The sequence below is a fragment of the Ambystoma mexicanum genome, chromosome 9 (genome assembly GCF_040938575.1).
Source record: "Ambystoma mexicanum isolate Mex_15411 chromosome 9, UKY_AmexF1_1, whole genome shotgun sequence".
NCBI lineage: Eukaryota > Metazoa > Chordata > Amphibia > Caudata > Ambystomatidae > Ambystoma > Ambystoma mexicanum.
In genome coordinates, this window is record NC_090931.1 from 289850299 (window position 1) to 289994477 (window position 144179).

Here is a 144179-nt window from a genome sequence, read left to right on the forward strand (position 1 = left end):
TGTTTTAAATATGTCCGAACGTTGCTAAGACCCTACTAGACATATCTGGGGGCATAACTCAAATGGAACTGTTGGCAGACACACAGGACTGTTTTCAGGATCTTGTTTGGCCTTTTGCTATTGCTGGACCCTGCAAAAGTCAACCAATTCTAGTACGGGGCAACCAAATTGACTTTTTAAATAACAGCAATCTGATTGGTTTAGGGTTTGGTAAATGTTTCCAAACACCTGCCATTATTATTCGCAGGGTTTTTTCAAGGTACTGCAGACCCTGCATTGCACAGTGATTTAAAAGGCGCATCTTGTCTTGCCCTGGGACGCCCCAATCTGTGGCAAAATCAGAGGGTCGCAGAGAGGTGCAACAAGGACCCAAAGCAGCCTCAAAAACACTTTTGTTTCACATGCCATACTGACTTTACTTGTTGGTCCACGGACAGGCCCTTCAGGTAAGTGGGTTCGCCAGGAGCTGTCTTAAGCCCGACTCAGACCCACAGAAAAGGTCTAGTGTGAGTAGTAGCCCACAGCATAGCCATAGGCCACTCCAAATGACACTGTCAACTGTGTGACTGGGTCTGCAGGATTAGTGTTTGCCCTTGGTCCCAACACGGCCTCAGAGGGCGACTAGGGCATTGCCAAATGTCCTGCAATGGACAAAGTGGCCAGGGCCCTGATACCACAGTGGTAATGCCACATACCAATTCAGTTGGGTACACAGCATGACCAATCAGGGAATGGTGCCTACTGGGCATGGCTGCAGGCCAGGCCCTGTGGCCACTTCAGGTGGCTTTGAAGGCACATGATCATGCCATTTTATTCACACTTGGGCAAAGCAGCCACTTCACTGTTGAATTGCGATTGGGGAAATAGGTGATACTGGGCCTTGCTCCAGGCCAGGTCCTGTGGCAACTTTGGATGGCTTGGTGAGTCTCGAGTGTGGCCAAAGTCATGCCCCGGCAAAAGTGGGCACTGCCCATTGCTTCCAGAGGCCCATAGAACCACTTTCCAGGAAGAGGAGCCCAGTGACTGCTTCAGATGGCTTGCCAGAGTAGGGAGCTTGGCCCAACTAGCCCATAGCTGGCCCCTGACCCCACTACTGGTGCAAGATCCTCTGGCCACTTTGTGTGGCTTCACTGAATCTAGTGGATCACCAAAAGCCCTGTCCTGGTGTAAGTGACCATTGGTCCATGGATCCGAAAACAAATAAAATCACTGCGGGGCCTAGCTGCAGATGGTTTGCGGTAGTTTGCCCGGCCACGGCACGACAGAAGACACTGCCCTGGCCAAAGTGGCCACTGCCCATGCCCAGAGGCCATTTCCAGTGGGCATATTAGGTAACACAGAGGTGCCCGGGGTATTGCCACAAACTTTAAACAATGGCTCATCGGGTGGCTTGTGGGTGCTGGCAGCAAGGCCACAGGCTCTGCTCATGGCAAAGTGGGCACAACTACTTGCTTGTGGATGTCCAACACATGACTGAAACCCATGCCGCAGACTAAGAGCCCTCTGTTATGACTGCAGGCCATGCCAATTAAATTCTGTAAGTATGATAGTGTATACCATTAAAGATAATATTGCCCTTCAGTGAAAAAGACCTTGGGTAAAGGCAGATGCGTAGACAGGCTAAGGCCTGAGTCGGCAAGGCTCACCCAAATTCTGTAAATTAACATTTGCAGATGTTAATGTCACTGCAGCGGGCCCAACTACATTAGCTTTAGGTACTGTCAGATTGGTGCTAGTTGGTCGCTCTAGCCCTGGTAGTAATTATGATTAAGTTACTCGTATAGTTTATCAACACAAAGCTTGGTTTATTGTCGTACACTTGACAAGAAGGTTCAGCAAACACATGTTTCGATACTGGGTCTTTATCAGGGCTGATAATTGCTCAATAATCAAGTACGATCAATCCGAGCAATGTATATTAACAGTAAAACTAACATGCATAGAAATTGTCAATACATACCATGGTCATGGTTGGGGAGAAGGAAGAGCAGACAGAGACACATGGAAAAACTATGGATTAAAAACTGGTGGCCAGCATGGTGATGCTGTTACATCTTCTTCAGATCTAAAATATCCGTTGGCTCCTTTTGACTGGTGCCAAAGGTGGTCATTAGCAATCACATGTTCGTGAATTGTGGATTGGCTGAATCACCCAAAATCCCTAAACGAATACATTTGTCAAATGATTTTGAGATGCTCTGGTTGGCAACGCACCCATGCGTTGTGTCAGGGGTGCCATGCTAGAGAGTGATGCTCATTAGTTTGGTAATTATGTTGCTATATCTGAGGAGACAAGGTGAACGTGTCTAGTTTGTGAGCAAGTGATTTAGAGAGTGCTCTGTGCGGGGTGTAAGGTTTGAATATCATAACTTAGACTCACCAATGGTAACGTCTTAAATTATCCAGCTAAGGAAACACAGTATCACCCCCACACTGATTAAGGCCACTTTTAATTCAATTTGAGGGCCAACATAAAATATAAAACCAACATAGTGTAAAGATTATTTTAAAGACCCGATTTTCCATGGCAAGCAATACAACTGAGACATCTTGAGCAGTGCGCGGCGGTGGCCGATTTAGGGTTCCATTAGGAGGAAGGTGGCTTAGTTAAGGTGCTTTTGGAAGTCATTTTCCAGTCGAAGCAAATCAGTCAAAGTGGTGGAAAACACTGTTTGCACCCCTTGCACTGAGCCGCCTTACGTTTGTGCATTTGTAAATCATCTTTGGGGCACAGTGCGGACAGAACGAGTCCGTCCCAATTTATAAATATAAGTGCATAGATGTCAGCATGGATTGTCACGCTGATATTTATGCAGTGGCTCTTCATGGAATCGCCTGAAATTACCACCTGGGAAAAAGCCTGTGGGTTCAATAGGAATCCAATGTAAATTCTGCTTTCAAAGTGTACTTTGCAGGCGGTATTTACGTCCTCATTACAAGTCTGACAGTATTCCATCGGGATTACAAGTGGTAGTAATTCCCCATTTCTGGAGTCCATAGGACTCGATGGGGGTTTTTGGTGGATTTACCGTCATCGGAAATGACCACGCAGTAAATATGCTGATTTTTGGAGGTAAAGTGGTGGATTTACCTCCAGCAACAAAATCCAGGTGATTCAGCCACTTTCCTCTCAAAACTGGTGTATTGACCACACAGTAGTAGATCACCGGGAAAAGTGGCAGCAACGAAATTACCACCACTTGTTTCCCTCACCACCAGACTTGTAATGCGCCTTTTACACTAAAGTGAAGAGTTAAGGCGATTTCACCTATGTTTTACTTCACACTTTTTCACCATGTAGTAGAAATGAGGAAAATTGGACGGAGGGGACCTCTTGCACAAAAGTGCACAGAGAGGTGCCCCCCGTGCAATTAATGTGGAGTTCGAACATGACCCCAAATGTTTTTATTAATGTAAATGTTACCATAACATCCCTTTGACCAAAGGTTTATGCTCCTACATTCGCCTAAAAACAACACATTTTTGTGGATCTCCTTGGCTGGCAGCAATTGCAATTTGCTAGGTCTAACATCATTACTACACAAATATAAAAAGAATACAATGTAGGCCTCATATATGGATTTTATCCCGATTGCTATTGTAATACAGCTCATACCAATGCCGGCTTAATGTCGGATAGCACTGAGCTTCTTAAATGTACCTTACACACACATATTATTATCCAATGTATTTTCATTAATTAAATATTGACTGCAGTTTTGGTATATATATATATATATATATATATATATATATATATATATATATATATATATATATATATATATATATATATATATATATTTCTATATTGATTGGACTAAATATTATAAGGCTATGAAGCAGATGCTTTAGTTTGTGCTGCTAATAAAACTAGCGTGATGCATATGCATCGATATCATACCACAATGATATGACAATGGCCTTTTAAGGTAGAATAACAAATATGCCTGCTTGCCGACGCCATTAATGTTCACTGGGGCGAGGATGGGGCGGAGGAAGGGGGGCATAACACCTGCCAATCATTTCATGCTGTATCTGTGGCAAACAGAGGCTTGGTTACTCAGTGTCCATGTACTTGCTTATTGCCATTTAATTACTTAGCGGAACTTGAAATTAGGTGCCTTTCACAAGCATTCAATGGCTGGTGGTCAAGAAGTTAGCCATTGCATACTAATTAAATATTATCATCAACCGAGAGGAGTGCCTAAAGAGCTGGTTAGGGGGTCCAATCATTCTGACTGGCCAGAATGCTGCATATTAAAATTAGGTATTACTCTTTGAAAAAGGTTGAAAGCCTTTTCACACTGTTCAGACGTTGTCACTCTGTGGCAGCTCTATCTGGAATGTCATGTTCCTTATAAACAATATTAGCACCCAGCAGGTGGCCCTGTCAATCAGATTGTTTGGAATTAACTGTCACTGACTGCTTACCTGTACCATTACATGGAAATAGAAAGGGGACTCCTTTGTTTCTATTTGTGAAGGAACACCCTTTCAGTTTCCATGCCTGCTATCTTTCTTTTTTTCTGAACGAGGAAACTTTTCGTGCTCTAAGCATATTTGGTTCGAAGCATGAGCAATGTTCTGCAGGAAAAAACACCCAGCAGCGTGGGTTTATGGACTTCAAGCTTGCTTCTTACTGGCATTTAAGATGGTCTCCAGGAATTTAACACCCGGGCTAATCCTCTATGACAGGCTTCAATACAAGATACTCTAAACACAGTAACAAGGGTATGTCCTGCGATGTTGGAATGCTCAGGCAGGTTTTGCTTCAAAGGGAGTATCTGGGGGGGTGGGGGGGGGGTGACACTCTCGCAAAGCAGGGGGCAATGGTCTATGCCCTTCCTGGGAGCCCTCGGGCTTTGAAAGAGGTTGCCATGGAAACAAGCATTGCAGAGCCATTCCTTTTGGCTATAGGCATTGTGAAGTGTAAAAGAATAGCAGTGAAGAGCAGAGCGAGACAGAGTAGTTAAGTACGCTATATTTTGGCATGTTAGGCGGCATTTGCAAAGTTCCCCATTTGCATTTCGTCTTGGCACTGCTTGCATTGAACATTGTTTTTTACTAGGTGGGATTTTATAACAACGTTTGTTTTTTCACTTTTTTTGTTTGTAAGTATTTCTTTGCTCTAATGCAAACTAAGGTGTAATACAGAACTGCTGCTCACACATCGTCACTGGTCCTCAGACTGTTATGACCATCCCTCAGAGAGACTTGAATGATAACGACCGTTTCTCAGACCACATGGACAAGCGTCTAGATCATCGGGACAGACCCTTGGGTCACTGGGGAAGTCCCTCAGACCCACACATCGGATATATATTTTTTAAACGACCATCATTTGGTCATTGTAGATTTGGTCGACTATTTTTAAATGACCATAGCCACACACACGGCCTGACTCTTGGTCCATTAGGATAGGCTCTTAGACATAATTTCTGAGTGAAGTCTAGCAACAAAGTCTTTTTTCCCCAAGTCCATGGGTCTTTACAAATTCCGGTCCTGGTCTCCTTTCATGACTCTGCGGAGACCACAACCCAGTAGTTTCTATAAGATGTCTCTTTCCTCCTGTGGCTCTTTTGACGCTGGCTCATTTTAGTCCTGTGGGCTTTATCCCTTCCCCCTTATCCTGTCCCTCATTAAAGTTCCAATTTTTAAAACACTTACTTTCCCCTGCCAAGGCAATGAGGACGATGGACAGAGGCCATGGCAACTTCCAGAGTCCGGGATGTTGGCCAAGGGACTGCAGCCAGAAAAGAGTGCGGCCCACTACATTGACTCGCTGTCCACTTGCGAGGTCCTTGCACCAAGGCCCAGCATGTTGTATTCTTTCCCCTTTCCTAGAATTGCTCCTCTTCTCATCCTTCCTCCTGTTTCCGGGTGCTTCTTTAATTTCTCTTCTCTTGATTGGATCCCAGGTCACCACTACTTTAATTTTCTTCTTAAACTCTCCACCAATATATGCTCCTGTTCTCTGTATTGTACTACAGCTTGCCACTGTTCTGCTTCTTGTATGAACACTTCTCATAGTAACTCCTGTACCATTTCCTTGTCCCTGTCCTCCAGCTCCTTCTCCTGCCACAACTCTTTCTTATCTATATTTTCTTCTTCCTACTTCTACTCCCTTTCTCACCTTCCTCAACCCTCAGTTACTGCTATCTCTCCAACCACTAGTCTTCAAATCGTCCCTACGTCTCTTAGCTCCTTTATGCCTTCGGTCATCACCTTCCTTTCAATCAATATTTTCCAAGTCCCCCCACCCCTTTCTTGAACCCTTCAGGCATCTCTCCCCCTGGTTACTTTCGCTGACAAGTTCCTCATATCTGCGGGCACCACCTTCCTCCTGGTTATCTTCTCTCACAACCTCTTCACCCTTTTGGGCCCTACCCTGCTTCCGGCTGATTTCTCTTCCAACCGCTTCAGTCATTCAGGTACTACCTACCACTCATTACAATCTCTCTACACTTCTTTAACAATTCGGTCAACACCCTCCTCCGGTTACTCTCTACTAGGTCCCAACTATTGGAATTCTGCAGAAGTTGCTGGCGCAACAGACCTCTATGAGCATTTAGAGAATAATAACGATTAACTGTTGAACTCTGAACTCACCCGGGGGGGGGGGGGCAATGAGAAATGGATAAAATAATAAACCAGACACTCTTCTCGCAAGGTTCTATACTGCCTCAGATGGAAAGCTGGCTAATCACTTGGCAGCAGGATCTTCCTCCCCATCTTGTAATGGTGATTCATAAGATGTCTGTGCCCAACCAGTTAAAGAAAAGAAATACTTTAATCCGGTTCTTAACACTACAAACAGCTCCCTCATTCTTTCCTTTACCGATTTCTCTTCCTCTTAACCTATTTCTAAAGGACACACATGCCTTCACTCTATGTCCAAACACCACCCTTCTGTCCTTAAGGCTACTGCTGCCAGGTCTTTCTGGGGAGGACCTGATACTAACTCATTGGCTACCACTCTCCCACTCCTTGCCTCCTGCTTTGTAGACTGCTCTCTCTGATTTCCTGGGTCTCCGCTTCAGTTCCCAGGCTTCAGTATTGTAAAAGCCTCCATGGCATCTCGTTCAGCCTCCTGGGTCTTGCTCCTGATCCAGCTCCTCCTAGTTTCTCCTCCAAACGTACCCAAATATTCCCTCCTTTACTAGCTCCATATTCTTATCTCCAGCTCCTACTCCAAAAACCCTGGATTTAAATAGCCCTATGATCCCTTCTCTGGGACTGGGAGCCCTTTTATGGTCTCCAGCTGTAGCTGTGCCTGAGTGAGGGGCTGTGATCGGCTGTGCATACGGAAACCCTTGCTTGAGTTTTGGTATTTTGGGGCTGAACAAATCCTTTAAAGCGATGGTCAGCCATTTTGAAACTGACTCCACCACCTATGCGTCCCCAGCTCTTCATGGTATTTTTGTAAGTTAACATGTTTGTTTGTTTGTTTGTTTGTTTATTTATATGGCGCACCAGGACCAGAAGGTATGAGGGCGCAAGCATTACAGGTATATTCTCAGTTTAGTTAGATTTCAATACAGTATTTACATAATTATATACATTACATTATTATATTTATTACATTATTATATACATTGTCATCCAAGGGCACAATAAGTGGGTGCATAGAGACAGAGTAGAATTACGACAGAGTTCCAGGTTAAGAGATTTTTGTAGTAATTACTGGGTGTCGGTTATTGGTCTTTGTACTTAAGCCATTGAATATAGTTACGCCTAAATTGGTGGTAGGTTTGTGGTGCTCTGACAGAGGGTGGTAGTGTGTTCCAGTGTTGGGCTGCTTTCACCTGGAAGCTATTGCCGCCCATTTTCGTTCGCTTGAATCTGGGAACAGCGAGCAGGTTGGCATTGCTGTTTCTAGTGTGTCTGTTGGGCGTGTATCTGATTATTCTGTCTGTTAGATAACGGGGAGCTGCGTTGTTAAGGCATTTGTGGGTAAGGGAGGCTACCTTAAGCAGGATTTTGTCCGAAGTAGTGAGCCAGTTGTGTGTTCTTCTGGTATCCGAGATGTGTTCTCTTTTAGGGAAGCTCAGCGCTGCTCTGAGGGCATTGTTCTGAAGGATCTGGATTTTATTGGTAATCTGTTTGTTAGCGCCTACATAGAGGGAGTTACAATAGTCCAGTTTTGATAGTATGAGAGCTCTGGCTAGAGTAATGCAGCTTTGGGTGGAGAGGAAGGGTTTGGCTGAGCGTATAAGCTTGCAAGTGTAGGCTGTGGTGGATGCCATGAAGCTGACCTGTTTATGGAAGGAGAGGGTGGAATCGAGGTAGATGCCAAGTGTTTTCACTTCCTTAGCTACCTTGATAGGGTTGCCGTCTATGGTGAAGCTGGAGTAGTTGATGTCCAATTTGTTTAGGTTCGAGGCTGATCCCAGGATGATGAGTTCGGTCTTGTCATCATTCAGGCATAGACTGTGGGATGCCATCCATGCCAGGATGATGAGGTACACCTTGTTCACCAAGGCCAAATCCGTGTTGTAATCTCCCGTCAACGGGATGAGGATTTGGGTATCATCAGCATAGTTAGTGTAGGTGATACCCAAACCGTTGAGATCATCAAACAGGGGCTTAGGGAACACGTTGTACAGTGTGGGGGAGACACAAGACCCCTGCGGGACCCCACATGTGATGGGACTGGGGTCAGCGAAGGCCGTGGTAGAGAAGACGCGCATGGATCTGTTGCTCAGGAATGATGTGATCTAGCTAATAGCATCTTGGGAAAAGTGGCCAGACGAGTCTAAATGGCTACGTAGGATCTTGTGGTCAACAAAGTCGAAAGCTGCCGAGAGGTCCAGGAGGAGCAGTAAGGCAGTTTTCCCATTATCTCTCAGAGTGTCAATTTGGGCCTTGAGGTCGATGAGTGCAGTTTCTGTGCCGTGTTGGGGTCTAAATTCTGATTGCCGGACTCCTAGGAGGTGGTTTTGTTCAAGGAATTTTTTAATTTGAAGGTAGGCTGTTTTGTCGAGGATTTTTAGAAGGAAGGGGACGGTGGTGATGGGCCTGTAGTTGGTGGGTACGGCTGGGTCGAGTGTGGGTTTATTTAGTAGGGGGAGGACCCAGGATTCTTTGAGGTTGTTGGGGATGGTACCTGAAGAGAAGGAGGCGTTGATTAGTTTGGTAATGAACAGGGATAGGTCTCTGGCTGCGTCTTTGATGATTTGAGGTGGGCATAGGTCGCCTTGGCAGTTAGAAGGCTTGAGGCCGAGTATGATTTTTTCCACTTCTAGCATGGAAACTTTGGAAAAGCTGAAGCGAGTGAGGGGGTTGGGGGAAGGGTGTTGAGGGATGGTGCGTGGGGGGGTGTTGATGGGTTTGGAGTTGGTTAAAGTCTCTTTCTTGTTGTTAATTTTGATTTGGAGGCCTGCAACTTTGTTGGATAGGGCATTTTGGATGCTGGTGCACCATTGTTTGTCTTTTTTGCAGGTGTCTGGGGCCGGGATGGGTGTTTCTAGCTCTTTTAATATTGTGAACAATTCTTTAGAACTGGATTTGGCATGCAGTATTCTCAGGTTGTAAGATTCTTGTTTGGCGAGGAGGATTTCTTTTTTATAGGTGGAAACTATTTTGTTGAGGATCCGCTTGTTGCTGTCTGTGGGAGCTTGTCTCCAAATTTGTTCCTTTTTGCGTTTCTCTGATCTGAGGGCTTTTAGGTGGGGCGTGAACCAGGTATTCAAGTGTTTTATCGGCTTGGGTTTTCTAAGCTTTAGTGGTGCGATGGCATCTAGGGCTAGGCGCAGGCTATTGTTGTAGCTTTCAACCAAGAGGTGGGGGTTGGAGTTAGCAGGGAGTTGGTTCAATGTGGGTAGAACGAGAGGGATGAGTTTTTCCGCAGTTATATTTTTCTTGCTTCTAGTCGGGATGGCTGTGGCTAGGGAGGTGTTAGCGATAGGGCTGGGCGCTTCAAGTGTGAAGGAGAGGAGGTGGTGGTCTGACCAAGGTTGCGGGGTGATGGCAGTGATGGAAATCGCGCAGTTGTGGTCAGCTATCCAGTCAAGAATTCTCCCTTTGTTATGAGTGGGGGTTGACACTCTTTGGGTGAAGCCTAGTTCTGACAGTGAGTTGTTGATGGTGGATGCTTGGGTGTCTTTAGAGTCATTGTAGCCAAAGTTAAAGTCTCCTATGAGGAGGCATTGGGAGGTATTCTTTCGGTTGTAGGAGAGGATGGAGTTAAGGTCTTCCTCTAAGGAGCCTAGGAGCCCCGGGGGTCTGTATAGTAGGTGGATGGTGATGGTTTGGGAGTTAGTAGTGGGGAGTTTGGCTGTGAGCAATTCACAAGATGACTAGTGATCGGTGGTGTTGGGTTTAAGGTTGAGGTGGGTTATAGCGATTATAGCCAGGCCCCCGCCTCTGGTGTCAGTTCTGTCTGCTCGGAGGATGGAGAAATTCTCAGGGATGGCTAGCGCAAGGGCTGGGCCAGCTGCTGCATGAAGCCAGGTCTCAGTGATGGCTAAGAAGTCTAGTTCTTCCGTTAGGATAAGTCTGCTATGTCTAACGAGTGGGCTACTACCGATCTCGCATTGATATAGGCCCCTCTTAAGGGTATAGTGGTAGGTTTGCTCGTAGTGGTCTTGTGATTGGTTATAGTATTGGTTTGGCTGGGCTTGGGTGGGTTTGTGCATTTGTTGGAGGGGAAAGCCGTGATGTGAGGCTGGGAACAGTTTGATAGTTTGGTAAGGGTAGTATCCCTGGCTCTAGGCTCATATATTTTGGGGAGTCTGGCGCGTAGTTTAGAATTTCTAGTGGCGAGGTTGCACGGTGTAGAGAGGTACATGGTGAGTGGAGGGGTGGTAGCCATGCTCGTCGGGCCCGGGGAGGGGCTGAGATGACTAGATGCATGCAAAAGGTGGAGGATGACTCTTATCAGTACTGAATATATACCCAGTAGGTACATTTTGGTGGGAGGAGGTGCGAGCAGTGTCAGCTGGTTCCTAGGTTGTTAGGTTCCTAGGAGCTGGGCAGTGGACTTTCAAGTCGCAAGGGTGAGATGAATCACTTTGGAGGCGGAGGTACACCTAGATTCAAAAGTCAAAATAGGAAGCTAAAACATATTAGGTTGCATTGACTAGACTTCACAACGGTCAATGAAACATGGAGGTGAGTGATAGAAAGCTGATGCTGTTTCCCTGTGTTTTCTATCTAAACTCATGCTGCTGGGAAATGTATGAGGCAACAGTTTCTGAAGTGTACTCACTGTGTGAGTGCCGCAGGAAACTTCATTGTGTCTCTGATGTCATGGCGGAGACTGCTGTACAAATTGTATGTGTAAATCCACGGTATAAACGGACTCACCATGGGTGTGCCATAAGAATGTTTTGTTTTCCTCCTCTGTCTGAACGGGCTCACAGAGCGAGCACTGTGAGAATCTATGTGTGCTTCTGATGCCTGTGCAGGTGTTCGCTACTGATGTGGACAATTTGCAGTAATTTGCCCGCGGGCAAAACGTTCTCATGAGAAAGGTGAGAACTACCAAAAGTTTGCACCTTTCTCATGCGAACAAACATACATTCTCACACCCACACACACAACAAACCCATAACACCCCCCACCGCCACCCTCAGCACACCCCCACCCACACCCCCAACATAAACAGACCCCACTTGCCTTCATCTTCACGCTGGGTCCCTGCAGCGCAATTTCCCTTTCACTTCCGTGATTGGGAACCGGTGCTGCCGGGTCCTTTTCTTTCATTTTGTTTTTAACAGAAGGTTGCGGGGCCCCCGCACTCCCCGCTCACTATACCATAAAGTATAGTGAGCGGGGCAATGCAGGGGACACCCCCGCAGCCCCCGTTTCTTTTTTTCTTTTTTTTTTAAACGGAAGGTTGCGGGGGTGTCTTCTGCAACTCCCGCTCACTATACCATAAAGTATAGTGAGCGGGGCGATGCGGGGGACACCCCCGCATCCCCCGTTTCTTTTTTTTTTTTGGAAGGCTCTGCGGTGTCCCCTGCAATCCCCGCTCCCTATACCATGAAGTGTAGTGAGCGGGGTGATGCGGAGGACACCCCCGCAGCCACCGTTTTCTTTACAATGCTACCACCAAAGGTTTGAACTTTTGGTGTGCGAACCTTTGGTGGTAGCTTTTTTAGAACAAATGGTCATTGCGACCATTTGTTTTCGGTAAAATCGGCCTATACCATGTGGACATTCAATTTTAGCAGTACATGATTCGTGTACTTGGAAGGCTCAGCGCTCCTAAAGGGACAGTGTTCAGAGCTTCAGTAATGCTTGCAGCATTGTTCTTCAGGGATGGAGAGACCCTTGAACTCTAGATTTCCTGTTGTTTCAGCCCCCTTTGTATAGGAGCTGTCGCCTTCGAGGGAATTTGTTTTGCTTAATGTGACTGTCCTCTGTTGTGCGATGGAGAATAATTGGGGTTTCATGGGGATCCTCCCCATACCACCCCAAGCCCAACATCCACTCACCTGGGGAGGTACTTGGCCCCTTTGGCCATCCCACTAGATGGCCTCAGTTCCAGACTGGGGACCATGTTGCATATCATTGTTTCTATGTACACAGTGCTCCAGGTAAGATTTGGAAGTGGGAGTATTTTACTCCCTATTTTTCAAAGTTGGGAGTACAATTATTTTTTAGGGAGTAAAAATTTAAGTCCAATTCCCAATGACAGTATTTTCTAAATGAGTAAAAATGTTTTAACTGAAAAACAGAAATGTTTTAGTAATATTTCTTTCTTTGCACTAGTTATTCATGCACATTAATAGATACATGTTTACTGTCAGTTAAAATAGTAATTTCTTCCTGTGGTACTACGTGCACTACTGGTCCAAACATATCAATGTAGCTGTGAGGGTACAAGATCCTACTTGTCTTTTTCCTATTTTTTGTAGGAAGTATTTTTACTTCCTATTTCTATTTAAATATTTTGGGAGTATTTGCCAATTTTTTGGTAGTAAAAGTGGCCGATACACCCCTTATCTGTAGGGCTGAATGTACACATGATAGATCCCCAATTTTGGTACAAATATACATTTCCATATTTCTTATACCTTTGATTCCTAAGCTTGTACAAATAGACCTTTTAAGTTTATAACAGCAAAAACTATCCTGGGCTTTTCTGGGTAATCCCCTTATAGTGCTTATGCGCAAAACGAGCTAAAACAACATGGTGCTGGTGCGTGGCCATTTTGGACATTCACTTCCATTACAGCAATGAAAGCCTACATTTTTGTGGGCTCATTAAGTAAACATGCGATTCTGCAGCAGAGGCAAAATCACATAATGATGTCAAATAAAATAACTGCAGAGAATAGTTGTTGTATTGTCCTCTGAAGAACGAGCCAGTAAGGGATTCGGAGCGCTCTGCAGGTGCAGTGATAAGGGGTACTGGGAACGAAGGCAAGGAAGGGAAGCTGGGTTTTCCATTTCTAGCTGTATTTTTCCACTCTTTGCTTCTTATGCTTGTAGTCTGCTCTTCGGCTGAGGGCAGTCATAACCAAGAGGGGCGGGGACACCCCCATAAAGAGAAGAGATATTCCTCTTGTGAAGTCAGATAGAATTTGGACCCCCGGGTGATGTAGTCTCACTGAGAGGGAGGATGCTCCGCTCCAGACCCCGTTAGCACAAGTGATCTCTCTGCCTACCTGCTCTGGGACTAAGCAGTGTTGAGTTGGCTGAGATAAAGGTGTCTTCTGCAACCATTATAATGGTGATTAATTTTCTTTATGTTTATATATATATTTGACTATATATGTTGTGTGTATGTATAATGTGTGAATAAAGGACCGATAACAAGCCATTTCCTTTCTTTATAACGATTGGTCTAAGTGTGATTTCTTGTCTATCTGAGTCCTAGGGTATATGGGGACGTACGTTTGAGGTCCCTCCAAATGGCCAAGCAAAACACCCCTTTGTAACTCCATCTCTGATTGTTAAATTGGTCAGTTTTTCCAGATAATTTTTAGCTACTTCACTAGCATTTGCCTCTTATTTGATTGTGAACTTAGATGCATTTAGTTGCTCCTTCTCTTGTTTAGGCGATTAGGGCAATACTGTTGATTGCGGTATGTAATTATGATCAATCGAAAGTTTCATTAGCAACCCTGCTTCCAATCTGAAAGATTTGTCCATTTGCTTGCATCTCAAAAATGTATTCCATGGTAAATTGTGCATTAAGGATCGAGGGTGATAAGAATCTCGCTTTGAAATGATTTTTGTCTGTTAGATTATAAAATACTTTAAATATAAATTCCTAATTCTCACCCTTTAACACAGTATCAAGATAGCTAATTTCTGTAGTTGATATTGTCACAGTATATTTAATGGTCTTGTGTGTTGCATGCATTTCTTGTAGAAATAGATTCAATGTTTACGCAGTATTGTTCCACACAATAAACATACCATTTTAAGTGTAGCCACAAGGCTCAGCTCTGGAGTGTCATAATATTTTTTTCTTCCAAGCTCTGCAGAAAGAAAATACTGACGTATCCTGGTGCAAACTGAACCCGCATGGAGGTTCCTTGAACCTGATTGTTAAGTTTTGTTTGAAAATGAAAGTGACTATGATTCCAAATGGTGCTTAACAGTAATATAGTAATTTTGTTTTATTATCATTTTTTATTGTGCATTAGCCAACGAAAAAGCTTGACTTTTTACACATTTATATATAAGAATATACTCAGTATTTCTGTCACCAAAAGAAAAGGAGTGAGAAAAAAAAAACACTAGTCATTAAAAAACAGATTTACATAATACAATCAGTAATAGAAAATTTAAAATAACTAGACCGAGCAAGAAAAAAGAGAAAGACCTAGAAAAGGATTAACCAAAGTCTTGAGCACCTTTCAGGTGACTATGAGGTCCGGGTTCTTTTTTCCTATTAAGTTAAATTCTTGAAGAACGCGTACCACTCCTATCATCAAAAAAAGTTTCATTTCCTGCGGAGAGTCTTTGCCAAACGATGAATGAGTCCAATAGTCGAGCATCATATGTGAATCTCGAGAATCTTTGGACTCTCTGATTAGGATCTCAGTACATTCAGACAGGAGATGAAAGTGTGACTGTATTTCTGATTCATCACGCCTGTCGCGTATATTCGATGGATACTTTTCTTTGTCTCAGCCATGCTGGATTTCCAAAGTAGGCATAATCATCGGAACCACCTTTCGATATAACATTTTACGACAGGGAGAATTGAAAATGTACAGCATTGAGAATGGATCTTCTTAATTTGGGAGCCCAGATTCATGATGTTAAGATCAATGGAAGCAAGTAGGAGAGCTTTAGTTGGATAAGCAGCGAGTTGGCATCCCAGATAAATTGCTTCTTTAGAGATAGAAATAGGTGAATTATCCAGTTGCCATGAAAAGGATTTTAATTTTCTGAGCAGGTGCTTAAATATAATTATTTTTGATTTGTTAGGATTGATTTACAAATCATTTATTGATTCATAGTCAGAAAGGGTGGTTAGTAGACGCTGCAATCCAACTTGTGTGTAGTCCAAGACTACAATATCATCCGTATATTCTAGCCAATTTATTTTCATGCTACCAATCTTAGGGCTAGCCATGCCGATCTCACTCAACAACTTGGATAGGTCTGATAGGTAAAGAATAAAAATAAAAGGGGCAAGCAGGCAGCCCTGCCGTACTCCTCTCTCGATAGCCACTGGCTGGGATAAGGACCCAGATCTAGATAATCTAACGCTCATTGATGACCTTAGGTGTAATTCTATTAGAATGGACAGCAGTTTGTCTGGAAGGCCCCAATCTTTCAACTTATTCCATAGCCAGTTTCTATTGATAGTTTCGAAAGCCTGGGAAAGATCGACACATGCTCCGAATAGAGGGGTCCCACCCATAACAGTAATATAATATATGATATGATATGACATTTATAACGCGCCTATACACAAGTGTTTCAAGGCGCGAAAAGGTTCAATGGTTGAACGCCTGAATGTTATGTTTCAAAAGGAATCTTCTAATTATAATCCTTCTTCATACAGACTGTTTGAGTATACATTTCACATATCCAAATGAACCAGTATTATCAAATTTGAATGAACTGAAAAATGTGTCAGATTCAAAATTGCATCCATAATATGATGTTGTCTAAAGCCAAGAATTCTCAGCAGACACTTGAATTTGACAGCCAAAGATAGGATGAGGAAGAGCTGAATGCTCCTCATGACCGAGGCTGTGGGAAGGGAGGGGGTGCCCATTAGGCGGATGGTCAGCAACAGGAACCCGTCAGCTCGCATAGAGGAGAGCTGGAAGTCTGTTGCTTTCTTCCTTGCATGTTATCAGCCATGGAAATGAATGATTGACTCTTCTAAAATCCCCACCCGTAGACCTCTTTCACATGCAGTGCTAGGGTGGAAATATGGGTGATCTCTTCTCAGGTTTCGTGTCTCAAATATGGGAATTTTAACAAAACATCCAAGTTATGGCCTCGCAGTGTTGCATAGAGGTGGAGATGGTCTGATCATTTGTCAATACATGGGGACGCATGGCCTTAATTATATAACACAAAGCATTGAAAAGTAGGTGAAGAGGCTGTACTTTGATAAGAATACCTCCTCTATGGGTCTGACACTAATTCTTTGTAGTACTTCTTCCTTGACTTTAAGTGGTAGATAGTGTTCTAGCATTGTAATTGAGTGGTTTTCTCTGTTAGTCGGTGACCACGGTTTAAAACCATCCATAGTTCAATTCACCCAACTTTCAAATTTTTTAGACTTAAGCCATGTGTACTTTCAGGCGCTATGTACCTTGGTTTGGCGTTTTGGGATCCCCAAGAAGAATAGTCTGGTGAGTAGAGTGGCAACTAAAGAAACCCACCATTCCAATGTCACTGAAAAGAAACCTATAAGAAGACTTTCGAATGTACTTTCTTTAGAAACCTTGCTAACGCATTTTGGGGAAGAGACTATTGGCCCCATTCAAGAGTGAGCAACTGTAAGGCGATAAAAATAAAATAAACACAATCTCCGTTGCTGATAAAGCTGATTGTTTATTCACAACAAAGATACTTGCTGTGGTTACATGATGGGAAAAAAGAATATGTAAAGATTAAATGTCCAGACAGGGTTAACCATTAGCTTCATTATTCTTCGGAGGAGTCGTAAACATATGTGGCACCCCTAAGCATTATACCGCAAATCATTACATTTGCCTACATCTCTTGGTAATTCTGAGGCATCATGATGTTTTAAAGGTGTTTGGGAACACCCTCCAACTTTGTTTTGTATAGGAAACCAATGCGGCTGGCTCTTGAAAGCTGTCCCTCTTTGCTCTGGTTCGTTGCAGATTTAGTCTGCCAAACTGAAGGATGCAGGACAAGAACTTTGCTCCCCAGTTCGTTTCTCAAAGTTGCTAAGGAGGCTAGATACAGCAGACACAGATCAACCATTTCAAGAACATCCTGCGGTTGACTTGTGGTGCACCTCAGAGCCTATCATTTGACAGAGGCTTGCAACAGTTTAGACAAAACACCAAACATTGGTAGCAAACTATGCAAGGTTTAAACTTTACTAAAAATAGCATGAGATAAATGCTCACTCTTCTGAATTATAGGGATCAAAAGTGTTGGGAGCTGCAAACTATTTATCTTCTACCTGTAGCCTTGAAGAGCCTGGTTAGCTGCCACCAATAGATAGCAGGAGATACCCTTTATGCCCCAGATCAGCAGATGGCATATAAACACACGTGTGACAATAACTCTGCGTGCTTGGGAATGTGTGCAAAGGTGCGTTAGGGTGCACCTAGAAGACATTTAAAGCATGATGGATCCTATATAATGGATACAAAGATATAGAGCCTCATCATGAATTTAGCAACAATTGCTGCCAAACACAATTACAGTTTCTGTCACTCGGTCCTACAGATTTACAGCAGGATTACAGGTGGTGATAAAGCAGCGTTAATCCTCATTTTTGGAGTCTATAGGACTAAGAGGGTATTTTGCCAGATTTTCTGGGAGCGGTAATTTTCATTAGGTACAACCAGGGCTCCAGATAAGGCGAGTACCTGACCTTTTTACGCATGAAAATGTTTTCAAAATATGCCAGCTTTTTTATTTTCCTGGGTTTGTTTGTTTGTTTATTGAATTTATAAGGTGCACCAGACCCGGGAGTAGCAGGGCGCAGCAAGGATATGCGAAGCTTACAACTTACATAATGTACAGACAATATGCGAATAACCACAATACACAAGAAATAATACAATATACAGTATGCCAATAAGTTTTACAGATGGCAGAGTTAATTACAGCTTGGTACAAAGATGAACATAATTTACATAATTTACAGTCTAGCAGTCAATCGTACCAGTGTACCAGAGTATCCTAGGCAGCTAGTTCTCAGTCAGATTGAGGTGGGTGATGAGATTCTTTCTGAAGAAGGAGTAGGGGAGGTCAGCTCTTAACTGATGTGGCAGGGAATTCCAAAGTTTGGCAGCCTTCACAGGGAAGCTGTTGCCGCCGATCTTTGAGGTTTTGAATCTGGGTACTACCAAGCAATTGGTATTGAAAGATCTAGACGGTCTAGTGGAAGATCTTCTAGATATTCTGTCAATTAGGTATCTCGGTGCGACATTGTGTAGAGCTTTATGTGTCAGGGAGGCGATTTTTAGCTGTATATTGTTATGGGTAGATAGCCATTTGTGATGGGGTCTGCTTTGCCAATACTTGTTTTTAAAAGCCATTTACTGCAAGGACAAAAATGTTGCTTCAAATCAAGTGGCTGAAGAGACCTTTGGGTATGCATTTGTATTGCAGCAGGAAATGGTGGAAAGCTACAATTAAGCTATTCCCTTTCCAAACACTGCTTACAAATAACATTGACATCTACCTAAAGATACAGATCGAGGTAAGGCTTGAGCCCCTCTCTTTTGCCAGTGTAATTTGCCTTTTTAATCATCTTAACATTTGTATTGCTGTTGCGGTTGTACTGGCCCTTGCCCTTTGCTTAAGCCCTTCCTGGTTCCCTCCTACCAGCCAGCCTGATCCCTGATTGGTTCATTGGGGCTCCATTGATTCCTGTGTAGCTTACCATCATTACTGAGGAGCGGTGCACATTTCCATACTGCGGCCGTCCTCCAGATAAAACCTGAGACCTTCTCCTGTGCCAATGTAATTTGCCTTTTTAATCATCACAACATTTGTACCGCTGTTGCGCTTGTCCTGGCCACTACCCTCTGCCTGAGCTCTTCCTGGTTCCCCACTCCCCTCCCACCTCACATCCTGCCCTGACCCGTGATTGGCTGAGTTGCACCTTAAAACAAGACCCTAGGGCTGCCTACTGCCCATGGCAGCCCTCTGTTTTGAGGGGCCCTGAGGCAAAGGGTAGCTCCTGCAGGAGCAGCTCCAGACTGTGTTTGCCTGTGTTCGCTGTGGTAGTATCCAGCACAGCCATCAACCAACAGTGACTGTCAAGGTAGGAAAGGTGCGGGTGGGGGGAAAACTATGACTGCTCCTTATTTCACTGACTCTCCTCTCTCTTTACTCGTATTGCTGGGTTTGCAGTCTGCTGCATGTCACAGTTATGTTTTCCGTATCTGCCATTAGGTGAATTGTTGTAGCTAGCTATTGGGGCCTGTTCCCTTCTATCCAAGAAAGTCGAATCTGAGTGTTTTTGCATTGTTTTTGTGTGTGAAAATTAGGCTTTTTCCACCATCCCGCTAGCTAGGATATTTTCCCTCTACTCAGAACACTTGCTTGTAGGTGTCTTGTTTTTTCTGTTGTTGCTGTAACCTTTGCTTTCTCTTTTCTTGGATACCTGAATCTAGATTGTTGCCCTGCGTATTTTGTAGTTTGGTCCCAGACACTGCATTACTCCCCTCTCTTCCTTGCCCCCCTCTCTCCATTCCCTCCCTCCATGGTGCTTTCAATCTGACCTATCTTCTCTGTTACTGTACCACCTATCCTATCTCTCTTTTGAAGTCTGCAAGGAAAAAGATCAAGAAGGATCTCCTGGTCTTCAATCCAGGCCTGCCCATCGCTGACACATATGTCAACGCTTCTTCCAGACAGTGGCAGACATCCACTTTGTCAATCCCCCTCCGGACCTTTGGTTTCCCCATATGGTCTCTGTGCTCTCCTCTTTCTCTTACTCTCCTATTAATGCTGACACCCATTGGGAACTACTCTTGGCATACTTCCTTTCCTCTAGAGCCATTATTAATGTCTACCTAAATGGCACTGTCATGGTTCAGGGCTCTCAGCCCAAACTCCTCCTACTTGATAGGTGTCTTCCGTCTGTCATCAACTTTCTCCCTTCTCCCGCCATGCCTCCTTCTGCCTCCCCTATGGCCTCTCTGTTAACAGCGATGGGTGCACCAGATTTCTGTACCCCACCTTGGAAGACCTTCATAAGTGGCAACCGGCCCCAACTAACTACCCTCAACTCTCGCTCTGATATCAAACACTCCTCAGACATCTGCCAGCTCCTTCAGGAAATCAACCTCGAAATCCTCGCTCTCACCGAGACATTGTTCATGGCCAGCTCTGTCACGAGTTTTGACACTCTCCTCCCTGAGGGCTACACAATCCTCTCCAAGCCCAGACCTAACTGCTCTGGGGGCGGAGTGGCCCTGATCTACCCTGAATGGGTCCCTACTACTATCATAGTTACTCATTCGGACTCCTCTTTTGAATGCCTGGTATGCAGGCTTGGTGTCTCTTCTATCCTCTCACTGACTCTTGCCACCATCTACAGGCCACTTGGCCCAGTCTCCCACTTCCTCTCAGATTGTGCCAACCTCACCTCTTCTCTCCTGGCCTCCACCTCCAAGCGTCTTCTCCTCAAGAGACTTCAATATTCACCTTGACTTACCTGATGTGGCCTCTGGACACTCCCGCAACCTCTGTGACACTCTTTCCCTCTCCATTCTTCCCTCTGATCCGACAAACTCTGATGGACACACCTTGGATGCTCTCATGTCTGCTGACATCCCCATCTCCAACCTTCTCACTACTCCTCTCTCATGGTCTGATCACACTCTCCTGTCCTCTCACCTAGACCTCCTGGGTCTCCCGGCTAAGCCCCCGCCTGCACTGTCAGACCCCTTCTCCGTCATTTGACCTCTGAAACAAGTGTCAGTTGCTGCTTCTGATTCAGCCCTTACTAACCTTCAACTCTCCATCTCCAACACTCTCGGCATCCTTGCCCTGTTCATGAGGATCCACAATGAGCCTGCCTCCAAGTGCAGCTCCTGGTATGACTCCTACCTGGCCTATCTGAGACGCAAGTGCAGAGCTGCTGAGTGGAAGTGACAGGCCTTGAGCACCTCCTCTGACAAATCGGCCTGCCTCCTGCTCCAAAGGCAATACAGACTCTTCACCTTCTCTAAGAAGAGGGCCTTTATCCAAGCCCGCATCTCTGGGGCCACTAACAACACAGCTGAACTTTTCAAAATCTGCATGGGACTCGCCAATCCTACTGCAATTTCCTTTTCTCCTCTGCCTTCCATGGCCATCTGCACTGCATTAGCCTCTCACCTCACCACTATCACTCAGGACATCCTGTTCTCACTCTCCTTTACTCTACTCCCCCTCCCTCAGACACTCTCAGGCCTCCCTTGCCCCCCTCCCCCTTCCCTCCTACTCACCTCTTTCACTTCCATTTCACTTGATGAGGTTACTAGACTAGACCGCTCTATGAAAGTCTCATCCAAACAGGTGCTCCCCTTCTCCTTTAGAACTATCAAGGACAACATTTGTCTCCCTTGCTTCAGCCGTGGCTGATTTCTGCAATAGCTCCTTTGCCACTGGATCCTCACTGCTCAAGCACTACCTTGTGCACCCTTTCCTCAAAAAGCCTTCTGCCAACCCTTCATGTTCGGCTAACTACCGCCCTATCTCCATTACCCCCTTCCTGGGCAAACTCTTGGAGGAGCTGCCAATCTCCCATTTTATCCACCACACTGAATCTGTTGCCTGTCTCCACGACCACCAGTCTGGCTTCAAGCTGCCAGAGGAATGGAAACTGCACTCCTGAACACCTGTAAAGACGTGCCTCTAATCTTGACTCCAACTCTCCTCCCGTTCTAATCCTTCTTGATGTTTTCTCTGCCTTTGGTGTAATCAATCGACTCTTATAAATCGGCTCTGTGATACCCTTGGCATCATGGACTTGGCTCTGGACTGGTTGACCTTCCTTTCTGACCGACCTTCCCAGGTTCAACTGGGCCCTTTTCTTTCCTCCATCTCTCCCTCCAACTGCGGTGTCCCTCAGGGCTCTTTCCTCTCACCTTGGCTTTTCAACATCACCTGGCCCCTGTAGCCCATCTGAACTCTACCTTCTCTCCTAACTTTCATTGTTATGCAGATGTCATGCAGCTCTCCTTCAGGCTTCCCTCCTCTGCCTCTTCCTCTCGCATTCCTGACTGCTTGTCTTCTATTCAGACATGGTGCAATGCTAACAATCTCTGCCTTAATGCCAGTAAGACAGGGAACCTTCTTATTGGGACCCCTGCTCCCTCCATCCCTCCCACTCTCTGGCCATTCAGCATGGGCCCCATCCCCTCACCCTCCTGTGAAGCAAACAACCTGGGTGTCATCTTTCACTCTTCTCTCTCCTTCTCTCCGCACATCACGGACCTTGCCACGAAGGCCCACTTTCAGCTGCACCTCCTAAGAGGCATTCTCCCTTTCCTCATCTTCCCCCAGAAGCTCAATGTCTCCAGAGCTCTGGTCCTCTCTAGGCTAGATTACTGCAACAGCCACTTCATCATTCTGCCTAACTCCTCCCTTTACCCCCTTCAACTAATCCAGAATAGAACTGTGAGACTTCGGTCTTCTAGCTACAACTCTCTGCAGATCAGACGCTTTTCCATGCAGAGAGTGGGAGTAGATCTCTCTCCTCTGCAAGTGCCACCCTTTGGAACAGCCTTCCTTTCCTTCTCAGACTTGAGTCAGATCTCCTTAAGTTCTAGAAGCTTCTCAAGACCTTCCTTTTCTCTCCCTCCTCCTCTCTCCCCTCCCCCTTGCTAATCCCCCCATCTGAATCTTGACTGGCTGCCTGGTTCCTTCATATTCATTCAGGGCACCAGGCCCTCCGCTTCCAGTCTACCCCTGCACCTGGTCTCCGCTGACCCCCTCCCCTGTCCCTCATCCTGCACTTGCCTTCTTGGCCTCCTCCTTCTGCACTAGCCTGGCTGGGCCTGCACCCTTTCAGCTTCTTACCTTGCACACCTTCCTTCCCCTGCACTCTCTGCATTCCCCTGGCTCTGTCCACCTGGCCTCCCCTGGCACTCGCTTTCTCACAGGCCCTTCCTCCTGACCGGCACCACCCACGCTCCCGCTCCCCTGGTAGAATCGTGTTTGTATTTCTCATCCCTGGGGAGGGGCAGGTAGTGAATGGGAATGGTCATAGGGATTAGCATGACTGTGGGCAGTCCATGGGTGGGTAATTACCCAAACAACACCAACAAGCTGTGTGTACCTCTCATGTCATCTCCCTACTACCTGTACTCTACTGCAATAGGTTTGGCTTGAAGGTGGCGTGTAAGCACCAACCAATAGTCTAAACTAAAAGAAAAATTAAAAAAAAACATTCCAAGTAAAGGATTGCTGTCCTCGCTCAGGTGCTTTAGTTATGCTATTAATATTTGATTATATTGTCTTTGCTGAGGCAGCGCAACGATTGACGAGGAAGGAAAGAAAGTCGTTTCTCCCATGCAGTGTGCTACTCCTGAACCAGAAGAATACCAGCCCTGGAGGCTTTGATGCTGCAGTATGCACTCACTTTAATAGCCAATCCGCTCGAGAGCTCAGCATGCCCCAGACCATCCAATGAGGAGGCCCGAGAGCAAGCCTCGTCACCACGGGCCTTAACAGGCACACGAGTGCCACTATGGCAGACATATATTTCTCCCCCTAACAAATGAGCATACATTTTATTGCGACAGTCACAAGCTACGGCAATACAAAGAAGGGTCGAAAATGACCCTTTTATGCTCTGCGCTCTCAGCGCAATGGAAACCCCAACCATGTGCTCACATTTGTGAATACAAAAACGAGGATATGCCCCCCTCAGGGCAGACCCAGCCTTATGCAGCACTGGGCAAGAGGGGTGCTCGTGCAGGTACCTTGCACTCCCGCATCACACCCCACCCCCAAGGCCGGGGTATCCTGCGCCACATATCCATGTCCCCTTCCCTCAAATGTTACCCCGAATGCCATGTGCAGTACTAGGCTTGCGCTGGAGAATTTTAAATTGAGCATTTTGTCATCTGCACGCAAAGTTGGAAAAATTGCTTTTTGAAATCGGGGTCGTGTACACAAATTTGCACACCTCTGCCAATATTGGGTTCTTTCCAATTATTACGAAACCAGGGTGTATTTACCTGGGCTGGCTGTCCCCGGAGAACAGTTTCTTTCCATTGATCGGCGAGATAGGACAGCGTGGTTTCTAGCTGAAAGTACTCTAGCTGGAAAGGAACACCAGTCTTGGACACCTTTGCCCCCACTCTACCCCCTCCCTCGTGTACATGTGGGAGGGGGAGGCTCCTTCCAGCATGATACCAATTTGCCTTTAACGACAGCAACCAGTGAGTGTATCTTGCATTAGGTGGCAATAATGATGGCTGCCTTTAAACACAGACAAGATCCCCTGCCTTGCGTGCTTCTAGCCACTTCCTGTCATTCTAATGACAGAGGTGCATTTTATGTGTGCTTACCTTAAAGCAGCAGCCAGCACCAGAAGGTGATATCACACAGAAACCATCCTGATCAGTCCATTAATCCAGGTTAATCATCTCTTGTGACACTTAACCCCCCCTTGCAAGATGAATAGCTCCTTTCATGGGCCACATTCTATGTTCTGTGTTTGCTCCAAGGTTGTCGTGTCGAGGGAGGGGGGTGAGGGGGAGGGCACCGCCGAGATCCTGGTGTGTCACCGTCTCCGACTACTGGTCCCTCAGCTGCCTGAAGGACAAGAGCTGCAGTGCCATGGCTTGCTCTCGCACCAGATAGACTTTACCAAGGACAATAGTTTTGGCTTCATTGATTAGAAACATGATTTGTGAAGCGCACAACTGTAGTAATTTAGTATTGGAGATGGAAGGACATTGTACAATCCTTAATTGGGAATTTAGTGATTTTTTTTTTGTTTAGGGCAATTCAGTTTTCTGTGCTTTAACATGTTTAATTTTGTGTTGTTGTTTTGCTGTAATGTAAATTACTGGGTAAATCAGAGAACTTTATGTATATTGTACTAATTTCATTGATAATTTCTAAGGCACTTTATAGAACAGGACTGTGTTTCAAGGCGCCACAAGGCTAAATTGGAAGGGAACAGGGGAGATAATAACAGTGGAAGAAACAAAAAAACAACAGTGATATATTTACAGGCGTGGTCCGACTAGGCCTTGTGGCATACGGGCGTGCAAGCGCATTGATGAGAAGTGCAGGGGAGGGGGCTGGAGAGGGGAGCAGAGGAGTAGGCAAGTGCTGGAGGGAGGCCCAAGAGGGATGTGCTAAGGGGAGCCAGGAGGAGCACATCAGGCTAAGTGCTATTACAGGCAGCTCTTAAGGGTGATATGTGGAGCAACCAGGCTGGGGCCTGCAGGGCAACACAGCAGGGGAATGGGGGTGCTGGTAATGACAGGGAGGAAGGGCCTGAGAGCCTGTGAGGGTTTTGAGGATCAGGCCACCGGTCACAGCAGCAGTGGAGTGGTTAGCAAGGAAGGGAAAGAGGTAGAGACGAGCACAATTTTGAGCAGTTTCCTGAACTTAAGGAGGTCCAGCTCAAATCTGAGAGGGGCGGGGAGGCTGTTCCAAAGGGTAGCAGTGGGATGTGAAAGGATATAGGGGGTCATTACGGTTTTGGTTGTATTTACTGGCGGGAAGCCACCAAAATGGAATTAGCATTTCCGTCAATATTACAGGCAGCTGGAATACTGGTGGTTACCCATTCCATGGAGTCTCATAGGACTCTATGGGGGAAGTACCTGAATTACCGGAACCTCATTACAGCAGTTCTTTGCCAGTGGGGGCCTGATTTACCTCTGGCTCTTGGTTGGAGGTGAAACAGGCAACCCCCACCGGCAACCCTGTATTATGGAGGGGCAGTAAAAGTGCTGGCAATGGATTTACCAGCACTTTTACCTCTCTGCCAAACTCTAATGATCTCCTTAGACAATGGGGGAGGAAGGACCGAGGCAGTGGATGGCACGAGACAAAGGCAGTGGGGAGGGAAAGAGAGGCAGTGGGTGAAGAATTGGTGAGTGGCAGTATGGGAGGCAGAGAAAATCAGTGGGTGCTAATAGGGTAGAGTAGTCAAAAGTGGCTGGAGGGAGGTAGTGGGACGATGCAAGGAAGAGGCAGAATGGAGACCCTGGAGACTGGCAACACTCCATATCTTCCTAATATATCCTTGTAAATGTAAACCCGCCCTATCTACATGCGGCACCACACACCATCTCCTGCTGCTATGGCAGTCTTTGACCCCTTGCCTTTATAGCCCCTTCCTTCATTCGGTGATAGCTCAGGCCCTGGACCTGTGGAGTCTCTCCCTTTCCCCTGGTCCAAGTTACAGCACCATGCTGTAGTCTGGCGCCCAGGACCCTATGTTGAAGGGAGTCTCCCGCAAACATGCTCAAGGCCTGCCTCCTTGCCAGTGTGCGCCACCCGGCAGGGTCACTGCCACACTGTGCTGAGTGCCATCCTTGCTCTGCCCCATCCCGGGAGACAGCTGGCCAGAGAGAGAGAGAGTGTGTCAGGGAGATGGGATAGCCAGGGGAATGGAATAGAAATGTTTTGGGTTCATTGGTGTTGGGGTTCTCCAACCATCCATGCAGGGCTGTGGTACAGCTAAAGTTGCCCACCACGAATGTATGCATTCTGGGACATAATAACAATTACACTATACCCTTGTACCTCCACCTGTATGCATAAAGCAGAGTAAGCAGGCAGCCTTCTTAAACAAAATAAATGATGGACTTATAGAAGGGCTTAGGCAGAAGGACACCAAGAGAACAAATGGAATCAAAAAGTTCCTGCTTCCACATATCTTGGGGTGGTCGGAGTCGCCCATCTCAGGCTTCAATATTTTCATTAAAAAATGTCAGCATCTTGGCACGACCTGGAAACTAAGATGAAAAACTGTAGCAATCATGCCCCAATCAGGGGTGTACACGGGGGGTACTGGCCTACCAGCATGAGCCTAGGTAGGCTAGTGCAAAGTCCCTTTTCCATGGTGGTGGTTGCTGGCAGTAGGCGCGCCAGTATTAGAGCACAAAGCTCCGCTCCAGCAGGTAAGTGGGGAGGGGGGCGGGGAAGGGTAAGGTTTGTTTTTCGGGGTGTGGAGGGGGATGGGGACGTGGGGAGTCAACAGGGAGAGGCTCCCCGTTGCCCTTTCCACAAAGATGGCTCCACCCCGGAAAGGACCTGGGGTGGCTGGAGACTGTGTATTCTCTCCTGCTGTTCTGCCACCGATTGGCTGAGCGCCCTTCCAGGGGTGCAAATCGAACTATGCCAATGGTCTGTACACGGGCCTTCACAAGTACCAGATGGATCTCGAAGCTAATGTTTCAGAAACAGCGTTATCCATTCGCACCATCAATTTTAGTAGCTACATTTTTAAATAGTGCTTGACACTGAGTGTTGACTAAGGGTGCTGTAATTGTGGATCTGGGGTGCCCTTAAGTGTCACTGTAAGCCTGTAGCATGGTACAAAACTCGAAATTAATAAATACTAGTTTGGGGCATGACCTTCAATGCTTCAGAAAAACAGCATAGACGGGCACTCGAAATTCAAATAATTTGCAAGAGAATTAATGAAAATACACCGTCCTTTAGGGCCTCTGAGCCGGGGGCACTTCCCATTAGGACAGAGCTCGCCCACCAACCGAATTGTAAAATTAATTTCAGGCTTTCAAGATATCCACTATAAATATTCATGAGCAAACATTACATAAAGAACATTTCAGTGGACTTCATTTGCATTTATTGGTCATTCTAAAATCATGTGCATGGTGCCACACGCCATAGAGTTCCACCCAATGTCACATAACATTGCCCCAGTTTTGCCCCAGGGCTCTCTGGCTGCCTCCAGATCTGCTTTATGTCGCTCTGACTGCTTTCATTACCCTTCAGTTTTGCATGTGCCACCCAGAGTGGGACAAGTATGCCGAGACGTGGGTCCCAGTACCAAAGTGGTGAGAGTAAGTGGTGCCTATTACTCTCAGTTACTTCTTCCTTGTCTCAGTACTAGAGTGGGGAAAGTATGTAATGTTCATAACTCTATTTCTTCCTCGTCTCAGTACTGTTGGGTACCCCAAGAGTGGAATAAAGGGGGAATTGCCTTATAATGACCCATAAAGGTGCGGGGAGGGTTTGGTAAGTGGTGGGACCTGAATAAAGGGGATACTGTGTTTTGTCCCAAGGTACCTCATGCTATGCCTAAAAACCCAAGCCACACCCTAGTGATGATGCCCAATGAAGCCTAAACATGGCTGGGGTTGCTGGGGGTGTCTGCAGAATGGGTGTGAACTATCAGGCTGGACTGCATCTTCTGGGGTAGGACCAAGCCTGTTTAGGATATGGTCTTTCCCCTTCTGTAATGGCATGGCAGGGTGAAAAAAAGATGGTCGGGAGGGTTGCCCAGATAAATTGCCAGAGGTTAAGATTAATTCATAACCTTTTAGTCATCAACCTTCATTTTTGCATTTGTCACCCCAAGTGAGACAGGTATGCCCAGACGTGGGTCCTGAGCTTGTTGTACCTAGAGACCAATGTTACACCTCACTGATGATGTCCAATGAGTCCAATGAGTCCAAAACATGTCTGCCCTTTCTTGCAGTCTTGTGCAGAAGGAATGTGACCTCACAGTTCAGACTGGGTTTAGGTGGGACCAATCCCAATTTCCATGTGATCTTTGCCCTTCCATACTGGCATAGCATGCTGATAAACAATGGCCCAGAGGGTTGCCTAGAGCAATGGCCAGAGGTTCAAATGAATGCATAACCTTCTAGCCATCAACCTTGAGTTTTCAATTTCTACCCCATGCCACGCTCACTTTCTCTACTTCAGCCCCATGCCACTTTGATTAAGTTAAACCCCATGCTAATCTCACTGCTTCCAGTTCTGTTCCATGCCACTCACACTGCCTGCATCTTCTTTTCCTAAACACTACCCTTCGGCTCCCCTGGTGCTCTCCTGGTGGAAAACAAAGAGGGAGAGATGTGATTGACAAGTCTGATGAAGTTCCATGTTGAAGGCTGGGTGATGGAACTCAGATGACTCTGACAACCAGATGCAACCACCTGCCCTTTGATACAGCCCCCAAATGTGCGGCAAAACACCTCATTCCATCACTAGCCTTAGGATGAAACCAGGCACTTGAACCCCTAACGCCCCAGAGACTCACAACCTAAAAGAAACCTCAGACCTGGCAGGGCCCTTGTTCCTGAAGTTGTTACCACCACAAGGAACAGGGTAAGGGGAGGTGGAAGTCTAACCATCTGTTTAATACCTAGGCAGAGGAAAAGGAAGACTCTCAGACTGCCAGAACCCGGGGAAGATTGTGCCACTGAGTGCTCATAAATAGACCCCTAGCTATAGGGACCTACTTTGCCATTCGCATCCGGGAAAGACAGATTGACCAATCACAATCTATCTTACCCGGGCACGAATGTGCAATCACTGCCTGCGCCCGCGGCACAAAATAGAAAAGGGGCTAGATCCGTTCTCAGATGACAGAAGCCATTTTTTCCCATTTTTCATATTGCCATTTCTTTACCCTTTTTTCAATGGGAGATGGGCTTGCACACTACACGCTGAGTCCATCTCCTGACGGAGAAAAAATAAATGCAAACCATCCGCACCCCGGTAAATCCCGGGGTGCAAATGGCTTTCACCCCCTTGGCTGACAAGGCCGTAACGGCCCACGTCCGGCTGAAAGCTATTCATATAAAACCCTGTAGTACTGATAAGGAGCCCAACCTCCTCCTTCGTGGCAGATGTCACCCCTCTCTCCTTAACTTCCTCCATCCTCCTGCCACCCCCTTCTGCCAACCCCAAGGCCTCCTTGCCCCCATCGCCGGTGGTACCCTGCCCATGTACCCTGCTTCGGAAGACCTTTAAAGGTGGTAACTTCCTTCACCTTGCTACCCTCAATTCTCGCTCTGCTGTCAAACACTCATCCAACATCTGTCACCTCCTGGAAGACTTTGACTTTGACGTCCTTGCTCTCAATGAGACATGGTTTAATGCCAGCTCTGTCACTGCTTTTGCCATTCTCCTTCCTGAGGGCTACAAGATCCTCTCAAAACCCAGGCCCCATCAGACAGGAGGCATTGTGGCTCTTGTCTTCTCTGAATGGGTCCCTGGGTCTGTCATACCCACTCAATCCTACTCCTCCTTTGATTGTCTTGTCTGTAAGTTCTGCATCTCCCCTTCCTGCTCCCTCACTACTATCTACAGGACCCCCGTGTTGACCACACTCTTCCTCTCAGGGTAGGCCAACCTTGCCTCCTCTCTTTTGACCTCTACCTCTAAGCTTCTACTCCTTGGAGACTTTAATGTTCACCATGACTCTTCTGATGCAGCCACCCTACTTTTCCGCTTGCTCTGCGACTTTCCCTCACCATTCTGCCATCTAGTCCAACCAACTCTGCCGGGCACACCCTAGATGCGCTCATCACTGCTAACTCCCTCTCTAACCCTCTCACTACCTCTCTTTCCTGATCTGACCATACTCTCCTCTCCGCCCATCTTGAGCTCCCTGGCTCCCCGGCTAAGCCCCTGCCCTCACTGCCAGTCTCCTTCTCCCTCATTCTACCGATGTGTCAGTTGCTGCTTTTGCCGCCTTTTTCATTGCGCCCCCCACTCCTGCTATCGACTCCCACATCGACTCATCCCTTGCCAACCTTCACCTTTCCATCTCCAACACTATTGATATCTTTGCCCCTGTCATGAGGATACACATGAAACCCGCCTACAAGCGCAACAGCTGGTATGATTCCAACCTAGCCTCGCTTAAACGCAAGTGCAAAGTCGCTGAACTAAAATAGTTTGCTTCTAGCACATCCTCTGACATACTGGCCTATCGCCTGCTCCAAAGGCAATATAGACTCTCCATCTGCTCCAAGAAACTGGCCCACATCCAAGTTCGTATCTCCGGGGACACAAGCAACACAGCTGAACTTTTGAAAATCTGTAATGAACTTGCCAATGCTACCTCTGTCTCTACTTATCCTCTTCCCTCCCAGTCCCTCTGCACAGCCTTGGCCACTCACTTCACTATCAAAACTCAGGACATCAATTCTACCCCTCCCACTCCCTCCTGCACCAGGCCTCCCGCTGCCCCTCTCTCACCTTCCTCCTTTCTCTCCTCCTTCACACCCATAGCGCCAGATGAGGTCCCCAAGACAGTCTGCTCTATGAAAGTCCTGCTTGGCTAACTACCACCCTATTTCCACTACCCCTTTTTTGTGCAAACCCTTGGGCTGGCCATCTGCCAAATAATCCATTAAACTGAATCTGTTGGCTGACTTCATAACCACCAGTCTGGCTTTAGACCAGCCAGAGGCATCGAAACTACTATCCTGAACACCTGTGATGACCTGCTCTCAAACCTTGATTCCAACTATCCCTGTGTTGTCATCCTCCTTGATCTATCCTCCGCCTTCGAGACTGTCAATCATTCCACCCTCATAAATCAGCTTTGTGCAAACCCTAGGCATCACTGGATTAGTTGACCTCCTTCCACTTGAATAGGCCCTCTCAAGTTCAACTGGGCCCGGTCCTCTCCTGTATCTCATTCTCCACCTGTGGCGTCCCTCAGGGCTCTATCCTCTTGCTCTGGCTCTTCAATATTTACCATGCCCCACTCGCCTACCTGATCTCCACCTTCTCTCCTCATTTCCAATGCTATGCTGATGACACTCAGCTCTCCTTTAGGCTTCCCTTCTCCACCTCACCTTCCTCTCTCATTCCCGATTGTCTGACTGCTATTCAGGCATGGGGTGCCTCTAACGATCTCTGCCTTAATGCCAGTAAGACTGAAATCCTTCTCATTGGGACTCCTGCCCCCTCCTTCCCGCCTACTCACTGGCCGCCCACCTTGGTTCCCCTCCCTTCACCCTCTTGTGAGGCAAAACACATGGCCCGCTCTCTCCTTCTCCCCTCACATCGCTGACCTTGTCAAGAAATCTCACTTTCAGCTCTACCTCCTCAAAGGCATTCTCCCCTTCCTCATCTTCCCCCAGAAACTCAATTCTCCAGAGCTCTGGTTCTCTCTAGGTTGGACTACTGCAATAGCCTCTTCCTCAATCTGCTTCTTTCCTCTCTTCGCCCTCTTCAACTAATCCAGAACACGACTACAGTACATATCCTTGGCCTCAAGCCCAGGGACTGCATCTCTCCAGCCCTAAAATGTCTCCACTGGCCCCCTGCTGCTGCAAGGATATAATTCAAGACCCTCTGCATCATTCACAAGGTTTTCTGGGGTCGGGGACCACACTACTTCCAACTTTCTCTCCCTAAATACCTCCCTGCTAGAATTATTAGGTCTTCTAGCTCTAACTCTCTGTAAGCCAGACGCTACTCTAAGCAGAGAGTGGAGAGGGGGGTAGATCTCTTTCTGCAGCAGTAACCTCCCTCTGCAACAGCCTTCCTGCTCTTCTCCATCTTGAGCCGGATATCCTTAAATTCCAGAAACCTCTCAAGACCTTCCTTTTCTCCTCTTCCTTTCTCCTCCCACTCCCCTGCTAGCTCCACCTGCCTCTATGTCTGGTTGCCTGTATCCATCATGAGCCCTACTGGGGCAGGCCCTCCTTCGACCAGTCTCCCCCCTTTACCCTACCAGCACTTGCCCTTTTACCCTACCAGCACTTGCCCTCAGGCACCCTTCCCTGACCAACCTATTGAGTCTGGTTTACCTCCCCCCCCACGCTATTCACCCCTATCTCCTTGCCTGAGCACTTACCCTCCTTGCACCCCCTTCAGCACTTTCCCAGGCCCTTGGACCCCTCTCCCTGGCACTTCTCCCTCTTCCCTTCACCCTTCACATCCTGTTATTGCACTTGCATGGTCTGAATGTCACAAGGCCTAGTAGGACCGTTATTGTTTTTTTTTCACTGTACCAACCCCCATCCCCTTGTCCTGTGGCCACTGGAAACACTTTCTGATGTATAGCATACACATGATCAATAAAATAAAATAAAGTCAGTGTCATCCCTACTGAAAGTCCTACTGTTGAATGTAAGGACAGACCCCTAATAGGCCAGCTGAATTATTGCCCTAGAAAGAGTATGGCTTTGATAGGGAGGAAAGTGCTTGCGGATAAATGGAAGACTTCCTGCAACTGGCCTTTGCTCATGGGGCTGCTGCCTAAGTCGTACAGCTTAACTGGGAGTTAGTTTGAAAGGAGACAGAGTGAAGCTTGCTTCTCTGGATGACTGTCCACAAGCCTGATCTATGGAAGCTTGCGGAAGACATCCTCGAACGGGAGCTTGAACACTCACCCAGGATAGAGGAGCAACAACGAGAGCAGCAAAAGTATGGTAGGAACAGTCAAGATGAAACAAGCGAATCAAAGATATTGGCCCATGTTTTGAAACTTCAGTCTGCAGGGCCACTTCAATAGACAGATGGAATAAAGAATCAGCTGGGATTCTCGTAAATTGGTAGATAGTCAACCAATGACAAGGATCATGTGCAAAGAAAAAACTCCTGAAAGGTATGAAGCAATTGTCATGTCAATAGTCAGAGCTGCTTGATTATAAAAGGGACTTCGAGTTTTGCAAAGGTGTGGAAGTCAGCAGCACATCAATTCACCAAAATGCATGGGGTAGTGCAAATGATGTCATGTACCCGATAACATCACAGTAAATCCATCATAAGGGTCACCAGCTTGCCTCAACCTCCTAAATATTAGGACAATCAGATACCTCCTTCCTTTCAACAGCACCAAGCATCTATTAACCACTCTTGCCTTCTCTAAACTGGACTACTGTGCCATCATCCTCTTTGGTCTCGTCAACTATGCTTTCTGTCCTCTCAGCAAGATCATTAACTTTGCTACGAGGACTTTCTTTGAACTCACGCACTTAACACCTACTTCCTCATACTGTCACCAGACTGGATGGCTGACGATGCAAAACAGGGCCAGATATACATTTTTTCTCCTTGTTCACAAATCTATCCACTGTAAGGCACCACTGTATCAATCCTCCTCTGTACAACTCTACAAGCCATCTTGTAATCTCTGCTCTGCCTCCTCTACTATCCTTGTGACTACCCACCCTCACTGTGCTTCCTCTCACTTCTGCTCTTTCTCTCTTCTTGCTCCACTTGTATGGAATCCTCTTTCCCCGGACATCTGAGACACAATCCCCACAGATTTGTGTTCCAAACCAAACTAAAAGCATACCTCCTCTCCTCCGAGTTACACTCTTACCTCTCATCTGCCTGCTAGCAAACATTTTTCCCTTGCCTCTAACCTGCCTCTGTCTCTAGCACTTCACCCATCATGATCACATCCCTGAGCACAGCTGGCCGTACTGCCAACCTGCACTTAAACATTTACAATGTTTGTTGTCATTAATCTATGTATGTCCACTTATGTATTGTCCCGGTTGACTGTTCCATTTACTCCCGTCCACAGCCTGGTCAGAATGTACCTCAAATTCACCCCATTGTAAGAAGCTCACCGCTTCCCGTCAAATCTGATTTCTTATCTATTGTACCTTCTTTTGTGATCAAAAGAGCATTGGTCCTCCTGTGTGTGTGAATATATATTCAATGAAAAAACATTGTTAAAGTGACGTTATGGTTACAAGTAAAACCGAAAACCCCCAGAAATTCGCCATTTATGGTAAGCTAAGCACCCATAACCTGCGCCACCACCATGCACTGCTAAGACTAACACCCAGGACATCAAAGATGACATCACAAATGTCATTGATGACATCACTGATGACATCACATATCTGGCTCACTTATTTTGGTTCACTGAAAAATCTAGGCCAGGTGGTTTTATTCACTGACAATCAGAATATTACAATTCAAAAGGTGCTGTATATCAACACGTTTACCTTGTTGTATGTTCTTAAAGTACTTTCCTTAGGGTTTGGTCTCAGCTCATGGTGCACATGCATGGGGCAATAGCAGGCCTCAAACACACAATTAATTTGTATACAGGAAGATACACTTTAATGCTATTAACATTTTCTGATGATGCTGTTGCTTTCTTCTTTACTTTAGTTTCCCTGTATGTGCCTCTGATTTATATGCATTGTGGGTCTTCATATGTGTTGTTTGTACTAGCACAAGTGTGTAGTGAGTCTTGAATTGTTAGCTAGTTATTACATGTTTAACATTACACAATCACCCCAGACATCTTGTTACCAACATAATAAAAACAACCCCTTTTAGGTAGGGACTTTTCATCAACATTAATTTCACATGTGATGTCATCAGTGATGTCATCAATGATATTTGTGATGTCATCTTTGATGTCCTGGGTGTTAGTCTTAGCAGCGCACAGTGGTGGCGCGAGATATGATTGCTTAGCTTACCATAACTGGCGAATTTCTGATGTTTTTTCGGTTTTACCTGTAACCATAACGTCCCTGTAACAATGTTTTTCCATTGAATTTCATAGGTTTTTATTAGTGCAACTTAACCATAATGTCCCGTTAACTAAGATTTTTCATTGAATTTCATAGGTTTTTATTAGTGCAACTTAACCATAATGTCCCGTTAACTAAGATTTTTCATTGAATTTCATAGGTTTTTATTAGTGCAACTTAACCATAACATCCCTTTAACAAAGTTTTTTCAGTGAATATATATATATATATATATATATATATATATATATATATATATATATATATATATATATATATATATATATATATATATACACTTGACCCTGACCACATTATAGGAAGTCATGGCATATGACCTTTTGCCCTGGTTACATCACAGGTAGGAACATCACAAAAGTTAAGCATGACTAGAATAAGTGTATAGTTAATAAAATAAGAAATAGTACTAAAACAGGCAAAAGGCTATTTTTGTTTTCAACAATATATTAATCTCCTATGCCCTGTAGTGCGATCATCATAAGCCAGGTGAAGCCTGAAATTCTATATAAATGATTCAGCATGTTTGTTTTTTTTATAACTCAAACTTAACTGAATCACTTTTGGTGATCCCATTTTAAAGAGGTAGGGAAAACTAGTCCCATTTAGGGAAAATAAATACTCCAGGATCACGTATGTTTGTCAAGTGGAAGAATTGTGAACTGTGCTTAGTTTATCTTTCCAAATTGGATCTACGTGATTACTGCGCAGTGCGAAATACGGAATCCGAAAATGTCGAATTCGAAAACCTCGCCGTGCAGTGATCACATACATCACTTTCTCCTGCATCACCCTGCCCCTTTCCCCCTACTTACCTTTTTTGGCGGCACACTTCAGAGGTGGGTCAGAGCTGGCACCTCAGTATTCTTTCTTCTTTTATTTCTTTTACTTTATTGTCCCCTGCTTTCAATGTCATGGACCCCCCGCAGCCCCGAAGCCCGTAATGCTGAACAAAGGGTGCGGGGGACACCCCACAACCCTGGCTCCACTTGTTCAATATTATTGGCTTTGTTTTTTTCCCATGCCGAATGTGTAGTAAATGCGCATTCAGCATTTTCTTTTCGATTTCTTCACCAGAAATGTTCCAAATTTCTTTAGACCATCTCCTACCATGCCATTGTTAATTTTACACCTTCATACTAAGTGTTTTGCATTGTGTTTTTTCATGAGCAGGCAGTTTTAAGCAGGCATGTGAAGCACCAAATCACATTCTGAAGGAATCTGAAAGTACAAAATAAATCTTTATCTGTTGGGTAAAACAAGTATGATTAATGTGGTTTAATGTAGTAGGAATACAATAACTAGCAGTAATCACTAAACTCACCGAGCTATCCCAATCCCTGTCTAAACACTAAATAGAAAGCTAATGTCCTTAGTGTACTAAAGTACCTAGAAATAACTTCTTTGCACATTTTACAATGAGGGTGACACATAAGGCATAAAACATCACATGTAAGCAAACTGCAAACCAAAAGATGGCCTACACACCCAGTCACACCCACATTCACAGAAAATATATAGGGAGGAATAAAGACAGCTCCTTATCTGACAATATAATAATAGGCCAGGTGTATGTGTGTCCCTGTATGTTTGTCTGATGCAGTAGCTTTGCCTGTTGTCACTGCTAGAGGGAGCTGCTGCCTTAGGATTTACAGTTACAGTGGTCCAATGCTCATAGCTTCACCTTTGTCACCACTAGAGGGAGCTGTAGGGTTAGGATCTATAGTGGTCCTACTGTGTCAATAAAAACCTGCACTTTGGCCGTTAAGGTCACAAGTTGTCAGGTGTAACTGATCCATCCGGTGGGCTTGGTCCTCCGTGGCTCGACGTCCTGATATGGCCTGCTTATGTGGAAGCTCAGTGTCTTCTGTACTGAACCTCAAGAAAATGTATTACTGAGTTAGGATTTCTCTTGGCTGATAACAGGATGTCAGATAATGCAGTGGATCAGTTAAACCCGACAACTTGTGACCTTAACTTCAATAAAAGAAGATTGTGCTTTTATTCCTAAATCTTTGAAACTCTAGTTTTTGTGACTTCTCCTGATGAATGTCCTGTAACAAGTTAACAGGACAGAAACATGTTTAGTCTTCCCTCTAGAGATAGCTAATCTAGAAGTAGAGATCTAGGGCCTCATTACACGGTATGCAGTAACCATGGCGCTATTAGCGCCATGGTTGCCGCCGGTATTTTACTGTGTCCGCCTGGGTGGATGGCGGAATTACCGCCCTACTCCAAGGTGAGCGGGGGCGGTAATTCCCCATTTACCAAGGCACTTCCCCATTCCCATTTTTGCCCCCATAGGGCTCAATGGGAATGGGGAAGGAGCTAATTACGGTACTGCAAATTGCGGTACCGTAATTAGCACCAAGGTCCCTTTGCGAGCCCGTTCCTTAACGGCTGCTAAAACCAGCCGTTGAGGTTGGGTCCGGCAAAGGGACCTCGTAGTAGGGCGGTAAGGGTTTACCGGTACCGGTGCCCTTACCAGTACTGGTAAACCCTTACCGCGTTCCGTGTAATGAGGCCCCTAGACTTATCAAGGGTCTGTACAACAGCTAGAAGTTTAGTCTCTCGAATGTTGTTCTACAATATATCAGGTGCATTCAACACCCAGTCTTCAATGTAGAAGTATTTGTTGTCATTCTCACTAATGTGTATGTTTTAAGAGTTTTTTTAATGAATTTTTTATATTGTTATCTCATTAATGAGACTTTTTAGAAATTGTCTTAATAAACTATCGAACTAATGTGTAGTAGTTTCCTTTGGGGTCTAACTGTTGATAATTATTGTCTACCTTCAGTTTATCAAAAGTCTCTCTTTCCCATAACCATGGTAGACAATCACTGATGAGTGATTATTTGGGGTTTCCCCTTGGTATTAATGGTTCATTTAATTGTAGCAGTAAATTGCAGGGAGTGGAGCTTACATTTTCACTTCCCTGAAATAAATTGCCTCCATTCAGTTTTAACAATTTCCAAGACACAGTGGAAAACAAAGCTATACAAACAGAAAACATGGTGTTTTTAAGCAAAACGATATGAACTAGCTTGTTTTAGAAGAGATGTAGAGGGAACTAAATGTTTAATGTAATTTGGATATATTGCATTTATTTTATGTAGATGTTAAAAATGTAGTGGACGATGAAGAGATGTATGTAACAGTAATTGTGTTTATGTGTATTCTTTTGTTATTCTTTTGGAGGATTTTATTGATGACGATTTGCAATAAACAATAGATCAAATGAAAATATATTTTAAAAATAATTCCTTTGCAACTTTGTTTTCCAATACAAGTTGGAAAAAAGCTTAAATGGCTCTTGCAATAAAAGCCGAGGGAGGTATTTACAATGGATGTCTATGGAATCTTCCTGCTTCCATCACCTGTAAAAAACAGGGAGATTCCATAGCGATCACTTGGTTTAATGTCATCATGAAAATGTCATGCTGGGAATAAACCCTGTGTGTTTTGAAGTCACTGAAAGATGCATGACCATTCAGTGCAGACCACTGCCCCCCCACCCTGCTCCCCCTCAAAACAAGTAAATCGCCAGGATGGGAAAAAATGTGTTAATGTTAAGACAGGAGTAAATGTGTAACGCCTACCTTTACTACCTTGTTTTCCAATCCGAGGTACTTGGAATTGTACCCCTGCTATCTTTATTCAACATTACATGTAACAGTATTATTTTCCAATGTTTCATTTAACAATATGTCTTTACCAACTTCTCCCTTCCGAATGTCAGCATAACCAGCCTAGTACCTAGAGATGGTTTTACCCATTGCATTCCCTTTCTATTTCTTCTTTCTCAGACCTCAGTGTAAGATCTTTGGTGTTGAACAAACAGCTGTAATCCTGTCATCTAATACCTGGGGACGAATGTGGGAAATGTAGCTCACCCAGTACATACACCGGGAATAAAGGATTTCCAGCTTTTGTGCACACTCCCCAGCTCGAGCTGAGGTATTCCTACAGGCCGGTGGAAGAAAGACACAGTACTATGGCAAACCTAGAGTTGAGGAATAATGCTAACTTGACACTTGGTCAAAGATGGGCTCAGCCAAGCATGGGTACTGATTTATGAGCTAACGGAGCCCTGGATGCAAATGAGTGCACAGATCCACAATACGGGTGCAACCTTCTTTATTCACCTTTATTCACTTTCTGCCTGACTCCCGCTCTCGCTCCTCCCCTTCCGTCCTTTCTCCCCGTGTCCCTTTTGGTCCTCCCCTTTTCTTAAATGAGGTTCGCCTTAAGGTGGCACTGTTCCATGGTGGGACGCAACAGGTACCTGTTTCCAAGAATGGGCTGACTGGTCTTAAAAAGAGTTTAAGAGTTAGGTTACCCCCCGGCATGCGAACCATGACTTAAGATCTAAATGAACAGCCCCAGTTATGGAAATGTGCGATGCAGCTGACTAATTTGGCAAACAGCAGTGGACGGTTGCTGGGGAAATAAACACCTGGGAAAGTGTATACTCCTCTCTTATCTATGTAATACCTTCCATCATCTAGCACGCACTTGCGCAATCTCAATGCCACCTGGCCAAGTAGGATAATTGTCTGTCTTCCCTCTGTTACCCCTCCCTGCCTCGTCGCGCCTTGAAACACTTGTATATAGGCACATTATAAATGCCATGTCATATCATATCATATCATATCATATCATATCATGTCTACCTGTATATTCCCTTGTTTGTCCTTTCATTCTTTCCTGAACTGCGATGCTGCTGCAACTTCCACCAGAGGCCCACACGGATCTAGATTATGTCTGTCAATTTCTCTAATGATCACCAGACTTGTTCAGGTAATACTTGGATTTGTTGGACTATTCGCTGCATTAGAGAAGGGGGGCAGGTACTCCATAAGGAGGAGCCACTCTGTAAGAGGCTTCTGCCCTAGTGGCTGCTGTAGGAACTCTGTATGAAATCTTCCACTGGGAAAAAGAGGGCAAACCTTGTTTTCTATCAGATTCAATATCACTCCCAAGAACCATCCTGAGATGGGTTAAGTCACTATTTCCTGTTTCTTGAACACTGCACGCAGTGGAGTAGCTTTGCTGAAAATGTTGGGGGTGACATGACATCTGAAGAAAAGATGCCCCAGCCAAATGAATGGGGTCAAAATGGTGTGCCATGAAAGTTGCGGGGGGACAAACACCCCGTCCCCGCTAAAATTACGCCCACGACTGCACGCCTGGCACATTCCTGTCTTCACGTTACAAGGGAACATGTATCTATTTAGATCTGAAAACCAATGAGCCCGGTGGGGGACAGGAGCTCACTTAACTTGCACATTTTATACTGATCTTAATTTCTAGTCCACAACATGCAAGCGTTTTCTTTTTTTAAATATAACACGCTTAATACCGAAGTGGTTTTTAAGCGTGGACCCGGGATTCAAACCTGTGTTCCTCTACGTCTCCCTATTACGTAGTCCCTCCTCCTTTAGCATATCTCAACCAACTCCTCATCCCAACCCCTGTTACTATCCGGTATGGAAGAGGTGAAGAGGAAAGCTGGCCAACAATGTGAGATCCAGAGAGGACTCAATACAAAATTACAGTTCCAGAAATGGAGAGACAGTTTCAAGTGCTAAAGACACCGTACGTGAGGATGCCACAGAATCGAGAGGGAAGCCCTAAACATACAGCAAAGATCAAGGGAATCTGTGGGGAATGATGCACTGTATCCTGGTCGCACATGCCAAAGGGACAGGCACATAAAACCATTGGGCTAATAGCCTTTAAATGTGATGAATTTAATACTGCTCTGCATAAGTACAGGGATGAGTAGTAGCTAAGGTGCCTACTCAGACCCACACTACTACTAAACCAGCAGTGATCCCAATCACAAAAATGAAACAGGCACAGTCCGACAGGAATACCTCCTTCGCCCGTTTGGGGTAGCACAGGCTGAGGGCAGCTATTCTCTTCAGGAGGGGTGTGGGCTGGCATAGAAAAAACAACAATAATGCAGGAGTCCCAAAATAAAAGAATGTCCAACCAAGGTTCTATACAAATGCAATCTTTAATTAAACTAACAGAATGCACACAACTAATAAAAAACACGCTACTGGCCCATCCTGTTAAGGGAAACCACTGAGAAAGCAGACTTCAAATTCAAGCAGTACTCCGGGTTGGTAGATCGGGATGCTCAAGCAATGGATGCAGCAGCAAAATGTCAAAGTTAATGAATATGTTTTTCAAAAGGTAGCGAAGGGGGCTTAAAAGTCACTGGGGTCCTTTAGGCGGACTAGGACAGAGCTACTTCCAGTACCTTTAGTTCTTGTCTTTCAGGGCTCTGCAGTATCAAGCCATGCTTTCCCTGCATCAAACTGGGAGTCGAGGCGCTTCAAAGGAGCAAAAACTGGACTTCAGCAGCGAGCAGGTTTGACTGGCTCAACACGGCATCAGGGTACTTCAGCGATAACGGCTTTCAGAAACTGGTAACCAGGCTGGCAGTGTCGAGATGGGAACGCTAGAAGACTCAGTGGGAGTGAAACTCTGAGATGAAGATGGAGTCTTGTGTCGAAAGTGAAGATGAATCCCATGGGTCCCATGTAGCAGCTTGGGTCGCATAGAATGTGCCCAACCCTGGCATCGAGGCGGTTCGGAGAATGTTTCATTGGTTCTTCGGGTGATTGGGGACCCAGTCCAGGGTCTCGGGGATAAGCAGAGTCCTTTCTTCTGCCCTTCCAAACCAGGAAGGTCTATAGAGAGTGCTTGCAGGGAAGCACTCTAAGCACCAATCAAAACATTGTGTGCAGTGGCTTATAGCATAATTGCGGTATCCAGTAAATAATTCTCTACAGAAGTATGTGCATTAGGGAGTGGGCATGCCTGCAGCCCCAGAACCACAGGCCTCCTTGACCAGCCATACCTCTTCTAAAGTTCTGAGGGTTGTCTCTCTTCATATAGGAGCGGAACATTATAAGAGGAAACAAGAAGACTAGCTCTTAGACCCCAATGGAGTGACAGATGCCAAAGTCATTTTATCCTTTGATGCTAGGGCGAATGTTGTGGAAAATGAGCTCCAAGCCCGTGTCCATTATGTAATTAGTGATACAAGCATGCCTCCCTTTTATCACAGACATTTGCCAAAGTTACAAATCTGTGGTCATTCTGTGTTCCCAAAATTATATGTGATTTTATGAAAAGCAGCTGGGTGCTATTTGCTCCGTCCCCTTTCTCATAAGTGTATCTTGAAAATGTACAAAAGGAGCATACCAGAAAATAATGTATATGTTCTAGGTATCGATGATGAGTTTTGCTCAGTAGGACAAGGGTAAGATTTTAATGTGACTACAATATAAATTGGAAGGGATATCTAGAAATGAACAAAACTTTTAAAAAGAGTTTACATTGTTAGTACAATGAAATCATTTCTTTTTAAAATACCTTATTTTGCCCAGAATACACACCATTTTGTCTCGTGAAATGTCCTTGCTTCTTGGAAAGGGTCATGCTCAGATTAAAACCAATGGTTTATTCCTTTTGTGATTACCAATGCAAAGCTTAAGTTTGCATGCTGGCCTCTGTTTGGCTGGTAGTGCTACCAAACCCACACATTTGTTACACTATATACGCGAACACCATTAATAAAAAGATCTGAAAATATATTTAATTGTAGACCCTTAAGGTTTATCCTCTTGTCCCATACAAAATCTGTTAGAACTTAGTGTCCACAGCAGAGTCCATGTGTGCCCTCTCAACCTCCCATATACCCGTATAGAAAACACACCCTCAGAGTAATGGCAACATTCCTCCAGGACACATGCAATGACAATGTATGCCTACAAATGCCAGGCGGGTTCACACCTCAGTGGATACCTCTGTCACTGCTGGTCTCATTTAACTTTTAACCATAAAAGCACAGCACCCTCTTCAAGATATCTGTGCTGTCAGAACAGCTGAGGAGGCTCTAGCATATGCAGACCTGATAATGTGACTCTTAGAGAAAGAGTGACAGAGTCAAAGTGTGAGGTATTTTTATTTATTTATTTTATTTTTATATTTCAAAAGCGCGGCGCTGTTTCAAGAATGTGACTTAGTTACAGGAGGTGGGGTTGGTACATATGTCATACATTACTTACAGACAGTGTTATGTGCCTTACAGGTTGGCATGACGAGCGGTAGCACGGAGAGTGGTCCGTTCATGTAGTACAGATATTGTGGCAGATTACACGAACAGCAGGGTTTTTATTGCTTTTCTGAAGACTGTGTGGGATGAGAAAAAGACACTGCACGGGGGAGGGAGAGACAAAAAGAGCGAGACAAAGACACGAGAGAGAGTGTTAGCTCAGCAGATGATAAGCCAGGTACAGATAATATCCAACATACTTCACTGTTAACACTAGAAAGTGCTCTCCCTCTACCAGCCTACATTTTGTCCAATAAAACAGAAACGGCTGTAGATGGCTGAACGCTATGTGACATCAGAGACTGCTAAGCCAGTTTCTGGAGCCGCCACTCCAACTCTATTACAAATACTAACCAAGCACATGCACCTTCAATGCATCCTAAAGCTCACTCGGCTGCCACGTGTTTTCTTAGTGACAAGGTCAACGCCAATTGCAATTTAAATGGTAAGAACATCCATAAACCCATAAAAAGATGAATTCATTTACCATCAAACTTTCCTAAAAGGCCAAAACAAGCAATAAAACTTATCTGCAAAGATGTAATTTAGGTGAATACCTTAATAATGTAGGTACTCATCCTTCTCTAATCTCCTAGACGTATGCTGTCCATTAATGGGGAATCTAAATATGTCTCTTGCTGCTTCTAAAGTTTCATTTTGTTTTTTTTAAGTGCCCTAAGCTGTGCTTAAGAACAGAAGGGGAGGTCTTTGCTTTGAAATCCAGATCAATGTGGGATAGGTCGAATTTAATCTCTATGCTTTATGGTGCATCATTGGGGATCTAGTGAATACTCTGTAAATATTATAATATATAAATAGAACATCTGGGAATATATGTGCACCACTGGGCCAATGGCACTCTGTTATTTCTGAGAGTCATTTGCGGGATGCAGTCATTCCAGGAACGTCATTTCACCAAAATGCCAAAACGCCAGGGGTGGCAGAAGTGATATCACACGGCCCTTGACCTCCGATGACATCACATGAAGCAATATCATTTGACCCCGCACCCAAGTGACATCAAGAGAAGTGATGGCACATGACCTTCAGGTTCATGTAACAGCCGTGTTCCCAGGCACTCTCATTTTAGCCAGATATAAGAACTGAGGCACAGAGGGTGGCGAGAATTGTCCACGATCACAAATTTGGGGAATGTAATTTTCCAGATTTGACGTGGAGCCTATATGTAAAAAACACAATGCAGTACTTGTAACAGGGTAACCAATATCGCTAACGCAGGCTATAGCTAGTGCATGAGACATCTATAGATCAATGGACACTGAAGTACTCGTTATCTTCGGCTTTGATGTGTTAAACAAGCCAAAAAAGCACTTACCTGGGGAGGCGTGCTCAGTCTGTTTACTCAGGAGCAAAATGCTGCACGAGCAAGGCCTGAAAATTAAACCATTGACCAGGATTTAGTATCAACATAATTCCCTGGTTATAACTGTATCCATGAGTCATCTACCACTACAATAGAAGAAACCTATTGTGCATGTGTAAGCTGAGTCCACCTGTCTCCGTGTGCATTTATCTTTAAGTTATGTGACAAACAACCACATGTTGTCTTCCACAATCCAGAGCCGAACATAACACCTTAATGTCCTAGGCTTTGATACAATCTTTTTTTACTGAGGTGAGGTGTGGTGGGGGGTGCACTTCCCTCAAGAGTGGAGCTCAATGCATCTATGATTTTCAGAGCTCCTGTGTGCGTTATTCATAGACCCCCCAACCCCAGGACCTGTCTGTGAATGACGCTTCCACAAAGCCCTTTCCAAGAAGGAGTTTGAGTGGGGAGGGGAAGGGTGGGTCACTCCATTGCTCTCTCACTTTTGAGACTCTGGGCCTCATTACACGGAAGGCGGTGAGCCATGGCGCTATTGGCGCCATGGCTCATGCCGTTAAATACCGGCACTGCCTTGGCGGAAAGGGGATTTACCGCCCCATTCCAAGGTTGGTGGGGCGGTAAATCCCCCTTCCGCCATTGCCCTTCCCCATTCCCATTTCTGCCCCATAGGGCTCTATGGGAATGGGGAAGGCGCTAATTACGGCACCGCAATTTTGCGGTGCCGTAATTAGCTCCGAGGTCCCTTAGCGGGTTGGTTTTTAACGCCTGCAAAAAGCAAGCGTTAAAGCACCAAACCGCTAAGGGACCTCGTAGTAAGGCGGTAATGGTTAACGGTCACCGTTGCCATTAACGGTGGCCGTTAACCATTACCGCCTTCCGTGTAATGAGACCCTCTGTGTCCAACGCTTATTTTCTTAAACAGTGTTGTGCCAGAGCAGGGTCCTGGTGGAATTTGCGGCCCCTTTCAACCATTCACATCACACTTGAATGTGCTCAAGGTCAGCAGAGCCCAATCAGTGGCGTGGCACAGAATTTGGTGCCCCCCTCTGAGAGCCATGCTGAGGGCCCCCCAAAGCTACTTAACAAAGCACAGAGCACGCCAAACCCCAGGCAGCCCTGCCCACCACGTGTGCACAATGTCCATGATGATTATGTCACTGCAGGGGCATGCATTACTCCAAGTGAAAGAAGTAAATATGTTTTTTATTCAAAGCTTAAAGGTTTCACCTAGCATAGAAAGAAGGTGGTGGTGCCTGGTGCCAAAATATACCAGCCAGCCACCAGTGGTGGCTGGGGAGTTGTTTTATTGGAGGGTGTAAATATTTGCCACAAATATGCGATTGCGACTGAGCATAGTGAGTGGTTCTGAACTAACGAAAAAGGGTTTGAGGGGGATTTCGGGGGGATTCTTCTCCCTGCTATGAGAAAATGTTTTGAATAATGGGCTAAAATGGTCCCCTTTACACCGCACACGTTCTGTGAAAATGTGGGTAGAAGACCAGACAGCTTGCAATCGGTTTTGTATGGTGTAGTGTAACTCATGGAAAAAGTACAGTAGCGCATTTCCCAATCCATTGACACACAGTCCCTTCAATATATGCCAGTATAAAAAACATGTTCATGCTGGCTGTGCCCATACATTTCCATGCTGGCTCCACCAACATATGCTAGTATTCAATATACAGGCCGCTACACCAAATGTCAGTCTAGTGAGGTAATACTACTATTTTTGCTTTTTTAAAATAAAACATTTTATTAGGTTTTTAAGGGTTCATTACATAATACACGGACAAGAGTGAAACTAAAAGATACACACAAACAAACAAAATAATTCAGAACAAACACAGATCCGGCACATTCAATGAGATGAATACAGTATGTCTTGTTCCCAGTATATAGCCATCCTATAAGTGATCCTTGTACAGAGTTTGTGACAAACTGTTGTGCATCTTCCCACTTCTGCCAATTATTTTTTGCCTTTTGCCTTCCATGGGCACTTCTGACTGTATAGATACACTGTTCTAACAGTCTACAGATGTTCACATCTGCCACCCATTGTGCAAGGTGTGGGGTTACATTAGACACCCACGGTTTTGCTATATTGCATTTGATTAGTCCCGTGGTTGTAGAAAGAAATAGCTTTTCAAGCGTGTCAGCTCCTCTTCCTTGCCAATACCTAATAGCATTGATTTAGGGTTCCTATGAATGGAGCGGTCTAGGACTGCAGATAGTTTATCACAGCAGTGTTACCAGAATTCTTGGATCCGGGGGCATTCCCACAATATATGAAAGAAAGTACCCTCTTCCTGTAGACAGCGGAGGCAGTTAGGGTCAGTTGCTTGGTTCCAGCGGTGGAGGGCTACCCGCGGATAGTACACCCTATGCAACACTTTTAGTTGTATCAATCGGAGTCTGGCAGAGATTGCGGTTTCTCGTGGATACATCAATGGCGTGACATGCTTTATCAAAGATGACGAGTAATACATTTCATGCCACACTAAGCAATGGCTAAACTGGCAGTACCAGAATGCCAGTCTTTCCAGGTAATGACACAAATTAACTTGGCCAAAAATACCAGTAAAACGTGAAAAGTCAATAAAGGATGTGTCAAAAATGCTCTAGTGATCCCCAGTCTCCCAGTGCCTTACACACACACACACACACACACATCCCCTTTCACCCACCCACACATCTCTCACATTCATTCACACTGCATTAACCACACAGGCATGCACCCACCCACCTAGAACATTCACACACACAATCACATTTATACCCATACACCCACCAGTCACTCACCCATATATCCTCTCTCACATACACCTTTACACACACACACCCACTCAAATCCCTTTTCACTCTCCCACCATTCACTCACCCATAAACCTCTCAAGTCCACTTACATTCTCCACACAGGAACACACCCACCCACGCAGAACATTCAAACACACACTATCACATTCCTACTCATTCACCCACCACTCACTGACCCATACACCTTCTCTTGTGTCCACCCACACTGCATTCGCCACACAGACACGTACCCATGCAGAACATTCAAACACACTATCACGTTCATACTCATTCACCCACCAGTCACTCACTCATGCACCTTCTCTTATATCCACTCTCACTGCATTCTCTACACAGGCGCACGCCCACCCACCCAGAACATTCAAACAAACACTATCACATTTATACTCATTCACCCACCAGTCACTCACTCATACACCTTCTCTTATATCCCCTCTCACTGAATTATCTACACGGGCACACAGGCCCACACCTAGAACATTCAAGTACACACACTATCACATTTCATTTCATTCACCCACCACGCACTGACCCATAGCACATACATACATCTGACACGCACTTCACAAATGCAAAATACACTTACATTTGTTTTTAAAAACCTTCTTACCTGCTTTTCCAGCTTCGACCTGTCACTCCAGGCCACCCTCAGCTCCTACGTGCTGCTCACAAATAGGAACCAGGAAGCTGGTAGAGCGTCCTGGTTCCTGTATGTGAACTGCAAAGAAGCCGGAGGAGAAGGGGTTGGAGCTGAACGTGGCATGTGACATGTGCCACATGTCAGGGTCAGCTCCAACCTCTACTGTGCGCTTCCTTCTCACGCTGCAAGCCCTGGGGCAGCCCCAGGCCTGGTGTGGCAGGGCCCCCGCTACTCCAGGAGCTTCTGTTAAATAAAACAAAATTACAAAAGAGATATTTGGCTTTTTTTTACAAGCGAAGCAAGGGAGATTGCAGGGGTAGCAAGGGAGAACACAGGGGTCACTTCTGCGACCCAAGTTGACCCCCCAAATGACGTCCCTGAGTGATTCACTTATGGGAATCGGCCAAAAGTCAAAATGTGTTTGTTTTCCCCTTTTGTGTGAGCAGTTGGTTCACAACAGAAGGGAAAACATTTAGTGAATTGCATTGGTTACATTTTCGGCAAATCACCAACCTCATTGCCAGCTCTGAATACAATATTTCATAGTGAAGGAAAGTTTTAGGACCGTGGTTCAGGCTTTGGTTTTTGGACTCAGGAAAATGTTTGTGGCTTGCCTGTCTTTAAGACTACAGATAAGATTTTATTTTTTAAGGTGACAGCGAGATGACTTTTTTCACTCCAAATATGGGTACATTTTAGGCAGGTGAAGATATAGTTAACTCTAAATCAGAAATCCTTCAGTAATCTATACTCCATTGCACCTAGTAATTCATGCCAATGAAAAGATGCCTATTTTACATTCAAATTCCTGTACAGATTAGGCAGCAGTAAACTCCTCCCTCTGGGCCTTCTCTGCTGGTACCGCTTATCTGGACATATCCGTGGAACTGTCTAGTGTAACGGTTTATTGATAAGTCACCCTCAACACAGGGATTCCTTCCTTCCCCACTTAAAGTGTGACGCAACAAACTGTTTAACACATTCTTTTCTTTAGCCCTACTTCAGATGCATATCATGCCCCTTGGATCCCTCATTCTGAGCTAACAATGAGCCCAGAACCAGGCTGCTGTACGGGAAAAATAATGGTGTTCATTTAAATTAAATGTAGTGGAAATTAGCACAAACATGTCAAACCTCACTTTATCCGTGGCCCACCACAATCAACTTCTCTCAGCATAAGTAAATCACAAAACTGGATTGAAAAGAACGCAATCACAATTCTTCACTTGCTACAAATTTCACTTCAAGAAATAATTACACTAATCAATAACGAAAGCAATTATCATGTAGTGTTGTGCGATTTTGATTCCCCCGCAGGCTTAAAAGGCTAGCAGTCGGATTTCAAGATTGGTACAAATACATATGGCAATTATGTTTTCGCTCACACATTTGGTTTAAAATAAACACAAGGTGATTTACTGGTTTGTTTTTCAGACCTCCCTCTACTTTGGTCGGCATTGGGGAAGTTGAACAGAAAAATTGGAATGATTTGGGGATTTTTGAATTTCAGACCCTCCTCCACTGAAAGGCTTGCATTGGGGAAGCTGTACAAAAAGATTGGGCAGATTTAAGGACAAAGACACCCCTCTTCCTTAAAGAAGTTGGGGTCAACAGGACAAAAAGGATTACCCAATTAAATGATAGGCTATAGTTTTCAGCGCACACTGGGAAGTGAGCTTTGTTAATTTAGAATTTTAACAAAATTCACCCCGTAGTGTTCTGCCAAACAGGGAATTACTTAAATGTATATTTTTAGTTAAATAGGCTAAGGATCTACACAGTTTGGCTCCCAACCCCCACTATAAAGGAAAATGATTCAAGGCAAGCAGACTCCCCACCTTTTTGGTCTCCCAGGGCTCAGTACTACTTACATGGAAAGCCTCTGTTTAATGTTCAGGAAAGCCAGCTGCATCTCAGGACACTCTGGAAAGATACGTCTGGGGTCTCTTCACTCCACTCTCAAAGATGGCCTCCTGCTCTCCACCATAGGCCCCAGTCAGCTTTGAGGCCTTCCTAGAAATAGACAACTCCCCCCAGATGCACTCTCAACAATTTCCTATGGTGTTTACTTACAGCTGTCAGATGGTAAGTTTCCGCAGCCCTCTTTGTCTCTCTGTCTGTCGGTCTGTGTGTCACCTGTTCCTGTGTGCAGTCCCCCTTATATAGCAGCAATGACACCATCAATTCTACAATATTGGAATGTAAAATTCCCTGCAATAATTCCTGCAACTAGGATTGGGCAGTTACCCTTCTCTCTCCTGCCAAACCCTGTAATCTCCTGTAATCGCCATTTGTTCTCCTTTCAATTTTTTGGCAAAAACCAGTTATGTATCACAACTTCATAATTTTACTAGCAACTGCCATAATGTACATATTATCTGATTCAGCTAAACGTGGAGAATAAGATAAGCCGACCACCAGGTCCATACCATGTAGCACAGCCATGTGGCACCTTTCTGTTGTTCCGATAAAAAGCATAACGGTTTTGAATATGTGAGTTATTACTCATATGCCTAATTTTATTCTCCACTCGCTCACCAACCCTCACATTCGGAACATGTTCTGATCAGCCAGAAACACATCTTAGATAGCCATTACATTTCTATGTGTCACAGGTGGATGAATTTTATATCTCCAAAATCGCCTGGAAATGACCTAGAAAATGGCACATAGATAACATCAATTCGCCTCATTGTTGCTGAGAAAAAGGCCTAAATGATAATAGTGCTTTTAAAATAATTGTGAATCTTCTTGTGGGGCAAATAGGCCTTCTCCTGCCTTCCGGCCATTTGTTTTCACTGTGCCAGCCTGCACCCAGAGTTTCTTTTTATAAGTTTCTTTGTTTTGGAAGCCTGTTCTCTCAAGTTGTTGCCCCCATTTTCACACATATTGGTCATGCTCCAGCCAAGGGGAACTTCGCCTGCAGTAAATGCCTTTAGAGCCAGCAGATCTGGAAAACACTGAATTTCAACACCTTTAGCAGGACACTTTATTGCAGTTGGTAATTAGATGGGAGATGTAACATCCAGACTGGGAGTGGGAGATGTCCTTGTGAAGTTTTCCCACAGCCAGCAAAAGGGTTTGTCTTGGGCTTACATTTTTTCATGAAAACAAAGTGGCTTTTCAAATGTCACTGGTGTTTTGTATGTGCAACATAATATGTGAACAGATATGTGCACCCCTGCCAATATCTCAAAGAAAGATACTAAATTCAAACAATCTAGACTAGTGAAAATGTCTAATTAAAATGCTGCTTTTTCTTTGGTAATGACAAGTGGGCCCCTTTTCCACATGGTGCTTCAATTATTCTTGAAAAAGAAAGACAGAGCAAGCCGTTTTTGGTACTGTGTTTAAAATCCTGCTGTTCATGTGAAAAGGACTTCTGTTTGGGGCCTTTGAATGCACCCCAGAGTAGGTGGAAGTAGGGGACAAGCACCCATGTGTCGGTGGTCTACTATTTTTACTCGCTATTTTTTGTTGATGAGAGTTTTTGCTTGTTATTTAAGCAATAAACCCTGACGGGCGGGGGCATTACAGGGCCATGTAATGCCCCCGCCCGGAGGGAATTATTGCTATTAGTAATCCGACATGTTGTACCGGGATACTAATAGAGTTTTTTTAAAGTTAAGAAACAGCAAACACGCAGTTTCTCAACTTAAAAAAATGACAAAAAAGATGGCCATCATGGATCAGGTAGAAGGGAACTAACTACACATAGCCCTGTCTCCCTTTCAATGGCAGCCATTCCAATGTTGGGAATGCACAGGGAACACTAGTGTTCCCGGTGCCAGCAAGGGACAAGGGAGCGGCAGGTAAGTGGGGAGAGGGTCAGGGGGGGGCTAAATATGTAGAAAAGGGGAGAGGGGCGCAGGGGAGCACTTACCTTGGTCACAGCAGGGCAAGAAGGCGTGCCCCAGTTCAGAGGAGGCTCGGAGCAGGGGTTTACCATGTGGTAAAACCCCCGTTCTGGGCCTCCTGATTGTCTGGGAGGCCCCAACCACACCCCAGCTCTGTACTAATAAAGAGCAAAAGAGCCAGGTACAATGCTTATCTGTAACGCTTCTTGCATAAAGCAAATATTTGCATACTATAAAGTAGTTTTCCATACTGCAGCCATATTGGGATGTGAGAGTGCATCACTACCGTTATGAAATGACGACACTAGTGATTGATCCTGTCGGATTGGTCGTGGGACAATCCCTGACCGCATTAGCAACTGGTCGATTAGGCTCTTTCCCTGCTTTCTGATGTGGCTCCGCACACAGCAGCAGATATGTATAAGGGATCAGATGTGAAATCCCTGGAACCCAGTGATCCTTGAGGGTTTATCTGGCTCTCCATTGCATGAATCGGCTAAATCCAGGGTGATCTAGGCCATGTGCACGTAAGCATAGCAGAGACCAGCAACAGAGACCACCATTGCATTAATGCTGGTCACCATTGCAATTGACTTCCACCAACTACACCTGGCTTGTGGAGGCGCACAGGACCTCCTCTGGAATTCATTAGATTGTGTGGGAACCTGAATGCCACTGCCTTGTGACACAGAGTGTTTTCCCACTGGTGGAGTGAAGCCAACATGCAGCATCAGGTTCTTGCACCCATCCCGAACAACTCCATGCCGCACGTCACTGGAATATGCAGACTCAGGGGTTTCCTGGGCTTGTTGTCGTTTTCCCCAGAAAAAGTTGGATTGAATGGACAAACATGTTTTCTAAGTCACTAGACCACAAACACTGTGAATTATTTTTACAAGATTTTTTCAGGGGATTTGATTCTTCGATTTATTTAAACTGTTCTCTTGCTATAATCGACACTGGTTATGACCCAGCCACAGCTCTCTGCCCAGCACAAGCCAACTGTGTGCACATCCAAAAAAAGCAGAGTGCAAGATCCAGAGGGACATCCAGTTATCTGGAATCGCTCTAGTCCCCTGGAATATCCTCCCAAAAGACATAAAACTTGCCCCCAGCCTAATGTGTTTTATAGCAAAGCTCAAGACCCATCTGCTCATATCAAGAGATCCAGGGGTAGTCACGGCTGATATCTTCCAAAAGTGCCAAGAAGCAATTAAGTAATGAAGTGAGCGCTTTACAATTAAATAAAGTGTCTCCGTATCTAAATGTGGTTTCGTGTGAGCACTGTTCGATGTCTTGTTCAAAAATATTCATAAAATTCCTTCCCAGAAAATACGATCTTTTAGGTAAGTAACTGCACTTTTACATTATTTCTTACAGAATAAGTGCTGTTTTTAAACAGAATGAAATACACGGGCCCAAAATGGAGCAGTTTGCTTTTGGCACTGAAAGCCTTTGACATAACCAGTAAATTCCTATGAAAGAGATGAAAGCTGGGCACACACATGCTTAGGAAACAGGTAGAATGGCCCCATAACTGTCCTGCTGTTTGTGTAGATCACATAGAATAAAACAGAGGATCAACCTACAATTAGATTGGTTGAATCGCAAACCAATCATAAAAGATCTGACCATGTATAACATTTTAAGGAGACAGAAAATTGTGCTCCACTCTGATATTCCTAATGCCATTGGTGAAGAGTGAGGAGCTCGTCATTCCATGGATCATGGGCCCTGTCTTCTTGCGAAATCCTATGGAGAAACTCTTTGTAAATTAGGCCTAGTGTAGAGTTGAGAACAGAATGCACAGGTGTCCCACCTTCTTTGCAGTTGCCAGCCTGGGACTTCAAAAGAGGATATTCGCCATCGGACAAAGAAAGTCTTAGGCTGTTTACCTAGACCAGGAAAAGTCATATCAATCACAATGGCGCCCTTAACATCAAGTATGGCCGACCCACGCATCTGCGGGCACTCCATGACATGTTTGTCTTCATTTTCCAAGTCCCTGGGCACAAAAAGTGGTGGGTGCAAAAAGCAGTCATAGATGGGATATGCCTGCGTTTAATGCCATTTTTGACAGGGACAGACGTTTCTGTGTTTTGCTGGTACAGCTGGGACACACGATGAATACACTCTTTCCACCTTGCATTCCAGCTCTGCTTGCAAAAACCGTGTGCTTTTACGCCAGCATTACATTGTCATGGAGTAAAACCCACGGATTTCTATGGAATCAAACTCAGGTGTATCACTGGAAATGCCTCTCACAAGCTCACAGGAGGCATTTGTACTTTTTGCACAACGAAGTGCAAAAATAATTGATGACGTGCTTTTTCCGTGTTTAACATTTTTTTCTTCATAGTGCAAATGTCAAAAAGTGGCCGGACGGAACGGAAAAGTACAACCATATGCAGTGAACTCTGCACAATTTCGTGTTTTTTTTTAAATTTGGCTGATTATGTTTCGTTACGCTCGGTTTATTTTTATTTATTTATTTATAGTTGTTTTTTTTTATATTGGCTCATAATGGTTTGCCACCTAGACAACCTTTTGCCAATCTTTTGTCACACAGGCACATATAAATATAAGACATCTCAAAGAAAAACGGCGTAGATTGTACAATTGTTATAAACAAAGAAATTAAAACATTGCATGAACTTGGCACTTCTTAACTATCGATTTCCATCCGGGTTTCTGCAATGCGCTTAAGTGTCTCGCTCTGCTTTATCACTATTAACTGTCCATCGCAGTGCCTTAGGCCAATGTTCCACTTGTCGTTGTTTTATCAAGTTTAGCAAAAACTAATAACAAGAATTCTGTTAAGGCCAAGATAATATGTGCTTTCTCACCCTGAATTAGAATCGACCACCAGTCATTACTGGAATTCACTTGCCAAGTCCCTGCAGATGTGTGGGAGGCAGAACAAACGTGAGTACACATGTGCATTCATGTTTTATGCCGCAGTTACCACTGGAGGGCTTTTTCCCTTTTTTTTGCAGGTGGACGTGGGGCAGGGAATGAACATACTGTTTCTGCTGCCTCCTACTCCCTGCCTCCAAAAAGCGAATGCATTAAAACCAGCAGCATGTCGTTTTCCTGCTGGGGTAGATGCCCTGGGATCGGTGGCATGTGCCAGAGGCTTCTAGTAGCAACTACTTTGTTCTTTTGCTTTTAACAGTAGCACACTCATTGTTTTGTGACACGAAAACAAGCGCAATCCCAATCCCTGCTGTCGGCACTCCTTCCCCTTTTCCCAATATCCACCAATAATGTCTCTCTTTCCCACATAAGATCCTGTGAGTGCCCCGGCTCTTCCTCCTATAAGCCAAAACTATTGCATTGGAGTAGGGGGGCGATGGTATACGAGTAGGGACACACAGTTTGTAGGAGTTATTTGGGTATTTTCCCACCCATGAACTGCCCATAGACATGCTAATCCCTATGGCCATTCCCATCCACTGCCTCCCCCGCCCTGCCCAAAACACATCCTTCAGGGAGCCCTTTGAGCTTGCTTTCTTAAGCAATGACATCAAACATTATGCTCAGAGTGCCCGCTTGTGTTATTTCAAAGCAGTCTACTGAGAGTTCATATACCCATTTGAGCAGTAAATGCACTACTTGTGTAATAAAAATGTCTTAACCAAGTGTGCCTTCAGCCAATTCATTTATAAGCGCTATGTGTGTCCTTCACATATAGTTTTTTTGAGACATTTAGGTCATGACATTCAATAGCAAGGCTACCCAATACAATGTTCATAAAGGATAATGGAACTTCAATCAAAAATATAAGTTTAAGATATCTCCAAACCTCTTGCCAAAACGAGAAGACAAAAGGACATTTAAAAAACATATGTTCATACAAGGCTGGAGTATAACCACAGGTCCAACATTCATCACTCAGACCATTTTTAGACTTGGATAGTTTGGCGGGAATAATAAAAGCTCTATGAATGAAAAAAAATGTTGAGTGATGTTGGCTGCTATTGAAATATCTTTGACTTTGGAGACCAAGTTTGGTCATCAAGGACTACACCAAAGTCTGTTTCCCACGATGAACGGATTGGTTGAACAACTGGATTTGAGGTAAGGGCTTTATAGAATCTGGAAGCATTGATGCCAGAGGATGCAGTTAGCTGTAGTAGTCTGAGAACATCTAGCGAGAGGATGTTATTGGAATAGTGATGAAGAGCATCAACACAGGAGTTGACTCATTTGTTGTAAAAGTTAAAATCGGCGTTAGGGATATAAAATAAGTTTCAATTGCTGGAAAGGAAGAATTCTGGGGCCATTAATAATTTGTTGACTGAATCTGATGCCTTTTTTTAGCCAGGATTTCCAGTTCAAGGTTCTATTATTGATAACAATATTTTTGTTGAGCCAAAGCAGGGGGGATGCATTTCTGTTGGGGGGTTTGTTGTGTGAGAAGAGAAAGGCCTTTAAGGCAGCAACAGAGGCTTTAATAGTAACAGACAAGGCCATTGATGTGTTGTTAAATAGATAAATAAGATTAACTGGGTCATACGGCTAACCACATTTTTCTCTAACTTAAACCAGGAGGGAGTGTCTGACATGTGCACGGAGTTAAACCAACATCGGGATTGTTTTCGAAGGAAGGCCGAATGATAAAATTTAAAATACGGGAACCTAACACCGCCCACATCATATGGAGCTTTTCATTTTGCCATCGCTATTCTTTTACATTTGCCAGGGCCCCATAGGAAATCAAGTAGGATGGAGTAGATAGATTTGAAGAAAGAGAGAAGTAGAGGAACAGGAATAAGCTGTTGAATCTGATAAGTTCTAGTAAAGATTCTAACGAAAGAATATACAGGATTGGAGAAAGGGGGCAACCTTGTCACATACCTCTTTATAGAGGAAAGCATGAAGAAGACTGTCCATTGATACAGATCGAGGATTTAGGACATCAATACAGAAGTTTGACATAGGATATGAATTTTTCTCCACATTAGTGCCATTTAAGGGAATGAAACATAAAGTCCCAACTCACATGGTCGAAAGCTTTTTGTGCATCAAGAGCAATAGCCGCATAACCCTGTTTATCCTTTTTATCTTTAGAGACGATATAAAGGGCATCCAAAAATAATCTAGCATTAAAGGAGATGTTGCGACCTTTAACATATCCAACTTGATCAGATTTAATCAAGGCTGGGAGGGAAGATTCCATTTTATTAACAAGGATTTTGGCAAAGATGTTCCATTCTACGTTGATAAGGGATATAGGACGATAGTTACTAGGGCAAGTAGGGTCTTTGTCTAGTTTGGGGAATAATATAAGTAGGGGTTCAGAGAATGAACCGGAGGAGGCATTATTCGAGACAAAGTATGAGAATAGTGACTTAAGATTTGGTGCAAAAGAGTGAGCAAGAGAGTTAAAGAATTCAGCTGAGAAGCCATCCGGGCCAGGGGCTTTACTTCTACCTAAACCCTTAATAGCGAGCGTAATGTCAGAGAGAGTGATATCATGATCTAGATGAGAGAGATCTACTTGTGGATAATACAATCTATTATTTTTTTTGAGGAAAGATTATGGGTGTCAGGAGTGTATAGATGCTCATACAACTTTTTGAAACAGTTTAGGATATCCTTTGATTGATTTAATATGTTGCAAGAGGGATCTTTGATGTGAGATACAAAAAACCTTTCTTTTCTAGTCTTCAAGTATGAAGCAAGTGACTTCCCAGCCTTGTTAGATGTTTGATATATCTTGGTTTTATATTTGAGTATGGTACCGGCAGCAAGGTTGGTGAGTTCATTATTTATTTGGCAGCGTAATGACATAACCTGGTGAAGATTGGTGGTGTTGGGGTTTTGATAGTATAGTCTCTCATTAGAAGTAAGTCGTGAATATATTACTCATCAAGGTGCTTTTTACGTATTTATTTCATCCTTCCCGAGTATGCCATAATGTGACATCTGAGTGCAGCCTTAAATGCATCCCAATTATTGACCACCCAGATGTCTTCATCATGATTATTATCATAGAACTGTTGTAAGAAAGACTGGACAGATACAATGAATTGTGGATCCTGTAATAAGTAGTTATTGAATCTCCACCTTGAGGAAGGCCTACTAACATCATCAAAGATAAAGGAGGTGCAAACAGGAGCATGATCATAGAAAATAATATTGGAAATGGTAGAGTCATCAATGGTGCCAGCAAGGGTTTTAGAGGTGGAAATATAGTCTAGGCAGGATAGTGTATTGTGAGGGGGAGAATGGAATGTATAATCAAGTTGTGTGGCATGTGACAGCCTCCAGGAATCAATTAGAGCTGTTTCTGAAAGATATCGTAGAAAAGACTTATGCGATTTAGAGGATTTGAATACACAATTGGATTTCCTATCTAAAAAGGGTCAAGGAGCTGATTGACATCCCCACACATAATTAAGTTAGAGAAGTTATTATTGATAATAATTTTTTTGGCAGTTAGCCAGAACTGAGGATCAGGTTGAATGGGTGCATAAATATTTAGAATAGACATTTGTACTGAATCAATCAAGAGCTTCACCCATACCCAACGTCCCTCGGTATCCATATCTTTGTCCAGAATTTTAAAAGACAGCTTTTTGCTAAGCAATATGGCAACACCATTTTTCTTGGCAGCAGCTGGGCTTGCAACAACATCCTTAACCCACAAGGATCTAAGTTTCATAGCCTCTTCAGTGGATAAATGTGTTTCCTGTAGGCACGCCACAGAGGGTTTGAGCTTATTTAGATGAGACAGAACCTTACACCTTTTAATGGGGTTGTTACAGCCCTTAATGTTCCAAGTAAAACACTTAAAAGCCATTTATGGAAATATGAAGTGATATGACCTTATTACGAGACCATAATAAAAAATAAACATTGCTGTACCAAACGAGGAAATATTTCATGAGAGCGATTCATTTCACAAAACTTAAAATGCAATTGAATTCCCAGGAATCAGGAATAAGATACAAGAGGAAAACACATGAGGAATCAAGTAAGGGGGAAGGAGACCTGATGTGAAACATTTCATACTGAGGAGAGCAAAAACGAAAAAAACTTTTGAATCAAATGTAATAAGAGCCTCATTATATGAGAAAAAAGAAATAAAGAGAAAAAGGAATCAGGCCAGGAAGTGGACACAAAAAAGGAAGAAAAACTATTGCGGGTACCGGTGATGTCTACCATGCTGTCAAAAGGAAAGAGACAGCACATAGAGGAAGAGAGGCACCACACCAGTCGTCGGCTCACGTACATTTTAGAAAAAAGAAGATATTAACGGCATTAGAAGAGAGAACAATGTATAAGCATAATGATGGAATGAGAAGCACTAAAACTAAAGCTCATGTCCCAGTGGAGGTAGATGGATTCACCAGAGAGGATGTGTCCATACTTTCCGTTTTGATGGAACGTATGAAGGCTTTTAAGTTAGTCGGATCCATCGAACATGGCAGTATGACCATTATGTGTAACCTTGAAAGAGCATGGATGATACAAGCCATATCAAATGTTAAGCTGCTTCAGAGCTGGGCGTAAGGATAGGAATTCCTTCCTGCATAGAGCAGTACTCTTAGCTACATCCTGCATTATGTATAGTTTGCTGCCATGCCAGGCGAGAGATTTTTTCTCCTTAATTGAAGCCCTAATAAGTTGGAGCTGGGAGTATTCCAGTAGATAGAATATGAGTGTTCTTGGAGAAGAGTGAAAGGAGGTAGGAACTCCCATTTGACCAACCCAATGTGCTCTTTGTATATTTAGCTGGGTATCCAGGGGTAAGTGAAGAATATCTGGTAGAAGTTTTTGCAGGAAGGCAATTGGATCCGATCCCTCGCAACCCTCAGGTAGACCCAATACGCAAAGATTGTTGCAACTTCACCTTTTTTCTAAGTTCTCGTTGTGCTTTTGGAGGTCTTTAACAGATTTTTCTAACATCGCCCTTTTGGTGATATATCTTCCATGAGACTGACCCGTCTCTCGACTTCCTCCATTCGATCCTCAACTCCTTTCCATCTGTCATCCAGCTGCTGAAGTGTTTGGTTTGTAGTTTCAATAAAGGGTTGTAATGCCCTAATTTCGGATAAGATTGCCTCAATGGCCGGGTCAGACATGCTGAGCGGTGGTGGTAAGTTGCTTTTGGGTCTTTTTAAGGCGGTGGATGAGAGAGAGTGGAATCTTTGATTGCAGGTGCAGTTTTCTGTTTTATTTATTGGCAGCCATTGTTGCAGTTCAAATCAGGTAAGTAGATCAGTAAAGAATCAATGAAGTACAAGAATGTAGCCTGCAAGAGGTTAAAAGACAAGCGGAGTGAATAGCCAATGAAACATGTAATAATGTAGCTGGCACCTAGAGATCCTCTATTAATGACTTGAGGTACTCATAGTGTCACGTATTGAGAAGAGACACTGCGAGTTGCAGCTCAAAGAAGCTTTCCTGCTACACAATTCTCCTTAGTCTATATAGATAAACAGCTCTATATATTGCTCTGATATCAGTCCATTCAGTTCACGAGCCACAACTGGTCTTAAAAGGATTAAAAAAAAGAGTGTAGTGTTATGTTAATCCTTTTAGAGCTGTTCACATATTAGTATTCTGGCAGAAAAGGAGAAAAAAAACAAGCTGGGAGCCAAATAAAGTAAAAGAAGGCAAGGAGAATTTTTGAAAAGTCCATTAAATGCCTCAGGAAATTAACAATGTGAATTATAGTTGCATATGTCCCTGTCAACAAATAGTAATAATATATGAAAAAAGTTCACCAACGTTCTCCTGAGAGTGAAACTTTCAGTCTGTAGCTTTAAATGTTGACAATAATCACAGAGAGATGCATGGAATTTGAGTATGCCGACAGCAGGTGGTGTTGTGTGGAGGAGGAGCTGGGAGGGCCGCAACAGCAGCCAGCATGTCACAGTGAGACGGATACGAGCTTTACCTCACGTGAGGTGGATCAGTGTTTTTTTTAAAAACAATTTTTATTATTTGAACAAACAACACACCAAACATTACAACCATTTAGAGCGATCATATTCAATATCAAGGCATCACATTATATAGTGTCATCTTCCGTACTCCTCCCTCCCTCCCCCCCAAACTCGAGCCATCTTATCCGTGCCATCTGCATGAGCATTTTCAGGTATCTCAATGCTTGTCAACTCATCTGAGCCTTCCGTTTCATGATTGACCTGGTGGGGGTTTGCCATTGAGGTCACCAGTTGCCTCCAGGCTATCAAGGGGCCCACTTCCTCCTCTCCCCCCTAGTGACAGCTTCATACCATTCCGCAGTTTCTGCTTTTGCCCATTTCAGGAGGTCTGCCCACCACATCTCCACTCTGGGCATATGGGCCGCTTTCCAGCACATTGCAATTCTGCGCTTGGCCAAGATATAGGCCAGGTCCTTCATCTTGATGATATGTTTTGAATTACGTGGCCTGGGGAAACTCCCAAGCATGCATGCCCAGGCAGACCTCACGTTCAGCACCACTCCCCCACTGGCCATTCTCATCTTTATTTCTTCCCAGAATGTCTGCACCTCTCGGCATGCCCAGAACATGTGCAGCAGCCCTGCCTCTCCCTCCCCACACCTGGGGCATTTCTGTACAGCCGAGCCTTGAAACCTAGCTATTCTTCTGGGGCTCAGATAAGCTCTGTGGGTAACATACAGCTGGATCTGTTGGAGTCTCGCATTCCGGGACACCTTCTTATGGTACCTTTGGGCTCTATCCCACTGTCCCTCTGTCATGGGTTCTCCCACCTCCTCCTCCCAGTTGAGCCTCAGCTGGAGCAGCTCCTTCCCTGCCTTTGCACTTAGGAGCTCATATATCCGAGATATTTCGTGCCCACCCTACGAGACATCGTACATCATTTCCAGGGTAGTGTCAGGTTCTTCCGCTAGTACCGTCTCGGGCCACCTCTCCCTTACCCGTTTCATGAGTCTGGTGTAAGTAATATATTGGCCTCTGTGCACCCCTGTCTCATCCTGCAGCCTCTGAAATTCCAATGCCTCCCCCTCCTGCCATATATCTCTGAGGGTAGCTAGACCCACCGGTTCCCAGTATCTACGGACCCCTTTGAACAGCTGGGAGTCTTCCCCGCATAGCACCGCCAGCGGAACCTGCTGTGAGAGCGGGTCTGGGTCGCCCACCGTTCTCCATGCTGAGGCGGATCAGTGTTAAGGCAACGGGCGCTGGAGTGGCGCTGCTCTTTTTCATGCACTTCGGAGGATTACAGCAGCTTCAGAACTCCGGTATCAGTCGGGGAAACACCTCCTCTTAACTCTGGTAAAGTAAAAAAGGCTAACCGAATTCAGAAATATGTTAATAAAGCCTTAATTATATGTCCGTGAGACGGAGTTGACGGGTTAGGCTGCCATCTTCCTTGGCGATAGACCACGCCCCCTAGAAATTCCTTTTCAATGCCTGCACGAAGGCCAAAACTGTCGCTCCTCAAAAATAAGTGCCGGGGCTCAAATATTTTCTAACACAAGCATGACATGTCAGGTTGGTCAGCTCCAAGTCCACGCTGCCACCCCCCATGGCTTCTCCTCCTGCTGTCAACATATATGGGGTTAAAGCTGCAACTCCCACCGGCTTATTGTGTTGCTGGATGTACTCACTATGGTGGAAGTGTGATTTATAAATGCCAGTCAAAATACACACAAAATAACATACTTCTGCTTTGACATGAGACACGCTTAGGTGTTTTTTAAACACAATCATCATTTACATTTTGCTCTGATTCTATAGGTATTTATTATGTGACTAGCAGTTACAATAATAATGTTGCCAAAACACCACATCAGAATCAAACTGAGTCTGAGGCAATAAGTGCCAGGGCTCAGAAATAAGTGCCAGGGCTGAGTCCTGGCAAACACCGCACAAATTAAGCAGTGCTTCTAAACCTGTTATGGACGTGTCAAGGTGATGTGGCCGTGAAACCTAAAATGGAGAACGCTTGATCCGGATGTGCAAGGCAATGCAAATCCATTTGACAATAGAGGCACCCAGGGCCCTGCCCTGAAAACCAAGAGCCCTTCTTCTGTGGTTATGGCTGCAGGTGAGAGTACAGAACAATTTCTGTGGATAACGAGGTCCTCTGATTAGTGCAAATGGCAATTGAACTACAAAGGACACCTGCTGATATTGTCGAATTCAGTGCAGAATCCACGCATGTAGGTCGGACGCAACATTCCTACACAACAACAAAGAGCACCTTGTAGGACTTTATGCAATGTGGCATACCACTCGACTGGCAGTGCCCTTATCTGTCTACCATCTGGCCCAGAGCGTTTCTGGAATTCCACCATGAATAAATGGGCAGGGATTGGGGTTGGCTTGCCAACTTTGCGTAGTTTAGAGGAGTGAAAGTAAAGGCTGAAAGGAGCAGGGAAAGGCAAACATACACAGCAGGCAATCGTTCGTTTGTTTGCACACTTCTTTTGGACGATAGTAATTTAGTGAAAACCAGGGGGATGTCACATTCGAATCGCTGTGCACACTGACCTACTTGATAAAATGAAGCATGAACTGCAAACCCCTCTGCACCTTTCAAAGCATTGCGACAAGAGCAGAGCTTGCAAATGTAAAGCTTATTAGAAATTTAACCAGGGCTCGAGACTCGAGTCCTAAAAAAAAAGTGTACGCGAAGTGACGTCACATGCACTGAACAGATCCTAAAATGCAATGTGACAATTTCATTTAACTTCTCTGTCAAGACTGGAGGCGAGCATTATGCTTCACAAAAGACTGATAATAGAAATTACCAGGACAGGTGTAGACAAAAAGTGGCAGAGAAAGGTCAGTGTTAAGCAAGGTAACAGACGTGTTACATATCAAGTCACAAAATTACAATAGACTTGTGTTACATATCAAGTCACAAAATTACAAGAGGCATACAACAGTATAGCTAGGAGCTATGTAGTGTTCTAGTCCATTGCAGGTGATGTACTGGCTAATATGTAGATTACCCGGACGGGTGTGGAGAGAAAGTGTCAGTAGAGTGCGGTGCCAGGCAAGGGTCCTTGACTTCTGTTATGGAAACAGGTCGTAAGTATATACACAGCTCACTGTCTCCAGAGCTCTGGTTCTCTCTAGGCTGGACTATTGCAACAGCCTCTTTCTAAATATGCTTGCTTCCACTCTCCGCCCTCTGCAACTCATCCAGAACAGGGCTGCAAGACTTGTCCTTGGCCTCAAGCCCAGGGATCGTATCTCTCCAGGACTGAAATCTCTACACTGGCTCCCAGTGGCTGCGAGGATTAAGTTTAAAACCCTCTGCATTGTCCACAAGGCCTTCCTGGACCTGGGGCCTCAATACCTTCAACACTCTCTTCATAAATATCTTCCTGCTCGAGCTTTTCGCTCATCCGCCTCCAACTCGCTCATGGTCTGTCGCTTCTCCAAGCAGCAAATTAGTGGTAGATCTCTTTCCTTGGCTGGGGCCTCCCCCTCGAACAGCCTCCCTGCTCCCTGAAACTTGAGGAGAACCATCTTCGGTTCCGGAAGCACCTCAAGACCTTCCTCTTTGCTTCTGCTTTCGCTCCTCCTCTCCCCTGCTGAACTCCTGGTATAAACTGTACTGGTCACCTGGCTACCATCTGATCTCGTGCCCAGGTCCCCTCCCCCACCAGTTACACACCTGCACTGCTGCCCTGGCAACCCCCGCACTTGGGGACTGTTTTCTGGATCTCTACAGTCCCCCACCAGCACTTGACACCTGATGTCTGCACTTACCCTTGCACTTGCCACCATCTGGCCCTACTTCTTGTATTGTTTTATTTATTCTATTACCCCATGTACTGCACTGTCCCCACCCCCCTCCCACTCCACACTTTTCCTCTTCCCCCTTCCCCTGCACTTGCGTAATCTGAATGACACCTGGCCTAGTAGGATTGCTATCTCTGTCTTCCCTCTGACCCCCCCCCGCCGCATCGCTCCTTGAAAAACTTGTGTATAGGCGCGTTATAAATGCCATATCATAGAAGACATGGGGTTAGAGAGTAGGAATATGCAGAGTTCAGGTCTCATGATGGAGCTCTGAAAGTGGTATCTTGTCTCTGTAGTCCTGTTAGGATCAGCCCTGCTTATGACCCACGTCCTGTTCCTTGACTCCTCCTCTTCTTTTCCTGTTCTTCAGCAGATAAGTACACTATCGTGAGAGAAACAGCATGTTTCATTAGTTTGCAGAACTTAAAGTATGTTGAGAGTAAAATCTAAAGATTTAAGTTTATGGAGAATGCGAGAGCGTGTGTCAGATGTTTATAAAGTCGCGAGTGATCAGCGACCGAGACATTTAGTTAGGATTCTTTAGCAGCGCAGCATGTTAGAAGCGGGAAAACAGGAAGCTCATAACAGAGTTATACAGAGTTACATTAACGATAGAACCGGTGCAAGGGAGACGAGCCCCGTGTCGCATGACCGGCACGCCTGGGGGCTCACGCTCCCTCATTACCGACATTAGCAGTACGGCCCCCACACTTGCAGGGGTGGTGCCACGTGAGCGAGGTACTTTGGCCCCCTTTGACGGGGAGGCGGGGCCAAGCGCTCACATTGCACTCATCATCAGCAGTGCGACAGGCAGGCACTCTGACATTCGGAAGCCGGGCCCGTTGGTGATAGAGTTTAAACCGCGCGATCTCGCGAAAAGCAATTAAACAGCCAAATAGACGTTAGCTAGTATCAGCAAAACGGATCAGTCGATCCATAAGCCAGAACGAGCTGGAAGCTCCATGTGAAATCGCTCGTAGTTCGAAGTAGAGAGCAACTTTCAGTGTCTTAGACACAGCCTCTAGAACGCCCAGAAGGGAGGCAGAAGGGCTCATACGGCTTATTAAAGCCAAAGCAGGTGCTAGCCACAAAAAATAAATAAAAAATAATAATATTAAAGAGAAGAAACTCTTATTATGTGAAAGAGAGCATACAAGGCCATCCTCTATAATACTAGAGCATCAGACAAAGCAGCATAGGGCGTGAGCAAGACACCTGTAATGCAAGTATAAGGCACACATAGAATTTGAGTGGAGCAAGGAGGAGCAATCGCTGGACCTCGCCACCAGCTTTAAAGAAGTGCTGGGAAGCTTGTTGGTAGATGCTGTGGAGCAAGGTGTGAACCCCTTACAAGATAGGCTGTTGTAGAATCCATCCTAAGCTAGCCCCGAGAGAGCACCAAAGAGACAGACAGCACGCCCACAGAGTCATTGCAAAGAGGCCTGGAGGGGAGTAACCAGATCCCCAGGGGAAGAAAATTTGGGCAAAGATGGCCCAGGCTCAGAAGAAGAGCCGGCAGAAGGCAATCTGTCCTCTCAAGAAGAGGAAGACAATGCCCGAAGAAGAGTGGGAGAGACCCACTGGAGGCAAGAAAGCACACAAAGAAAAGCACCTAGACGAAGATCTAGAGTAAGTGACGGACATGTTTGATCCAGACAGCATTAGAAACCCCAGATCCTCTGATTGGCACCCTTCCCACAGAGTAACTAAATCCATGGGCCTGAGACTAAGGAAATCACTCGACAAAGAGGGGAGACAGCACTTGAGGGCAGAATGTCCCCGGGCAAGGTGGCGGAAACGCCAGAGATGGATCCAAAAATGCTGGCTTTTGTTACGAAGACTATCAAAGACCCCAGAAAAGGGATAGACAGGTCATGGGGGAGCTGCCAGAAGAAGGTGTTAGATATCTCGGGGCCGCTAGCCAAGATAATGAATCTGGCTGAGAGAGCCAGAGACACCGTAGAGGAGATCGGCCGGAAGCCCTAGTGAATTGGACGCAGAGAGCAGTCTTCCTACTAGGCAATGCAAACAGTGCCACCTGCTCTGAAAGGAGGAGTGGTCTACTGCTTAAGATATATGCCAAGCTGAGCGATCTAGCATCCTATGAAGCAGCACAAGGCCTCCTATTTGGGGAGACCTTTGGTAAAGGGATGGGCAGGTTTGTAGGACCTATACATCTCTGGAGAAAGCACAAGCATCCATACGCAAGATTTTCCCAGGTAGAGTTTTGCTGGGACCTGCCCCTATCAAGGTCGGGCGGCTTGTCGCTTACACTGAGGCAGAAGACCTCAGAATACTAGAGCCCAGTACTGGGAGAATAAGCAGCAGGATTCTTTCTTCCTGGCCAGAGGACGATTTTTGAGAGGGCGCAGAGCCAGAGGAGCCAGCTGAGGCTAGAGCTTTATCCCAGGTGAGAGCCCCAAAATACCCTCCAGTGGGGGGAGAATGCAGTGTTTTTGGAAAAATTGGTCCGCGCTTTCCAGCGATGCTTGGGTTCTGCAAACCGCCAGAATGTGTTCAGGAGCCAGTACAAGGGAGCTGGCTCAGAGAGATACAGTTAGCGAAAGCAGAACGAGAAAGTTTACACCGCGAGCTTCGCCAACTAGAGCTGAAAGAAGCTATAGAAATGTGCAGAACAACCCCAAAGTTCATGAGCACTATGTTCCTGGTCTACAGAAAAGAGAAAGTGAGACCAGTCATAAACTTGAGAGAATTGAACGGCTGGATTACATACCGCCACTTCAAAATGGAAGGGATACACCAACTGAGAAACACCCTAAGAGAGAGGGACTGGTTGACAAGAATAGATTTGAAAGACACGTACCTTACGGTACCAGTACATGCGGAATTCAGGTGTTTCCCGGCTTTTCGCTGGAGCAGCCAATTATGGCAATTCAAAACAATGCTCTTTGGGCTAGCCTCAGTGCCTTGGGCTTGTACCAAGCTTATGAGACCAGTAGCGACAGCGATCCGGGAGAAAGGGATCCGGATGGATGTATACCTAGATGACCTACTGCTTCTGGTGGAGGATCGAGAGGCGCTGATATATCAGATCGACTGGGTACGAGACCTCCTTACATCGCTGCGATTCCTAGTGAACCTAGAGAAATCAGACACAACTCCAGCACAAAGGTTAGACTTCCTTGGTTTCATCCTAGACACCAGGAAAGTGGCCCTGGAGCTGCCAGCTTGAAAAATCAAGGACATCAGGAAAGAGATCAGTGACTACTTGAGCAAGCAGACGATATCAATCAGAATACTAGCAAGGATAGTATGGATGCTAGCAGCATCGATTCGAGCTATTTTCTCAGGTCCCCTGCACTACAGAGACTGAAAATCAGACACTTAGAGCAGTTTCTGAAGTACCACCAGGTGATCCCTTTAGACCAAGAGTCCATCACAGAGCTAGAATGGTGGTTAAAGAAATTGTACGCCTGGAATGGACGTGCCATATTCAGAGATCTTCCGGATCTAGTCATAGAATCGGATGCCAGCTGAGTGGGCTGGGGAGCAAGATGCAGCTCACTAGAGACCAGAGGGAAATGGAGCAGAGAAGAGCTTTGTCTTCATATAAACTGTTTTAAGCTACTAGCAGGTTCAATCGCAATCAAGGCATTCACGAAAGGGAGAGTGAGCTCCTGTGTCCTTCTCAAGGTGGACAACATATCGGCGGTCAGGTACTTAAACCACCTAGGGGGAACGAGATCCAAGTTACTAGCAGATCTAGCAAAAGATTTCTGGCACTACTGTCTTCAGTAAGGGGCCTCTGTGATGGCAGAGTACCTTCCAGGGACGCTCAATGTAGTAGCAACTGGAACTCTCGATATCTGACCAACTGCAGCGATTGAAAGCTGAGCACACAGGTTTTTCAGTGGCTAGACCAGCTGTGGGGACCAGTACACACCGACCTGTTTGAGTCTCGACTCAATGCACAGACGCGCAGCTTCTTCAGCTGGCGGCTTGATCCGTCCGCACAATGCTCAGACACATTCCTCCAAGAGTGGGCAGGAAAGCTGCATTATGCATTTCCCCCTTTTGTAATAATGAGCAGGGTCTTAGCGAAGTGTCGGAGAGAGAGTGCAGAGTTGACCCTGATAGCTCCGATATGGAGGTTGCAAGTATGGTTCCCAACATTAATGGAAGTGACAGCGGTCATACCGTGTGTCCTCCAGATGGGGAGCAATTGCTCACGGTCCCAGCTGGGTCATTTCATCCTCTGAAAGTGAGGGGAACTCTCCTGCTGATAGTGTGCAGAATATCAGGAGACGCTGGCAATTGCCAGGTATTTCAGCGCAAGCTGCAGAGCTCATTGCAGAGTCGTGGGTCCCATCCACTAGGAGGAGCTACGATGCGTCTTGGGCCAAATGGTCGAGCTGGTGTAGAGGGAGACATTTTCATCCTGTTTCAGCTCCTGTACTAGCGATTTTCAATTTTCTAGCACACTACAAGATGGGAAAGAATTTAGGACCATCGGAGTTCAGGTCGGCTATCTCGGTAGATCACCTTCCGTTCGAAGGGGTACCAGCCGGAGAACACCGAGCAGTAACCAGACTCATAAAGGGAGCTCGATATAAAGCACCCCCAGAGCCAAGGTACAGGCAATTATGGGACGTCACAGTGGTGTTGCGGTTACTAGCGAGTTGGCCGGCACACAGATATCTGTCGCTGAAGCACTCATCAGAGAATTTGGCCATGCTCTTATGTTTTGTGTCTTGCAAGCCAGTTGCGGATGTCAAGGCTCTAGAGATACACAGTAAATCCTTCAGTCTCGAGGGAGTGACCTTATCCATAGCTAGGAGGATGAAGACAGGGTCCACTACAGTACATTATTCCTATTTCCCGAGCAATGCTAAGTTGTGCGTGGCGTGATATATTAAAGAGTACAAGAGTAGAACGTCAGAGTGCAGGGCAGCAGATACTACACAATTGCTAATAGTGCGCAGGAAACCATTCCAAGCAGTAGCAACAGCCACCATAGCTAGGTGGATTCGAGAAGTAATGCAGCCAGCAGGCATAGACCTTTAGGAGTATGGAGCGCATTCAGTGAGAGGAGCGATGGCATCCAAAGCATTCACAGTAGAGGTAACACTGTGAGATATTATGCAAGCGGCTGCCTGGGCTAGCGATACTACTTTTAAAGAGTTTTATTTCAAGCCAACTGAGGGGCTGGATACGACTGTAATGGGGAAGCTTTGAACAAGCATAATGCTCACCTCCAGTCTTCACATAGAATGAAGATTACCCCTGCTAATTGTGCAGGGTGGTCTTGATTCTATTAAAGACGAGGAGGCGAGCATTAATTTCCCTCCCTACTTTGCACTGTATATCAAGTGTGAAGATGATCATTTTAATTACAGTACAAGGACTCCACCCTAATGTTGGTGTTTGTATGATCGTTAGGGGAAGACCAGAAGAATAATTGAGTAATGAGGACCCGTAAGCAACGGAGCCTAAAGAGAGCGAGATCCATATTCGTGAAGAAGCATGATTGAATCTGCGAAAGTTGGAGTTGTTCGTCCAGTTTGGTTGGACAAAGTTATAAAAGTTCCAAGAGATGCAGTTCAGAGCAGTCTAAGAAGAGGCGGAGTCCAAGAACAGGAAGTGGGTCATAAGCAGTGCTGATCCTAACAGGACTACAGAGACAGTACGACTTGTAGTTTATAAGAAAAAAGAGATAAGGAGAAGGCCTTTTCAGTTAACTTACGTGTTTTTGTTGAAACTACTGAAGAGTAAATCAATAGAAGTGAAGCATAATGCTCGCCTCTTAGTCTTTAATAGATTCAAGACTCCCTGCGCAATTATCAGGGGTAATCTTCATTGTATTACACAATTGAAGCAAGTGCACAGACCAAATAAGCATTTGCCAAGATAACAGATTGGGTTCTCGGTCATTTGGTCGAATATAAATGGTCGACAGGACAAATGGTCGACACCAAAAGGTCGACAGGTGAAATGGTCGATTGTTTTTTTTTTGTTTTTTCAAATTTTTTTTTTTGGGGGGGTTCCCCCCCAACCCCCTTTTTTTTGCTAAAAAACCCTTTATTTCCTAAACGAAAACCTAAAAAATATATATAAATTAAAAAAAATTCGACCATTTGACCTGTCGACCAAATTGTGTCGACCATTTGTCTGTCTACCATTTGACTAGACACCAACAGATTGTCTTATGTTGCTGGGTAATTATAAAAAGTATGTACCTTTTAAATCCAAAAATCATTAACAAAACACTTCCTGCATTGTGGGCAATGTCAATACATGACATTTTAGCAGCCTGTGATTAGCTATTCCTGTGGTTTCAGGGCTATGTGTCTTAGTATCCTAACTGTTTGACCTGTTCCATTCTTGGGCATTGTTCGCATCAAATTATTTTTTAAAAATAATTGCTTAAACACAAAAAAATCTTTTGACTTGAGCCCTGCTTTCGACGCTTGAAGTGATAACTTTTTAAAATTGGTCACTGTGTTGAACTCTCAGGCATACCTACCACTTGTAAATGTGCTATTCTACTCTGTATAATGTAGCTGGGTATTTTATAGCATGATTTCTGCCATATGAGCGGTCTCTTAGCGCTATGTTCTTTCTTCAAGATCGCGCTCTGAAACACCTGTGTATGAGCGCGATATAAATAAAATATCATATTGTATCAAGATATAGATGACAGTTGGAAGTGGGGGAAGAGGGAGAGGCAAAATGTGGCACCCAACGTATGGGTGTGTACATAGGAGAGGCACCCTTTTTTGATTTGGTTATGGAATGTTATTGGGATTTATGCTCTTCTGCAGTGACGGGGCACCTTAGGGGGCCAGGCGGCCAGGGGGCCGATAGCACCTGAAGAGGCACCAAGATTCTAAGCAATTCATGGGTGAGCCAAGGTGCAGTGAAGGTTTGCAGTGAAGGGTTCTAGATTTTCCCCCAATTTAGCACGAGCAACCGAGCCTAGCGAGGGAGCCCAAAAGAATTACGGAGGGGTTGGGGGCGATTCCCTCCAGAGAATTGTTTTTTAAATTTTGTGCTGAAATGATGCATTTTGCAGGACAATTTTAAAGAAAAATTTGATGAAAAGCCATATAATTTATAATTCTTTCCGTAGGGAATCAAGAAAAATAGCCAATGAATTTCATGATTAATGGGCAGTCATGCATGTCGAATATTTTGAGTGGAAGGGACAAAATAGTTCCTCAAATTAGGGTGAGGGATCAAGCATAGCGAGGGAGACCGGAATAATTAAGTGGGGGAACATTTTTGAAAATAATGTGCTCAAATGTTGCACTTTGCAGCACAATATTTAACACAAATTTGTTAAAAAGCCACACACTTTACAGTTTGTTCTCTAGGGTACCACATACAAACATCCAGTAAATGGAATGCCACCAACAGTACACCGCTTAGGAGCACTGTATACCATTTTCATGAGGCTGCTGCCATAAACTATCTATGCCAGTAATGGTCACTTTAAATCACATGCATGAAGCTATTGCCTCAACTTATCTATGTCAGAAATTGTCACTTTATGAATCATTTAAAGTGACCATTACTGGCATAGCTAGGTTGTGCGGCTCAACCTATCTATGCCAGTAATGGTCACTGTAAATCACATTAACGAAGCTGCTGACACACAAACCATTTATGCCAGCAGTCTCTGCAGGGGATTTACAGTGGTGAACACCATACAAACACATGCACACGCACTCATGCCCAGACACACGAACAGACACATTTGGATGCTAACATACACATACATACATGCACTACTACAGACTCACTCAACTAGACTTGCACACGCACTCACACACACACATACACATAAACTGCCTTACATTCAAATAAACACACAAGCATGCATACATAAATACACATAACACAATCACAAAACACACAAACACTTACCTTAGGTCTTCTATTCAGGGGGGCTGGTACACAGCCAAGCAGCACACTGGGCGAATGTAGGCGGGCTGTGTAGTGCTGGTGCATCCCTGAAGGAGTTCAATCCTGGGGGTGCACCAGCACAGCACATACAGCAATGGCAATCACATGGTTGCTTGGCAACTATGTTGGCGATGCAAACTTGGTTGCCAAGCAACCCTGTGAAGGGGGTGCTACACTGTACATTTCTGTGCACCACCGGCAGCATTAAAACATTTTTTTTATATGGGTTGACACTTAGACTAAGCGCCAGCCCTGATATTTAAAAAAAGAACCTGTGAGTGGCATGCTGCAAGGCACATGTTGGGGCGTCAGTTACAGGTTTTTTTTTAAAATATTAGGTCAGGCACTCAGTCAGTGCCAGCCATGACTGAGCGCCAGTCCTGCGGGTGGCATGTGAAGGTGCAGCTGGCACTGCGAAAGAGGTGCTCTACAAGATCTCAGATTCTAAATGTCTTGAAATAGGGATTTGTGTTGCCAGAAGGCAGAGGGTCGTGCAGGGTGGATTATATTGTGGTGGCTTGGTTTGGGAGGTGTAGAGATTCCACTGTGTAAGAAGTGGGGGGGGGGCATGTGGTGTTCAAGCGGCTGGGCCACTGAGGTGTGTGGAAGATTGTGTGCAGTTGAAGGCGGATGTTGAATATGTGTGTGTTAGTGGGGATGGTATGGAAGGGTGATATGTGCCTGTGGCTGTTTGTCGGGCCGGCACGCCCTGTTTCCTGTTGGCTCAGTGGGTGAGTCCTGAGGTGTGCTCTGTTGTGGACATGTCCGTTTGAACAATCTTATCCAGGATCCCCAGTGATGTCTCAGCTGTTGATCGTGCATCTATCTGTGAGCTTGTCGTAGCCTAGGTACACAGGACTTTGTGTTAGACTTCTGGAGGCATGGTGAACAGCTGTTTTCAGGATCTTTCAGAGGTTTGTGTGGTCCTTCCTTGTATTAAGTCCCTCCAGCATCGAGTTCCACAGGTTAGACTCCATGAATACAAAGAAGGCTACCCGTTGTTAAATCTCATCTTACCATGCCCACAAACGAAATCGAATAACAATAATATATTTTTTAATGTAGTGCATCTTGGAGATTTCCTTCTGCTTCTAAGCACTCTATTTTGACCCAATTTAGTAGAACTCAATTTATCAACCTCGAAAGGATAAAGGGCTGATTTACCTTTCATGCTTCCAAGTCTAGGGTTGAGAAGGGTAATTAATACCAGCCATAAGTTCTTTGAGACTTTTAATCTTGATACAACTGAGTGTGTATTATAAAAGATGACTTCTTACTGCAAGTAATTCATGAATCGCTGTACATGCACGATGCAACCACAAGTACAGTTCTAATAGGAGCCTAAGACTGAATGGGACTTGCAGGCCTCCAGGCATCTTGCAGTGGCTGAATGTCCCGTTTGATAGTGCCAGTCAGTCCTCATGTGTTGTGGAATAGCTGTCTGCATTTTGAGTACTTGTCGTTTTTTTTCTTCTGATCATAAGTATGGACCTACAAGACCCGGCATGCAAAGGTTATTGGCTGAAATGTCAGGAGAGGTTAAATGTGTCACACATGACATGAAGTGTCTTGGCACTGGCTGGTGTGAACATGTTAGATACAGTGGTCAAGTGTTCGCTCTTAAGAACATGTTTCTTCCTGTACCTCAAAAGTTAATAGAATTTACAAACAAGCAAGCCACAAAGGTCCCTATGGTGCTATGGGGGCGACTCTCCCAGCCTTGAGGACATGGAGAATGTTTTTATCTTTCTTCAAAATGAGTTGCCCTCAGCTCGTGCCAGGAATTGCATTCCTCCAAGCGTCCCTCTGCCCTTGGAGGGGCCTTCGAGTCCACAACAGCGACAAGGCCCATGCTTTTTTATTTTTAAAGTTTCTCAGCCCCCGTTAAACAGAATATTGGTCGTTGCCTAGCACTGGTCGGTGACCAACCATGACAGACCTTTTTTTTGTCGCGAATCTGTAAAATAGTTCAGAGATTTGGTGAACTGCGAATCACCAGATGTTCAGTAGTTCTGAGATCATCTGGAAAAGTTGCCATGGACTGTCAGGCAGTAATGCCTAATATCTTACCTTTAAGCTTCGTCACATTTTACACCTTATGATAAGTGGACTGGGACGAGGAAGATGGGACAAGGGATGAAAGAGGCAATGTGCACCCATACAGCCCACAGTGCTATCAGCTCCCGGCCAATGGCAGTGAGAGCGTTAAACTGACAACATAACACAGCATTATGTTCTATGTTGGCGTCTCGGTCCATTTTATAAATGAGTCAACTAGATATTCAGAATGTTTAAGTATCATGTTCCAGATCACGTTTAGAGTCCTTGTGAATCATTCATGTTTTGGAGTCATCTGGATGCATGCAGCAGTCCTAATTTGCAAGAGAGAACAGTTCAGCTGGGGTGGGTAATGAATGGGAGTTTAAAGGTGACGATTGCTGCACTGGAGAGATATTTGAGTCTGAGAGTGCTGGCTGCCATGCAAAAAACATATTGGGAAGGCATTAGGAGTGAGGCAGATGTGGGAGTGCATCATGTGTTTGCAAATTTAGAATAAGATCAACATAGGAGTTAGCATTTTGTTTATTTATTGGTTATTTGTAATGCTCACTATACAGCAAAACTTGTGTTTCAAGGCGCTTCAAAACAAGTGGAGATAGGGATGAGGAAAAAAAGGGATAAAATAAAAACATAAACGTTCTTCAAAGGTCTTGAAACATTCAGAACGTGCAAGTGCTGAAGCATGAGAGCAGGGGAGAGGGAGGAGAGGAGGTGAAGGAAGGGGGTAGAAGGGAAGAAAACAAAACACTGAAAGTAGTGGTGAGTAGACACAGCAAGATGAGCTGATGTGGGTAGGCAGTACTTCCCTTATGGAGCTGAGAGATGGCTTACTTTGAAGCTGTGTTGCCAGCTCCCAAGAACACTCAGTTACTATAAGCCACCTCCTGATGACGGTGTGATTGAGCAGCAACCAAGACCAGTTCATCAGTAAAGGCAACCAATGAGAGAAAGAGTTTATTCCTTGAGAGTCACTATGTGGCAATAAGACCCGAGGCAGCGGGCCAATACCGCCCCAGGTAATGCCCCCGGGACCGTGAGTGGTATTGGCCCGCCGCCGAGGGTCTTATTGCCATTAGCACCCGGCCCGTTAGACTGGGGTGCTAATGGCATTTTTTTTTCTGTTTCGCTTCTTTCGAAATAGAAAAAAAAATAAAATAATGAACAAAAATGGCCGCCGGGAAAGGGAAAACATAGTTTGTTTTCCCTTTCCATGGCCGCCATCGGGAGCAGACGCACTGGGAACACGAGTGTTCCCAGCATGTTCGCTCCCAGGACCAGAAGAAAAAAGAAGGTACGTGGGGTTGGGAGGGCAAAAGGGAGGGGGACGAGGAAGGAAAAAAAAAACAAAAAAAAAGAAGTACTGTGGTCTCCGGCGGGGGACGATGGAAGCCTCCAGCCATGTGGAGGCTTGGAGCGGGGATGGCCCAGATCCGAGTCTCCACACGGCTGGAGGTTTCCATCGTCCCCCGCCAGAGATCGCAGGATAGAAGGTAAGTTGGGTGGGGTGGGAGATGGGAGGAAAAAAAAAAATTCTTACCCGAGTCCCCGGCGTGGGACGAAGGAAGCCTCCAGCCATGGGGAGGCTCGGAGCAGGGATTTCCCTGTTTTGAGCCTCCTCATTGGCTGAGGGGCTGCCACGCCCCTCGCCGGGAACAGAGTAGCCGGCACGCACGGCGTAAAAGGGAATACCATCTGGTATGGTTCGCAAATGAGCCAATCACCACGCAGTATTCCCGTCGCGCGTGCCGGGTGTTAATGTTTGTTAAGGCACAGGATCAGTTTGTTCCATTGAATAGGATGAATATTGAGCTTATACTTTATGTTTAGGAGCCCATCATATGTGGTTTGGGGTCATGCAGTAATATCTGTACAGCTACACGCTCACCAGTGAAGCTTCTCACTTTGCCTCATTTCTGCACCAAGCTAACGTAGCAATAGTAGTAGGACCTTTGCAAGGGGCGTTTTGCAAAATGCTATAAGTTGTGCTCACCTCCATCTTTTTTTTCTTAGACTGCTGCAGAGTCAGAATCTGGGATTGCAGGCTTTTACGAAATGACAGAATGTCATAACGTGGAGAGATCCAGCGACAGCATGCATGTGAAGATAATGCTGCAGTGTGCAAGAGAGGGCATGTTTAGAAATTGGAAAAGGAACTATTCGCTAAATGTGAAAATGACTTGCAACCCCAAGCTTCTCATAACTCACTGCTTTACCAACAGGTCGGTGTCTACGCGTGATGCTTATATCCTATGAAGTAGCACTTTTACAGAGGACATGGATAATTGCTACCACAAACAAGGTGACTGTTATGTTGGTAAAGGGCCCGATTCATGGACATTTTTTGCACGGTTCAAAGTGACTTTGCACTGCTGAAAAGTGACTTTGCACTGCCGACACAAACCCTGATTCATGGAACTGTGCAAAGTGTATTTTTGCAGTGCAAAATCAGTGCAAATTCAGTGCATAGTCCTTTTTGCAGGCAGGTGGGTGGGTTCAGGTAGGTAATCTGGAGAATATGCAAGAGAGATATGTGTGCAGCTAGATCAAATTTTATCATGGGATAGCTGCATTCTATTGGAAGAGGTGTTCTGCAAAGTGTCTTAGGGGGTCGTTACGAGGTTGGAGGTAAGCGGTTAATGGCGCAGGTAAAGGTGCCGGTGCCGTTAACTCTTTATCGCCGCATTACGAAGTCCTTTAGCGGGTCCTGCTAAGGGCGGCTGGTTTTACCAGGCGCCCTTAGTGGGAGCCGCTAAAGGACCAGCATGCTAACAATGGGCCCATTATTAACGGGCCCTTTGTTAGCATGGTCCCCATTCCCATTGAGCCCTATGGGGGCTCAAATGAGAATGGGGATGGGTTCCCTGAATGGGGAAATACTGGGTCCTCCAAGGTTGGAATGGCCCGGAAATTCCCCATTCAGGGAACCCGGACCCGGTATGCGGTAAGGGGGTAGCCATGGCACTAAAAGCGCCATGGCTACCTCCTACCTCGTAATGACCCCCTTAGAGTAGTGCATGGGTGGTGAGGGTAGTCTGGAGAGTATGCGAGATAGAAATTATGTGTACAGCTAGACCGAATTTGTTTGTGTGGGGGATAGCTGTGTTCTAATGGCAGAGGTGTTGCCCACAATATGTCAAACAGGGGGAAAAGGGGGCATTGTGTGTGCAGCTAGGCCGAATGTTATTGTCGGGCATAGCTGCTTTCTAATGGCAGAGGTGTGGTGCAAAGTGTCTTAGAGTAGTACATGTGTGTGGGGGAAATCTGGAGGAAATGTGCGAGAGACATTATGTGTGCATCAGAGAATGGGGACCATCAGATATTACGTTAAAACTAAAAAATGTGATTGATGCCGCATTTATTTTTAAAGTATTGTATTGTTACATGTTTGTAATGGTTATTTCTTCCTGATAAAGGCTAAGCGGTCAATTCACTGGAGAATGACTATTACTTACCTTTGACCTAAACCTGGGGAGGTCTACTTATTCAATTAACAAAGAGGTTTGTATGAGTAACTCAGTCTTACTCCTGATGTATACATTAGTCAAACTCTTTCTTAATCCTGATTTAAACCAGGATCATGATAGTGTTAATATTACTAATTTAGCCCTCTCCAGGTTTAAATTCGGAGTAAATTAGAATTACTCATCATAATTGATTTGTGAATTGGGCCCATACGTTTCCTTAGCCCACATGGGCATGTATTAAATTAAGCCTTGCATTACCTCTACACATTGATCTTTTGCCGAGTAAGTTACTTCAAAGCAAACTCAAAAACTGTATCTTGTGAAAGATCAAAAACACTAAATTATGAATAAACGTTTTTAACGCCTCAGTCGCTCCAAAAAAGAAACCTTCTATCAGTTTCTGCATTTTTTTATAGTGGCAGGAATGCTTGTACACTGCCAAATAAATACAATAAATGAATAAATAGTGCATTATGAGCATATTATAAAACACTCCCTGCAACAGGAATTTGTTAACATAACTTCAAACCTGCTGCACAAATCTAATAGGTTCAGTAAAAATGTGTTTTGCACTTTTCATTAGACTTTTCGTCTCGCCACACACTTTCCAAGCTCCCTGTTTACATCTGGATGATGACATCTCTTCCCTGGCTTTTACAAGCTGTGTTGATATGAAATGTATTACATATTTATACACAAAACCTTGTGATCACAACAATCTTTTTCATGCCTAAAGTTTCCATCCTTCTAGCACTATCCAAGGTTTATTGTATAGTCAAATTTTTGTTGTTGTAAACTGTCTTTATAAGTGAATCTACAAAATACAATGTGGCATATATCATTCTTTCATAAAGCACACAGATACCCAATCAAGTAAAGTTCGCAGTCAGCGTCTGGAGCTTACACGTTTTTCGTGACTATAAAATGCAAACAAAACAAAGATACAACAACTGTTGCAGAGATGATTCCCTCAATACAGGACACAAAAGAAATGATCAGTCGACCCAGTCAGATTGTGGTGGACTGCTCACAATATTGAAAAGATCCTGAGCAGTGATGATCGGAAACAATGGTGCTCTCTGTCCTTCACCCATTTCTGGAACATGAGCCAAACCTTCAAACATTTCTTCTGACAGGTGCTTGTATAGTATTGTCTAGTCAACTTTTAAGATTTAAACGTATTGCTTCTGATCCCGATGATTTGGAGTTTCATAACAATTTACTATTGCAGAAATTCAGATCTAGCTCCTACATGAAAACACTTTGAATTTGGGAAACGAGAAGGCTGCATTAATAGGACATACTTAGCTATTGAACAGCAAACCCTCAAAATAAGCTATTAATTTGGTATGTGTAAATACATACTGCTGACAAAGTTTATTCAATAAAAGAACTATTCAAAAACATTGGAAGACATTGCAATATGATATGGTTACATCAGCCCTGTTTACAAATTATCCTACTTTTGCACACAATAATCATCAATATTTTAGGATTTTTTTAGTGAGAGCTGAATGTGCTGAACAATGTCAACAAACAACTTCTAAAATTGGTACTTTCCAATGTTAGTCATGTCAACACTGCAACAATATTCTGAAAGGAGAAACTATAACCCATCCATACACTACTAGTGCTATTAAACTAAGAGATTATACAGCATGTGACTTATCAAATGTTCTTTGTGGTATGAAAAGTCCATGTGCATTTTATTACATTGGCTTAACTACCAGGACAGTCAAGAAAAGATGGACAGAGCATAAAACCGCATATGCAAACAAAGCATTATTAGTCAATGGTAGAAGCACATTTTGTTGAACGGAATCATACCGTTGCACAATTGTGATGTGTGGGAATTGGTCACTTCCAAAGAGGGGAGGACATATTCAACGTTTATTACAGCAAAATGAAATGTTTTGGATCTACACCTTTTCTGCTTTAAGTCCCAGAAGAATTAATTTGGACTTGGATTTAAATTGTTTCATTTAATTCTGATTATTGTTGGATGGAATCTCTGGTCTCTATATTTAACAGAATATATTTGAGGTTTTGTTTTGATTATTTCATGAAAGCTATAAGGCCCTTTTCTTGGGTATCTAGATCTGTAGCCTACAATTATGTATGTATTTATGTTTACATTTTTAAGCATGCTAAACCTGTGGGCATCAAGACGCTGGTTGCAGAGCTGAGAGATAATGGCTGAAGGATGCTTACATTGGGTACATAGGATAGGTGCAAGTTACATATATGTTTTATACGGTTTCATGCGGATAAGGTAGAGATTACAGGGTTAGTATTAAAACACAATCAGGAATAGAGTGAAAAAAGGTGCATATTGCTTGCAGTGTCATCAACTTTACAGGTGATTAAAAGGCCAGGAAGTACAGTGACAATGTTCGAGACAAAGTTCGAGCAGCACAGGGATGCTCAGCCAGGCAGGTTAGAGGCAAAGAGTAAAGTTTTGATCTTTTTTTCAGAACACCCAGTTAGATCGTTTCGATTTTAAATGCAGCGATAAGGTGTTCCAGTTTCTGGCGGCAATGACCGGGAAGCTGGCCCCACCATATCTGGCACACCTGATTTTCAGGATAGTGAGCAGGTGGGCGTGAGAGGATCTGGTGAGTCTGGCCGATTGAACTTTGTGGAATTTTTGTGAAAGGTACCTAGGAGCCGTATGTGATAGGCATTTATGGGTGATGGCTAGCGATTTGAAGGTAATCCACTCTCGGATAAGAAGCCAATGTGCATTTTTTCTGGCCTCTGAGATGTGTTTGCACTTAGGAATGTTGAGGGCAGCTCTGAGCATGTTATTTTGAATAACGTGTAGTTTATTGACATTGTGAGCGGAGGATTCTACAAATAAGGCATTGCAGTAGTCTAATCTTGATCCTATGAGAGTCCTGGCAATGGTGATACAACTTTCTGATGAAAGGAAGGGTCTGCAGGCATTCAGAAGTTTAGTGCTATGGGCAGCTGAAGAGGCAATTGCATTGATCTGTCTTGAAAGAGACAGTGTAGCGTCCAGGTAGACACCAAACATTTTGACATTAGTGGACACTTGGATGGTGATGCCATCAATGATGAACGATTTATACTCTGGGTTGAGTTTGCTCAGGGAGGTGTGTCACCAATTATTAAAATGTCAGTTTTTTTCATCATTGAGGCAGGCTAGTGGGCATCCATGCTTGGATTGTATGGTAGACTGAGAGTAGGTTTTGTGAGTCCAAGGCATAGGTTCCAGAAAGGGGAGACGAATCTGTGTATCACCTGCATAGTTAGTGTAGGAGATTCCTTCGTTGTCAAGCAGCTCAAGAAGGGGTTTAGTGACTCTGTTATAGAGTGTTGGAGAGACACATGAGCATTGTGGTTCTCCACAAGTGACTGGGGCTGGTGGGTGGGAGCTGCATCATTGGGGGCAAACACTCTCATGGTTCTCTTCCATAGGAAGGACGAGATCTAGGCAATGGCGTCAGGTGAGAAATGGACTGCTGAGGCTAGGTGCCTTCACAGGATTTGGTGGTCCACCAAATCAAATGCTGCTGACAGGTCCAGAAGCAGGAGGAGGGCTGGATTGCTGGCGTCTTTAATCTCATCCAACTGAGTTGTGGCCAGGCAGGTTTGCTCTGAGGTAGGACAGTGCTTGATGGGCTACACAAAGAGGACCAGGTAGTGTCCCGTTTGAGCAAAGCGTTAAGGGCAAATGGAGCGAAATTTGGAGTACTGTCTAGGGATTAAGGTAGTTGCCATGGACCTCTGGTTGGGAGATGTGTGAGTTGTGGTTTGGTAAGGGCTGGAATGGTAGAGTTGTGGGATACCAGAGACGGTTGCACATAGTTTGTGCAGCTGGTGTGTGTGGGTTGAGCACTGCAGGTCACCTAGCATCAGGCGGGGACATAGGCTGTGCAGCTTGAGTGAGCAGGGTGAGCGCTGCAGGGCAACTAACATCTGGCGGGCATATAGGCTGGGCACCTGGTGTGAGGAAGGTGAGCACTGAACGAGTGCTGACAACCGGCAGGCGAGGACACAAAGTGACCTGATGGGGGGCAAGGTGGCTAGAGGATCAGTGTTTTTGGAGGGTGCTGTGGGTGCAGGGAGTGCGCGCTGAGAGGTGTTTGCATCTATAAAGGCCTAAGCATGAACGCATTGGGAGCGTGTAGATCTGTTTGCAGATTTAGGTAATTTTGTGGTTTGGTTCTCGAGCGAGAAAGGAGATATTGCCCATAGATTGAGCGCAATGATAGACGTGTATTTCTGTCATGCCCTAAGCATGGACGGCAACTTAAGTGGGCCGCCTGCAGGTGCAGTTTAGCTGTGGGCCCCGTATGGTAGCGCTAGGAGCCTTGGAGGGGTGTAATGCTTGACGAGAGGCGATTATGTCGCTCTGGGCCTCGGCAAGGTTTCCCTGTGGTGAGGTGAGAGATGTTTAGGATCACATAGGCTGTGGGCTTAGTCGGGTGGCCGGCGGTGCTCAAGAAGGAATGAAATCCTGAGTTAGGGTGATTATTCTCATTGCAGGCTCAGTATAGGTAGGGCTGTTGGCAAGCAACTTGTTTGGATGAGCAAGTTTGGCGGTCGATGTAGTGAGGGTGTTGTGTCTGCATATGGCAGATTCGGTGGACATGGGATGGTTTTTTGGAGAGGGCCAAGGGTGGGGTGATGAAGGCCAGGGGGGGGATAGCGCATTTGAGGGGGGAGGGGAGCAAGGGATAGGTCAGGTGAGGTCTAGTATGGCGCGTCTTGTGTCTGAAGCAAGAGCTACAGTAGGCAAGGTAGGCCTGCAAGGAGGCGGTGGCGAGACGGTGACTCAGGCAGTAACATCAAAGGTGGTGGGAAAGGGGAGGGGGGAACTGGAGACATAGAAGGCAATGAACATGCCACAGTCATATTGCGCATAGCAAGGTGCAGGTGAGTGACACTGTACCTTGTTGGTGGCAATGGGGTAAGGCCTCCCATGGCTGGACATGGCCAGACGGGAGATGACACAGGCCCTGATTGTGGGCCGTTGTAGGGCCGTCATTGCCTGCCGGCTCCCAGGATCCCCCTGCTTAACACCTGAAGTCACCCACTCAGGAGTGGGTAAAGTCGGAACATGGTTCAAGGCAAGAGCCTGTGATACAGGCATCGGCAGTAAATCAGCCATTTTGGAAAGGCATTTAGGCATTTAGGCATTTCAATACCTATCAGGGCAATATTGAGGTTACATTTGGGTTGCTGCCCAACAGGGCATAATAGTGGCATATTTGCGGTATCTATGCATATTTCAGCAGAGGGCAGAGTGTAACTCGCTGGTGGCCTGGATGGGCCCATCATCACATTCATAGGCAGCTGATCGTGGCTTACCTCGCGTTGCAGTGTGTTCATGCTGGATGTTGCACAGCTTGCATCATTAATGGCTAAATCTGTTGAATTTGTATCTGACATATGAATGAGTCCGAGAATGGTATTACATTTGGTTTTAATGTGACCGGAAGTGACATCACTTGCAGTAACCAAATATAATTTCGCCAATTAAATAGTTATGGCAATTTACTGAAACTTCCCTTATTTTTATCTAGATTTTTGGATTGCTTCAAAGACATGCAAGATGGTGGCTGAATGGACTTCTAATAAAGTATAGGTAACGGTCTAGACGAACCTGAAATGGCGTTTCATCCATAACACAGAAGCGTTTCGTTCTTATGAGGAGAATGCGCGAACACATCAGTTTTTTGCCGTAGTACAACAGTGTTTGCAGCAACAATGTAACATCTGAATGTTTCAGGTGAGAGCTGATGTATTTGCACGAACCATCTGTTCTCTTGAATTGCCTTTTGAAAGTAGATGCCAAGGATTCTTTCCTACTACACAGAATTGTTTTGTTGAAAAGGAGTTTGACGCTGCTCATCAAATAGGACATCTAGCAAAACAAAAATCTAAATGTTCAAGTTGTCAGGTAAAATACTATTGGAATAACATATTCTTAGTATCTTATATATAGGTGGATTACATCACAGAACTAATGCATTTTCAACAGCTGGAATCACTGTTTATCTTTCAGGAAGAAATGTCCATGAATATCTCATAATTGGATGAGGCATTGTATAATAAGGTTCAAAGAGAAGTCAAATTTATGGATGGAATACATTTCTTGTTGGGGCTGTTAGGTGTTGCTTGCGACACCCATAAGCAGAAACTATTGCATTAGAGTACAGAGAGGGAGGAATGTCATACGAGGAGGAACACAAAGCCTGTAGGTGTTCATTGGTTATGTGTCAATTGACTGCCGATGGCCCTGCTAATCCCTATGGCTATTCCCCTCCAGTTCTTGGCCCTCCCTGCCCAAAACACAGCTTCATGGGAACTCTTTGAGCTCGCTTTAAACAAGCCTTACCATCAAACTTTGCATACCATCAAACTTTACACTCAAAGTGCCTGTCAGTGTTTTTTCAAAGCAGTCTTCTGATAGTTAATGACTTAATTGGAGTTGTAAACCTCCTATGCAGAGGCGTAGCCAGGATTGTCTAGCAAATGGGGCCCGAAGCTAATGTGGTTGGGCCCACTGCAGAAGACATTTTTATTTTTTATTTGTATTGGTTTCGCTGATAAATGAATGCTACAATCTAAAAAAAAAATAATATAGCGTTCTCTCAATAATATTTCTTATGATGTGCAATTTAAAATCTATACTTGCACAAGTTGAATACAATAATAAAATAAGCATAACATGAAATTACATATGTACACTTAAAAATTCTAATTATATTCTAAAAAACTTAATTTTTAAAACACTAATCAGTCAATTTCAATGCATATAAAAAGTTAAGAACAGCAATTCGATGTGTGGTTTGAAGGCCCATAAAAAGAATCTGCCATAGCTGCTCGTAAGTAACAGTTTTATACTCCCATGTCATTTTTCGAAAGTGCAGTGTGCGTAGTTCATGCAACATCATACAATCTATGACCAGGGTATGCAGCGTTTCTTTAGTCTCTATGTGCAAACAAAATCGACAGACATTTGTACAATTCACAAGTTGGCCTCACGGAAGACATTAACATCTGTAAATGCCCACACAGTGCTGCGAATTAACATTTACAGATTTTGGTGAGCCTTGCCCACTCAGCTCATACCCTGTCTACACCTCTGCTCCTATGGAGTAATACAAAATCTCTTACTAGATCTGCCTTCAGACACTCAATTTATAAGCACTCTGTGGCCTTCATTAGGACTCCGGCGCTAAACCATGGTGCAATTAGCACCATGGTCCATGCCGGAGTCCGCCATGGAGAAAGGGGAATTACCACCCCATTCCAAGGTTGGCGGGCTCGCAATGGCCCTTCCCCATTCCCATTTTTGCCCCATAGGGCTCAATGGAAATGGGGAAGGCGGCAATTACGGTACCGCAAATTGCGGTACCGTAATTGCCATCAAGGTCCCTTTGCGGGTCCCTACTTTAACGGCTGGTCCAGTCCAGCCGTTCAGGTCGGGTCCCGCAAAGGGACCTCATAGTAAGGCGCTAAGGGGTTAACGGCGCCGCAGCCTTTTACGGCGCCGTTAACCCCTTAGCGCCAGGGTCGTAATGACCCCCTGGGTGTCCTTCACTGAAGTCCTGTTAAAAACAAGCATTGGCAAAGCCAACAGTTTTGGCTTGTGTATAAGTGTTAGGCATTTGACAAGCACTTCTATTAGATGCTCAGGTACATGCACCATTTTGCATCTGCTACCATCAATTGCCAGTTAATACCACTATGGCTGTGCTGGCAAGTGCCTTTCCCATGCTCACGCATAAGCCCATACTGCTGGCATTCCTAATGCTTGTTTAATTAGTATGGTGGAGTGTATGTATAACATCAGGGTGGTCTTTTGCACTATTGAAAATCATATGACTCTTTGTAAGATCAGGATTTTTATTAATTTGATTATGAAGGTAATTTCTTCCTTATTTTAAGACGTTTAGAAGCCCCCTGGCTCCTGAAGAAGGGGTGATCCGGAAACAGAGCGATTAATAGGTCTTCAACATTAATGGGAGCATATGACCTGTTTGCTATCATTTACACCATTGGCCTCATTACAAGTGTGGCGGTCCATAAACAAGGGTGGCAGTAAGCTCACCAGCCCCCCTTTTTCCAGACCGCCACACTACGAGTCTGCCTGTCGGGGCTACTGCACCAGGCAGGTTTGACCGTGCTGGCCGCATTGGCCTTGGTATGTAGAGTTGTCGCAGAAGCATCGGCAATGTTAGCAAAGGTGCCAATGCTTCATTGTCCTCAATCGCATGGAGTCCTATCAGCGCCTAACTTCCTGCGCTGCTGCGACTTGTAATGTCCCTGTGGCCCTGGGAAGTCAGGCTCCCGTTCGGTGTTACGGGGCTACCGCCAACCTTGTAATAAGGCTTGATTATATGATGTGAATTTATGGAATCACTCATTTACTAACTTTCTGTTAGAATTGAACTCATTTTACAAATTACTCTATTTGAAAGTGATAAACATTTCTTTTATACTCAAACATGACTGTCTTGTGATATATATTTTGAACTTCTCTTTAACATTTCATCGAAAGATTTTTTGATAACGTTTAGTTGTTATGGACAGAGTGCTACTCTTTTCCTGAAAGGGTGCTATCAGAAATGTTTCACATTTTGCTGATTGTGAGGCAGAAGCAGTTTTGAGGGGCCTCATTCCAAGTATGTCAGTCAGGAAATAGCATTGCCGGTAGATATGTACCGGCACCTTTATCCAGACCGGCATAGTCTGAGTTGCAATGCCAGTAACACCGGCACCGCAAATGACCCACTGCATCCCGAAACGCCGTTGCTGGAATCTGCAGAGAGATGAGTAAGCCATGCCTTAGATACCGGCATGGCATTAGTAAGTGCACATTCCAAGCTCCACACACACACAATTACCGGCATGTACATGCCACTAGCAACGTGAAAACCGTGCCGGAAACACCGGCATCACGGACTAGGCGTTAAGTAGACTCAGGTGTGTAGAAACATGCCACAGGTGTCCAAAATCAGCACAGGTGGTCCTAATGAGAACTGCTACAGCACAAAAGGACCACTCCCACACCCCTTCCAACACTAGCATGCTAGCAGTAGCAGTAGCAGTTCTGGAGTTGGAGGCCCTGCCTGCAGGCCTACTACTTGAAAGGAGGCCGAGGATGCGGTGGAGGCGCTTGAGGAGAAGGAGGGCCATCATGGCCCATAAAAACCCTAATGTCCATCAGGTTGCAGCCCACAGGCTGCCACCAATTCCACACGTAAGGGCCACACCTTTCAACCTGAGCCAAAGCCAGATCCACACCCTGTACAAGCTAGACAGGGACACCATCACTTCAATAGTGGACCTGATCCATGACGACCTGGTCAGCCTGATAAATATCCGCACAGCCATCCCCCATTGCTCAAGGTAGTGTCTGTGCTACACTTCCTAGCCACAGGTTCATACCAGCGCACTGTGGGTGAGCTGCATGGGATATCGCAACCCTGTTTTTCGCGTGTCCTGTTTCAGGTCATTGATGCACTCCTGCATCACGTTGGAGACCACATCAGCCTATTGAGGACTGCTGACAAGGTCAATGGCACAAAAATTGCCTTCCATGCCAAACATGATCAGTTAATTGAACTGCACACATGTGGAGCTGGTGGCCAGGCATGCTGTTGAGGCAGTCTACCGAACAGAAAACTGTATCACTCACTGAACATTCAGATGGTGTGTGATGCCCGCCACCTCATCACCCATTGCTGTGCCAGATTTCCTGGTTCAACCCACGACTCCATGGTGTTGCGCAACTCAATGCTGCCTGGGTACATGGCACGTCACAATGGACAGCGTACCTGGATGCTGGGTGAGTCTAACTACAAGGACATGTTCACGGTTGAATTGGGGCGGAGGGCAGAAAACACCATAGCCTACCTGGCTGCTGGGTGAGTCTAACTACACGCGCATGTGCACTGTTGAATTGAGGGGGGGGGCAGAAAATACCATAGCCTACCTGACTGCTGGATGAGTCTAACTACACGCGCATGTGCACTGTTGAATTGAGGGGGGGGGGCAGAAAATACCATAGCCTACCTGACTGCTGGATGAGTCTAACTACAAAGGCATGTGCACTGTTGGATTATGGGCATGTATAACACTGATCAGCAGGGGATGTGCGCAGTGTATGCATCAATTCAATTGTTGTTCAACTACACGCTCATACAATTAGCAAAACAGCCTGAAAGTGCACAGATGCCAGACAGGGTGGGTAATGGGGAAGGAGGACCACAAATAAGAGCAAGGATCAGTAATTGCTACAATAGTACAATTATAAAAAGGGTAAGGGGAGACAAACCTACTTTGGGTTGTGAGAGCATTAAACGTGCAAGTGTACAGGTGGAAATCAAGGTGCAACACAGTAATAGCACGCCTGAGTGCAAGGCCTTGACAGGCGTGTCTCTATTGAAGAAAATGATCCAGTACATGCATAACAACATCAATTGCATACACCAATACAAAAAGCACTACATGTACCAGAATGCCACACACCAAAGTGACAAAAAGAAGCACTAACACAGTCAACAAAACCCACAACACCTGATGCACAGACAGAAAATACTTATTCCCCCACCCACATACCACCATTGGACTGCACAACAATTAGCCACGTCCCCTGCCTGTTAGAAGTGCACAATCACATATGTATCTTATTGGAATTCAAAATGTTTTTCAATCCATATCTATGATTGCGTGTCATGAACATAATGGTATTATTGCATTTTAACACAATAATGACACATACACCAGTTCCATTTGCGTTAGTTGTACGAAAAGGGTCAGAGGTCATGTTGGCTGTGAATGGGCCATGTCAAAGCCACTGCACACCACACACCCACCACGCATTCTCACAATGTGCATTTCTCGTACCCGCAATAGGACATATGCTAGCTAAACTGCATTTTGCACGTGCATTTTTGTTTTCTTAAGTGAACACTATACAGCCTGTACCAACATGATATGGGCCAAAGTATTACATTGAACACTTTCTGTTGCTCCCGTGCAGGTGATGCTGGTTATCCCCTGATGTCATGGTTGATGACCCCATGAGGCAACCACACAGCCTTCATGAGCAGGCATACAACCATGCCCATATACGTTCTCAGTGCACAATTGAACAGAAATGTGGCCTGTTAAAGGGGAGGTTCCGCTGCCTCAGCAGATCGGGCACAGCACTAATGTACAGCCCTGTAAAGGTGCCATGTTGCACAACATGTGTATTAGGCACAACGTCACACTGCCCCCCCCCGAACTCCCTGACATGGACATTCACCCACCAGAGGCAGAGGAGGACAGTGATGAGGAGCTGCCAATTGCACAACGCCCTGATTGCATGTTTGGACGTGTCGTACAAGATGAACTTATATACCACTACTTTTGATCACCTGTCACACACGCAGCACAGGCCTGCTAGCGCACTGGGCACTGCACATTAATGAAATCACTCACAGTGAAAAATCAATGTCCAGTCATGATTTGTTTGCAACACCAACTGTAATTTGTGCTATGAAAATATATACAAATATGTAATGAGTGAACTTGCTAAACTATCCCCCCAACAATCCCTCCCCACTGCCCCTCCCAACTATCCCTCCCCAATCCCCCTCCCCAACCTCCCTCCCCACTACCGCTCCCCTACTGTCTCTAGGCAACTCCTGTCATGTTTGCCAATGTTCTTTTCCACGAGTCACAGGCAGGACACATATGTCTCCATGGCTTATTTTCTTCCCCTTTTTGGGTCTGCTGTGTGGCTGTGTTCCGAACAGGACAGCCGTATGGAACGCCGTCTTGGGCTGTTCTGCACCAAACTCGCAGGTGTGGTGCTTGTCGATGGTGCGTGGGGGATTGCCATGGGCCATCGGTCCAGGAAAGCCTGGAGTAACATGGCCATTGTCTCTGCGATGGATGACATCACAGTGTTCCCCTCCCGTACCTCCCGTACCCTCCTTGACATCTGCACGATGGCACGCCTACCGTGACCAAGTGCACGTGCATTATGGCCTCCACTGGCCTGGACGCTCTTGCGTATGAGCTGTGCCTCCTGATGGTGCTGCTGCACCACGGATGTCAGGGCATCCTGCTGTTGTTCCATCTTGGTGAGCCGTCCATCAATATCCCTCACACCAGGGAAGGCGGATGTTGTGGGCTAATTTGGCGCGTGGGGCTGAATCGCAGGGGCTCCTCAATGCTGTGGTTGGTGGTATCTCCGGTTTCCACAGCACCGTCATCACCTGTGTCCTCTCCAATGCACACATGTACACGGCCTTGTGGCTGTGGTGGTGGTGGCGGCACTGCAGTATCTGGGGCTGCCGAGGTGGGTGCAGCTTGTGGGATCTGGGGTGGCTCTGCTGGTGGCACCACTGGGGCCTGAGGTGGCTGTGCTGGTGGTACCACTGGTGCCTGAGGTGGCTGTGCTGCTGGCACCACTGGGGTCTGAGGTGGCTGTGCTGGTGGCACCACTGGGGCCTGAGGTGGCTGTGCTGTTGGCACCACTGGGGCCTGAGGTGGCTGTGCTGGTGGCACCACTGGGGCCTGAGGTTGCTCGACATATGCAGCTGGGGTCGCAGTTGCAGTTGTGCCTGTAGAGGCTGTGGAGTCCTGGGTTGAGGTGGTGGAGGGGGTCCTTTGGGTTCCTCAGCGATGACACCTGGTGCCCCTTGAGGTGCTGGGATGGGCATCCTCATTGCCAGACGATGTGCCTGAGGACGTCAGAAAGGCAGGTTGTCAGTGATGACTGTGGATTGATGAGACAGAGATTAATGCTTTGGCTTTTGAATGACAGTGCTGAGTCGGGGACATGGCAGGAGACATGGCATGGTGCACACATGCTTGTCTCATGCATACTGTGCAGGTCGATGTGTGATGTACGTACATTGTATGTGGTGTGCTGGAGATACTGTTGTGGTGTACTGGAAATTGCTGGTTAGGGTGTTGGGGGTGTGGCACACACGCGGTGTGATGTTGTGTTGGGGAGGGTTGTGTCATGGATGGGGTCACCATGTGCCTGCTGCCTGTAGCACTTACAGTGTTGGTAGAAATGTGTGCTCATGGGTCGGGCTGGCTGGGACGAGGGAGTCACATGTTTCCTTGGTGTATGACGCTGGTCATTTGTGGGTGGTGAAGGTGCTTGGCACTGATGTGACTTTGTGCCCGGGCTAGTACGGTGGACACACACCATTTTTGCTGTGGCAGGTGGATGTGTGTATGAGTGGCAGCAGGAGCATATTCTGTTGGCAATACATGGTGCCTGTGCTATGTTCTATGTGTATTTGGGGTATGAGTGAGGTTTTGCATGAAGGTGTATGTTGTTGGGTGCACCCAGGTAGCAGGTCGGGGGGGGGGTGGCATGGCTGTATTGGTGTTGTGCACTACACACTTGACATATTTTGCTGCTGTAGTGGGTGCAGGGTGGACAGGGAGGTTGATGTGACCTTGGGGTTACGTGTACTCACCAACCTCCTCAGATGTCATGGCTTTGGCCTCCGCACATCTCCTCCCAGGGCTGCAGGTGTAGAGGGGACGCGCTGCCGCCACCTGTGGCCATGCCCTGTCTGCGCTGGGCCGACAGGAGATTGCACACCCTCAAGTGCAGGTAATTCCACCTCTTGTGGCAGTCACGCACAGTGCGGGGGGTTATGCCAACTGCTGTCACTTTCTGGGCAACCTCCTCCCAGATGGTCTTTTTACGCAGCTGGGCCTGCCTGCGTTGGTCAGTGGAGAAGAGTTCATCTGCATGTTGGCCAATGGTTTCCCCCAACATGTTGCGTTCCGCCTCGCTGAAGTGTGGCTTGCGCCTCCAGGTTGCACAGACTCTTGATGCCATGTTTTTTTAATAGATTTTGTGCTCAGGAATTTGGTATGTAGCCTGTGCTCTCAGGATTGCAAAGGATTGTGTTTTAGTAATGGCCGCCGTTCGCTTTCCTTTTCCGGCGATCACTGTATTTTCGGCCATGGTAATTGCGGCACCGTTGTTACTGGTGCCGGTGGGCCCAGGTCCGTGATGCCAGAATCAGAGTCACCAGCACCGAGGATGCCAGTTTTGGCCTTTTTGCGGGGGGTTGATAGAATGACCGGCATGGCGGTGCAAATTTTTCTGGCATGCCGGAATGCATCTGCACGCCAACACGGAATCATCCGGTGTTTCCGGCATCAAAGGTTGATGGACACGGTGGTACGTGCATGCTGGTAATTGGGATTTTTTACTGGCATAGTTGTAATGAGGCCCCATGTCTTCTTTATCCTTCAAGTTGCCTGTCAAAATGATTGCAGCAGATTCCTTTTTCAAACCTGCCCTGTCTGCATCATGCTGTCTGTAAGTAAAGAGAATGACTTCGGCACATGGCGTAAATCAGTGAGTGTCTCTAAGCATGTCTGCATGCTGTGGACTGAGCTACCATTGCTTTCAACTGTACAAATAAGACAGTGGTTCTTAGTGCCCTTGTCTTGATGATTCAGAACTTGCATTTCTGTAGTTTTGGCAACTTCATCAGTGAACCTGGGCAACCTCCTCCCAGATGGTCTTCTTACGCAGCTGGGCCTGCCTTCGTTGGTCAGTGGAGAAGAGTTAATCTGCATGTTGGACAATGGTTTCCGCCAACATGTTGCGTTCCGCCTCGCTGAAGTGCGGCTTGCGCCTCCAGGTTGCACAAACTCTTGATGCCATGTTTTTTAATAGATTTTGTGCTCAGGAATTTGGTATGTAGCCTGTGCTCTCAGGATTGCAATGGATTGTGTTTTAGTAATGGTCGCCGGTCGCTTTCCTTTTCCGGCGATCACTGTATTTTCGGCCATGGTAATTGCGGCACCGTTGTTACCAGTGCCGGTGGGCCTGGGACCGTGATGCCAGAATCAGAGTCACCAGCACCGAGGATGCCAGTTTTGGCATTTTGGGGGGGGGGGTGTTAGAATCACCAGCATGCCGGTGCAAATTTTTCTGGCAATCCGGAATGCGTGTGCATGCCAACACGGAATCATCCGGTATTTCCGGCATCAAAGGTTGATGGACACGGTGGCACGTGCATGCTGGTAATTGTGACTTTTTTACCATCATAGTTGTAATGAGGCCCCATGTCTTCTTTATCCTTCAAGTTGCCTGTCAAAAGGATTGCAGCAGATTGCTTGTTGAAACCTGCCCTGTCTGCATCATGCTGTCTGTAAGTAAAGAGAATGACTTTGGCACATGGAGTAAATCAGTGAGTGTCTCTAAGCATGTCTGCATGCTGTGGACTGAGCTACCATTGCTTTCAACTGTACAAATAAGACAGTGGTTCATAGTGCCCTTGTCTTGATGATTCAGGACTTGCATTTCTGTAGTTTTGACAACTTCATCAGTGAACCTCTCTACTGAACCACAAAGCTCTGCATTATTCGCGGTAATGATATGGAAACCTTCAACAGTTGACATACATTTTCCTTTTCCATGTAGACAGATGTACGTGGTGTCTGCAGAACTGCTGCTCCTTAGTGGTCAAATGCCCCTTCGATTTACTGTGGGTTATCTTGCAATAGAGTTGCAGAAGCAGTAGAAGTGAACTCCTCTTTTATTGCCCCGCATGCACCTCCCCTACATCCATACTCACATTTTAATCACTTTAATTTCTGCAAGGGAACAGAGATACATCTTCAAAGTCTAACATATAGCTGAGTGTGGACCATAAAGAGACTGTACACAATTCTTGGGATAAAACAGATTTTGGGCCTCATTACGACCCAGGCGGTAAGTTACCGCCTGGGTCGTACCTTTACCACCATGGCGTAAACTACGTTTACGCCATGGTGGTTGGCGGACTTACCGCCCCATTCCGAGGTTGGCGGGGCGGTAAGTCCCCAATCCCCATTTACCCTTCCCCATTCCCATTTTTGCCCCATAGGGCATAATGGGAGTGGGGAAGGCGTTAATTACGCCACCGTAAATTACGGTGGCGTAATTAACAACATGGTCCCTTAGCGCCATGGATTTTAACACCTGCTAAAAGCAGGTGTTAAATCCTCCATGGCGCTAAGGGACCTCGGAATCAGGCGGTAAGGGTCGGCGCTGTTTACGCTGCCGTAAACCCCTTACCGCCTGGGTCGTAATGAGGCCCTTTATGTTACTCATAAACATTCTCTCCTGGGTCAAACTCAAAAGAAATTGTGTCAGGGTATTCTCTTCTCAACAGTCGAGCAGTGTGAGGGTTTTAAATAAAAATTCACACGGTTCAGGGTACTTTCTTAGTACTTAAAGATCCAAAAGTACTCTCTCTCTATTTCTTCCTGCTACCTCTGATTGTTGGTGGGATATGACAACCTCTGGTTTGTTTTGTAGCTTCTGTAGAGGTTGCTGGGTCTCTGCTATGAGCTGTAGGTAGTAATCATGGGTCCTTTCAACTTTAATAACGTGCCAACTAGGTTTGTCTTCCCTTGTTTCCACAGGCGTGTTTATCCAGGTTATGTCACCTCCTTTTTCTAGGGTCCTGACCTCCTTCTTCAAAACTCCTGCTCTGGACTGTCTCCTCATCAACGCCACATGTTCGTTCCTCCACTTACAATGGTCTCTCCCCTCTGCATGCCTTGGCCCAAATCTGTCCTCTCGTACCTTCTTGTTCTTGCTAGCTATCATCTTGATGTACTTCCTCCAGAAGTTTTTCGCCAACCCATTCCTGATGTTTTCAAACAACCTCCTGATGCTTCAAAAACAACATCCTCCTGATGTCTCCAACCAACCTCCACATGATGTCTCATGTTCCAAACTACCCTTTCCTGATGTTTGAGCAGCCTCCCTAAGTTAGTTCTATAAGAAAATGTGGGGGACATCATTTCATTCCTTAACTACATGTATTTATTTATTCACAGAGTTAATTTCTCCTAAAGGGACAGTGATTGCAACGTCCTCTTCCCCATGAATACTTAAGGTACACGTCTTTGTGAAAGGGGAGAGCATTACCCTACTGATTCTATATTGTTTAATCTCACCAGATGTAGGATCTGCTTCACTTAGAGGGGCATTGTCCTTAAATGCCTTCATGTGATGGTCCTCTGGCTCAGGGCATGACTAAGTGCGGGTAACCTCAATAACCCCCTAGGGCCCATTATCCACTAGCTCTGGGAAGGACCCAGCCTCCTTAGTTTCCCCACTAGATGTCCCAACGTTTAGGCAGGGGACTTTGTCACAAGTCATATGATTTAAAAATACTTGCAGTTGTGCACTCCCACAGTGTGGTTTGCTGGCCTGACCTACCTTTCTGGCCCTGGCATTCTCATCCCAAATTGCCTGTGTGGCCATGTTGGGGTGATCAGGAAAGGTACCAATAAGAAAGAGGGGTTTGTGTTGCATGTGTCATATTCGGGACTGGGGAGCGGCAAAGTTGGTGCGATGTTGCAATTATTTATATATCTAGCGTAGGTAATGAGAATAGGATATGTGTTACTGTAAGTATTGCTTTGTGTTCAAATTGATATACTTAAGATTTGAATGTGCACAGTAAGATAAATGTCAAAATCACCAATTAAATATAAATACAATCTGGGTCTGGTGTGTCACAAAGCGCCTGGAAGTTGGGCAACGAGGTGCTTCACAATGCACATGTGAGGAAGGGGATTTGCCACGAAGAACCCACTGTAAAGGAGACACAATAGTTATTAAACATGCATGCATGGATATATATGCATGGGGAATTTGAAAATCTCTATGTAATGTTCTCTTTCCATTAGTTGGTTAAACTCTGCAGTTGGGGTATGAAAGGGGAATTCTGAGTGGTTGGGAAAAACTGGTTTTGCAGGGTGTCGGAAGCCAGAAGAGAGGTAATGAGTAACTACAACATGAGCAGATGGTAAGCCAACAGGCCGGCCCCTGGTTTTTATGACTTGGCAGTATCACGTAAGGAAGATGTAATCTGTTAACTACATGGGAGCTTGTTATTTACTGTTTAGAGGGATCTGCCAATTTGCTTTTTGACCAAGCAATAAACCTTGAGTGAAGGATGCCTGAGGACAGAGTTGACCGATACTCCATGTGTTTCGATTGTTTTCTCAGGATGTGACCAGAGGCCATGCGTGTTGAATTGGCAGTCATTTAGATTAGTGTGTTCAGAGATGCCAGCAAGTTTGGGTGGGGGAGATGGCTATCGCCAGTTCAAAGCAAGCCTGTTCATTCATCCCCACCTCATATTGTTTGAACTTCCTTTGCAAACCATGTGCAATTACGTCCGGGGATAGGAGGCCTCAGGCCAGCTGGGACTTGTAATGAATTATGTTTGTATGTGAATGTGTAACTGTACGGTGATGTCATGACCTGCCATGGACAAATCCTAAAAAAGGGGTGTGTTGCACACATGAGCTGAAGACGGTAGTTAAGATAACGGCAACCAATGGGAATAGGGGTATTGGAGAATGATTGTATTTCTTTGTATAGGTTTTAACCAATCACGTGTGGGGCGTGTTTTGTAGTAAAATATATGGGAGTGTTTTAACTGTTGGTTACAAAAATGTATATAATGTGTCAACTTGTGTGGTTCAGGGAGACTTAAGTTAGTATTACTCTATAGAATCATCTAGCCCCTACCTGACAATTGTCCAATCAACTTGCTTGACGTACAAACGTGCACTCGGTTCTTAAGTGGTGAGCCTGCTTTGGGTTAAGGTGATTAGAGGCCCATCCATACATTTGGCATCCCTGGGTGGAGTCCAGGCTTTCCAAGATGTTGGGTGTCTCCTGTACACAGAACTCGCTGCAGCGCTTCTCTGAGGGGACCAGTCTTCCTTGAACAGTGAAAAAAGAGAGGTTTACAGCTATATTGGTTAGAAGCCTGTCTGTGCCCCGGAGGTATGGTACCGTGGTACAGCTATGCAGGGTGAATTGAAGGAGCACCATTTCGGAGCACTTTGGGTTCACGTGAGTGCACCTTTCTGGGGTAAAGGAAGGAGGAAATAGGGGGAAAGTGGATTGTTTCTTTAATTTAAGGGATTTGGTAAGGGTAGAATCAGAGTGCATGTGTGGAGTTAACCGAGGTGATGAGGATTGTAAGGGTCAATGCTTTGAAGGAGTGAGTGAACTGTTTTATGTTAAGTCCTTTGTATATATTTTTACCTAGTTTGTTATTTTACAGGTGTGAGGTGGTATCCCCACCAGAATTTCCATTGAGAGGGTTGTCCTGATACCCTTCAGTTTGCTTGTCTGGTCGGCTGGAGCCCTCACCTAGGGGTGAGGTGGCATTTTATGCCAAGTCCACTCGTAGATACCTTCCTCAAGTATACCCTTGGCACCCTTCATTTTGTATTGACTCTGCTAGCGGAGACCTCACCTCGCTTTTGATGGTTAGTCGAAGCAGTGAAGGGTATCTTCCTGTAGTCAGGGAAAGACAGTATTGTAGTCGAGAATACCATACTAGTAATGAAGAGAGCAAGATCAGCAGTGTTGTAGTGGAAAACATTGTGTTCCTTCAATGCTTGAGTGAAGGAGATATCTCGGAGATATCGGCCGGTGTGTGTTTTTTAGATACGGATACTGTCTTTTGTGTAAGAGTGAGAAGTGTAACTAAAGTGAATAGCTAAGCGAGGTGATTGTGGGTGAAAGTGAGCAAGGTGAGTGATTCTGGGGGAAGACTGGGAAAAAGGGGTTCTTTGGATTGAAACGTTGTGCCCAGGGTTCGGCTTCTGTGTTTTAAGACATTTATTCTGAAGTTGTATTGTTAAAGGTTGGACTAGGTTTAGGGTATGGAGACTCCATTGAATCATGTGCGTCAGGTACTTCCTGGCTAAAAGGTAAAGATTTTAAAGTACCATCGGGAATGGCTTCGGGAATCTAAGGGTAAAATGCTTAATTCTTGGCCTACTGAGGTGACCTATGATAAGGGGATATTGGAAATCCTGCATACTTTTTTAGTGTAAGGCACAAGGGTTCGAAATGAGAGAAGCAGCTAAACATTTTAGAGCTATGGAGGATGTATGAGAAAGGCGGGAAGGCCCATAATGTTTATGTCTCAGAGGAAGGGCTGAAAAAGAAGGGTGCGTGAATTCCTTCAACACTGCCCCCGTATGAGTGCTATCCTTTGTTTCCCATAGAAGGGAATACACATCATGAGCTTGATCCTCCATTTTCTCCAGTGGCCGCTTCAGTGGTTGTGAAAACAGACACAGGTAATGCCTCTTTCAGCTACGACTCCTGGAAAATTGAATGTTGCGAAAAGTTGAAGGATAACTCCTTCAGTGGTTAGGGCTGTAGGAAGGTTGAGAATGTAAAACGGAAAAGGAATAACTCCCCCGACTGCTGGGTTAGCAGAGAGATTAAGGGTGGAGGAACGAGAGAGAGAGAGGCCGGTAGCCAATAGAGTAGATGAAGGGTTGAGAATGAGTGAGAAAGGGGAGTCCATGCCTTTTACTGCTAGGATAGAGGTTAGGCTGTGGATGGCAGTAAAAGCACAGGAGCAGAAAAAACTAAAAGAAATGCTGAGGCTAGCGGAAGAAGAGGTAGTGCTGTTACGACAGCAGACAAGTGAGGAACAGGAATAAGTGAATAGACAGGGTAGGAACATAGAGGAAAAAAGGTGGGGGCATGGGCAAGTTCTTGTTAAGTTGGATGAATCAATTATCAAAGAGGGCAATGTGGACCTGGGGGATTGAAGTGTTGCTATGGGTACAGGATTCCGGCAGGGTGAATGGGAGCCAGCACCTTACGGTAGTGCTGAATATTCTTCCTTGCCTGTTGAAGTGTCAGGGCAAGTGAAAACAGTAGTAGGAGACAAAGGTGAATGGGAGTGGGATGTTGAGCAGGGTGTGGCAGCCCCACCTCCTGCTGCAGTATCAGCGACAGAGAGTACACCATGGGGTCTTAGGAAACGTTGTTGTACTCACATGGTCATAGTAAGTAGTAGGAGAGAGATGGGGAAAGCCCTAGTAAAAGCGGGTGCTTCATTGCTCCAGAATGGTCAGGGAAAGGCGTATTATGTCCCGTGGTCACACATGGATCAGAATAATTTGATGAAGACATTCCCTTCGCTCACTGAAGGGTTGGGGAAGTGGATGTATGCCTTAGAGAAACACACTACTGGTGTCATGTTGGCCATAGGGGATATGAATAGCTTGTTCATGTCTCTAATGGGAGAACGGTCAGATGAGCTTTGGAGGCAAGCAGAGTATCTGGGAGTTCAGTTGGATACAAATATCCACGATGGAGCAGCATTTAATAATTACAGGGCACAGGTATGGGGGGCCTCCGGATTATGTATCCCTATGCGCCCAATATAAATTCTATTCTGGCCAAAATAATGAAGTTAGATGATGATCCTGCGGCACACATCCAGTTAATTCAGGAGATGTGGAGTGCAGAGACGTGAGAAGCGTGGGATAAGAATGTGGCGATTTTCTACCACATGCTAAAGAAGCGACTTCCTAAGGAAGTCCAGCAAGATCTAGATAAAGTAGTAGGGATGGAGGCCAAAAGGGGGCCTGAAATTCATGCACATATTGTGCATTTTTGTAAAAAGGAGGCAAGAGAAGTAAAAGGAGAGTTAAGAACAGGCACAAAAGGCAGAGGCCAAGCTTGTTTAGAAAAAGCTAGCTAAATCTATTTAGAAGGAGCAGTGATTAACTGCTCCACGATGGGACAGCAGGGACAATTGGGACAAGAGTGACATAATGAATCGGGTATGACACAAGGTTGGATGGATGGGTATTCTCCTGGTCCAAGGCAAATAAGAGGGTTTCCGAGTGGTAGGGAAAGATTTTCAAGTGGAACTGGGTCATTTTGCAGGTTCGGAGGACTGGGGCCCCGGTTTAAAAGGGCCATTGGGAAATAACTATGGAGGGTTGAATGGGATTCAGTGTTGGTCATGCGGAAGGATGGGACACATGGCACGAGATTGCCGGAGCAGGCCACAGTATTTTAACATAGGAGCTCAGCAAATGCAATCCCTGACCATGCCATATGCCCCAGGGACGGGTTAAACAGAACCCAGCGACTGGGGCTGCACAGACCTATGTCATTCAACTGACCATGCCAGCACAGGCGCCGGTAGAGACATTGGAGAGAAATCCTTCACCCCAAGGAATGGCCACTCATTTCACTGAAGCAAATGCTTTTGGAGGGAATCCTTTCTCACTCCCTGGGGCTAATATGTACAAAGATTAGGACAGCCCACTGGGATCGCTGAAGTGTCCAGTTCTGTCCGTTGCCATCAATCTGGAAGATGAACCAGAATAGGTGTGCACGTAGGTGACCAAATGTTTTCATTCATAGTCAATACAGGGGCTACACAATCTTGCATCAAGGAAGGTGAATATCCATTGTCAGGTAATTTGATGGACACTGTGAGAAACCTGAAGGTGTCTCCCTAGCTAGTCCCTGGGGACCTGTCATCCAGGTGGCCAGGACATGGCCATCGCTGTTGAATCCAGTTACTGGGGCTGGACCAGTGAGGGAGGATCACCTGGGTGGGGGGACCTTGGGGAGGGGAAGTGGGACACTGAAGGGTGAGAAGCAGTGTGCCCCTTCTTCCAATACCTATTCCCCAACCTACCATGTAGGATATTCAGAAACACTGCCCCCCCCTTTCCCACATGAACACTTTCGCACACCACAAAAGACAATGGACTAACATCAGAGCTGTTTATCTAACATGTCCCAATACAGGGCTAAGTCATACAATTGACCAGAATCACACACACCTGATGGCCCTTTCCCTTCCTCACAGGGATAAAAGGTGGAGCACGAGAGCACAATACGAGCAAGGCAGACCGCATGATGAGAGAGCTATCCCGGTACGGCAATTCAAGAGGAGGAGAAGGGCGGTGAGAATCGAAAGGGCAACAAGGAGCGAAGCGACCTTGCCCTTTCCGACCCAGACCCGTGAAACCTCCATGAAAGGAATGGTAAGACCGTGAACAATAGCCAGAGTGTGTTGCAGCAGATGTCAACGGTACACAGAGCATGCCTACGCTAATAAGCAGGACAGAGATAAAACGCCTGCTACTGTGGTACCGTCCTTGACTCCAGATACAAGAAAGGCCAAGTAGTTCATCACAGCTGGTGAGTAGAGGGGAGAGCCAATAAGACACCGAACTGTGTTGAGCGAAAGTCACAAAGTAGCAACTTAAGGCAAGTTCAAAGAACTGTGAACATTAAGGGATAACCAACTTCAGAAGGGTCCAGCATCATGTGGGTGTTCACTTGAGAGACTCTGCTTGATCCCGCGGCTGGTTGAAACTACTGATACCAGAAGGCTTCAAAAGAAGGTTTCAAAAGGGTCAAAGTGCTCATACAGGAGTCTAGCAACATCCTCTGTATAGTCAAAAGTCTTTGACCGACAAACCATTGAAAAGCTAAGGGACACGAATCCTGCTTAGCTAGAAAGGAGAAGGAATTGTGTGGTTGGCAAGAGTGAACCCGACGGAGTGATGTCGACAGGAAGGGGTGAAGCATGATGCCCTGAAGAACATTGATATGACAAGAGTGAACCCGGCAGAGGTATTGTGGGATATTTTGACCCACTCAGATGTGCCTCACTACATCACTTTACTGCAATGGTGAAAGAAACAGCCCAAAAGGACCGTGCTGACTCCTGTGTGCGCCAAGACCTTTAAAACTGTGTTTGTGTCATAACCAGAAAATGGCTGCACACCCCTGCCACACACATTTCAGGTGGAGTGAAAACAGAGTCCTCACTGCAGGAATATGCAAGTGGGCTCTGTAACATTTACATGTAGCAACGTGAATGAAGCAGCATCATTGTTCTGAAAAACCCCAAAATGCCTTTTAAATTGACACTTTCCCAATCTTAAAAAGTGCTGCTTGGCGCTGAATCCATTCCTTTCTCATAAACCACTATGATCAAAAAGGGCCCTGCAATACCCACGATTCTTCATTGTGGCTCAGAGGAACCGGGCCTCATTGAATGACAGCTCCTGGCAACAGTATCCTTTGAAAAGCAAACCAGGGACTGTGTTTTACATTTTCCACACGAAACGTGGCTAACATTTTGCAACGAGTATCAAGAATCAGCAGTGCAGAGAGAGACTCTAAACAAATTTCTGATACATGTATCCATGCTGCAAAACAATTCTAGCACTCAAGACAAGAACTATAAGCTGCACAAAGTGTATATTTACTTAGGTAAAAACTGAATTTAAAGGAATAGTAAAATTGGCTTGTTCCTGACTGAAGGGGGAAAATCGCCTATTTTAAAAGTACATTGTTGTGCCAAGGCTTAATTACTTAAGAAATGTAAAAGGATTTGTAATGGTAAAGACACACTTATAAACTGTTTTAATTCTATATGTTTAAAGTTAAGATTTAAAAGTATAAATCAAAGCTCAACCGAGTCTGAATGGCAAACTATAGTTAAAAGAAAAGAAACCGGCTCTGCTGTCAGTTCCTAGCCCTGAGAAAGGGTGCCACCTCAACTGCTGGAACAGGAAAAGGCTAAGTGCTGGCTGGAGTCTTGGAATCCCCAGGACAATGGGGCCTTTCAAGTCACATTAGACATTCGTCTTTGCCCCAGGCCAAGACAATAGCAGGCTAAGACGCTCACCCTTCCAGTGGGAGGTGCAGGAAGCTTCACTCTCAAGGAAGAGGCCCCTCATTCTACTTCAAAGGATTGACATTTGCTTACACTTGGGAAAAAGAAAAATAACTGACAATGGACTTCCTTTTGGTTTTAAAATGCCTATTTTGCAATTGAACTTCAAGACATTTAACTTTGCCACAATAAGGAGGAACAATGTGAAACGTGCATAATTCTAAATCTAAATTTATGTTATTCATTTGAAAACTTGGTAGAGCTTCTTACTGCGTAAGGAACAGAAGTTGTGAAGAATGACTTATTGCGCAAAAAGTATTAATGTTGCAAACGTAACATTGTGCACACATATCCCAGGGGTAATTGCACATCTACGTACAAAATTGGGAAATCTTAGGCCAAATCTTTCATGGTTAAAATTGCCAAAATGCAGCAAAAAGGCAAAACCAGCTCTCACAGATTTGGGACTTGGATTGAAAAGTGACCCGCAAGATATGTAACATGTGCATCTGATTTTCCTAGAGGTCATAACTAGATAAATATGTATTTGTGGGAAAGTTAGATTTTGGCCCCAATAGCTATGGATGGTTCCCAGACATTATAAAGATCATCTCATAAAACATGACATCCCTTTCTGTCATCCAATCAGTGAAAAGCAGGGCGGAGATTATGCTTTTGCCAAATCCTAGCAGTAGGGGTGTGGACAGTAGGCTTGCCCCTGCCATATAATTTAGTGATGTCATTTGGCATGATAAATAAGGGAACCTGACAATACACAGGAGATTGCTTCCTGACTTCATCCTGATTTCTGCGTGGCGCCCTGTTCCTGTATTCTCCAGCCTTGTTCCTGACTCCTGATTTTCCTTACAAAGCTAAGGCCTCAGCATTGCTGAACACCTTTTCAGCTAGGTCTCAAAATTCTGAAACAAATCCCAAGACTCCAGGGAAGCATCTTGATCCAGTCTGGCTTGCTACTACTAAATGCTTGCCTGCTGAAACTCGCCATCAAGCTGATCTCCCATCTCCAGTAACCAGTGCAGTCCAGTACAGTCTCCAGTCCAGGACCAGAACCACCCAGCTGCCCCTATCCCACCAGACGTGCCCTACTGTCCTTGGTTAGACCTGATCCGTGTGATGACCAGAACCCTTGACGGTCCAAAATCCTAAGTTAAAGTGAACTGTAAGTATTAATAGGAAGCATAGAAAATCATAGCATACCTTGCCTTGTTTTGTTCCATCTCAATCTCTAACCATCCTATCCTTACTTTAAAAACGTGTAATATTGTCACAACCATTCTTGAAACCTTGCCTTGATTCTTTGCGCTAGTGCTAAACTAATTTAAATAATTTTGCCTCGTGAAATCCCAAACCTTTAAATCCTCCCTCGGGTAATCGGACTGAGTCAGCCAGGGCGGACACGGAGGTGCTGGGGTTGGTACCGCGGATCAACTCTAGAGTTTACTGGGTTTCAATCTGATAACCTAGCCAGAATGCCCTAGTTTAGAATAAAACTATCCTGGTAAAGATTGATTTCTGTGTTCTTTTTCGTGCTTTATTTTCCAAAAACACCTCTCATTCAACATTGCATAACTCACTCAATTTAATAGCTAGAGACTTCATTTCCACTCTGGAGTATACCTAATACCCATAGCTACATCCCAACCTGGTGATATTGTGTGGGGTAATCAAAGTATTGTTGGTGGCGGCTAAACAGGTGTTGAGGGTCTGGAAGACACAGAAGAAGCCGATGGTGGAGGAATGGATTTTGGATTTTAAGATTTTATCCAGATTTGAGAAAACAATGTATTGTAAACAAAGCAAGGAAACTCTTTATGAGGAAATGTGGGGGAACTTTGTTGACCTTTATGGATGATGCTACATTGACTTTTGGAGTGGAGTGCATTGGTTTATTAACATTAATGTATGGGGGGGTTGTGTTGTCTGTGTGGCTGTTTTGTGTGTTGTCATTTGTTTGATGCATCTGGTTTTGTTTCAGGTCAGTCGAAAGTTCCATCTGGTGGAATACAGATTTATGGTTTGGACTTCTATTCTATTTTGTTTTCCACTGTTATGCATTTTGCAATTCAATGGCCTAGGATGTTCATTCTGTTGTTTATTGTAACTTGTTGAAAATGTGAAATAAAGAGTTAAAAAAAAAGAATCTGTAGATTTTACCAGTTTTTCTTTAAACCGTTTGGTCAATTTTAGGCGGGAATCTGCATTTCTGCAAAGTTTTACACGTGTGATTTTTGTTTTAAATTATTTTTAAAAGTCCATTAAGATTCAAAGTGTTTACTTTTCCTTAAACTATAGCTCATGATTGTTAGCACCTTTCCAATGTTGTTCCCATAGAAATTTGTAGTGATTTAAGACTTTTACACACATTCATTGTTTTACACAGCCCTTTTCGAATGTCATTTTAAAGTACAAATTTCAAATCTGTTTTTCTTTCTTGTTTGGGGAGGGAAGGTGATATTTAAATTCTGTTACTGTTGTTTATTCCTGAATACCTGCTGCTTCCTTATATCTGTTTAAAATTGCGTATTTGTGGGTTGAGGAATATTTCAGGAGGAATTCCTAACTTAAGTGCTATCTTTTCAAACAAGCCAAAAGTGTTCTTTTCTATGATGTTTTATATTTTGTGTAGCTAAAAGTGAATTTAACTGCCTTACATACCTTCTTCTCTGTTATTGTCACCACATTGGTGATTGCTGCTACCTATTCAAAAGTATATGTTTAATTTGAATTTTAAATAAATAAATAAATACATATTACCTTTACCAACCATCCTGATTCCTGGTCCATTTGACGTGGGGATATTTTGAGAAGGGGTGTGATATGAGTGGTATATCTCTCAGAATATGTGAATCTATAGACATAATAAAATAAGTATTTCATTTGTGCACTGCATACTAGGCTGAGACCAGGGTGTATCACCTGAATGAAATACTTAAAAGATTATCCACAGTGCATTGTTTAAAAAGACATTAAGACTTGTGAATGCAACAGTGAAAGTGTTTTTTGTGAAAAGCCATAGTGAACCCGACAGAGGGAGGCTGACATTCGAGAGGGATCTGAACCTTGAAGAGCGGGATCCAGGCGTGGAGAAGCTCCACCCTAAGTACGAACAGAAAGGAACTATTGTTTATTATTTTTGGAACACATCAGGCTGTGCAGGACGGACCCCAGCCGGCCTATAGGACTGGGGGTTTCCAAACAGCACTTTAAGATGAGCAGCAGAACCCTGGAGATGGATGGGGATGCAGATGTGTACTCTTGCACCAAATTAATAATGACAACTCTATAGTTTGGCAAAGGGAGTCCGTTTAATGACAAGTACAAAAAACGGGGAGTACAATGAATACCAGCAATCGCTCGATCTTCCTTCTCGCTTCAACTCCAATTAATTTCAGAAAAAACATAACATTTTTGCCAAAAACTCGTCATCACTGACGTCTAACTCTTAAAACTTAGCATGCAATTTGATTGCTTCTAGGAAGGTAACTTTAATATAGGTACTATATTTGTATATGGTAACAGGGAGAGGGGATTGGATAGACAATGTCAGGTGGGGCAACTAGGCTCTTCCTTCAAAATGGCTACTGAAGACATCACTAAAAGTACAATGTCTCATTGGTTCTACCAACTATAGGACCCTAGATTACACGGTCCACTATGATTGGGTTGGCATCAACCCCACTCATACTTTTCCATTTGCACTTAGCAGTGTGCAGAATAGCTGTCCCGGTGCAGGGAGCTCACCTGCACCCCAGCTTCCCTCCAATTATTGTTACAATCAATCATCATTTCAGTGCTCATGTGTCAATTATTTCTTTGTAGTTGGCCTTGAGTCTGCTTCTTGGTCTGAGAAAGTTAAGGTGTCTGTGTATGGCAAAGGTCCAAGCGTAGGTGTGAAAGTTTCATCCCTTCCTGCTTACCTGGTCACGTGATTCCGACACCGTGAAATTGTCCTTTCCTTCATGCAATTTTGTGTATTTAATTCAATTCTGCCAGTTGTCTGCCATCTGTGGCTTATCTTGACCTTTCTGAACAGGATACTCTGTTCTTCTTCTCTTTAACTGTATCCACTGTTGGCCTATTCCAGCTGATACAACCATGGCTTCTTGGCATGGGTACATCCGTCTGAGTTTCTCTCTGTCTTTAATTCTCGATTTGTTTGCTGCAAAACTATCCTCTTGAGACCATTAGTAACCTTTGGTTGATTTGCTCTTGTGCATAGTGGAATTATACTTATATAAAGTGCTTTCTTCAGGTAGCTATATGTATACGTGGCCCTTGCCGCAATCTATCTTACTACTAAGCATAAGCAAGCCTCACAATTTCTATGCTTCTTGCGGTTACTGTGCATATGTACATGTTTAAACTAACTGAATATCTTCATCGTACATATGGCATAGTTTCTGACATCTTGACATCAATTGTTTCACTTTAGGCTCAGGATGTCACTTATCCATGGTGTTTCGTCTCTTTTATCATCATTCTCAGCTCGTTATATCTTCTACATGTGAGTCAGTCTGGGTTCTTATGATGTCACCATTCGTCTTCCTTCAGTATTTTCTTAGCTTCTTCGGGTATTCCATTCTGACAATCGTCATTCTGTCTCACTTGTCGATATGGTTTTCTCAATGGGTACCTTACTGTCCAGGTTTTCTTAGGTGTCGGTACTTCATCAGGTGCTGTTATTCTGATAAGTACTGGACAGAGCCCAACTGCGGCTCTCTGCTGGTTTATTTGCTCATCATACGTCACATATTTCGGCATGAATGTTCCTGGTACTTCAAAATAGGCGGTTGGAGTGTGAATCCTGCTTGGCACCTCCTCTACACTCCCCCCTCTGGGCGATTCATCCACCACTTTCATTTCCTCCTTTGTATCCACCTTTACTTCATCCTCTAGATCCACACATAGAGGTCTGAAGAAATATCACTTTGGGGTCCATATCTTTATGACTCCCTTCAAGCTTCCTGCTGTTCCTACGTGCTCATCTTTGTTCCATGTCATTAATTGACATTCTCCACTTGGATTGCAATAGATCCATCTTCCCTCATAATTTCTGTGTTTCCTTGGATACCGAAACTTTGTTCCTTCTGGTGCATAAATGCTGGCTTTCACAAACTCTCTTATTTCTTCATCAGTCAGGTCCTTAGGCTTCCATCCTGACTCGACATCAATCATGATCTTCATCCCTATGGCCTTTTTTGCAGTCTTCTGGCACTGAGATATTATTATCTTGATAACACAGAATCCAAGTAATATAATCACTAGCAGGGCTCCTAGGAATTTGAAGGCATCTGCCATCCATTGCGGAACCCGTGAGAACAGTGATCCAAACCAACTGTCATCATCAACTTCATCTATCATCTGATTCTATAGGTTTGTCAGCATACCTATGGCTTCTGTTAAAGTTCTATTTTCGTCGTTGTGAGATGGTGTAAATGTGCAACATGATTCTCCAATTTTTGCACAAACTCCTCCATCCATAGCTGTGATCATGTCAAGGACATATCTGTTCTGGAGGGTCATTAGTCGAATCGCCCTTAACTCTTCCTTGATTGCATTGAATCATTTTATGGTCGTGTTGATGGTCTGAAGTAACTCCCATCTGGTTATCTGCAACCATTTTGTATTTGCTCCAACCTGAACTCTTGGCATCAGAAATGTTGTGAACACTGATGAGGTTAGGCTGAACAACCTGTGTTCATACGGGATTGCATGAAAGGCTTCTTCTGATTTAGCAGAAAAGTAATTCTCTCTCTTCATTCGGCTCATCAGTTCCACAGTTCTCTTTTTTTGTCAGGTGAGCATCCGCTTTCGGGAAACTGTCAATATTCAGACCACTTTTTGGAATCACCAGTGCTGGGACATGGACATTTACTAATGTACATATACCTCCCCAATTCTTCCGCAGTCTGCTATATGCTTTGGATCCAGATGCCCAATAATGATCATGATCACTGCAGTTCCATGCATTATTCCTGGAGCGTCAAAGATGCGTCCACAGTTCTGATTTTCTCCCATTTATCTTGTACCATTGTTTCTGAAGCATCATTTGGAATCCTCCAATGGCACTATCTGTAAGGGTCCTCCTCTGTCTTCGACCCATGTTAGCAGTCTTGCAAGTCTCAGCCATAATGGCTTGCATATCATCTGCGCGTTTTCAATTATTCTTTGCAGGCTCCAATGATCATCATGCTCTACAGATCACTACTCCTTTTTCCCATCCGTCTGGTGAAAGCACTGTTCCCCCTCTGTTCTTCCAACTTCAAGCTTCTTCTGGAGTTTTCCCTTGGATGTTTAGTCTTTTGTTTGTCTCTTTTCTCATCCCTGCTCCTCTAACTCCAGGCTTCTCATATCTGATCACAATGTTCTTTGTTTTTCCATTGTTTCTCGTCTTTAATCATCTTCATTTGGATCAGTTGCTTCAGTTGCCCATTTGAGTGAAACATCACTTCCCATGACTGGCCTCTGGTCTTGCACATTGCTATGTGTGATAGACAGAGTGCTGTCATGACATCTATTTCCACAGCTAAGAAGATTTTCGACTTCCCCACGCTGTATGGTAAGAGTGCACAAACAAAGCATTCTTCCTCTGAAGTTCGTCTTCCAACTTCTTTTATATGTTGGTACCATATTTAATTTCCCAAATGTGCTGTGCTGTCCAGGTAGTCATTTAGTTCGTTATTGTCTTCTTGTGTGCTTCTTCTGATTCTCAAGGTTTTCCTGTAGTTTGCTATAATCACATCCTTAATCGCATCCATATAGCTTCTTCTTGCTGGAGGATTCTCGGGTATCTCCATCCATGGTCCAGGCATTTTCATCTGTACCATTTGATCAGTAGAAATCTCTGTCAGTCCGTCTGTATCTCTGTATCTTTTCCTGGCTTTGGCCATGAACGGCCATATTAATTCTGCGATCATCTCTGCACGTGATAGTTTTGCAGGACTCAGGCTTGACCCTTTCGTCGCTGGATTAGGTGTGCTTGTCACTGCTGTCTCTGTTTATTCTCCAACTCCTTTTGTCTCTTTAAAAGTTCAGCTTTCTGCATTTGTCTTTTGATGTCTCGTGGTGTGGAGCTTCTCATCGTTGGTTGTCCAAAATTTGCCCTATTCTTTGGAATGTGGTCCTGCAGTTATTGACACTAGACCAGGTGTATATCCACTCATCGTTTTCGTGGTTGTGTTTTTCATTAACCCCCTCTCATGCTTGCTTTGCCGACCCTGTCTCTGGTGGTTCACTTTATTTGTTACCACAAGTGTGTGTGTATTATTGCTCATCACATCCATCTCAAGTTCACTCATTCCTCTGTCAGACCTTCTAGGGACTGGAATGACTACGTAAGGTCTAGGCACCTTCGTGGGCTTCATGATTACATCATTAGGTGGGTGCTCTAGAATCAGAACGCTTTGTGCACCAATAAAAAATGCAGTTCGAATCATCAGCGACAATAATACAATAATGAATACTATGCATAGGTAAATAATTCCTCTGTAGATTAATTTACAACACTTATTTCTGGGCCAATACGAGCGTCTCTCCTCCTGAGGGAGGACAAGATTACTATTTTGGTGGCCCATCTCGATTATCTAAGGAAATAAGACTAAATCTTTAATACATTCTAGGTAACATCATTATATCTGTGTTCTGCTTGTCTCTGCTTGCAGATTGCAGATACTGGAACGATTATTCTCTTTGCCCGAACAATAGATTGTCTCTTGTCTCTGGAAACAGTTCTCTTTTCCATACACAAAAATGTCAAATAAGGTAATAAGTTCAGCAAGTCTTTAATTTGCGTGTTTAAAATAAACAAGCTCCCAGTCAATGCCTCTTATCTTTTTCACTCCAGACGACATCAATGTAAACAGGAGTGAACTCCTCTGGCAACACTTTTGCGATCCGTCCCTCGGCAGAAAGTTTACAAGCTTCTGTGATTTCGATGAGGTTGAAGAGCAACCTGAATTATGAATCCGTTCAGGATTATACTCAAATGTTCTGTGTTTGCTGGATCTTGAAGAAAGGTCAAGACATCAGTGTGTCTCCCAACAAGATCTGGACAGTATTCAATTAAGCGAAAGAATAGCACGCTTACAAGCCTATTCGCTGCTTCTTCTGCTTGGGACATTTGTCGTGTCATCGCTGTACTCCGGGAGTAAAAGGAATTTCTAGGCAATCACGATGAGCAGCCTCCTTATTGTCTTTTCATTTTCAGGACCTTGAAGAAATCACTAACCCACTAACGACGGGTATGACCTCAATACTAACTCGATATAGATCAAAACGTCCTTAGTGATGCTAGTACTGTGTGACACCATAAGTGAGTCCAAACAAGGCATTTGTTTTAAAAGAGTCAGGATATTGTATTTTCTTCCAATGTATGTGTCCTTGATCAAAATTTGGCATATCCATTTCTTATCAAGGCTTCAATGTGCCTCAGTCCAAAGTACAAAGTCAACAGACTATGTTGTGGCTTATACGTCTAATTTTCTTCTTCACCCTGCAACTAGGATGCACAGAGTGTCCGTGTTATTTCCTTATCCCCTTTTTTGCTCAGAAGAAATGCCAAAAATTAAGCCACAACTTTGCACTAAAGTTCTTTGCCTTTGCTGGTCATGCGTCGTTCTTCCTTCATCATGGATCTCGTCTGCACATGCTGTGGTTCTTCCCCATTGTCTGTAGTCTCTACGCATTGGGGTGAGGGCAGAGGGTCTTCCCTGTTGTATGGCTTGATGTCACCCAAAAAGATCCAAGCTCTTCTTCCCTGAAACTTGACTGCAGAGGGAGTGATGTCCTCCACTCTGAAGGGACCATTGAACCTTGGCTCGTCCCACTTTTTTCTCTCGTGTGATTTCTCACCAGGACCGTGTCCCCATGGAACAATTGTGGTACACATAAACCCTGAACTTGGTCTGTTGTAGTATTTCCTTCTGTGATCTGTGCTGCCCTGCACCCTTCTTGTCGTCGCTGCAGCTGTCCTGAAATTACAGCAAGACAAGATGTCATGCAATTCAAGTAATTTTGCATTTCTGATCCTGACACTTCCCCTGTTGGCTGAGCATCACATCTAGCTCTATGTCGGGGTGTTAGTGGCGTGTGTATCATTCTGCCTGTCACAATTTCATGCGGCATGAGATGGTGGTCAGAACCAGGCTGGTTTCTGAGTACATATAGTTCCAGTGGAAGGCAGTGTAGCCATCCCTTCTTTAGAGTAAGCTTCAACTTGGGTATCCTTTCCTTTAACATTATGTTTCAAAAGTCTGGTTGAATTTATTTTGAAATTTAAGTTTAAGCAAAAAGTCGCATATATAGGTTCAAAACAAAAAGGTTTTTTCTATAAAAAAAAGGGGGGGTTTGGAAAAGATATCAAAATTTACAGCATGTAAATCAAAATATAATCATTAGTTATTTTCACTAAGATATGATCCTTGTGGATATAAGAGTCTTTAGTTGTTCTTGCTAGGTTTTGATCCTTGTGAGTTGGAAAGTCCTTAGTTGAATTCCCTAGGTCTAATCCTTATAGATTAAATTTCAGTTGAAATGTGTCCTTGAGGACTGGTAGTATGAAAGAGATTCAATTCCTCTTGTTAGTTTAAAATCCTTAGTTAATTCACTAGGTCTTGAGGGTTTGGGAACTACTTTTGAATGATATGGTCCTAATCTGTATAGGTAAGAGAGTTCTTTCCGTTGATGATTCGAGGTTCTGTTTGCGAATGCAAATCATTTTTCAATTGAGATGTATCCTTTCAATTCCTCGTAGTATGAAAAAGATTCAATTCCTCTTGTTAGTTTAAAGTCCTTAGTTAATTCACTAGGTCTTGAGGGTTTGAGAACTCCTTTTGAATTATAGGGTCCTAATCTGTATAGGTAAGAGAGTTTTTTCTGTTGATGATTCGAGGTTCTGTTTGCGAATGCAAGTCATTTTTCAATTGAGATGTATCCTTCAGAACTAGTAGTATGGAGAGCACGTTCCTCAACTTAGAGGTATGTAAAGATTCAGTTCCTCAATATGGAGAGCACATTCATCAACTTAGAGGTGTGTAGAGATTCAGTTCCTCAACACGTGTTTCCCTGCCGCACGGTAGCGGCGGTTCTTCAGGAGGAATGTTAGATGTAATAGCAAAAGGTGTCTGAGAGGAAAAAGCAGAGGGAAGATAGAATGAGCATAAGCATTGAGTCTTGTGCTATAAATTTTGCAGAAAAAAGTTGGGTGATTACATCACAGATTTATTCTTACGGGTTTTAGTCGGGTCAATGAAGAGAATGGTGTAGATTGATTTTGGTCTGAACAACAAGGGTAAATTCTGTAGGGTCTGTAAGAATGGGAGGCACTCTGTTATGGGCGCTCTCATTGTAAAATGAACAAAAAGTAAGATGCTACACCTGTAGTTCATTAATAAATTGACTAAGAGTGCTACATCGCTGTTCATTTGGAAAAACAAGTGCGCATGTCTTTAATGGTGTTTTAAATACAAATACCAGAGGTGGAACCTGGTCATGACTGGTGATCAATAGAGGTTGATAAATGGTAAAAGAACCTGTAAGTTAGGGACTTGGTTTAAAAAATTATTTAGAATAGACAAAAGGTTGTAGTAGAAGTTTTTACTGAAACATGGTTTAAGGCATGTCATGTAAAAAATCATTGCTGTTGTTAGAAAAAGATATATCTATGTTTAAGTAGGTAAATAATGCTTAGAAGATGCAGAAAAAAGGGGGTTTGGAGTCTCTACAAGCATAGAGTGAAAAGAAGCAAAGTGATGCTAAAGATTTGCCTTACCGCTATGAATGAACTGGTCCTTCTCGTCCGTAGAGTGATCCCGCTTTGGTGTAAAGCGGTTTGTGATGGGTTTATGGCGTATTCGCGCGGCAACGTGTGCGCGATGACATCACACGCACGCACGTTGCTGCGTGATGACGTCATTGCGCCCGCACGCACGTCGGCGCGCGATGCCGTCGTCGCATCTGCGCATCTAAAATGGTAACATGATGCGGATTTGACATTTGCATTGTGACAAGTGCCTAATTGAGTAAGGGATTATCAAAATTAGAAAATAACAAAAGATGGTATGAATAACAGATTGATTACTGGTCATAGATTAATAATTGAAACGGGTATGATGAACAGGTTGAGGTGGTCAGTATCTGGTAAGATGAGATAGAGCAAAATAGTAATTGCTACATAACGTGTAGAGACGAAAGATGATTGTGGGGTGAAAATGGAGAAAATGGGATTGGTGACTAATGTATTGGAAAGGCTACGATGGGTAGTAAATGGTAAAATGTAATAGAACAGAATGTTCTGTACGTTCCTCAACTTGGAGGTGTATGATATATCGGTTCCACATTTCCAATTGCCGTGATGAGATGACAAGTAATATAAAGATATATGTATCATAACTTAAGATGAGACTACAAGAGATGTGGGTCTCCAGCCATCAGGTAAGTTAGGGGACATAATAAATGGGCACAAGACATGCTAGACATGTCAGAGTACATAGAGATGTTGCTTGAGAGAATCAAACAGTAAATATTAAGTAGAGGAGTTTATAGATAGATTGTAATGATAATGGATTGAAGAGAACTTTATAGAAAATGACATATCTCCTGGTCTGTATTCAGGCCAGTATGGCAGGTGTCCATTAAACAGATCCATTGTGCTTCCTGTTGTCTTAGTTTCAGTTCCAGATTTCCTCCTCTTGGGGCAGGTTTGAGTTTGACAATTCCATGAAATTTGATTTGACTGATCTGGGTTGGTAGATGTGATTCTAAGAAATGATTGGCAAGTGATGATCTTGTATCTTGGTTGATAATTGCTCGAATGTGTTCACTGATTCTGATTTTGAGTTTTCTGATGGTGCTTCCAATGTATAGTTTTTGCAGAGACAGCTGATGATGTAAATGACAAATTTGCTGTTGCAGTTAATAAACTGTTTGATAGTGAAGATGGTGCCATTTGGTTTGGTAATAGTAGTTCTGGTGTTGTCTGCATACTTGCACATAGAACACTGGCCACATTTGTAGCTTCCTTTAAGTGGTTTTTGTAACCACATGGTTTGAGGATTAGAGGCTCCAGAGGAGGTGTCAGGTTCAAAGTGTGATGGGCCTAATTCATTTTTGAGGTTTTTGGCTTTCTTGAAAGTAATGGTTGGTTTTGCTTCTAAAATGGTCGTGAGATCAGGGTCTGATTTAAGGATGTTCCAATATTTGGTGAGAGTTTTCCGAATGGTTGAGTTGTTCGAACTGTAATTTGTGATGAAATTGATTTTCCTATATGAGCTAGTTGTGGCGGTATTGTTGTGAGATTTTACTTGTAGCAGTGATTGTCTGCTCCTGGTTAGTGATTTCTGTAAACTGCTTTTGACAAGTTTGGTAGGATATCCTCTTGTGATGAATTTGTTCACTGTTGTTTTTGCTTTTTGTAAAAAATCATCTGTTTTGGTGCAGTTCCTTTTAACTCTTAAAATTTCACCATAGGGTATATTGTGGATGATATGTTTAGGGTGGCTGCTTGAAGCATGGAGTATACTGTTGACAGCTGTTGGTTTGGTATATAGCGTTGTGCAAATGGTGTCATTTTGATGTAGAAGGTAATGTCCAAAATGTTGATGGTTGTTTGGCTGTATTCTGTGGTTAGTTTCAAGTTGTAGGTATTGAGATTCAGATAATTGAAATATTCTTTGAATGTAGATAATGGGCCATTCCAAATCAGAAAGATATCATCAATGTATCTGGCCCAAAAAATTATATTGTTGAGGTGAGTAAATGAAGGGTGTTGCCAGGCAAATTTAATTTCAAAGTGGCCCATGTAGAGATTTGCATACGTTAGGGCGTATTTCGCTCCCATGGCTGTGCCTTGTATCTGCCGGTAGAGAGGTTTGTTGAAAGGGAAGATATTATTCTGTAATGTAAATTGTAACATTTCCAAAATCATTTTGTTGTGATCGTTGAATGAGATGGAACGGTTTTTCAAAAAGTATTCTGCGGTTGAGAGTCCTTTGTCGTGCAGAATGCTGGTATATAATGATGTTACATCCATGGTTATCAGCCAATATTCTTTGTTCCAAGGTATATTGTCAGTCAATTGAATGATGTGAGTAGTATCTCTGATGTAAAATGCCAATGAATTTGCCAATGGTTGAAGTTGATGGTCTATGTACTCTGAAATATGTTCTGTGATTGATCCGATGCCATTGATGCCATATTGGTGGTAGATTTGTGAATTGTTTGTGAATTTTGGGTAAAAAGTAGATTGTCGGTGTTACGGGATGAGTTGTGATCATATATTGGTGTTCTTCTTCATTGAGTAGTTCTAGGTCTTTCCAGTGGCTACTCATGATTTGCCATCTTTCTCCAATTTTGATGAACGGGTTGTCGTGGATTATTTCATAGCAATTGCGGTCTCTCAAATGAATTTGAGCCATTTGTATGTAGTCTTCGGTGTTTAGTAGCACTATGTTGCCACCTTTATCTGATGATTTGATGATGATCTCAGGATTATTTTTGAGATTATTTAGTGCTTGAGTTTGGCTAGATGTGAGATTGTTCCGTTGTTTGGGTTTACCATGTCTGTTGTCTTTGTTACTAATGTAGATATCTCTAAGTTCTTTTTGTACTACTTTGAAGAAACTATCAATGACATTTTCTTGAGGTAAGATTGGTGTAAATTTAGATTTGTCTTTAAGCTTGGACTCTGTTGCTAAACCTGATGAGTTGTTTTGTTCCTGTAGAAAATGGTCCAAGGTGTATTGGTCATTCTCCTCTGTGATACTAATGAGATCTACTGTATGTTCGACATGCTTGACAGACAGATCTGATGGTTCCTGTGTTGTTTTAGTAGTATGTTTTTTGGTCTCTATGTTGGCAAAACATTTCTTCAGTTTTAATTTTCTGCAAAAAGTATGAAGGTCGACTATTGTGTTGAAATAGTCATAGTTGTGATCTGGACAGAAGGTGAGTCCTTTGTTAAGTGCTTGGATGAGTGGTGTCGAAAGTTCTGCTATTGAGAGGTTGATAACTAGATCTTGCGTTGGGGTAATGGGTTCTGAGATCTGGTCTGTACTGTGTTTTTTCTTGACTTGCTTTGAGTTACTCCTCTCTTGCCACGTTTGGTCTTGGTTGAAGAGGGTTCTTAGATAGTTTTCTCATATGTTTCTGCTGTTGGAATTCCTCTAAAAAAGAGGAACCATGGACATTGTACGGAGTATCTTTGCTGCTTGTTGGAGTTTCAGTTGTGGGTGGATTGGACAGAGTTAGTAAAGAAGAACTTCTGTCTCCTAATTCACTATCACTCACTGTGTCCGCATATGAGGAGAGTGCGGTTACAGTGGATTTGTTGGGCTTGTTAGTATTAGGTGGTCTTCCTCTTGATGCAGTTGTAGGTCTTTTATTAAATGTGTAGACTCTTTTAAATGTGTAATCTAATTTGTCTTGCAGAAATTGTCGTTGTTTTTTTATTTTGATTTCTGTTGAATATTTGTCAATAATTTCATCTAGTATCTCTTTTAAATTTGTAATCTAAATCGTCTCGCAAAAATTGTCGTTTTTAAAAGTTTTCTCCGGAATGTTCAGTTTTTCTATGTTTTCTTTTACTTTGGCAATTTCTTGTATTGGTCGAATATGTTTGATTTTAGCATAATTGATTAATCTATGTACCATTTCATTGGAGCTGGTAGTTAGCAATTGTTCCCAATCTTGAATCTCTTCGATGTCATTATCTTCAAATGGGGGAAAGATACAAACTCTGAGTCCATGTGGTATGCGTCCTATTTGTAAATATTTATCAATAGATTTTATTTCCCACCAGCAGGTAAGTTCTTGTTTAAGAAGTTTTTCTTGGGTTTGAAATAGTTGCCTCAATGAGAGGCTGTTGCTGTCAGGCTTGGCTGTGGGATTTTCTGATAATCCCGAGAAGATACATTCAGCTTCTTCCTCTCTTTGTTCAAAGTTTCTAAGCATAATAGCTAGGCAGATTAAGATGATAAGAAAATTGGTGAAATGATTTGGTTAATCTTACAAGAGCTGCCCACTGCTGACGGAACTAAGTGGTAAAGAAAGCTCGGCCTTAGGGACAGTGTTGGCGCTCTAGATGGAAAATGTTGGAAAGATGTAAGGTAATGGAAATAGAGAGGCTGCAGTGGAGGGATGCCACAGAGGCTGACCTGGGCTCGGAAAAACTTGAAGAAAATAAGCCCTCCTATTGCGCTTCTCAAAATAAATCATTGCACAAACATGTTTCAAAAGTATGGTTGAATTTATTTTGAAATTTAAGTTTAAGCAAAAATGTGCATATATAGGTTCAAAAGAAAAAGGTGTTTTCTAAAAAAAAAGGGGGGGTTTGGAAAAGATATCAAAATTTACAGCATGTAAATCAAAATATAATCATTAGTTATTTTCACTAAGATATGATCCTTGTGGATATAAGATTCTTTAGTTGTTCTTGCTAGGTTTTGATCCTTGTGAGATGGAAAGTCCTTAGTTGAATTTGTTGGTCTAATCCTTGTAGATTGAATTTCAGTTGAAATGTGTCCTTGAGGACTGGTAGTATGAAAATGATTCAATTCCTCTTGTTAGTTTAAAGTCCTTAGTTAATTCACTAGGTCTTGAGGGTTTGAGAACTCCTTTTGAATTATAGGGTCCTAATCTGTATAGGTAAGAGAGTTTTTTCCGTTGATGATTTGAGGTTCTGTTTGCGAATGCAAATAATTTTTCAATTGAGATGTATCCTTTCAATTCCTCGTAGTATGAAAAAGATTCAATTCCTCTTGTTAGTTTAAAGTCCTTAGTTAATTCACTAGGTCTTGAGGGTTTGAGAACTCCCTTTGAATTATAGGGTCCTAATCTGTATAGGTAAGAGAGTTTTTTCTGTTGATGATTCGAGGTTCTGTTTAACTTCTTAAACAAGAACTTACCTGCTGGTGGGAAATAAAATCTCTTGATAAATATTTACAAATAGGACGCATACCACGTGGACTCAGAGTTTGTATCTTTCCCCCATTTGAAGATAATGACATCGAAGAGATTCAAGATTGGGAGCAATTGCTAACTACCACCTCCAATGAAATGATACTTTGATTAATCAATTATGCTAAAATCAAACATATGCGACTAATACAAGAAATTACCAAAGTAAAAGAAAACATAGAAAAACTGAACATTCCGGAGAAAACTTTTAAAAACGACAATTTTTGCGAGACGATTTAGATTACAAATTTAAAAGAGATACTAGATGAAATTATCAACAAATATTCAGTAGAAATCAAAGTAAAAAAAACGACAATTTTTGCGAGACGATTTAGATTACAAATTTAAAAGAGTCTACACTTTTAATAAAAGACCTACAACTGCATCAAGATGAAGACCACCTAATACTAACAAGCCCAACAAATCCACTGTAACCGCACTCTCCTCAGATACGGACACAGTGAGTGATAGTGAATTAGAAGACAGAAGTTCATCTTTACTAACTCTGTCCAATCCACCCACAACTGAAACTCCAACAAGCAGCAAAGATACTCAGTACAATGTCCATGGTTCTTCCTTTTTAGAGGAATTCCAAAAGCAGAAACATATGACTTCCCCTCTTCAATGCCTCTCCTCCCTCTCCCTTTACTCCCTCTCTCTACCTTCCTTCTACACTTTTTCAATCCTTCTCTTGATCCCCTCAAATCTCCAACTCCTACTCCACTTCTCCCCCCCTCAAGTAATTGCTCTCTACACTGTTTTATGGAATGATTCAAGTTATACTTTTATCTGCTCACACTGTTAATTTGTTGTTCTTTCTGTGTATTTGTTGTTCCAATGTACAGAGCTTTGGTGCAAAGCGCTCTATAAATAAATAAGTCAATCAATCAATGAGAAACTATCTAAGAACCCCTGGAAAAAGAAATCCTATCTTGACTCTTCAACCAAGACCAAACGCGGCAAGAGAGGAGGAACTCAACGTGAGTCAAGAAAAAACAGGAGTACAGACCAGATCTCAGAACCCATTACCCCGACGCAAGAGCTAGTTATCAACCTCTCAGGAGAAGAACTTTCGACACCACTCATCCAAGCACTTAACAAAGGACTCACCTTCTGTCCAGATCACAACTACGACTATTTCAACACAATAGACGACCTTCATACTTTTTGCAGAAAATGAAAACGGAAGACATTTTTTGCCAACATGGAGACCAAAGAACTTACTACTAAAACAACACTGGAACCATCAGATCTGTCTGTCAAGCATGTCGAACATACAGTAGATCTCATTAATATCACAGAGGAGAATGACCAATACACCTTGGACCATTTTCTACAGGAACAAAACATCTCATCAGGTTTAGCAACAGAGACCAAGCTTAAAGACAAATCTAAATTTACACCAATCTTACCTCAAGAAAATGTCATCGATAGCTTCTTCAAAGTAGTACAAAAAGAACTTAGAGATATCTACATTAGTAACAAAGACAACAGACACGGTAAACCCAAACAACGGAACAATCTCACATCTAGCCAAACTCAAGCACAAAAAATCTCAAAAATATTCCTGAGATCACCATCAAAGATAAAGGTGGCAACATAGTGCTACTAAACACCGAAGACTACATACAAATGGCTCAAATTCATTTCAGAGACCGCAATTGCTATGAAATAATCCACAACAACCCGATCATCAAAATTGGAGAAAGATGGCAAATCATGAGTAGCCACTGGAAAGACCTAGAACTACTCAATGAAGAAGAACACCAATATATGATCACAACTCATCCCGTAACACCAACAATCTACTTTTTACCCAAAATTCACAAAAAATTCACAAATCTACCACCAAGCAGGCCGATTATCAATGGCATCGGATCAATCACAGAACATATTTCAGAGTATATAGACCATCAACTTCAACCATTGGCAAATTCATTGGCATCTTCCATCAGAGATACTACTCACATCATTCAATTGACTGACAATATACCTTGGAACAAAGAATATTGGCTGATAACCATGGATGTAACATCATTATATACCAGCATTCTGCACGACAAAGGACTCTCAACCACAGAATACTTTTTGAAAACCCGTTCCATATCATTCAACGATCACAACAAAATGATTTTGGAAATGTTACAATTTACATTACAGAATAATATCTTCACTTTCAACAAAACTCTCTACCGGCAGATACAAGGCACAGGCATGGGAGCGAAATACGCCCTAACGTATGCAAATCTCTACATGGGCCACTTTGAAATTGAATTTGCCTGGCAACACCCTTCATTTACTCACCTCAACAATATAATTTTTTGGGCCAGATACATCGATGATATCTTTCTGATTTGGAATGGGCCATTATCTACATTCAAAGAATATTTCAATTATCTGACTCTCAATACCTACAACTTGAAACTAACCACAGAATACCACCAAACAACCATCAACTTTTTGGACATTACCTTTGTACATCGAAAATGACACCATTTGCACAACGCTATATACCAAACCAACAGCTGTCAACAGTGTACTCCATGCTTCAAGCAGCCGCCCTAAACATATCATCCACAATATACCCTATGGTGAAATTTTAAGAGTTAAAAGGAACTGCACCAAAACAGATGATTTTTTACAAAAAGCAAAAACAACAGTGAACAAATTCATCACAAGAGGATACCCTACCAAACTTGTCAAAAACAGTTTACAGAAATCGCTAACCAGGAGCAGACAATCACTACAACAAGTAAAATCTCACAACAATACTGCCACAACTAACTCATAAAGGGAAATCAATTTCATCACAAATTACAGTTCGAACAACTCAACCATTCGGAAAACTCTCACCAAATATTGGAACATCCTTAAATCAGACCCTGATCTCACAACCATTTTAGAAGTAAAACCAACCATTACTTTCAAGAAAGCCAAAAACCTCAAAAATGAATTGAGGCCATCAAACTTTGAACCTGACACCTCCTCCGGAACCTCTAATCCTCAGACCATGTGGTTACAAAAACCACTTAAAGGAAGCTGCAAATGTGGCTAGTGTTCTATGTGCAAGTATGCAGGCAACGCCAGAACTACTATTACCAAACCAAATGGCACCATCTTCACTATCAAACAGTTTATTAACTGCAACAGCAAATTTGTCATTTACATCATCAGCTGTCTCTGCAATAAACTATACATTGGAAGCACCATCAGAAAACTCAAAATCAGAATCAGTGAACACATTCAAGCAATTATCAACCAAGATACAAGATCACCACTTGCCAATCATTTCTTAGAATCACATCTACCAACCCAGATCAGTCAAATCAAATTTCATGGAATTGTCAAACTCAAACCTGCCCCAAGAGGAGGCAATCTGGAACTGAAACTAAGACAACAGGAAGCACAATGGATCTGTTTAATGGACACCTGCCATACTGGCCTGAACACAGACCAGGAGATATGTCATTTTCTATAAAGTTCTCTTCAACCCATTATCGTTACAATCTATCTATAAACTCCTCTACTTAATATTTACCGTTTGATTCTCTCAAGCAACATCTCAATGTACTCTGACACAATCACCTAGCATGTCTTGTGCCCATTTATTATGTCCCCTAAGTAACCTGATGGTTGGAGACCCACATCTCTTGTAGTCTCATCTTAAGTTATGATACATATATCTTTATATCACTTGTCATCTCATCACGGCAATTGGAAATGTGGAACTGATATATCATACACCTCCAAGTTGAGGAACGTACAGAACATTCTGTTCTATTACATTTTACCATTTACTAACCATCGTAGCCTTTCCAATACATTAGCCACCAATTCCATTTTCTCCATTTTCACACCACAACCATCTTTTGTCCCTACACATTATGTAGCAATTACTATTTTGCTCTTTCTCATCTTAGCAGATACTGACCACCACAGCCTGTTCATCATACCCGTTTCAATTATTAATCTATGACCAGTAATCAAACTGTTATTCATACCATCTTTTGTTATTTTCTAATTTTGATAATCCCTTACCCAATTAGGCACTTGTCACAATACAAATGTCAAATCTGCATCATGTTACCATTTTAGATCCGCAGATGCGACGACGTCATCACGCGGCGACATGCGTGTGGGCGCGATGACGTCATCACGCAGCAACGTGCGTGCGTGTGATGTCATCGCGCACACGTTGCCGCGCAAATACGCCATAAACCCATCACAAACCGCTTTACACCAAAGCGGGATCACTCTACGGATAAGAAAAACCAGTTCATTCATAGCGGTAAGCCAAATCTTTAGCATCACTTTGCTTCTTTTCACTCTATGTTTGTAGAGACTCCAAACCCTCTTTTTCTGCATCTTCTAAGCATTATTTACCTACTTAAACATACATATATCTTTTTCTAACAACAGCAATGTTTTTTTACATGACATGCCTTAAACCATGTTTCAGTAAGAACTTCTACTACAACCTTGTGTCTATTCTAAATAATTTTTTGAACCAGGTCCCTAACTTACAGGTTCTTTTACCATTTACTAACCTCTATTGACCACCCGTAGTGACCAGGTTCCACCTCTGGTATTTGTCTTTAAAACACCATTAAAGACATGCGCACTTGTTTTTCCAAATGAACAGCAATGTAGCACTCTTAGTCAATTTATTAATGAACTACAGGTGTAGCATCTTACTTTTTGTTCATTTTACAATGAGAGCACCCATAACAGAGTGCCTCCCATTCTTACAGACCCTACAGAATTTACCCTTGTTGTTCAGACCAAAGTCAATCTACACCATTCTCTTCATTGACCCGACTAAAACCTGTAAGTATAAATCTGTGATGTAATCACCCAACTTTTTTTCTGCAAAATTTATAGCACAAGACTCAATGCTTATGCTCATTCTATCTTCCCTCTGCTTTTTCCTCTCAGACACCTTTTGCTATTACATCTAACATTCCTCCTGAAGAACCGCCGCTACCGTGCGGCAGGGAAACACGTGTTGAGGAACTGAATCTCTACACACCTCTAAGTTGAGGAACGTGCTCTCCATATTGAGGAACTGAATCTTTACATACCTCTAAGTTGAGGAACATCCTCTCCACACTACTAGTTCTGAAGGATACATCTCAATTGAAAAATTGAAAAAGATGGAAAATTGATCTTTTTCATACTACGAGGAATTGAAAGGATACATCTCAATTGAAAAATTATTTGCATTCGCAAACAGAACCTCAAATCATCAATGGAAAAAACTCTCTTGCCTATACAGATTAGGACCATATCATTCAAAAGGAGTTCACAAACCCTCAAGACCTAGTGAATTAAGTAAGGACTTTAAACTAACAAAAGGAATTGAATCTTTTTCAAACTACCAGTCCTCAAGGACACATTTCAACTGAAATTCAATCTATAAGGATTAGACCTAGTGAATTCAACTAAGGACTTTCCAACTCACAAGGATCAAAACCTAGCAAGAACAACTAAAGACTCTTATATCCACAAGGATCATATCTTAGTGAAAATAACTAATGATTATATTTTGATTTACATGCTGTAAATTTTGATATCTTTTCCAAACCCCCCCTTTTTTTTTTGAAAAAACCTTTTTCTTTTGAACCTATATATGCAAATTGTTGCTTAAACTTAAATTTCAAAATAAATTCAACCAGACTTTTGAAACATAATGTTTGTGTAATCATTTTTTTTTAAAAGCGCAACAGGAGGGCTTATTTTCTTCAAGATTTTCCTAGCCCAGGTCAGCCTCTGTGGCATCCCTCTACTGCAGCCTCTCTATTTCCATTACCTTACATCTTTCCAACATTTTCCATCTAGAGCGCTAACACTCTCCCTAAGGCTGAGCTTTCTTTACCCCCCATCCTTTCCTTTAACAAGCCATTGGGATTCTCGCATATCCCATTTCCTTGAGGATGATACGCCGAAGAAACCTTGTGCTTTATACCAAGCAGTAAGCTGATCTGTTCAAATATTGCATTAACAAAGTGAGGACCATTGTCTGACCTCATGCCCTCACATACTCCCCATCTGGGAAACACCTCCCTCACCAGACATTTGACCGCACAGGTAGAATCTGGGTGTGTACCTGGACCTGCTTCTATCCATCTAGAGAATGGACACACCACAACAATTAGGTACCTGTACCCTTTACATACTTGAATCATATCAACATAATCGACATGCAAGTGCTGAAAAGGTCCATTGGGCCTTGGGATGACTACTCTAATTCCACATAGCATATGCCCAGCCATGAACCGTTGGCAGATTATACAGTTCACCATAAAAAATGCATCATGTCTTCCAAGTTCGGTACAAACCAGTCTACGGCAATTGTCGCTGCTAGATTCTCTTTTGTCATGTGTGCTGGATAGTGTAACTGTTCCAGTGCTATTTTCAATAAGGCTACAGGCATCACCGGTTTACCAGTGCTGTCTTGTTACCACTAGTTTAAAGAACACCCTTGTCGCGTCCAGAGGTTTTTCTCTTCCTGCGGTGCCTCCCCTTGGAGTTCCATTAACTAGGTTTTCTCCATATTACTGTAACCTTCAGGTTCACTTCGTGCAACAATCATTCTCTCATGCACATCAGTTATTTCCACATTCATTATTATCTCGTCTTTGGTTGCCACACGTCTGGCTTCCGTGTCTGCTGCTTGGTTTCCATGAGAGATCAAATCTGTCCCTTCTGTGTGGGCAGCGCATTTCACGACTGATATGCCCACTGGGAGTTTTAGTGCCTTAATCAGCCTGTCCAATAAGGCTGCATGCTGCACTGGCGTGCTGTCCGCTTGGAGGTAGTCCCTCCTTTTCCAGCACGCTAGGCCTGCGTGCACTGTCGATGTGACATAGGCGGAGTCACTGTACACTGTTACTTTCTGGTCTGCATGATTATCGAGTGCGAGTATCAATGCCAATAATTCTGCAGCTTGTGCTGAATAATGTGATGGTATTCGTGCACTAATAAGTACTCGAAATTCTCCATTTGCTGTGCGCTTCATCACAGCGGTGCCTGTATATCTCTGCCCATCATTTTAATTGATTCTTGAAGAACCGTCAACGAAGACTTTCACTCTGGGAATTTCATCATAGAATTCTTCACAGTTCACGCAGTCATGGATTGGCTCTGCTTCAGTGACTGGCTCTGCAATAAACATAGCTCGGTTCACTATCTTACATCAAATTATTTTAATCGATGGGTTTGATATGATCACTTCATAAGCCGAAGCTCTCTGCGATGTCAATGTGCCTTTTGGTTTCTCTAAAATGGCAAATAGTGCGTGCTCGACAAACGACGTCATTAAGCATCCCATCTCAATGGTTGTAGCTTACTCTATGGTGAACGCTGCGGCAGCTAAACGTTGTTCGCACGGGAAGTGACAGCTCATCACTGGGTCAAGATTCCCACTGTAGTATGCCAGGGGCTTGTACCCCAACGTGGTTCTCTGTGTGAGTACTGCCATCATAACACTGCCATTCGTGTGTGAAATCAGGTAGAATTCCTCTGCATAGTTGGAAATCCCTAAAACAGGTGCCGTGCCAATGGCCTTCTTTAGTTCAACAAACCCTTCTTCCATGGTCTCGGTCCACACAATTTTTTCTTTCGTCACCTGTGCTTTCTTTAGGGCTTGTAACAAGGGCTTGGTATAAGAGCTGTAGTCAAAGACCCATGCCCTGACATAATTCCATAATCCTAGAAAACTCTGCATTTGTTTTATCATGTGTGGCTTAGCTGTGTTCAATATGTCTTCGGTCCTTTCAGGGGTAACCCCTTTCCCCTCATGTGAGATTAGCTGGCCTATGTACAGCACTTCTTGTTGACAATACTGTAACTTATCTTTGTCAACTTTATATCCTTTCTCAGCCAATACAGTCAATAGCTGAATAGAATCGTGTCTGCACTTTTTCTGTCGTCAGGCAAATTAAGATGTCATCCACATATTGCAAGACAACACTCTCCAATGCGATATTGCTTAAATCCATCTGCAGGACTCTGTTGAAAATCGAAGGAGACTCACTGTACCCCTGAGGTAACCTTGTACTTTTCAGACAAATTTGTCTGAACGTGAATGACGTCAGATCTTGCGAGTCTTTGTGCAATGGGATTGAGAAAAATGCGTTTTTCAAGTCAATCACTGTAAAATATTTGGCCTTAACGGGTATATTTCATAAGATTGTGGACGGGTTAGGGACTAGAGGGAACTTGGCCTCTACAATATCATTTATCGGGCGCAGATCTTGGATTAAACACCAAGACCCTCCCTTTGATTTTTTGATAGGGTAAACTGCTGCAGTATTACATGATGACTCTGATGTCACTAAAATGCCCCGCCCCATCATAGCAGAAATTGTTTTGAAAATCCCTTCATCTGCTTCCCTAGACATGGGATACTGTCGTGGTTTTTGGAAAAATTGCTCCTGGTTTCAATTTAATCTTTACTTCTCCGACTCCTTTCAGCAAGCCTACGTCATAAAGGCCTGTAGTCCACACTAAAACAAGCACTTTTGCCATGTCGTCATCAAAATATTCAGGATGTTTTTGTGCCAGCATCATTCTCTGGGGCACTTCTCTTCTGATCATTCTCACCCAATAAATGAGATTAACTGTTGTTTCATCTATACCTGTTTTCTCTTCAAACAGATCGTCATCAGTGACATCAGTCAATCTGTATCCTTCCTCAATGGCGATTACTGTGCACCATTGTCTGTCTTTGTCATCACAATTATCGATCAACACCATTTTTCCTTGCACTATGGCTGTGTGTATTGCCAAGGGAAACACTTGTCCCTTCTCCTCATGCATAGGTATTCTTGGCCTAAATAGAAACTCATCTGGGGTTCTCATTGGTTTGTCTGCAAGGCCTGGTAGCTATGACATTAATATGCGCGCTCCATACGTGAATATTTCTGGTTCCAATGGAACAGCTCTCATAGCCGTTTGTCCTGCGTATGCTCTAATCATTTTGCATATGTTTAAATAATGCCTTCCTGGAGTTGAACATACTATGCCCTTCTCCGTGAATGAGATTGTCATGTTTAACTTCGCCATTAGGTCTCGTCCCAATATATTTACTGGGGTTTGCTTTGAATACTGCAGTGGCACATTCATGTCACATTCTCCTATGAAAACTGGAAGTTCTTTTGTAAAAGGAACACAACTCGTTGCTCCTGTGAAACCCTGAGTATTTATGGCATCGGCAGACAAAGAAAACTTGTATTTCCGTATACACGAGCATGTTGCACCTGTGTCAACTAAGAAAGAATACTCTTTATCCCCTATAAGGAGATCTATCCTTGGTTCCTCATGAGGGTTTGGTGTCACTGATAGGATAGAACATATCAGGTTTCCCAGTGAGCTGTCATAGTCCATATATAACTTTGTCCCATATTGAGTGAATGGACTTCCTCCATCACCAGTGTTATTTCTTATTCCAGAATTCAGTACCTGTCCTGTACTTGTTATTTGTAGCAGTTGCATCAGCGACTGTTGAGACTGTCCTTGTGGAAAATGTGTCATAGTCTGAGGTTGCAAACTTTGCTGTGCTCCCGGCGCTTCCTGCTGCACTGTGTGATTTTGTGCAACTCCATTTCCACCCTGCTGTAAAAACACAGGTGGATTCACCATCTCTACTCTCGTACCTTGGTTGTTTTGCACCATGCCTTGACTTCTGCATGTGCGTGCTAGATGCCCTGTCATCCCACACATCCAACATATTGGCAGTGGTCTGATTATTTGTCCATTTGACATATCCTGATTGCTGTTTTGTATGTTTTGAAAACCTTCCTGATTATTTTGGAAACCTCCCTGATTAATCTGCCATCCTCTTCCTCGAAAGCCTCTCCACCTTGGGTAAAACCCATTATTGCCTTGATCAAGTTGACCTTGATTATTGACCTGCTGCATGTTTGATCCATCTGTGTTAGTTATCATTGCCCCTTCAATGGCATATTTTGACAATTTCTTCTGCACTAATTTTGCCTCTTCAGCTTTTCGTGCAGCCTCTTTTTTGTGATTTTTCTCTTGCAGCAGCCTGCAATAGTGCGCTATGGTCAACTGTATTTCAGACCACAGTTTGGCCTCTATTCCTACCAATTTCTTGAGCTGCTTCTGTAATTGATCTGGCAGCCCTTGGCATAATATATGGTAAAACACGGGTATGGGTTTCCAGCACCCAGGCGTCTTGGAAATTCTGAATGTAAAGCAAAGGATCCTCTGACTCCTTCATTTTACGTGTCATTATAACTCCCATGTCTGAGGTAACCGGTTATAGCAATCATAATGCTTTCAATACCGCGGCTCTGCAATTATTAAACAGTGCTCCATCATGCGCAGTATTAACTGTAGTCACGCCAGGGTAACCTGCATGTATCCACACATCGTCAGCTCTATCACCAAGTATGGCGATTAAAAGACCCATAATATCCCCGATAGCTAACGTGTTGCCTCATGTCATTTTTTCTAACTCATGTATCCATTTTCCGGCTCCCGATGTCAACATTGGAAGCTTATTTTTCAGATTTTCCCGATCCATGTGTGGCCAGGGTATATGCTGTGGCCTCGGTCCTCCTTTTTAGAGTAACGGGAATTGTGACACATGGCACTACTTTTCTTCTCTCATCATTTTTCTGCCTACCGCAGGAGTAATATTCCCGCATCGCTTTCTACCTGCCAATGTCCTTAGTCTGCTCACATAGGGTGTTGGAGACACACCCCTCTGACCGTAAGAACTCCTTCATGTCGGTCTGATTGTGTGGCTGACTCTAATGGTTTTGGTACAGATCCACTAGAATATGACCATCTTATTCCCTTTGCTCTAGAGAAACATTTTTCCCATGTTCTCTCATCTTCTCTTTCCTCACATTCCTCTCTTTGTGCGTCCAATATTGTCTGTGCCCAACTCGTGCAACTTCTCTCATCCTCCTCATTTCTAGTTAGCATCAACCTATCTAGGGACAGCTCTCTTTTTCTGCTACTTTGGGAGGCATCCTTAGTGTCGTACAATTGAGTGCTCTCTAGACACTTGTCCTCTCCTCTTCCTTGGGGTACCTGTTCTAGCCCCATTTCATCATATATTCTATCGATCGTCTCTCCGATGCTTCTGGTGTCGAAGTCATCTTCCATATTTGCCCTAGATGTGCCTGGTACTAAATCATACTCAGGAAAGAATTCTTCTATGTCTTCCTAGTATACTACTGGATCTGGTTTTTTAACCTCCCTTTCCAGATATTCAAGATCCCGTAATCTCTATCTTCGCTTGCGTTCTATGTCATCATCGAACTCTCTGCGCTTCCTCGCTTTCTCTTTGACCCTGTCTTTTTCTTGCTTCCTCGCATCTCTACGTTCATTTGCCCTTCGTAATTCCTCATCCCTTTGTCTTTTTATTCTCTTATCCTGTATTTTTTGTTCTTCTTCTTCTATTCTCCTTTGTTCCTGCTTGTCCTGATCATCAGCTGGTCTCTGCTCATGATCACGTTTCCTTTCTTGTTCCTCACGATATAACTGCTCTTGTTTCTGTCTATCCTTTTTCCTGATTCCTTCATCTCTCAATCGTTTTTCCTTTTCCTTCTCTTTTCTTTTTGAATCGGCTGGCTCTCCCTTTTGTCTCATGTCCTCAATGCCTTTACCATCGAGTTTCAATAAAATCTGACCTCCCATCCATTAATTCTGTGTGAATGCTGTCTCATCAGTCCTGTCCTCATCTCCTTTCCATCTCTTTCCCCTCTCTACCTGTATCTAGAGATGTACTTGCTTGTGCTTGGTCTCCTTTTTCCTTTTCGCGTCTCTCCTTGTCCCTTGGGACTTTGGAGGTAACATGTCTGTCTCTGTCCTTCTCTGGGCTTTCATCACTACTTTGCGTAGGTGACTCATATGACGGGTTGCTATATCCCGTGGCTGCTTTAAGCTCCCTCAATGGGTATAATCCTTCATCTTTACTGGCTTCGCTTTTTGTTTCGGACAGGGCGGGTGGCGTGGAAGGCATTTCACCCCCCTCTGTACATATATTAGGTATCCAATCTACTGGCGGCTCCTCCTCCTTTTCCTCTTGGTACATCTTTCAAAGCTCTAAACTAGCTAGGCGTTTATCTAACATTTTGCCAGTATACGTGGCGTGCAAATATGTCGTCATGTGTTGCAGGACCATTTTAGATAGCGATCCACCTTGGGGCCATGGCATTAACATTTTGTTTGCGGTTCCTTTAACCCATTCTGCACTGTACTTCTTCAGCTTAGGTGCATGTTTTGGCAACTGTTTGCACAAGTGTACTAACGGAGTAACATCTTCCATGCTTAAATCTGTTTATCCCCTCCTTATATACCACTTTGTTATGATTTACGTTTCACAAACAAAATCAACAATATGAGCGAGCACCAATCGTCGCAAGCTCCAATCCTGTTTTTTTTCTTCACAACAAATTTTACTTTTACTTTTTCAAACAACAACCATCAATACATGCCATACAACATTTTGTCTATTCCATCGCACAATTTTCATGCTATTTCTCCCAAAAATGTTCTTACCTCGGGACGTCAGAAAAAAGAAAAACACAAAACAGACACGACAGATTAGATAGACTCCGGCCAGCTACATAAATCTCATGTCATCTGCTTCCTCGGATGCATTTCTGCCCCTATCATTATTCTGACATGGAATGCAAGCCCATTTCTTTCAGATTGCCTTTTATCGATTCTGGTCTCTTATTTTTTATTTTTTTATTTATTATCTTGGTTTATTTAAACCTTTACAAAAGCATTTCATCAAACGAAAAGATTAACACAAGCATTTACAACATTTAATATAGACAAATCATAATCACAAAATAACTTTCAAGAAAAAGATTCATATCAACTCGAGATTAAAATTACATCATCACAATCAAATCTCATCCCACTTATTTTTCAAGTATGTATGTCACCAGTTAAACTAAACCCATTGATAAAAAAACACATAAGCATTAAAAAAAACACAGATCAATACGATCAATTCATACAATATTCTCAAGGAACTCATAAATATAGATCACAAAAAATGTTTAGGAAGGCAATAACACGTATCCTTAGCACAACTGAGTTACCGTGTCTCATTTGATACCACAACAGCTCTCTATTCACCCAATGTAAATGTTCAACAAACTGACCAAAGTATAATATGCGTTGATTAATCAAAGCCGGACAAATAAGTAAAACATGCTCCAGAGTTTCCTCAGTTCCCTCAAATTTGCAGAATCTGCACCATATATTTGTCAGCATGTTCCACTTATCCAGTATAACATTAATTTGTCCTAAATTCCATGAATACATTACGTAAACTTCGACAGGGGTATTTATTCAATTAGGCCTCAATAGTTGGAAAGAATTTCCAGAAAGAGTAGGTTTGATGATAAGTTTTAGACTGCATTAGTGTTCTTATATTTTGTTGCCAGTCCTCACTTTTTAATTTTTATTTTATTTTCATAGGATTAGTCATTAGAACATCCAAAGAAACACCCAGATTAGCAAGAAATTCTTCAATATTGACTTTCAACTGATTTCGAAAAGCTTTAGTATGATCCTTTCCCACTATGGCATATAAATCGTCTGCCTGATTTATGAAGCATTTTTCCATAGCGATATGTTCTTCCACATAACAATAGAATTCAAAGATTGAATGCCCAACTCATATCTAATGACCTCTATTGGGACGCATTTTGGTAGGAAATACAGAATTCCTTTCCATATGAAACTTTCCAAGGATTTTAAATAAATTGTAGATTCCAACCCACTAAACTCCATACAATACAACAACCTTGTGATTCCTTTCATAACATAGAAGGTTCTCAGAGGTACCAATGTAAATTTATAATATTTAGTCTCCAATTTGCGCATTTGCTGTAAGGCCATTTCTGCCTTTGTTCTCAGATGATTTTTTATTGTAGTCAATGAGCCAGATCCTATAATATAGAAACCCAGGTATTTAAATGCATTCCGACATTTAATGCATTTACCTTCGCAAAGCCATGTGTAGCCAAGCCGATTTTTTGGGTATTTACCCAAGCATACAATAGTTGTTTTTGATGCATTGATTTTTAAATGTATTTCGGTCACAAATTTGACAAACGCATTTATCATTCTTTGCAGACTGACCTTCGTGCAATCCAGTAACAAAAAATCATCTGCATATGCCAACCATTCGAATGATTTATTACCTAGCTTAGGCGCAACCAATCCTTTGTTCATTAATGCCCCATTGGCCCTACAAACATGTAAATTGAACAAAGTTGGCGCTAGCATGCACCCTTGTCGGAGTCCATTCGGAATATCAAATTCAGATGTTAATAAACCTTCTCAATTTAATCGGACTCTTATCTTAGTCTCAGAGTAGAGTTCAATAATTATTCCTAGTAAATGTTTGGGCATATTTAGATCCCTTAATAAAGACCACAAGGTTGGACGATCAACCAAATCAAAAGCTTTGCTTAGATCCATCCATACTACAAAAATCAGAATCCCGTTTTTCATCAAAGCTCTTGATTGGAGACTTCCCAGTATAAACCCTCCACAGTCGGTTCCAATATTTTTTCTAAAGCCAATTTGTTTAGAATCAAGTATGTTGTTAGAAATTATCCATTCTTGTATCTCTTCTAACACACCAGATGCAAAGATCTTTTATTCGGGATCTGAAATAGCAATTGGTCTGTAGCTTTCCGGAGAGAATCTAGACCCCTTTTTAAACACTGGGAGTACAAGGGCCATTCTCCATGACTTGGGTATGGTTTTGGAGACTAATATATTTCCATATAATGGGCCTCATCACGAGTCTGGCAGTAACCCTTAAATGCGGCGGTAGCGCTATTACCGCCGCATTTAAGGGTCCGCCAGATCATGGCTTTGGCAGATTTCCCCCCAGGTCTAAGCTGGGGGGAAATCTGCGTCAAATTTGCCGATTTTTGGCACGATTACCGCCGGCAGGAAATCCGCCAGCATTAATAGCGCAAATTTTCCCCATTGGGCTCAATGGGGAATGAGGAATTCCTGAATGGGCCCAATGGGGAATGGGAAATAACCCTTCCGCCAAACCCGTGATCCGGCGCTAATAGCGCCGGGGGGTTTGGCAGTAGGGCTATTAGCGCCGGCCCTAAAAACGCCGGCGTTACCGCCCAACCCGTGATGAGGCCCAATATATGTAGAATATCAGCCCAGAGCTCAATATTGGTTTTCAGGATCTTATTAGAAAGGTTGCTTGGCCCAGGAGCAGCAGAATTTTTAGATTTCCCAATAATAGGTGATATGTTAGCGGTAAAGACATTCAGGTGCCATACACAGACTTTACTGTTGTCACTCATAAAGGTCACATTATTAAAACGATAGATCTCAGTAAAATGATCATGCCACCTTCTTTCGCTAATTTGTGTAAAAAGCAAATCTTTTTGTGGAAGTTCAATATTGTTAATGATTTGTCAGAAGTTAGAGATATTATTACCTCTTAAGGCATTCAGCATTGTTTCTCTGTCCAGTTGTGCTAGGATACACCTGTGGCTTATAAGCCAATTTGTATACCGTTGTTTATTTTTTAAAATTTGAATGAGTGCATATGCATAAGGGAACCCCTTTTTCCATATTGAGTGAATTTCCTTCCTCATTACCAGCTTCTTGTTTTGAACCTCCATATCAAAACAGTGTTCATGCCTGTGCCTTCTTTTCCCAATATACTTATCACAAGCTACAGATTTAAGTATAGTATTATTGACATATGAGTTAAAAGTATGTGAAGAAAAATTAGACATGCCTTGTTCAAGGGTCATTTCAACAAAATCCTGTACCAGGAGTGATGTAAATCTCTTTGTTTTGTTATCGGTCCATCTCACTCTGTTACCTCTTACATTCACCAGTAATCCCTCGGAATAGCTAGAGGTTTCTCCTGTTACAGATATTTTAGCTAGATCAACATGAATCAGGCTATGATCACTAGTAGGCATCTTAATCACATTGAGATTAGAGGCATATTTATTTAGACCTGCTGACACAAAAATATAGTCTAAGATAGAGCTGTAGCCTCTTGCATTCCACGTATGGCACTTATTTACATTCTTTACCAGACTCATCATTTCTACAAAATTTAAGCATATCGCTCCTCGTAGTTTGGAATTACCTGCACCTGATACCACCTTAATATTCATTGCAGAAACATCAGCCATTAGAGCATCACCCTCAATTTGGTCAATATTACAGTCGGCATTCAGGTCACCTGCTATAACTATTAACCCATTCACATTCACTACCCGCCAGGCATCGATTTTCTTTTTCAAATTGTTCATTTCTTTAACTAATTGAAGATCTGTGTATTTCAGTGGGTTCCAATAGACATTTATAATACAGAAGTGCATACATTTGTCACCCATTTTAAAAACATATGTCATTGACAGGAACAAATTCATACTTGACCATTCACTGATTTTTGACACCTGAAGGGTCTGTTTACACGCTATTAGCAGACCCCCAATGGGTCTGCCTTTAGCAACTTTTATAGCAGAAAGTTGTGTTATTTCAAAGCCTTTCCATAATAGATCACGAGTGGCCCAAGTTTCCTGCAACAGTAGCACGTCAAAACGCTGTTAGACATCTGTCACTTCAACATTTTGAGTCAGATGCAAGTAACCTCTTGAGTTCCAACATGCCAACGAAATTTTAACTAACCACTCTGCTAGAGGGGCTTCCCCAATTCCTTCAGGGAGTTAATAGACTCCCTGAGGGAAAGTGCAAGCCATCTCCATTCTTGCTTCTCAATAGTGTCACTAGTTGTGTCATTAGACTCAGTAGTAGCACCCCCTGATCCTCTGCCTTCCCAAACGTTTCTAGATAATCCACTCACATGGCTCACTTGAGTTGGTGTTTTATATTGAAAGATATCAAAGCCTCTATAATATAGTGATTCAGCCTCCTTTAGCAGTAGACTTCTTGCCAATGGAGACGCAATCACCAAACACACATAGTCAAGTCTCCTCTTGTGGATAAAATCCACCAAAGTAATATCGGCAGATGAGATCAGTGACAATTCAGGGATGCTAGAAAAGAGTGAAAAAATAAAAGGTTGATTCAAAGATATTTTATTATCATCCTCAAACAGTGTTGTCAATATTAAACTAAGTTGATTGATCTGTGCCGGCTTTCTCAAATCACAGTCCATATTAACCTTTCTTGAAGGTTCCTGTATCTTTTGTTCAGTCATACCAGTACTTACCTCACTTTGCTTGCTCTTTTGGGGAATTTGCCATTCCTTATCTTTAAGGAATATTTTGTCCTCCAACATTTTCCTAACTATAATGGCTATTTCCTCTTCTCTAGTGGTAGTGTTTAGGATTGGCTTAGCTACCCAATCTTCAGGCTTAGACAGCTCTGTATTTGTAGATCGTAAAGGTTCAGTTGAGTCACCAGTCATGGAAAAACATCCGGCAAAGGGCTTGACATTGTCAACCACAACGTCTTTGTAGTGCCATTCCTTATGTCCCAAGCCGGTGTTTACCAAACTCATGGCAGATCTATTCCGCACATTCAAATTAGAAGCAATTGATGTTAAATCGCTAGTAGTTTTGTCTTTTAGATTGTTTGGCATTGCAGCAGCTTCTGTTGAATCTTTATTAGCATTTGTTCCAACAGGCCTTATATTGGGAGATCCCGCAATTCCTAGCGAGTTTGTCTTAAATATTTGAAAGATATTGTCAAGCCCGTTTTTAGGGTAGATAGTTGAGAGGCGATATCACAATTTTTTCTTTTATTTTTCATTACATCAGAGATTGAGTCTTCCGCCTGACAGTATTCAACATCAGCCGCCATACCCGCCTGAGACCCCAACATGGAGTGCTTGGTGACTTTCTGATTTGTTTCTGCTTCCATAATTGCACATTGCAAGTCCAAGCACTCCATGTCATCTTTGGCCTCCAAAATAGCATTCACGAGGGTCGGATCTCTTAGAAATTTCCTAGAAGATTTGGCCACAGCATTTCCTCTATTTAATTTCGTTTGTTGGGCTCTCTTTTTTTTCCTGTTTTTTGCTTAAGATATTCGTCGTTCTAATTCCTATTTCCAACTCCCCTTCCTTTGCCGAGGTCTTAAGGATTACAGAATTGAATTGGCCTTTATTATGGCAGTGTTAGTATCATTGCCCTTCTTGGTAATTTGTGAATCTGGTATTATAATAATTTCCTCAATGGAATGGGATTTGGAAGCAGGTAGTATTAAAGTAGGTCAAAGATTAATAATTCCCATTTTGGCCCCCATGAGTGTTTTGAAGGTTGTGATCGAATTGTCCAATAATTCACTAACTCTGTGGGGAATCTGTTCAACAGAAGTGTTGATCTTAGTCAACACTGCCGTCTGTCGCCTCTGTTCCAAGTCTGCAGTTCAAAAAACACTAGGGGTATCACAAAATAAATCATTAAAATTGGGAGCAGCATTTGGATTTAAAGCTGCTTCCCCCCCACTGATGTTTTAAGGCATCTTTCTCCATAATAGTGGGTTGTTCATCCGCAAATAATGATTGTGAAGCATCTATCGCCTCCAAAGGTTTTGTAATACAATCTTCCCCTATTTTAAGAACATTAGAGCAAGCCTGCACACGCTGCAGGAGCTCCTCCTCCTCCACACAAGGCGGCGGCAGAGGAATAGCAACCACACAAGCCAAGCTCGCCCTACGAGTGGTGAACGCTGTGAAAAAATCAGCACCCAAATCCTTCCTCATAGCCGGAATCTTTATACCTTTACCCATAATCAATGGTAAATAATACGTGCAAGAAAAAGCAAAATTAGACACCCTCTGTGTAATAGTTCACGTGAAACACAGTAAGCTTTTACAAATTTGCCAATTACTTACAAATAAAATGTAAATAGAAGGTACCTTACAGAAAAAATCTCCACCTCGAACCCCACACCCGAACAGCCTAACAGCCAGCCACTTGGCCCACTTGGGTGCGCGCGCAGGTGCGCAGGCGCCGGACCTGTTGTAGGCTGCTGGGTAGTGGGGGCGGGGCTATAGACAGACCCAGTTCACTGCAGGGAGAATAGAAAGAAAGCAGCAGTGAGTACTGTGCTAGCGTGCTAGCAAGTAAAGTCCATAAACATCAGTCCAACAGCAGTCCAACAAAGAATAACAGAAATAAACGCACACAGCTGAAGTACAGCGTTTCCACTTGAAAATACCCGTGGCAACTTCCTCTTGCTGACAGCTTCCTTGATCGAGTTAACAGCTCCCAGCACTCCCAGCCAAACAGCCAGCCACTTGGTCCACTTGGGTGCACGTGCAGGTGCGCCTGCGGAGGCGCTCGCGGGTGCGCAGGCACCAGACCTGTTATAGGCTGCTGGGTAGTGGGGGCGGGGCTTTAGAAACACCCAGTTCACTGCAGGGAGAATAGAAAGAAAGCAGCAGTGAGTACCAGCTAGCGTGCTAGCAAGTAAAGTCCATAAACATCAGTCCAACAAAGAATAACAGAAATAAATGCACACAGCTGAAGTACAGGGTTTCCACTTGAAAATACCCGTGGCAACGTCCTCTTGCCGACGGCTTCCTTGATCGAGTTAGCAGCTCCCAGCACTCCCAGCCAAACAGCCTGCCACTTGGCCCATTCTGGTCTCTTATATCGTCCTATTAATTTAGGACTTTAAATGCAGGCTTCTTTTAGCTCTATATTAAAACCTAGGTATCTGGGCGTATACTCCTCTCTCGGTTATTCTCCCGGTATCTCTCTCTATTTCTCGGGTATCCTTCAGCATCTCTCTATTGCTTGGGTATCCTCCCAGTATCTCTCTCTATTTCTCGGTCACCCTCGAGTCAATATTTTTTCCTTATATACATTGGGCCTCATTACAGGTTTGGCGGTAGCCGTGCCCTTATTAAGGGCACGGCTACTGCCAAACTCGCAACCGGCCCCGGCACCCGCGAATGGGAAATTACTGGCCCATTACGAGATGAATGGGCCGGTAATTGCCCATTCGCGGGTGCCGGTATGGCCGGCCTCCCGATCACCATTCTGCCGCATAGGGCAGAATGGGGGTCGGGAGCATGGTTGCACTGACACCGTCAATAACGGTGCCGGTGCAGTCACAAGTTCTGCTCGCAGGTGCCGGTCTGCACACGTAGTGAGACCACACATGCAGTCTGGCACCCGCGAGCAGGACTCGTAATGTGGCGGAGAGGTAACAACGGCACCGGTAGCACTACCGGCGCCATTGTTGCCTTTCCACCACATTTATAATGAGGCCCATTATACTCTTATGCTGACGTTATTTTTGTTCCCACCTCCCTCCATTACCTTCACTTTACTTGTACTTAAGGCATGCAACTTTTTGCCAAAGCATTGAGTCTTTTTTCACTCACCGTTCACATTTTTTCCTCTCCGGGCGCTCGGGATCACCGCCTTCGTTACCGCCTCTCCATGCTGTTCGTCTGATCAGCTGCTTGTAGAAGTGGGAAGGTGTTTATGACAGAAAGCTAAGGTTGCTTCAGACCTAACCTGCAGGGTTTTTACTTAGACTAACCTCTATCTACGGGGAGCTTCTCGTTCTACTCAGCCGGATGGGAAAGGACTTGTGATATTGCCGAGGACCTAGAGTTAATTATGTCGACGCCCCATGGGTGTCTTATCTAATCGATTCTAATCGAACCATCAAACTCTACTACCAAGTGTGCAGGATGGACCCCAGCCGGCCCATAGGACTGGGGGTTTCCAAACAGCACTTTAAGATGAGGAGCAGCACCCTGGAGATGGATGGGGATGCAGATTTGTACTCTTGCACCAAATCAATAATGACAACTCAATAGTTTGGCAAAGAGAGTCCGTTTAATGACAATACAAAAAACGGGGAGTTCAATGAATATCAGCAATCGCTCAATCTTCCTTCTCGTTTCAACTCCAATTAATTTCAGAAAAAGCATAACATTTATACCAAAAACTTGTCATCACTGAAGTGTAACTCTTAAAACTTAGTATGCAATTTGATTGGTTATAGGAAGGTATCTCTAATATAGGTACTATATCTGTATATGGTAATGGGGAGAGGGAGTTGGATAAACAATGTCAGGTGGGGCAACTAAGCCCTTCCTTCAAAATGGCTACTGTAGACGTCACTAAAAGTACGACGTTGCATTGGTTCTACTAACTATAGGACCCTAGATTACACGGTCCACTATGATTGGGTTGGCATCAACCCCACTCATACTTTTCCACTTGCGCTTAACAGCATGCAGAATAGCAGGCTAGGTTCAGGGAGCTTGCCTGCACCCCAGCTTCTGTCCAATTATTGTTACAATCAATGATCACTTCAGTGGTCATGTGTCAATTATTTCTTTGTAGTTGGCCTCAAGTCTGCTTCTTGGTCTGGGAAAGTTAAGGTGTCTGTGTATGGCAAAGGTCCATGCGTAGGTGTGAAAGTTTCATCCCTTCCTGCTTGCCTGGTCACGTGATTCTGACACCGTGAAATCATCCTTTCCTTCATGCAATTTTGTGTATTTAATTCAATTCTGCCAGTCGTCTGTCATCTGTGGCTTATCTTGACCTTTTCCGAAAAGGATACTCTGTTCTTCTTCTCTTTAATTGTATCCACTGTTGGCCTATTCCAGCTAATAGCCCTTGGCTTCTTGGCATGGTTACCTCCATCTGCGTTTCTCTCTGTCTTTAATTCTCGATTTGTTTGCTGCAAAACTCTCCTCTTGAGACCATTAGTAACCTTTGGTTGATTCTACTCTTGTGCCTAGTGGAAGTATACTTATATAAAGTGCTTTCTTGAGGTAGCTACATGTATAGGTGGCGCTTGCTGCAATCTATCGTACTACTAAGCATAAGCAAGCCTCACGATTTCTGAACTTCTTGCGGTTACTGTGCATATGGCATAGTTTCTGGCATCTTGACAGCAATTGTTTCACTTTAGGCTCAGGATCTCACTGATCCATGATGTTTCCTCTCTTTTGTCATCATTCTCAGGTCGTTATAACTTCTATATGTGAGTCAGTCTGGGTTCTTGTGACATCACCATTTGTCCCCCTTCAGTATCTTCTTAGCTTCTTCGAGTATTTCATTCTGACAATCGTCATTCTGTCTCACTTGTCAATATAGTTTTCTCAATGGGTACCTTATTGTCCAGGTTTTCTTAGGTGTCGGTACTTCAACAGGTGCTGTTATTCTGATAGGTACTGGACAGAGCCCAACTGCGTCTCTCTGCTGGTTTATTTGCTCATCATACATCACATATTTCGGAGTGAATGTTCCTGGTACTTCAAAATGGGCGTTTGGAGTGTGAATCATCCTTGGCACCTTCTCTACAAGGCCCTCGGAGCAAAGAGACTTTTGATAGAAAAGAGACTTGCCATCGAGGCTGCTGATAGCTGAGAACGGAATTGTTGTCTCGTGCTGGGAAAGCTCGAGAGTGTGCTGTGCTCAGGAGTCCCACCTTGTCCCATGCTCAAAACGTGGCGAAGGGAGACCCCTGGTTACCACATCTTGACTCATCATTTGTGAATACTTCTTTTCTTTCTTGCAAATCCTATCCCACACTCTTTTGTATTTAGTAGTAAGGACTGTCCATTTTTTTATTTGTATAGATGCTTTTTTTTTACAAGTCTCCACTAGGACTACCTTAGTTTTCGTTTGAAGGTCGTAGCTTGCTCCCATCTTAGCTTCAGGTTTAGATTAGGCATTTTCACAACCTGCATATCCAGTTTAATAAACACCCTTGAACTGTGACCACTTGTGTCTGTCTTTACTGTTGCCACCATGAGTTCCTTACATATGGTGTCAGAAGTGGGTTGTGCCTCAATTGAAACTAATAAGGGAACCCTACAATTTCAAAAACTTAGTCAGAGAGCCTCTAGCCCTTCCATCGAATCAATAGGGTTTGATATCTGTAACAGTAGGGAAGCTATTATCCACCCTGGGAAAAGAGGAATGATTCCTACAGACTTGTTGATACCCCCTCCGGGTGCTACATGCGATTGTCCCCAAAATCTGGCCTAGCGTGGACGTTCAGGATAGACATTTTAGCAGCGTTGTTCATCCCAACTTCCAGGGAAATGTGAAGGTTCTTTAACAGAATCACGATGATGTCCCTTTTGAGGTACGTCGGTGAGATCAGATTGCCCAGGGAATTTTAGAAAGAGCTCTTTTTCCTCTGTTTAAAGAAAGTGAACCAGATAAAACAGAAAGTGGTAATTTAGGCTTTGGGGAAGCTGATAAGTCTCCTAACATCGAAGAAAGGAAGGGAGAAGAACACACCATCTATCCCGACCTAGCCTTCGCCCAGTGAAATGATACAGCTCTCGCTGAAGCTTTTCTACAAGCGATTCCGGAAGAATAAGGCATAGAGAAGGGAAGTCCCTTTTTCTTCTTAAAGCAAGGATTGCTTTACAGAAGAGAAACCTCTACCGAAGGTTTGATAAAAACTCTGTTAGTAATACACAAGAGCCTCTGAAAGGTTGTACTGGAGATGGCACATTCCCATCTTACTGGCAGGCATTTAGGACAATCTAAACACCAGGCGCATTTTAGTGGGAAGTTTTACTGGACAGGTATCCACGCCGTGCGAAAAAAACTTTCATCCAGAAGTGCAAAATATGTCAAAACACCAGCACTTACATCCAATTATCTGCCTCTCTGAACCTGTTGCAGATCATAGAAGTCCCCTTTTCAAGAATTGGTATGGACATAATTGGACCTCTAGATACATCTAGATTAGGCAATAAATATGTTGTTGTGATCGTGGATTATGCGACCGATAACCCGAGGCATTCCCAATGTGAAATAATACCACACAGCAGATCCTTAAACATATTAGACCGTATTTCTCCAGGGTTGGCTTTCCCAAGGAAATATTGACAGACGGATTTTCGAATTGTATGAGTAGGCCTATGGCTGAAGTCAAAGAGGTACTTCACATTACCACCTTGCAAACCTCTTTGTACCATCGCCAAACCAATGGCTTGGTAGAAAGATTCAATAAAACCCTAAAACTAATTTTATGGAAATTAAAGGGAGGGTGGGAAAGACTGGGACCGAAATATCCCATGGGCACTATTTGCAGTGAGGAAAACCCCCCAGGCTTCCACAGGTTTCTCTCCTTTTGAATTGCTCTATGGAAGAGAGCCCACACATGTCCTGGGAAACCTGAGAAGAATGAGAGGAAGTCCCTATTCCAATCTTGCAAACCTCCACCAGAAAGCGAGAACACATGAAGTTGGTTTGAGACCTAGTTTGTACTCATATGGAAAAGGCAGAGAGCCAACAAAAGGCCACTTATGATAAAAAAGTGAATTAAAGATAATTCTCCATAGGACAGAAAGTTCTGGTCCTCTTACCCACCTCAGAAAGCAAACTTGTCTCCAACTGGCACAGACCTTATCAGATAGTAGAACACATGGGAACCTGTACTTATAAAGTAGCATAACCGGACAGAAAACAGAACCTCCATTTGTATCACGTAAATCTCTTGAAAGAGTGGAAAGGGAACCCGTCAGCCACCCTTGCCAAAGTACTAGCCTGTCTAGTTCCCAAAGACATAGATAATTTGGACTTTATTCCTTCCGAATTATCTATCCAACAACAAGAAGATCTAAAAGATGTAGAGATCTCATTTCCTTATGTATTCTCAGAAAAACCAGGAAGAGTAAAAGGTACATACCACTATATCAGAACACCTCAAGGTAAAGTGGCACAGCGAGTAGAGCGCTCGCTTTGACATCTGTGCAGAGCTTGCCAACGCAGGTTCGAATCCCGGCAGCACCAAACTCAGCCTTTCATCCTTCCGAGGTCGATAAATGAGCACCACACACCATGGGTAATAATAAGCAGCGCTCTGATACCTGAGGGTTCGTAGCGCTATATAAATGTGAAATTATTATTATTATTCACTTAAAACCATATTGACTACCAGAAGCCTGTAAACAGATAGCGATCGAGGAAGTCAACAAAATGTTGAAAGCCAATATTATTAATATTATTGAGCCCTCCTCAAGTCCATAGCCCTCTCCTATCGTGTTGGTCACTAAACCTGACTGTTGCTGGAGATTCTGCATAGACTTCCGTCAAGTTAATGCAATTTTGGACTTCGACGCCTGTCTAATGCCACGCATCGATGACCTAATTGATAAACTAGGAGCACCCATCTTTCT